Below are 103,875 nucleotides of genomic sequence, written 5' to 3' on the forward strand. Positions count from 1 at the left end.
CTCTCAATACAAAATAAATTAGTCTTTCTGTGTTTCTAAATTATTGAGTTTGAAGTGTTTTTCTAAGTATAATTTTTTTCGATATCTTATGTGTGAAAATAAATAATTTTCTTACATAAAGTTAGGGCACTTTTTTTTACGTCGCCCTGGGCCTCAAAAATCTCTAGACCGGCCCTGGATACATTGATGGGTTCGGTCCAACTAAAGCATTGCATTTTACACTCACACAAAGATGACATGACATTAACACGTTGTAAAACATGACAAAGTCTAAAGTGTCATATTTTACACTAACACAAAAATGACACGGCATTTAACTCGTAGAACATGACAAAGCCACAACACATATACCCAAAACCCTTAAAAAGGATTGCCAGAGATGCGAAGTATACTTAGCCTTAATTATATTTTGGTGTTCGATTGACAAAAAAAATAAATATGGAAACGATACAACACAACAAATTTGCCAATGAGCTTCCATTTGCATATTTGGACGGATACATTAATGAGTTTGGACCGACTATAATATTATTTTACACTGACATAAAGATAACACGACACTAACACGTTGTAAAACACGACAAAGTCTGAAACGTTATATTTTACACGGTCACAAAAATGACACTACACTAACACGTTGTACAACATGACAAATTCACATAGCAATGGCTTACAAGTCACAACACATATACCTTAAAAAGGATTGTCATTGTCAAATTTTATCAACGTTGCCCTTGGGAGCCTAGAGGGCTCAAGCCTCATATCTCAATTCTTACTTTGGAGCAAAGACGCAAGTTTTTTCTGGGTCATCTCAGAACGTTTCAGGTAATTTTCTGCACAACCCCTTTACTTCCTCTACCATCTATTTGGCTACTGAGAAAAGTTTTCTCAGAAAACTGAGAAATGGTTAATTGAAGATTCAAGCCTTTCTCCTATGGGTTGTTTGTTGTCAATAAAATTTCAATTGCTATTTCTACATAGAACGATGTTTCCCCAAGAGTTTCCATTGAATTTTTTTTGTTCTTCCATCTTTTAGACAGCATTGCATGATATCTGTGAAGATGATGAATAGAGTTTCATTTATTTATTTTCAAATTTATCACAATTTACAGAGACAAAAAATGGGTTCTCAGTCAAAGCCACGAGCAATAATTAAAGATAGGATCAGTCAATTGCCGGAACCAGTTCTTTGTCACATACTTTCCTTAATTCCAACAAAATATGCTGTGAGGACCAGCGTTCTCTCTAAAAGATGGAAGAAATTAAGGGCTTTTGTTCCCAATATAGACTTAGACGACAAGCATGAGCATTTTTCTGAGAGAAACAGGGACAGAAATGACTATGTGCATTTCGCGATGTTTGTTGACCGTGTACTTTCCTTACTTGAAACGGACATTCATATGTTCCGACTCCATTGTTCAATTGTTGAAGATTTCGCTCCTATTGAAGGTTGGATTCGCTCTGCCATTGGTTGTAATGCAGTTGAATTTGATCTTCGTATCGAATCATTCAGAAATAAGATATTTCAGTTGCCTCATAGTGTTTTCAAGTACAACAAACTGGTGGCTTTGAAGCTGAATTCAAATTGTCTAAGCTATGTTCCTCCTGAGTCAGGATGTTTCCCAAGTCTGAAGTTCCTTCATGTAACCGTCTGTTTTCCTAATAACGAGTTAGTGGAAAAGCTTTTTTCATGCTGCCCTGTACTTGAGGATTTGACGATAGATGGAGTTGTTGGATATGATGTTTTGAATTTTAAAATCTCTGCGCCTGAGCTGAAGACGCTAAGAATAAGGTTAAGATTGGGGGCACTTGGCATTGATGGTAACAATTTCTCTGTTAATGCTCCGAAGCTTGAAAAACTTGATGTGACGGAGGTTATTTTTTCAAACTATAATTTGGAGAGTTCAAAGTCTATAGTTAATCTCTATCTCATTGGTGGATGTTCACATCACGGCTTCCCTAAACTTTCAGCTCCGCTTCTGGCCCGAATTTCCAAGGTTAAAAATATGTATCTTTCAGCTTTTTTGTTGAAGGTAAGCATGCCCTAACTTGTTCCATTCATGCTGTTTCGTAGAAATGACTATAGGAAGTAAATTTGTTTTTGTTTTGGAATGATTATAAAGAAAGAGAACTGTAAGTATAAAAGAACCCTTTTACATGCAAAGCGACTTAAAAATAGTTTGTGCACTTCTCCTTTCTTGATATTTCAAACTATATGAGGGATAAACCATCCGTTTCATCCTGCATTATGCTAGTCTTAATTTATACCCCATATATGCATAACCTTTCTTTGTACCAGACGGTGTTTGTACTGAAAGAATGGTTTTCAGTTTGGAATTTTATGATGATCTGAAATAGTTTGTTATGTATGAACAATGCTAAACTTCTTCATGGGTCGGTTTATGTTTGATTAACACTTTCGTCTTACACGAAGGGTTGTAGTCTGCCTGCTTTTGGTAACTTGAAAGAACTGAAGCTGGTTGTTCGTAATCGCTACCATTGGGAATTGCTAACGGAGCTGCTCAAGAGATCGCCTAAACTGGAACATCTTATCTTAGAACATGAACACGTAAGATATGTATTTCCGTATGTGCTATGTGATACCAACATATGTAGCACTTTATATATTGTTCTTATTTCATCATTCTTTTTAAATAACCTTCAGGAGCTGTGCTGCACTACATTCTCTGACGATGAAGAAGAGGTTGAAGAATACTCAACGGTATACCTAGGACCTCAGTGGAATACACCAGAGACGGTGCCTATTTGTGTGTCATCACACCTCAAGACTATCACGATAAGGGGATTCGGTGGAGGCTATGATGAGATGGAAGTGACAAAGTATTTGTTAGAGAACGGCAAAGTTCCGAATAAGATGGTTATTTATAGTTTCGTTTTCTTTTGTGGAAGTGAGAAGCTAGACAAGGAACTCGTGATGTTCCAAAGTGGTTCAAGGACTTGCCAAGTCGAATTTTTCTGAGATGCGATTTTTAGCTGTTACAACATGTGTAATTCTGGTTGTGAGAAGGATTAATCAAAGTTGTAAATTAAAGCACCATTCTTGTTAATCTGAAGATGAATAGATTTTCAATCATTTATTTTCCATTGCAAATGTTTCTTATCCACTTTATTTAGCTTCTTAAAGTTTCGGAATTTTGATTTAGTGGCATGCTACTATATATCTGAAAAATGCAAAAACTTACATGTGTGTGTAGGACATGGTGAAGGCGATTAAGGTAGCAGACTGTAGTTTAGAACATGATCAAGTAAAGTTAATCTGCTCACAGTTTTCATGCTCTCTAGATTCTTTTAGGAATAATGCTTAGCTCCACATGGTTGAGGAGGAGCTTCTCTTCAAAACACTTCAGGGCTGATTTACAGAACTATGTGCTTATAATCTAAATTGTTCATATTATTAATCACTTTGTAAAGATCAATTATGCAAAAAGTCAATTAAAACTAAGGTCGTTTAGTCAATCAATTGTAGTAAATAAATGGACCATCTGTTTTTTATACAATTTTGTGACTAATTGATCTCATGTTTCGTTGATTTTCAAAATGATTTGAAATATTAACGGTTCCGATCTTAAATATGAAGTTTCAATCTATTTGTTGAAGAATGGTGAAGTTTTGCCTAAGATGACTATTTTTGTAGGTAATGTTCAGGGTACGAAAGATGGTACGAAAGATGACTATTTGTGTTGGATTATTGTGAAGTTAGGCTAAATGAACATCAAGATATTTTGAGTTGCAATAAGTTGACATGTTGGACATCAAAGGAATACTTTTCCTTTATGGCTAGGGTGGTGATACCAGGGTGATGGTTTCTTTTAATATCATTTCTTAAGCAAGCGGAAATGGAGTGGTGCATCAAGTGAATTTATTTTCACAATAAAAGCTTTGTTGTCTATATCAAAAAAGCTACGATTCTGCTTGAACGGTCCAATCCTATTGTTCCCTAGCAATAAAAAGATTGAGGATCACTTTTCTTTTTAGGTTTAAGGAAGCCAAGGCACTCATCGCATTGGATGATTCTTTGGCCGGGTGATCACGTGGTCCGGTTGCCCATGCCAAATAATCTCTGGAATTGGTCATTCTTATGAGTTTACAACTTTCAAGTGCCAATCTAATCAATCTAATAAAACAATTGCTGAAAAAAGAATAAATTCCCACGCAAAAAGACTTATCTAACATTCTTATACAAATGTAGCTATAAATAGGAGGAGTGCAAGCGGGAGTGTGGAAAGCATTTCTTATCGACTGTATGAGTGAACTTCATTTATAACAAAAAAAAAGTTACACCTAATTGGGCTGGAACAACGAGCCTTACTGCTCAAAATGCATCTAATATGCATAGATAGAAACTAAACATAAAAAGACAATAAATAAACATGCAATGCACATACAAACCCGTATTTAATAAGTAGCTCCCTTCAAGTCATTATAAGAGTTGAAACCCTTAATTATCTATACTGTTATAAAACCGTCCTCCATCTTAATCTGAAGTTGAAATCGTTCTCTTCTTTTGCTCTCGACTCTCGCTGGGTTTACATGGAGTAGATATCTAAGGAGAATGAAGATAAATAGATTGTTTAAGTTTCTGAGTAGCAAAATAGAGCGGAATAATAGTAGTTTTTTAATTATTAGCTTTGTTTTCATCTTCATCAAAATGTTCAGATATACAAAAGTCAAGAATTTATCATGTAGTATTCGCCTCTCCTTCAGTTGATAACAAACTAAAACACATAAATGCTGTACGTTTTCTTTGAAATTTTGAAGTGTAAACGTCCTTAAGTACCAAATTTACAAAAGTGATTGAATTGAATATACTTTTTGTTGTGAGAAAAGCATCAGGGTGCAAATCAGTAAAGCAAGAGTTAAAGACAGGATCAGTGGATTACCGGACCAGTTCTTTGCCACATGCTTTCCTTCCTTCCAACAAAATACGCGATGAGGTGCACCATTCTGTCTACAAGATGGAAAAACATATGGGCTTCTGTTTCCAATCTAGACTTCGAAAACAAAGATAAGTCCGACACTGTTGGTTGTATGAGTTTTGTTGGCCGTGTACTTTACTTTCCCGGCTCAACAGACATTCAGAAAATTTGTCTTCATTGTTCCTATGTTCGGGATTACACTCGTATTGATGGTTGGATTCGCACTGCCATTACGCGTAATGCTAATGAACTTGATGTTATATACCTTCGATTGGATGTCACCTTCAATTAATTAACCCTATGGTCCCCACCCCAAGGTATTGCGTCCCCAGTACAGCCCCCTTGGGTGAGTCACGCGGTCGGTTGCCCAAACCAACAAATACACACACACACACACACACACACACACACCAACTTAACAAAGTAAAAGGGATAAAACATTTCAATTTATTCAGTTTACTACCTAACATACTAAATTGTTAACAATTGAAACCACACTAGTTCAAAGTTCAAATTATTAGTACATTCCGTGAACTGAGGACATAGCAGGGGAATAAATTGATCTGATTAAGTTAAAATGTTTGAAATGTTGGGTCATGTTTTGAATGAGGCCCAAACCTCATGGTGTCTTTTACAATTAGCTAAAAGAATATAAAAGGGAACGAGCAAACAGTGAGTTTAACATGGCATGATTCTCCTCCGATGGCGGTTCGTGCTACTCTGTTTTCTGACTATGTTGGCTTGCCTGGTTACCGCTTCTCAAATTAATGTGCATGTCGGCATCCAGGTTTGTCTCACTTTCCTTTTTTTCTCCTATCTTTATGGTGTTGTTTGATTTGTTTTGCAGGTTTAGACCTTCATGTTTGGTTCTAGAGGGGTTAGGTTTCATGTCCCCCCCTCTTTTCTTTGTATCATTCTCATTTTTTGTTTCTAGAAGGGTAAGGTTTATGTCCCCCCTTCTTTCTAGTGTATTCCTTTTTGTTATCTCTGTTTTTTGGAGGGGTAAGGTTTATGTCCCCCCCTGACTAGGTGTACCTTGTTTTTTCGTTATCAATAAAATTACCCTCGTACCGTCAAAAAAAAAAAAAAAAAAAAAAAAAAAAAAAAAGTGAGTTTAGTAAAAGAGTGTGTTAGTGTATTTTATATACTCACGTTGCTATTGTAATCCTTTTTCTTCTTTTAGTTCTTACAATAGAGTGCAGTTTTGCTCGCCGGAGTAATTGTAATGCCACCACCCTGTTAACTATCGCAAATAAGTTTAAATTTTGAGATTTGTGTCTATCCACCACAAGATTTCGAAATTTAAACTCATCCAGTGTTGGCAAATATGGTTGTGAGCATTACCATTACTTGAATGTGTTAGCAGTATAAGAATGTACGGCTGAGATGATGCCACATGTAAACAGATTAGCTTGTCTGTTATAGTTGTTAGAAGAGTCGGTTTGCTATGGATATAAATACTCCATCTTGTAATAGCTTCCTGATTAAGAAAGATATTAATACAGTCATATTTTCCCTCTGAATTCTCTCTACAATTCTCTCTCTCTCTCTATCTTCATAGAATCTGAGATACTGAGTTAACATGGTATCAATCGCCATTGTTGCTCACGCGTAAAGATTTGATCCTTCGTTGCTTCCGCATTCTACAAGTCTTCGTCTGCTACTCTGGTGCTGAATCGTCTCTTCTCTTAGTGATTTCTTTTGGTGTTCAAGATTCTAGGGTTTCTACATCAAGTCGTGATTCTTGTTTTCTGGGTGTTTTCCGATTGCACACCAGGTGTTTGTTTTTTTGTCTGAGCCACAGAAAGGTATTATTTCCCTCTGTTTCTTTGTATACAATCATGGTTACGGCTTCGCAACTTCAGATTTTGCAATCTCCGATTACTGGGTTGATTTCCTCTGTGTCCACTTCTGTGAATGTTAAATTGGATGACTCTAATTACCTTAATTGGCATTTTCAAATGGAATTAATGCTGGAGGGATATGGAATTATGGGGTTTGTTGATGGTTCGTCCCCGTGTCCTCCTCGTTTTGTATCTTCTTCTTCTGTTGCGTCTGAAGTCAGTTCTGGTGATTCATCTGCTAATGTTGAAACTGATGAATATAAAGTGTGGAAAATGCATGATCGTGCACTTATGCAGTTGATAACTGCTACACTGTCCCCTGTAGCTGTTTCTTGCGCTATTGGGAGTACTAGTTCTCAGGACATTTGGACTCGTCTCAAAGACAATTTTTCGACGGTTTCAAGAACTAGTATCTTTCAGATGAAGTCTAATTTACAAAACATTAAAAAAGGTTCCAATACAATTTCTCAGTATCTGCAGCGAATCAAAGAGGCTCGAGATTATCTCTCTGCTGCAGAAGTGTTCTTTGAAGATGAAGATATTGTGATTTTGGCTTTAAATGGATTACCTCCTGAATATAACACATTTCGGTGTGTCATTCGTGGAAGAGAAAAGGTCATTTCGTTGAAAGAATTTCGATCTCAATTGCTTGCTGAGGAAGGAATTGTTGATGCCAGTAATAATGCTCAGATGTTGTCTGCAATGTTGGCTACCAATTCCTCTACCACTGACAAGGGTTCTAGTGATCATTCTTCTGGTCATTCTTCTAATTCTGGGCAATCCAACTATGGTTTTAGGCAATACAACAATAAATACAAAGGCAAGGGCAAGTTTACTCAAGGCAACAGATTCAACATGCCAAAGCAGTCATATAATACTCAAACTCGAGTGCTTCCTACACCAAGTCCAGGTCTTCTTGGTCATGCACCTCAGTCAGCTTATGGTAGTTATCCTGATCCTTCTACTACTTGTCAAATGTGCTATCAAGAAGGCCACACTGCACCTTTCTGTCCTAACCAATTCCGGTCCAAGCCTAAGTGTTACATTTGTGGCCGACAAAATCATACTGCTCAGTATTGTTTTCACAAGGATAAAGATCATCGCCTATCACATCCACAGTTTGGCCTGTTCCCTCATTCCTCTCCTCCACAATACTCTATGCAAGCAATGAACACTGTGTTTTCTCAACCCTCACAGTCCACACCTGGAATGTCATCTACTCCAGCCACTTCACCTCAAGTTTGGATTGCGGACTCCGGTGCAACTAACCATATGACTGCTGATTTCAACAACTTGACCTTGGCCACTCCTTATCCTACTTCTGAAACAGTGCACACTGCTAATGGTGAAGGTCTGACAGTATCTCATATTGGGAGTACAATTCTCAAACCTCATATTCATCCCATTAAGCTGAATTCTATACTATATGTGCCTAAATTGTCTCAAAACTTGTTATCTGTGCATAGACTCTGCCTTGACAACAACTGTTGGCTCATATTTGATGCATATAATTTTTGGATACAGGACAAGGCTACAGGGAGGATACTGTTCAAAGGAATTTGCAGTAATGGGCTATATCCAATACCTTCACTTGCCAATCATCATCCTGCATATCAGAAATCGATTTTGCAACCCACAGCTTTCCTTGGTCAGCTTGTCACATCTACTATTTGGCATAGTAGACTAGGTCATCCCTCAAACCCCATTGTGTCTTTAATGCTCAGTAAAGCTAAAATACCTTGTACAAAAGCTTCATTACCTGTGTTGTGTCAAAGCTGCTTAGAAGGCAAGTTTAGCAAACTGCCATTTCATTGTAGTGTCAATAAGGCTGTTAAACCTTTTGAAGTTGTTCATAGTGACATTTGGCCAGCACCATGTATTTCTGCTGATGGTTTTCGATATTATGTAACATTCATTGATGAATGTACTCGGTTTTGTTGGCTGTTTCCTCTCATCAATAAATCAGATTTGTTTGACTCATTTGTTGGTTTTTATTCATTTGTGTTGAATCAATTCTCAGTTTCACTTCAAATGTTGCAAAGTGATGGGGTGGGGAATACCTTAGTCACAGATTTCAAAGGTTTCTTAAAGAAAAAGGCATTTCCCATCAGATTTCTTGTCCTTATACCCCTGAGCAAAACGGTTTAGCAGAAAGGAAACATAGACACTTGGTCGAAACCACTATTACACTTCTCCAAAATGCTCAACTGCCATCCCATTTTTGGTCATTTGGTTGTCAAACTGCTAATTATCTCATTAATAGGATGCCCTCTGCCACTTTGCAGAATAAGTCACCTTTTGAGCTTTTGTTTGGGGATTTACCTGCCATTTCCCACTTAAGGGTTTTCGGGTGTACCTGTTATCCTCTTCTTAAGCCTTACAACAATACCAAATTGCAACCAAAAACAACCAAATGTGTTTTTCTTGGGTATGCTTCTAAATATAAAGGGTATATCTGTTATGAGGTGTTAAGTCACAGATTCTACATTTCTAGACATGTGATATTTGATGAGTCAGAGTTTCCTTATGCAGCCTTATTGACAGCAGTTACTTCTCTACATAAGATATCTACACAGTCTTCTACAGCAGCTCATTTTACACATCCTTTGCCTATCCCTAATAGTCTTAATGAATTAGTTACATTCCCATCTCATTCATCATCACATACATCTTCTATACCTGTGTCACCAAGTTTATCATCTCATAGTCCTGTTGTTCCACCATTACATCATTCTGTTTCCACTCCCCCTTCATTAGTACCCTCACAACCAGTAACCTCAAATCCTGTTTCTCAGTCCATTACTGCAGTTGCAAATTCCTGTCCTGCGCTCCCTGTGGCAACTACTTTTAGTCCTGATAGTCTACAAGTTGTATTACCAATACCTCCCCTCAATTTACATCCTATGCAAACAAGGAGTAAAAGTGGAATTGTTAAGAAGAAGGCACTCTTGACCACATTTGATGAGTCTCCACCTGTTGATCTTTCTTTGGTGGAACCTGCTACTTACAAATCTGCACTAAAGGTTCCAGTTTGGTTCAATGCTATGACAGAAGAACTCGATGCATTGTATAAACAAGGGACATGGAGTTTGGTTCCTCTACCACCTCAAAAGAACTTAGTGGGCTGCAAATGGGTATTCAAGGTCAAAAAGCACTCTGATGGATCTATAGCTCGGCATAAAGCTCGGTTGGTCGCCAAAGGGTTTAGCCAAGAACCTGGTTTAGATTATGGAGAAACCTTCAGTCCTGTAGTAAAGCCAACTACTGTCAGGTTAGTTTTGGCATTAGCAGCTCAATTTGATTGGCCCCTTCGACAACTTGATGTCAAAAACGTTTTTTTGCATGGAGTTCTTCAAGAAGAGGTATATATGGCTCAACCTCCTGGATTTGTAGATGCTACACACCCTGAGTTCGTTTGTAAGTTACACAAGTCCCTCTATGGGTTGAAACAAGCCCCTCGAGCTTGGAATGAAAGGTTTACTGCATTTCTACCTTCTCTGGGGTTTCAACATACATATTCTGATTCTTCTCTTTTTGTCAAGCATGCTGGTGAATCTGTTGTGATTTTATTGTTGTATGTTGATGATATAATCATCACAGGGAGCAGTTCTGCAGCAATTACACAGGTCATTCACTCTCTCAAAACTGAGTTTGATATAAAGGATTTGGGAACTCTCCATTTTTTCTTGGGTATTCAGATTACTCGGCATACAAATGGTCTGTTCTTATCACAGACTAAATACATCCGGGATCTGCTGCATAAAACAGAAATGATTGGTTCTAAATCCTGTGATACTCCATGTCTCCCTTATAATCGGCTATTGAAGGATGATGGTCAGCCCTATAACAACCCAACCATGTACAGGAGTATAGTAGGGGCTCTTCAGTACCTTACATTTACCAGGCCCGATATTGCCTTTTCTGTTCATCAGGTGTGCCAGTTTATGCAAGCACCAATGACTTCTCATTTTACAGCAGTGAAGAGGATCTTACGGTACTTAAAAGGGACTATGCATCTGGGGCTCACATATTCCAAGGGTGATTTGAATCTCAAATCTTTTAGTGATGCTGACTGGGCAGGAGATCCTAATGATAGGAGGTCTACAACCGGTTTAGTTGTCTTCTTAGGTACCAATCCCATCTCTTGGTCCTCTAAGAAACAACAAACTGTTTCTCGATCCTCTACTGAAGCTGAGTATCGGGCACTATCTTCCACGGCTGCTGAGTTAGACTGGATACAACAACTTCTGGCTTTCTTGAAGGTTTCTGTTCGTTCTACTCCTGTGTTGTTTTGTGATAATCTTTCCGCCATTGCCTTATCCTTCAATCCAGTACAACATCAGCGCTCTAAGCATATTGAGATAGATGTTCACTTTGTTCGGGAGAGGGTTGCCAGGAACCAATTGATTGTTCAATTTGTTTCTTCTCAAGAACAATTTGCGGATATTCTCACAAAAGGTTTGAGTGCTCCTTTGTTTAAGATTCATTGTACCAATCTAATGCTTGGCAGTTCCCAGCATGAGATTGCGGGGGGATGTTAGCAGTATAAGAATGTACGGCTGAGATGATGCCACATGTAAACAGATTAGCTTGTCTGTTATAGTTGTTAGAAGAGTCGGTTTGCTATGGATATAAATACTCCATCTTGTAATAGCTTCCTGATTAAGAAAGATATTAATACAGTCATATTTTCCCTCTGAATTCTCTCTACAATTCTCTCTCTCTTCCTCTTTCTCTCTCTCTCTCTCTCTCTATCTTCATAGAATCTGAGATACTGAGTTAACAGAATGTGGTGAGTAAAAATATTCCCCTTACAATAAGGTTCCATTCAATATTTTCTTCTTGGGTCCGCTTGTTTCCGTAGAATTTATTTTCCTTACCTCTCTAAAAGGGGGCATTTCACGAGTTCAGAGTAGGGATCTCAAAGTTTGTTGGGCGGGATTTACTTTACGAAATAATTTTCCAAAGATACCATGTTAAAAAGAAGGTAGAAGGGAAATGATTTTCAAACTCCTTATTTGTCCTCATGTGCTTCCCTCCTTGTTTATGTCCGTTAATTCACTCTTGATTTATTCAATCTTACGGTTATAAATAGATGGGGGTGGGGGTGACGTAACGAGCATTGCATCCCAAAATGTGCCTAGCACATATAGATAGAAACTAACAGTAAAAAATTAAAGACAATCATTAATAAACATGTAACGCAAATACAAAATAACAGTATTTGAGTAGCACCCTTCGAGTCTTTAATTCCAAGAGTTAAAATCATTAATTATCAACACTGTTAATCGACCTCCATCTCATCTTGAAGTCGATTTTTGACAATCAGCGAGTAATTGTTCTCTCATGTACAAGGGGTCGGGTAGTTTTAGCTGCGTTGTGAGATACTCAACATAGGTTTTCTTTCTTTCCAAAGTTCAGTATGGACAACCCTTAATGTACGTAGCTTCATCCATGGAGTAGTTAGACTGTTTAAGTTTCTGAGTAGCTAGACGGAGCGTACATTAATAAAGTTCTTAATTTTAGTTTAGTTTTCATTTTTATCAATCGTTTGTTGGGGAAAAAAAATTAGAGTACACAACTCTAACACAAGTGTTGGAGAGACAACACAAGTAAACAAATTACTTGTATTACAGATGTAAAATACAACACACAAACTCTCAAGGACACTCTTTAGAAGCTATGACACTCACTCTTTCTAGAGACACACTTTAGACCACTCACACTACTCACAAGACTACTCCTACTTCTCACTCTCACTTAGTCTTCTTAATTGATTAGTTGTTTGGTTGATTGTTTGATTACAAATGGTGTGGATGCCTTCTCCTTTTATAGGTATGGATGGAACCTTGGAGAAGCATGGAAGCATCATGCTAGAGATATCTAGATAATTCCACTACCTTCCTAAGTTAGAATTATCTACACTAATCTTGTATGTTGGTGGAATCCTCACCATTTTTCTAGACTCTTCCACCAACTTGAACTTTGCTAGAATTCTCTAGCATGTGTATGGATCTTTCTTTGTCCATGGGCTGGATCCATCTTGGGCCAAGGCAAGATTACACTTCAACACAAACACCAATTGGGCTGGTGTTGATCTTCAACACTCCCCCTCAACACCAGCTCATTCTTTCCTCCATGCCGAGTTGACGACAAAGCTTTTTCTTGCACACCCATTTGCATGATATGGGTTTCACATCTCTTCGCTTTGGCACTAGATTCCAAGCTTGATTTAGCTCCACTATAGTGATCTCTTCTCCCAACTTTGAGACACTCAGGTTCATCTGCTTCTTCTTCTATGGCTGTGTTGGCGTATTTAGGATTTTGCTTCCAGATTCTTGTTGACCTCTTTAGTTGTGATTATGGAGTTGATACTTCCACTTCACTAAGTCTATTTTCTTCTAGTTGTTGATATACGTAGCTTGTCAAGGGTTTTGGGGCACTGCTTGCTCAACACTATCACCATCAAGTGAATCCTCAAACTCATCTGGTCTCGATTGGATTCGAACAGTTTGCTCCCTCATCTTCTATTGCAGCATATCTTCAATCTCTCTCGAATCAGGCAATGCCTCTTTTTCTAAAGACCACCAAGAAGATGCTTCATCAAACACTACATCTCATGATATGTAACACATTCCAGTTGTAGGATCACAACATTTCTACCCTTTTCTTTGGTTGTCGTATCCCACAAAGATACATCGGATTGCCTTCTTGTCAAACTTGCTACGTAGGTGACTTGGAACAGATACGTAGCATACATAGCCAAATACTCTAAAGTAACTAATTGTAGGTTTCATATCCCATAATTTTTCAAAGGGTGAGACAAATTTTAACATTGGTTGAGGAAGCCTATTGATCACATGAGCTGCAGTTCTCATAGCTTCGGCCCAACACCTTCCTGGTATATTCTTGGCATGGAGCATACTTTGACATATTTCTGCAAGATGTCGATTCTTTCTTTCCACTGCACCATTCTGTTGTGGTGTATTGGCACAAGTGAACTGGTGACGTATTCTACATTTTTGTAGATACTGGGAAAACTCATTCAAGGTATATTATCCTCCATTATCCGTGCGTATGCAACAGATCTCCTTTCCCACTTCTTCTTCAACGGCCTCCTTAAACTCTTTAAATTTTGAAAAAGTTTCAGATTTTTCTTTCATAAAGAAAATCCATACATACCTGGAGAAGTCATCACTGAACATCACCATGTATCGCATCCCACTTATCGATGGTTGCTTGACGGGCCCGAACACATTGGAATGAACCAACTCCAATGTTTCTTTTGCTTTAAACTTTGACTTTTCTTATGGTAGTTGATGTGCTTTACCATATTGGCATTTTGCACAAGCCGTGTCTGTTCTCATGTCAAGCTGAGGTAGCCCTTTCAACATTAACTTTTTCATCATCACATTTAGCTTGTGATAACTAACGTGACCCAATCTCATGTGCCATAAATCTATTGTCTCGTTTCCTTGTCTTGTCTACGTATGCAATTTTTGTTAACATTACATAGACTGATTACAGTCACCATCCCTCCATTGTTGGCATCCCTAAGATCTTGAGGTGTCGATACACTTTCACATCTCGTGGACTAAACAAGACATAATTTCCTAATGACGTCAGTTGCAGCACTGAAAGTAGATTTTTCTTCATACCTAGAACATGGTAGACATCTTGAAGCGACACATGATTGGTGTTGTATCGGGGCACAATTATTGCCTTACCGATGTAAGCAATCGGTAGCCTCGAGTCGTTGGCCGTTAACACCAAGCGGCCTTCTTTGTATTCAATCAGTCTTTGTAACTTTTTCTCACCACCTTTCATGTGATTTAAGCAACCCGAATCCACGATCCAATCATTTTGGTAATTAATCGACTCCGAACTTGCTGCTGTGAGAGCTGACCCTTACTTCTCCATAGCAACGGATGCTTCAGCGTTCCACTCTTCCTCCAAGGCTAAAGATCCAATGACGTCTCAATCATCTTCATTTTTCTCTTCTAAGTTGACGACATTACTCTATGCAGGCTTTCTGAACCAGCACTTCTTCGCCATGTGACCCTTCTTACCACAGTTGTAACATTTTCCCTCAAACATTTTATTGTTCTGAGACTGACCACGGTTGCCGTGATACGTTGAAGCTCCCACTCATCGAGAACTCCCCTCCTTCTGGTGACCTTTCTCCTTGTCACAATTTCTTTTCGATCCTTCACCAGCATGTTGCTTAAAGCTGCCTTTACTTTCGGTGTAGAGCGCTTCCTCCTCACCTTTTAACAAGACCCCTTCCATTTGCTTTGCCAAAGCTTCTTGATCGGCAAGCAAATTCTCAAACTCACGGTTAGCCATCCTTGTACAATGGCAACAAAGCCTCAATATTCAGATCTCAATCCATGGATAATTATTCTTTTTATCCTGGATTCTACAATGGCAGCACTAGGATCTAATTCAGAAATTTCACGGCAAATAAACTTTACTTTATGGAAATATTCGACAATCGTCATGTCTCGTTAGGCCATCGATAACAGCTCATTCTCGAGAAGTTGCACTCTTGTATCATTCCTCCTTAAAAATAGTGTGGCGAAGGTGTCCCACGCTTCTTTTGGTGTTTTGGCCTTCTGCAAAGTGCCGCTGGTGTCTTCTTCCAGCTACGTAACTTCATTACCGCCGACGACATCCCAAAGATCTTGGCCTTGTAGGTAAGACTCCATACACGTCGCCCATGTGTTTTAATTTTTGTTGTTCAACTTTTTGATTCCTCAAACAACTTGAAGATATCCCATCGTGTCGGCAGAACTTTGATAAGCCGAACAAGATTAGTCAACAATCTTACGAAGTACTAAACTTCTCACGATTCTCGGAAGCTTCAGTAGAGACGGTCCTTGATCATACCGCTTTGATACCAATTGTTAGGGAAAAAATTAGAGTACACAACTCTAACACAAGTGTTGGAGAGACAACACAAGTAAACAAATTACTTGTATTACACACGCAAAATATTACAACACACAAACTCTCAAGGATACTCTTTAGAAGCTATGACACTCACTCTTTCTAGAGACACACTCTAGACCACTTACACTCCTCACAAGACTACTCATACTTCTCACTCTCACTTAGTCTTCTTAATTGATTGGTTGTTTGGTTGATTGGTTGATTACAAATGGTGTGGATGCCTTCTCCTTTTATAGGTATGGATGGAACCTTGGAGAAGCATGGAAGCATCATGCTAGAGATATCTAGATAATTCCACTACTTTCCTAAGCTAGAATTATCTACACTAATCTTGTATGTTGGTGGAATCCTCACCATTATTCTAGACTCTTCCACCAACTTGAACTTTGCTAGAATTCTCTAGCATGTGTATGGATCTTTCATTGTCAATGGGCTGGATCCATTTTGGGCCAAGGCAAGATTACACTTCAACACAAACACCAATTGGGCTAGTGTTGATCTTCAACATCGTTCAGATATATAAAAGTTTAGGAATTATCATGTATTCTCTTCTGCTTTAGTTGCCAACGAACTAAAACACAAAAATGATTTGTTTATGTTTTCTTTGAAATTTTGAAGTGTGAACTTCCTTAAGCACCATATCTGCAAAAGTTTTTATTTTTTATTTTTATTTTTATTTTTTATTTTTTTGAGCAAATGATATTATCTATACTAAATGGGGAGGGGTGAGCTTAGCCTCACAATGGGCTAGCAATAATATGGTTCAAACTCGGCTTTGGCGAGAATCGAATCCAAGACCTCTCACTTACAAGTGAAGAGTAATATCACTAGACTGTAGTACTAAGTGACTTATCTGAAAAGTTATTGAATTGACCATTTTCTTTGTTGTGAAAGAACACTAGGATACAAATGAGTAAAGCAAGAGTTAAAGATACGATTAGTGGGTTGCTCGTTCCAGTTCTTTGCCATATGTTTTCCTTCTTGCCAACAAAATGTGCGATGGGGTGCAGCATTCTGTCTACAAGATGGAAGAACATATGGGATTCCGTTCCGAATCTAGACTTCGAAAACAAAGATAAGTTTGACTTTGTTGCTTTTATGAATTTTGTTGCCCATATAATTTAACTTTCCCGGCTCAGTAGACATTCAGAAATTTCGTCTTTATTGTTCCTGTGTTGGGGATTACACTCGTATTGATCGTTGGATTCGCATTGCCATTAGGCGTAAGGCTGTTGAACTTGATCTTGGTGTATCTAATACGGGCAAGACTTTGGAGCTACCCAAAAGCGACTGGTGGTCTTAAAAGTGAAGTCAAATGTTATTACCTACAATCCACCCACATCTGGGTGTTTCCCAAGTCTCAAGTTTCTCCATATCACAGCTGAAGGTCCCTACTGTGACTCAGTGGAAAATCTCTTATCCTGTTGCCCGGTACTTGAAGATTTGATAATAGATATAACGCTTGGTGTTTGAGGTTGCAATTTCAAGATCTCTGCTTCTGAACTAAAGAGGCTAATTATAACATTCCACCATTTATTGATTCAATTAGGTGGGGAGAAAGTCTTTATTAATGCCCCGAAGCTTAAAAACTTTGACGTTAAGGAGGATATTTTGGCCAATTATTGTTTGGAAAATGCGAAGTCCCTTGTCAAGGCCAATGTCGATCTCTGTTGCTGTTGTGTACATCGAGATGTAGAATTTGTAACAAATGCAACTGCACTCCTGGCAGGGATATCCAATGTCAAATATCTGTGTCTTTCGGCTTGTGTTTTGCGGGTGAGTATGCCCCAACTTTTTAATACTCTTTGGTAGAAAGGAGTATAGGAAGAAAAGGGGTAGTTGGAAAAGGGGAAGGAAAGCTCTCTTTGTTTGTAAAGAGGAAATAAGCCATGCAGGCCTATCATTCAGTCCCTTCAACAATCTTACTTATTACTTTTACCCTAAGGTTCCCAGCTTTTCCTCATAGAATTACAAACGTGGAAAGTTTCGTGCACAACTCTTTCCATGATATTTGGCAAAGACATATTCCTGGCTTGCCGTCTTCCTGTTATCCTACACATTCTCTTGAAATAGTAAGTGTTTAATTATGCATCAGTTTATGTTGTTATCAAAAGTTTATTTTCCATGCAAGATCATTGTCTGCCGACTTTTGATAATTTGAGCGAGTTGAAGTTGGTTCTATATGATTGATATAACTGGGATTTGCTCATGAAGTTGCTCGATAAATCACCTAATTTAGAGCATCTTGTCTTAGGACACAAAGAAGATTTTCTTTCCACCCTTGTGTCGTACTAACATGCAGCTTTTTACTATTCTCATTTCATTTATGTTTTTAGGACAAGAACTGTGTTCAACACTACTCGTTTCGACAATACTCAAATTTTAAACATAACCCACCCTTAAAGCTTCGATGGCATATACCGGAGTATGTGCCTGTTTGTTTGACATCACACCTCAAGACTATCACCATAAGAGGCTTCAAGGGATATCCACATAAGAAGAAAGTGGCAAGGTTTTTGTTTGAGAATGGTAATTATTTGGAGAAGATGGCTATTTATAATGATTTAGGTGAGGAATTTGAGGTTCGGGGACTTGTCTAGCTATTTGAATTAGGTGTAAAATGTAAGCATCGTTCCATGGGGTTATGGATTGATCCTTCTCTCATCGATGTTGTAAACTAGAGAAACATCTTTGTTGGTCTTTCGATGGATTATGAAGATATTTATGGAATTCCCAACTTTATATTTTTCGTTATTTCTTGTTGATGAGCAACCTTTGTCTGACTATGAAATTCAACTAATCTATGGAGCACGGATACGGATATGGTGATACAATACGGTACAATACAGTACAGTACAGTACAGTGATACATTAGAACATGGATACGTCAGTTAAAGCAACATCTTTATTGATCTTAAGATGGAATTCATTTGCATAGTTTTTGTTTTGCATGCTATATGTTTCTTATCGATATTATTTAGCTTCTTCGTCAGACCAATTGTTTCTAGTCAGAGTAATAGTCTCTAACCAGATTACCTTGTTCGTTTTCTTTCCCATTTTAACCGTACGATTGATCTGAAGGTGCCATGAATCATTACTTTTCTTTAAGTCAGAGGAGAGCATAACTTTTACAACCAAAACTTTGGAGAAAGACCTACATGAACAGATCTACCGCAATGATAGAAGCATATTTATGTGACTTAGTTAGCATGTTTTCTTGCATTTACTTAGTTAGTTCATGCTTACTATAGTGTTTTAAGCTATTTTCGTGTGTTTGTAGGTCCTAATGGCAAAGTTGGCAAGAAAGTGCATTTTGGTGCAGTTTTGGGCTGAAATGGATTGCATGCATATGGAGCAAGTTGGATGAACTTTTTTGGTGCTTAAATGAGGCTAGGAATGTGCTACAAATTTGGAGAAATTATTTCAAGACAAGGAATCAGCAAGAAAAAAGGAACATTATCCAAACCTTATCCAAACTACCTTATCTTATCCTATCCTATCCTAATCTTTTCCTAACTTAATTCCTACTGCAAAGGGGAGTTAATTTCTGATTTAAATCACCTAGAAACCTTTCTAGAAGGCCTTATCTGTTTCTACATTGGTGCTGCATGTTTTTAGGCCTTATTCTTTTAGAAATCAACCACATAACATTGTTTTTAGAATTCCCTACAAAAGTGGCGCATCTACCCTTCTAGAAGGCATTTTCCTTGCCTTGCAATCAACTCCCTTTTCCCTCTAAGTCTGCCGCAACTTCCTATCCCTTTTCCCTTTTGGATTTGTTAACCTTTTTCTTATTGGATTTGGATTGTGCAAAGCCTTTTCAGAAATTAATTAGGCTTTGACCCTTCTCTTGAGGCCCAAGCAATATGTGCCGCACCCTTTAAACCCTAGACCTAATTCTGAGGGTTTTCAGCTATGCTATATATATATATATATATATATTTATATGTGACGCACCATTTACCCTCATATATTCTACAACCACACCAGAATTCATTCTACACCACCACCCATTTAGAAATACATATTTTGCCGCAGAGGAGAGAAGACAATACCTGGCTGTGACTTCCATGGGAGAATGAGGAGTGTGCTGCAAGCCTACCTGCGTCCTTTGGAGTTTCTATAGTTCTTTATTCCCTTGTTTTGTTTCCATGTTTATTTCAGATTGCTTTTCAATTGTTATGAACATGTGTAACTAATTTTCTTATTAGTTAGAGGTGTGTTGGTACCATATATTAGGCCTCATCCCTAAGCCCATGACAAATGTAAAAGGGGAGAGAGCCCTTATTCTATAAAAGGGACTCTCCCTCACCCTTATTAAGAGGGGCTCACCTTCATTAAGAGATCATGAGAGTCTTAGATACATCATTCACAACACAATAGAGGGCAATACCCTCTCAGCCAAACAGAGAGCAAAATGGCAAGGGCTGCATCCACAGAGAGCTCATTTGCTGATATATTGTAATCCATACATACATACATAATCAACATCAGTGTGGACGTAGCCCAAACATTGGGGTGAACCATGATACATCTTTGTGTTCTTATGCGTTTCTGTGATTCACGACTGGATTTACGTTGATCCAAGATCCTCCGGATTTTATGCATCAACAAGGTGAATTCGAAGCCATGAACTTATGCTTTATATGAATTGATTACCTTCAGCTATTGTTTCGTAAAACATGAATGTGATTTACTTATTTGGTTGATTGAGAACTTATTTATGTATGTTAATTAGAGGTGCACACTTAATTTGCATGCATGAATCTGATGCTAAAATATAAGGGAGTTTCACCTAGTCGTTATGAACTTATATTTATAAGTAGTGGAGGTTGCTAGTGACAATCGCAATAAGCAAATCCATGGCAAGAGTATCATGCAGTTCATAATTACAAATGCCTTGTCAGTGCTTATGATTTTAATAAAATTTAATGATCTTTGATTGTATCTTGTTGATGCGTAAAACCAGAGGTCTTGGAACAACGTAAATCTGACCGTGAATCTGCAAGAAAGTAAATAACACAAGATGTATCGTGGTTCACCCCAATGTTTGGGCTATGTCCACATTGATATTGTATTTCTCTGAGATGATTGAGGATGAGAGGGTCTCTGTAATGAGAGTGAGGCTTTGGGGATCTCAGGCCTAAGAATTGGCTTCCCTTAATGAGGAGAGTGAGGGGTCATTTTATAGAATAAGGGTTCTTCACTTATTACATATTTGCCCCTCCATTTATAACTACATTTGAGTCCCCGAGTATTTATACGAGATCTAAATACGGAGGTCGTAAGTATGGTATACACAGTAGTCCTCCAAGTCTTCAGTCAAAAGAGTTTTTTGGCTGGAGACTTGAAATTCAGTCCATACGTAGGCCGAAGTAACTAGATGTTGTCTAGAACTGAATACTCGATATGAGGTGATGCTCAGTCTGAAATGATGCTCAACTAAAAGTAGCATATGTTACGAGGCTGCTCGGCTTGTGGCTTATATTGCCTTGGTTGGCTCGACTTGTGGCGTTAAAGGTGAATGAGTCCATTTTATAAAATAAGGGCTTATTTTTCAATACATAAGTGATGGGCTAGAGTTGAAGCTTGCGGCGAGGCGGTTGCTCAGTAGGCAGCAATGCTTTCTAATGATGGTGAGGGAGTCCCTTTTATAGAATAAGAGCTCGCTCCTCAGTACAAGGATAATGGGTTAGAAGTGATGCTAGTGGCGAGGTGGTTGTTCAGCTGGCGGCGATGCTCTCTAATGAAGGTGAGGGAGTCCCTTTTATAAAATAAGGGCTCGCTCCTCAGTACATGAATAATGGGTGTTCTCTAATGAAAGTGAGGGAGTCCCTTTTATAGAATAAGGGCTCGCTCCTCAGTACATAAATAATGGGCTAAGTCCCCCAAGTATTTTTCATGAGACCTAGTTGAGGCCCAATATATGGTGCATAATGTAGTCCTCCAAGTCTTCGGTCAATAGAGTCTGTTGGATGGAGACTTCAAATTAAATCCATGTATGGGCCGAAGTGACTGTTGTTCGGAGGCGGTATTTGTATACCCTGCACTGAAGCTTTGTAGGTGAAGTTTTGCAAGTGAAACTTTTGAAGCTGAAGCTTTGTAAATGAAGCTTTTGAAGCTGGAGCTCTCGAAGCTGGGGCTCTGTAAATGAAGCTTTCGAAGCTGATTGACATGAGTGATGCTCATGAATGTTGACATGAGTGATGCTCATGAATGTTGACATGAATGATGGTCATGAATGTTTACATATGATTGACATGAGTGATGCTCATGAATGTTTATGTATGATTGACATGAGTGATGCTCATGTATAATTTTGAAGTACTGGACGTACTTTTGATCACCTGGTTGGTGATAATAGCAGCAGACTGCCGAGTAATTTTGGAGTACTGGGCGTACTTTTGATCACCTGGTTGGAGTACTGGGCGTACTTTTGATCACCTGGTTAGTGGTAATAGCAGCAGGTTGTCGAATAATTTTATAGTACTAGGCGTACTTTTGATCACCTGGTTGGTGGTAATATCGGCAGGCTGCCGAATAATTTTGGAGTACTGGGCGTACTTTTGATCACCTGGTTGATGATAATAGCGACAGTCTGCCGAATAATTTTGGAGTACCGGGCGTACTTTTGATCACCTGGTTGGTGATAATAGAGGGCCTGGCTCGTTTAGGCATATGGGTCTCCGCCCTTTACATAACATTCCAGCCCATTATTTTAGGCTTGCCCTTTTTTATTTTTTTTATTTTTTATTTTTTTTATTATTACCCTCTGATGGGGTTTATACAGATGTCTCCGAAAGATAAGAAAAATAAATCACATCATTCAAAAATAAGAAAAGTAAATCACATCATTATGGTGGGGTGTTTATTCCTTGCTTTTTGCAGTGTGGGTGTTTATTCCTTTGCTTTTGCAGTGTCCCCATGTACTCTTGCAGAGGAAAGTCTCCCTTTTGCTTTCTGCTTTTCTCCATCTCCAGACATCCTTTTTCTTTTTCTTTTTTTCACTGCACCTCTGGTTTCGTGAGTATGGGGTCCTCCGACTCGAGCACATTCTCACCATTTTCGTTGTCGGTGGTGTTACCCTGCTCATTCTGTTTTTCTTTTTCTTTTGGCAGATGGCAAACAAAAGGAATAATAATAGGATTGTTAATAGAAACTTATCTTCTTCCTGGTTTTCCTTTGATTACTTATGGGCTGACTCTTGAGATGCAGAAGTAGAGGTATGAAGATTAAATCCTTCTTGACAGATTTACGAATACAGCAACTGATGAGATTTTTACCCTGAGATCAACTGCATCAACATCATAACCGCTTTCAACCAAACCACATCTATCCACCTGTATATCTTCTTCGAGTCTGATCAACTTGATTGCTTCTTCAATCTGTAACTTTCCGCGAAAAATCTCGATAGTAATTATTAGCGAGTGTGCTGATGATGCGATGGCGTCAATTGTTGCCAATTCATAGTCATCTGTTTGTTTTAGTAAGGTCTCTTTCCCACAATGGACCCCGTCATGAACAACATTAGCATCGTCACCGACGACGCCGCTTTGCTCTTGGAGCTCGAACTCGACGACAACTTGACGTATATGCTGTCATCGTGGGCCCTGCTGTTGTTCTTGTTTTCTTTTCCCTTGGAGGAGAATGTGAATGACAAGATGGAGCATCAGATTAGGGCAACTCGGCAGTGGCGGTAGAGGTGATGTGCTAATGGATTTGCTCTTCCGCTGATCCGGGAAATTGACGGTGGTGATGGACGACTCCCCGCGATCTAAAAATGGGTCATCGACGAGCTGCACTTGCTGCTAATTAGGCTGCATCCCAGCGACGGTACCGCCCATTAAATGATCGAAATTAGGAGGCGGGAGGTTTATCTCAAAGATCATGCTCTCAAGCCACGTCGACAGATCTGCCGGGTTATAGTGAACGATGTCAGGATCTTCCACATGTTTGTTGGTTTCGAACCTCTCGCGAAGGGTATTAGCATCTGGGTAGAAGAGGTGGCGGTGAACGGCCCAGTTGAGAGTGTCTCTATAGAGGATCCGAACCTTCTCCTTCTGAGCTGCTCGACGAGCCACGTATGCTGCTGTTGACACTCCGCTCATCTCTCTCCTCTCTATTTTCTTCGATAAAAATTGAAACTTTATGAACTGCAGAAGTCTCTCACTATCTCTGTTATTTCTCTCTGCATGCTATTGATATGGTGGCTTTTCGTATTAGGAATCAGACAGAGTTCAAAGATGTTTAATGGGAGTGGCCTCACGGGTCAGTTGTCACAGAGAGAGAGAGAGATTGGTTTCTGCGGGTGTCTAAATTTCTAGGAAATCTCTGGATTTTTTTGCAGATCCACAGTGGAGGTGAAAAAATGAAAGAGAACCGACACAACTTTTCGTATCGTTTCCCACAGACGGCGCTAAATGTTGATGCACAAAACCGAAGGTCTTGGAACAACGTAAATCCGACTGTGAATCTGTAAGAAAGTAAATAACACAAGATGTATCGTGGTTCACCCTAATGTTTGGGCTACGTCCACATTGATATTGTATTTCTTTGAAAGGATTGAGGATGAGAGGTCTCTGTAATGAGAGTGAGGCTTTGGGATCTCAGGCCTAAGAATTGGCCTCCCTTAATGAGGAGAGTGAAGGGTCTTTTTATAGAACAAGGGCTCCTCACTTATTACATATTTTCCCCTCCATTTATTACATAACTACATTTGAGTCCCCCGAGTATTTATACGAGATCTAAATACGGAGGCCCTAAGTATGGTACAAACATATCTCTATCATGCTGTTCATATAGGGAACTTGAGAAGAATAATTTGGTTGCCGATGCTATTCCATCCAATTCAATGAACTTAGGAAAATCTGAAAGTTAATTTGTGCTTTTCACGATTAATTTGGGGCATTGTCATTCATGGTTTTAAGAAACAATATTGGAAACCAATTTATGTTGCATATATTTCGTGTGTAGAGAAGAATCCTCTAGCTAGCTTTTCACCATTCAATTCACTCAATTTCGTTTTTAATTTGCTTTGTTTATGCAAGTTATGTGTTTTAGCTTTAATTTCGTCAAAACAATCCCCCTTTTAATTAAGTGTGTTAGTTTAGTTAGAAACTTGTTTAAATCTGTCCAAATTAGTGTTTTGAGTCAAGTAAGTCTTAAGTTCATCCAAATAACTCTTTAGAGTCAATTTTGAGTCTTTTTTATTGTTTTGTGCGGTTTTGAGTTAGTTTAGTTTGTTTTGAGTTATCTAAGTCTAGTTAAGAGTCGTAGAGTCTACTTTTCTGTTTTTAAGTTTAATTTTGTGTTTTTAAGTCAGTTTTTAGTAGATTAGCATCCCTAGTTAATTCTCGGTCTAGAACCATCCCTACTTGCATCTTTATTACAATTGTCAACAATAGGGATTAATTTGTGTGTTGGATTATTTCACATCACGCAACGTGGCGTCTCGTTCTAATAATTCATTGTTATGAGTAAATTTGTTTTTACATGACAATGTCTTATTGAATCGAGATATGTATGATGGTGCTGACCTTGTTATGTGTAAGTTGCTCTCCAGAACTTGATGAAACTTAAAATTGGTTTTCTCATGACTACTGTTGTCGAATATCTTGTTTTGGTAAATATAGTTGTGAATGTTTCTGGTACGTGATATTAGCATGCAACTTCGTACTTATTTCATTATTTCTTATGATTGATCAATTTCTTTTTCGCCCTATCTCGAGATTGGTTTGGTTTGGTTTGATCGGTTTTGCAATTTCCGTTGAAGCCTAATGTTTTTCTCATATTTAGGTCCTTTTATGTGACTTAGCTCAATTACGTTACAAACTATATTACTTGCGTTTTTAAGATACATTCCAATTTCATTCCACAAGTTTTAAATTTCGAATTCAACTTGCACTCCTACTACAACCACTTAGTACTATGGTTAATGGTATTCTTCTTCACTTGTAAGTAATGGGTCTTAGGCAAGGATTTAAATATCGGTAATATCGGAAATATCGGTAGTCCGAAAACACGGAAATATCGATGGAAATATCAGGATAATATCGATATCGATAAAATTTACATGGAAACCACGGAAATTGTAAGAAAAACTTGGAAATTTTTATTGAAACTTTGCAGGATGTTTATTTAGTCAATTATCTATTAGTTTATCACAAAAAATTGGAAGGAAATGCATTGCATGATGGATTTAACATTATCAAGTTGATTATATAGAGAGCTGACAAAGTGAGTGTAGAAAATATGTAGAAAATTGTCTGAAATTGTAAAAAGTGATTGAACAATTAGTCAGGTGAGTCAGATCACACAGGCACACACACACAGACATGCCATCGCACACGCACACAACACACGCACACAGATCTCACACGCATACGTCTCTCTCTCTCTCTGTCTCTCATTCTCGATCATTCTCTCTTATTCTCTGAGGCGTCTGAGCTCTCTTCTCCCCCTTCTCCATTTTCCCACACACACAGATCTCCCATTCTCTCAGACATGCCATCACACACGCACACAACACACGCACACAGATCTCACACACATACGTCTCTCTCTCTCTCGAATTCTCGATCCTTCTCTCTTCTTCTCTGAGGCCTGAGCTCTTTTCTCCCCCTTCTTCATTCTCCCACACACACACAAATCTCCCACTCTCTCGATCCTTCTCCCACACACACGCACAGAGACCCAAGGTCTCTCGATCCTTCTCCCACTATCTCGATCCTTCTGCTCCTCAGTCCAACAATCTCGAATCCCTCTTCCTTTTCAGAAACCAACTTTCTAGGTGTCGCCGCAGTTGATCGTGGCTCTGGCGAAGTCGGAGTTGGCTCAGTCGTCTGTGGCGGTGCGCCGCTGAGCAAGGAGTTGGCTCAGTCATCTGGTTTGTCTTCGACTCGAAGAAAACAAGTTTTCAGGTGAGATTCCATTGAAACCCTAAACCCTAAACCGACATCACATATGTTGAATCGTTGATTACCTCTTGCATGCGTGAAATTTGAAGTTTATATGTGAAATTGAAGTTAAAAATCGTGTTTTTGCAAGGTTTTTGGGACGAAATCGGCTCGGGAATAGGCACACCATCTCCGGCGTTCTTCTCTGACGTTCGGCTCGGAGTCCGATTGCGCCGTTCAAAAAAATATCGCGATATTTTGACGAAAACCATTCAGATACCTATTTAAATATCCATTGCGCGAAAAACCGATATTATCGGCGATATTTCGCCGATATTATCGGCATTTTCTTCCATGGTCTTAGGTTCAATACTCGCCAAATGAAAATTTGAACCCCATTATTGCTAGCCTATTGTGAGGTTAAACCCACCCTCATTTTCTTTAGTGTAGATAATGTTTGTTCAAAAAAACTTGTAGCCCTACTACGAACCAAGCCTAAAAGATAAAAGGTTAGGTTGGGCCCCAACCCTCTTTCATCAACCAAAGAAGGGAGCAATTTTGCTCACCATCCTAAATTATGGTGTATGCTCATCATCCTATTTATCACCGTTGGATGACGAGCATACACTATAGTTTAGGGTGATAAAGCAAAAATGCACCTACCAAAGAAAAGAAAAAGGTCAGGAGCAAAACGGTGCGTTTTGGCGAAGTGTGGTTACCCTTAAATAGACATGGCAGTTTTTGACACGACACGGTGACACGACACGAAAACGACATGAAAATAACGGGTTTCGGGTCAACACGATAACTTATCGGGTGACCCGTTAAGAACCCGTTAATAACGGGTTCTTAACAAGTATACACGCGGGTAACACGTGGGTAACCCGTTTCGACCCGTTAAGAAAAAAATTATTTTAATAATTTTAAAGTTTAATTACTAAAAGATTTATTATAAAATACAATAGTCATATTAATATATACAATATATTCTATATTAAATATATAGTTTTGTATTATTGTTCTATATAAATTATAAAAAAATAAAAAAAAGGTTTAGTCATTATTTATTTTTATTATGAGAGTTCCTTATTATCATTACTAGGATAAATTTTACATAACATATTCTTGTCCAAAATTAAAATATACTAGTATAGTATTTGTATATGCAAGAACCAAGAAGACATACATACAAGTATGAAAAATGTGAAAGAATATATAAACACTCGTGATTTATCATTATTCCTTCACGAATAGATAATTGTTACACTTATATTATCGTTTAGATTTTTAAAATCCTTCAAACCCTCATGAATAATGTTTTTTATTTGAGGGCAAAATTAATAAAATTAATAATAATTATTGTAGAAGTGTAAAAAATGTAAAAAAATATATATACAATCACTCATATATAAAAAATGTAAATACTTTAAATTAAAGATCAAATTTATTCATTACATTCTTATAGGGTCGAGGAGTGTATATGTACAAAATCATCAAAATCGGAGCTAAAATAACTGTTAAATTGTGATTTTTCGTTTATAACCGTCGAAAACTTTTGTTCCGTTACGTAATCTCTGAATGTTTGTTTTTTACAATTTTTTACGTTTGCAATCTCGGAATGTGTAAAAATAAGTTTGACGGTTGGATCGTTGAAAAAAGTTTCGTAGAATGCATATTGCATCAAAACGGTAGATTAAACAAACACTTAGAGTTAATATTATACTTCTATTAAGTATAAAATAAGTTTTTGTGGTATCCACTAGTGTAAATACTTTAAATTAAAGATCAAATTTATTCATTACATTCATATAGGGTCGAGGAGTGTATCTGTAAAAAATCATCAAAATCGGAGCTAAAATAACCGTTAAATTGTGATTTTTTGTTTATAACCGTTGATAACTTTTGTTCCGTTACGTAATCTCTGAATGTTTGTTTTTTACGATTTTTTACGTATGAAATCTTGGAATGTGTACAAATAAGTTTGACGGTTGGATCGTTAAAAAAAGTTTCGTAGAATGCATATTGCGTCAAAATAGTAGATTAAACAAACACTTAAAATTAATATTATACTTCTATTAAGTATAAAAAAAGATTTTGTGGTATCCATTAGTGTAAATACTTTAAATTAAAGATCAAATTTATTCATTACATTCTTATAGAGTCGAGGAGTGTATCTGTAAAAAATCATCAAAATCGGAGCTAAAATAACCGTTAAATTGTGATTTTTCGTTTATAACCGTCGAAAACTTTTGTTCCATTACGTAATCTCTGAATGTTTGTTTTTTATGATTTTTTATGTATGCGATCTCAGAATGTGTATAAATACGTTTGACGGTTGGATCGTTGAAAAAAGTTTCGTAGAATGCATATTGCGTCAAAACAGTAGATTAAACAAACACTTAGAGTTAATATTATACTTCTATTAAGTATAAAATAAGTTTTTGTGGTATCTACTAGTGTAAATAATTTAAATTAAAGATCAAATTTATTCATTACATTCTTATAGGGTCGAGGAGTGTATCTGTAAAAAATCATCAAAATCGGAGCTTAAATAACCGTTAAATTGTGATTTTTCGTTATAACCGTCGAAAACTTTTGTTCCGTTACGTAATCTATGAATGTTTGTTTTTTACGATTTTTTATGTATGCGATCTTGGAATGTGTACAAATAAGTTTGACGGTTGGATCATTGAAAAAAGTTTCGTAGAATGCATATTGCGTCAAAACAGTAGATTAAACAAACACTTAGAGTTAATATTATACTTCTATTAAGTATAAAATAAGTTTTTGTGGTATCCACTAGTGTAAATACTTTAAATTAAAGATCAAATTTATTCATTACATTCTTATAGGGTCGAGGAGTGTATCTGTAAAAAATCATCAAAATCGGAGCTTAAATAACCGTTAAATTGTGATTTTTCGTTTATAACCATCGAAAACTTTTGTTCCGTTACGTAATCTCTGAATGTTTGTTTTTTACAATTTTTTATGTATGCGATCTCGAAATGTGTACAAATAAGTTTGATGGTTGGATCGTTGAAAAAAAGTTTTGAAGAATGCATATTGCGTGAAAACAATAGATTAAACAAACACTTAAAGTTAATATTATACTTCTATTAAGTATAAAATAAGTTTTTGTGGTATCTATTAGTGTAAATACTTTAAATTAAAGATCAAATTTATTCATTACATTCTTATAGGGTCGATGAGTGTATCTGTAAAAAAATCATCAAAATCGGAGCTAAAATAATCGTTAAATTGTGATTTTTCGTTTATAACCGTCGATAACTTTTGTTCCGTTACATAATATTTGAATGTTTGTTTTTTTACAATTTTTTACGTATGCAATCTTGGAATGTGTACAAATAAGTTTGACGGTTGGATCGTTGAAAAAAGCTTGTTATTACGTGTGTTTATATATTTTTTCTATATTTTTTTACACTTCTACATTAATTAAAAAACTATTAAAGACTTTAGATAAACGAAAATATACTTAAAACAAAATTGCGTTTTTATGTTTTGGATGTGATAATATAGAATGTATATACTTATTTAGTATTATGTTTTTCATTTGATTATTTATTGGTTTAAAATATATTTTCCTTAACGGGTAACGGGTCGAGTCATATTACCTGTTAATATTATTGGGTCGATTTCGGGTCAGGTCATTTTACCCGTTTATTTTAACGGGTGTTACACGACACAACCCGTTAAGATATCGAGTATGACACGAAAACGACACGAACACGAAAAACACGACACGAATGCCAGGTCTACCCTGAAACACTTCCATAGTTGCAGCAGAGAGGCCAGAACGCTACGACTCGTTTTCTCACATTTCCCAGCCGTTTCTTAGCAACCAAACACCGCTCTGGGTTTACAATTCGCTGCTCCAAGTGGGACGTCTCGGAAGTTTTCAGGTACATTTCTCTTCGCAACCCTTTCGCTTTCCTTACCATCTGTTTGGTAACCGAGAATAACTCAGAAATAATTAGCTAAATATTCAAGTTTTGCCCCATCTGTTGTTCATCTCTGGATAAAAATTAATTATTTTTTTGCCCAAAAGATTGCATTGATTATTTTATTTTTGGGACAAAGTATGAGTTTCTAACTAATCATGGAGCTAAGTCATAAAATTTGTCAAGTTAATTATGGTTTTGTAGCAGTAAATACAATCTGTGAACCCTAGATTTTCCCAATTCTTGTATGTTCATTGTGAAGAATTGATTGATTCGATCACTAAGAACGCGTAAATTAATTGTTTACATTCTCTATGAAATTTGTAGTTTAAATGCCTTTAAGCTACCACATTTGCAAAACTGATGTAAATATGACTCCCTTATTTTTTTTGTAGTTGTGAAAAAGGAATCAGGTACGAATGAGTGAAGTAGGAGTTAAAGATAGGATCAGTGGGTTACCGGATTCCGTTCTTTGTCACATCCTTTCCTTCCTTCCCACAAAATACGCGTTGCGTTGCAGCGTTCTGTCTACTAGATGGAACAACATATGGGCTTCTGTTCCCAATCTAGACTTTGAAAACAAAAATAGTTCCGACTCTGCTGGTTTTATGACTTTTGTTGAGCGTGTACTTTTCATGCGTGACTCATTAGACATTCAGAGATTTCGTCTTCATTGTTCCTCTGTTGGGGATTTCACCCGTATTTATAGTTGGGTTCGCACTGCCATTGTGCGTAATGTTGTTGAACTTGATCTTGGCGTATGTAAAAATGGCCAGACTTTGGAGTTGCCCAAAAGCCTTTTCATGTGCAAAACACTGGTGGTCTTCAAGGTGAAGTCAAATTGTATTACCTACAAACCTCCCACATCTGGGTGTTTCCCAAGTCTCAAATTCCTCCATGTTATATTTGAACGTCCGGATAGTGAATCAATGGAAAAGATTTTTACTTGTTGCCCTGTACTTGAAGATTTGACTATAGATGTAAGATATGCATGCACTCAAGGTTGGAAGCTCAAGATCTCTGCTCCTGAACTAAAGACATTGAAAATAGCCCTTCACTTCTCAAACGCTAATAGTTACTGTGAGACTTTTGTTAATGCCCCGAAGCTGGAAAACCTTGACCTTAAGCAGGATATTCTGTCCGGTTATTATTGGGAGAATATAAAATCCCTCGTCAAAGCAAGTGTTAATCTCTATAGCCATGGTGCTTGGCACTATGGCACCTTTATCAGTAATGCAACAGCACTTCTAGCGGGAATTTCCAATGTTAAATATCTATCTCTTTCAGCTCATTCTTTGAATGTAAGTTTGACCTAGCTTCATCTTTTATACACTGTTCGGTAGAGAGGATTATAGGAAAGAAGGGGTGGTTCAAGGAGGGGAAATAAAGATATTTGTTCCCTTCGTTTGCGAAGATCTTTACTATTTTTTTGTACCAAGTAGTGTTTATAACCGAGAGCGTATTTATGTTTCGGAAATTTATGATTTGAAGTAATATGCAGGCTTGTTGTCTGCCTACTTTTGATAATTTGAGCGAGTTGAAACTGGTTCTTCATGACTGCTATCACTGGGAATTGCTTACAGACTTGCTTAGTAGGTCACCAAATCTGCAGTCTCTCATCGTAGAACATAAAAAAGTAAGATTTATTTTCATTCATGCTAAGTCATGTCAACTTGCAGGCTTTACTATTTACATTTTGTTCATTTCTTGTCAGGACGAGGTGTGTGCTGCAGATTACACAATTCAATACTACTTAACAAATGTCTTATACTCAGAGCAACGATGGAGTACACCAAAGTCTCTGCCTATTTGTTTGATATCACACCTCAAGACTATCACTATAAGAGGATTCAAGGGATACCCGCATGAGAAGAAAGCAGCAATGTTTTTGTTCGAGAACGGGAAAGTTTTGGATAAGATGACCATTGATACTGGTTTATGCAAGGACTTTTCACCTTCTCAGAGCGTTTCAAGGGCTTGTCAATTTGAATTAATGTGACATGCAAAGTTGATAACTAAAACAACATCGATCTTTATTGATCTTAAGATGGAATCTATTTGCAGACGTTTTGTTTTGCATCCTACACAGTTCTTATCGAATTTATTTAGCTTCTTCCGCGTTGTCAGAGGAGCTGAACTTTCACAGCCATAACTTGATGAGACTGGAAGTGGCTTTTTTCATGACTGCTGTTTGTGTAAATGTAATTGTGTATGTTTCTGCTTTCAACCATTATGTGTTGTGATGATTGGTTCATCTTTTTCTCCAGCCCAAGCTCTATTATCTTCTCTTTCTTTCTCCCTCCCTCTCTCGTTCTCCAGTCTCAAATCTATCCTTTTTTTAGCAGATTAGAATCTTTTCTTCTTTGTTTTGTGTCTTCAATCTAGTTAATAGTATTATGCTTTCTCAGATTTGTTTAATTGATTGTATAATTTAAGTCTGAATTTAAATTAGGTTTACTATTTGCTGCGATTTTCTCAATTAGCCTTAGGACTGTGGAGTCTAGTTTTTGTTGTGATTTATCCCCTGTTATCAGCAACCTGGCTTTTTGTTGCTGTGTGGGTTTTATGATTTCTCGCCTTTATGATAAGTTTGTGGAATGAAATTTTGAATTTGGAAAAAAGGGAAGAACAAATTGGTGGTTGTTGGATTGGCTTGCTGCTTGTCGGTTTATAATTTCCAACCAGTTTTTTCCCAAATGTTGGATTGGCTTGGCCATTTGTAATCATTCAACTAAATAATATCAACGTTAATCTTCATGAACAAAAAATAACAACAATTCGAAAAACTTCTTATCCGGTACGGTAGCAACATTATTAAATAGTCAGTCTTTAGTTTGGTACTGCATCAAACGATCGATTAATTTAGTCAATACGATCTGATAACAGTTTATCTTATCTGATACGATCTGATAACAGTTTATCTTATCTGATGATAAATTAATTTAGTCAAGATATGACAAAAAAGATGACACTACAGTTGTAAAACATGACAAGGTCACGCAGCAATTGCTTACAAGTCTCACAACACATAAGCTTAAAAAGGACCAAAACTCTTCTTTTTGTCAGACTCAAATTTTATAAATATTCCCTGGGGAGCATGGACTGTTCAAGCCTCAAATCGAAGTTCCTACTTGCAGCAAAGACAGCAAATGCTTGCTGATTCAGGTACACTTTTCTTCACAGCCCTTTTACTTCCTTTACCATTTGTTTGGTTACTGAGAAAATTGAGAAATGTCGACTGAAAAAAGGAAAAAAAGAATTTAGAAATGGTTAATAAAAAATTCAAACTTTTCCCTTTTAGGTTGTTTATCTGTGAAGAAAATGCAGTCTTTCTATTCAGTTGCTCACTCTAAATAGAACTAAATACAATAACTTTCACCAAAGGTTTTTCATTGTTTTCTTTCTTCATGGGGCTGTTTGTTTCCTGAGAAAATAACTTCCCCAGAAAGTAGAATTTCATGATGTTTGTTTCCTTAGAACAACTTATCTCTAGAAAATAGAATGGCATACCACCTGTGAAGATAATGAGAAGAATTTTTCATACATTAAGAGTTCATTTTATTTACTTTCATATTTCCATCACAATTTACAGAGACAAAAATGGGTTCTCAGACAAAATCTCTCATGCTAAACAAGGAGCCAATGCTGCAATCGATAGTTAAAGATAGGATCAGTCAATTGCCGGAGCCAGTCCTTTGTCGCATGCTTTCCTTAATTCCAACAAAATATGCTGTGAGGACCAGTGTTCTGTCTAAAAGATGGAAGAACGTGTGGGCTTTTGTTCCCAATATAGACTTAGATGACGAGAATGAGCATTTTTATAGGAGAAACAGAGACACAAATGACTATGTGCGTTTCTCTATGTTTGTAGATCGAGTACTTTTCTTACATGAAATGGACATTCATAAGTTCCGACTTCATTGTTCAAATGTTGAGGATTTCACTCCTATTGAAGGTTGGATTCGCTCTGCCATTGGTCGTAATGCTGTTGAATTTGATCTTCTTGTTAAATCTTTCACCAATCAAAATTTTAAGTTGCCCCAAAGTATTTTCATGTACAAAAAACTGGTGGTTTTGAAGGTGAATTCAAATTGTCTTAGCTATGTTCCACCTAAGTCAGGATGTTTCCGAAGCCTCAAGTTCCTCCATGTTACCTTCTGTTTTCTTGATAATGAGTCAGCGGGAAATCTTTTTTCTTGCTGCCCTGTACTTGAAGATTTGACGATACATGGAGATGTTGGACCTCGTGTTTTGAATTTTAAAATCTCTGCACCCGAGTTGAAGAAGTTAAGAATAAGATTAATAGATGTGGCACTTATCGGTGTTGTCAACAATTTCTCTGTTAGTGCTCCGAAGCTTGAAACACTTGATGTGACCGAGGATGTTCTGTCAAACTATAATTTGGAGAGTTCAAAGTCCCTTGTCAAAGCCAGTGTTAATCTCTATCACCGTGTTGCATGTTTACACCGCGAATTCTCTAACCTTTCAGCTAAGTTGCTGGCAGGAATTTCCAAGGTTAAATGTCTGTACCTTTCAGCTCATTCATTGAAGGTAAGCAAGTGCTAACTTGTTCCTTTGATAATGTTTGGTAGAGAGTACTCTATTATCCATTATTTCACTCTATGCACCAGTCTTATTAGTCTTTAGTTCTTTGTACCAGACATAGTCCGTAAGATATAACTGAAAGCATGTTTTTTTCGGTTTGGAAACTTATGATTTGAAGTAGTGTTATGCATGAGCAATGCTAATTTTATGCACAAGTTTACGTTTAATACTTTGTCTTTCACAAAGGTTTGTTGTCTGCCTGCTTTTGATAATTTGAGCGAGCTGAAGTTAGTTCTTCATAATTGCTACAACTGGGAATTGCTAACCGAGCTGCTCAAAAGATCTCCTAAACTGGAACATCTTGTCCTAGAATATGAAGGAGTAAGATGTGTATTTCCATTTATCCTAGGTAATACCGACATGAAGTTCTTTACTGTTCTCATTTCATTCATTTTTTTTAAATAACTTTCAGGAGGAATGCACTACATACTCTGACAATGAAGAAGAAGAATACTCAGACATATTCTTAGGGCCTGAATGGAATACACCGAAGACGGTGCCTATCTGTGTGTCAACACACCTCAAGACTATCACTGTGATGGGATTCAAGGGATACTATGATGAGATGGCAGTGACAAAGTATTTGTTAGAGAATGGCAAAGTTCTCAATAAGGTGATCATTTATACCGGGAATTTGTTTCGTTTAAAGAAATTAGACAAGGAATTCATGATGTTTCAAATGGGTTCGAGGACTTGTCAAGTCGAATTTTTCTGAGATGCAAATTTAGTTGTTAAAACATTTGTATTGCTGAAAGTCAGTTCTGGCTGCAAGAGGGTGTCTCAAAGTTGTAAACTGCAAACATTCATGCACAATACCCCTTTGATTTAATGAAGTTTAATTGATGATTGATGGACCAATTTGGTGTGTGAAGTTAACATATCGAATGTGAAGTCTTACGATTTTGGTAGGTAAGAAAAAATCTGGAAACTCTGGACATGGTGAACCAGTTGACACTAGTTCGAAGCGGATACCTACATATGTATGGTTAATCCAACATATAAAGCATTGTCATCAGCATGCTAATCTCTAACATTCTAGCAGCGTTGCAAGTGGTAGATTGTGTGGGATTCATGACTTGACCACCGAAACTTTGATGTCTACAATTGCACACTAAATTAACAAAGAATTTAAGGGGTGTATTTAATCGAAATTTTAATATATTTATAAATCAATGGTAATCAACGTATTAAAATGAGTGTAGTATCTAATGTTCACAATACAACCAATGAACTCAACGTATCTATTCATTTTTAATATGTCTCGATAAGCTTCAATCTGAACACGTGTTGTTTCTGTGTAATAGCATGTTGCGTATGACTCTTTCAAAAATTATAAAAAATAACCATTACACTTTCTGTTTTCATTATAACGCAGTCAAATATACCATTAAATATATCTTAAATCTAGCGTCTTACAGTAGATTTGTTTTCATAGCACTAAAATATTCTTTGTTTGCACTCCAAATTCTCTATAAATAAAATGAAAAATACAGTAGTGAGGAGTGCATAATGAGATTTTTAAAGTACTAATAAGTGTAATCTATCTTAATTATAATCATTCATTTGCTCGGGGTTCATGTGTTCATAATAATTCGTCCCAAAACGTGTATAGGGAACCCCGTTGTTTGTGTGTCCATTTGCTCGGAGTGCAGAATGTGTATTGTTCAAAATGCTAATAAGTGCATAATGAGATTTTTAAAATGCTAATAAGTGAATGAACGTGGAATGACTATTCTATAGCAGAGTGTTACTAGCAAACTCCACACATGATGATATGGATGAGCTTAGAAAGTTCAGACTCTTATCAAATCATTCGCTGCCACTATTGTTGTACTGCTTTATATGTTGTTGATTTCTTTACCATCTGTTTGGTTACTGAGAAATTGGGAAACGATGAATAGGAAATTCAAACCTAGCCCTTTGCATTATCTGCTATAAGTGTAATCTTTCATTTCAGTTGCTAATTCTCGGTCATGTTAGGTTGCAAAGATTTTCTCTAAAGAGTAGAATATCATATCAGTAATCAGTTCATATATAAATTAGAGAATTGTTACTAGCACTCCAAATTCCTCATTCTACACTCCAAACTTTCTATATTTAGAAACAAAAATACTCTTGTGAGGAGTGTAGAATGAGATTTTTGGAGTGCTAATAACACTTCCCTAAATTATAAACGTTTCAAGTTTCCAAGTAACCGAGCGGATTGTAAATTAGAAGTCTTTACTTTTAATTATTGGTTTTTCATTTGACCTAATTCCAAGCCTAGTTGTGCGCCTGCTTTTGATAATTTGACAAAATTGAATTCAGTTCTTCCAAATTACTACATCTGGGAACTGCTAACGGAGTTTCTCAAAAGATCACAGAATATGGAATCTCGTCTTAAAACACAAAGATGTAAGATATATTTTCTCTTATGTTATGTAATACCAATATCACCTCTATAATATTACGTATTCCCATTCAATTTGTTCTTTTAAAATTACCGGAAAGGATGAAGAGGTCTCGGAGCATAACATTGGAACACCCCAAAATTTGTGCCTGCTTGTTTGTTGTCATACTTTGGACCAACTATAGCATTATTTTACACTGACACAAAAATAACATGACACTAACACGATGTAAAACACGACAAAGTCTGAAGCGTTATATTCTACACGGTCACAAAAATGACACTACATTAACACGATGTACAACATGACAAAGTCAAGTAGCAATGGCTTACAAGTCACAACACATACCTTCAAAAGGATTGTCAGAGTCAAATTTTATCAACCTTGCCCTTGGGAGCCTAGAGGGTTCAAGCCTCATATCTCACTTCTTACTTTGCAGCAAAGACAGCAAGTCTTTTCTGGGTCATCTCAGAACGTTTCAGGTAATTTTCTGCACAACCCCTTTACTACCTCTACCATCTATTTGGCTACTGAGAAAAGTTTTCTCAGAAAACTGAGAAATGATTAATTGAAGATTCAAGCCTTTCTCCTATGGGTTGTTTGTTGTCAATAAAATTTCAATTGCTAATTCTATAGAACAATGTTTCCCCACGAGTTTCCATTGAATTTTTTTTTGCTTCCATCTTTTAGACAGCATTGCATTATATCTGTGACGATGATGAATAGAGTTTCAATTATTTATTTTCAAATTTATCCCAATTTACAGAGACAAAAATGGGTTCTCAGTCAAAGCCTCTCATGCTAGCAAAGAAGCCAACGCCACAAGTAATAGTTAAGGATAGGATCAGTCAATTGCCGGAATCAGTTCTTTGTCACATACTTTCCTTAATTCCAACAAAATATGCTGTGAGGACCAGCGTTCTCTCTAAAAGATGGAAGAAATTATGTTACCTTCAATTCCCCCTTGGGTGAGTCACGCGGTCGGGTTGCCCAAACCAACAAATATATATACCAACTTAACAAAGTAAAAGGGATAAAACCCTTCAATTTATTCAGTTTACTACCTAACATACTAGATTGTTAACAATTGAAACCACACTACTTCAAAGTTCAAACTATTAGTACATTCCATTAACTGAGGACATAGCGGGGGAAAAAATTGATCTGATTAAGTTAAAATTTTTGAAAGGTTGGGTCATGTTTTGAATGAGACCCAAACCTCAGGGTGTACTTTATAAATAGCTAAAAGATTATAAAGGGGAGGAGCAAAACGGTAAGTTTAGTAAAAGAGTGTTGGTGTATTTTATATACTCACGTTGCTCTCACATTCTCGCCAATTCTCACCAACCAAACACAGTCTACCGTTCGCAGCCATTAGGGTTTTACTGGGGCAGCTATCTTGGACCGTTTCAGGTACCTTTCTTTTCGTAACCCTGTAAATTCTCTATCATCTGTTTGGTTAACGAGAAATTGTAATCGTTTGTTTATCTTCTTTTAGTTCTTACAAAAGGGTGCAGTTTTGCTCGCCGGAGTAATGATAATGCCACCACCCTATTTACTATCGTGAATAAGTTTAAATTTTGAGATTTGTGTCTATCTACCATATAGATTTCGAAATTTAAACTCATCTAATGTTGGTAAATATGGTTGTGAGCATTACCATTACTTGAATGCGGTAAGCAAAAATATTCCCCTTACAATAAGGTTCCATTCAATATTTTGTTCTTGGGTCTGCTTGTTTCCGTAGAATTTATTTTCCTTACCTCTCTAAAAGGCGGCATTTCACGAGTACAGAGTCAGGATCTCAAAGTTTGTTGGGCGGGATTTACTTTACGAAATAATTTTCCAAAGATACCATATGTTAAGAAGAAGGTAGAAGGGAAATGATTTTCAAACTCCTTATTTGTTCTCCTGTGCTTCCCTCCTTGTTTATGTCAATTAATTCACTCTTGATTTATTCAATCTTACAGTTATAAATAGATGGGGGTGGGGGTGACTTAACGAGCATTGCCGCTCAAAATGTGCCTAACACATATATATAGATAGAAACTAACAGTAAAAATATTAAAGACAATCATTAATAAACATGTAACGCAAATACAAAATAACAGTATTTGAGTAGCACCCTTCGAGTCTTTAATTCCAAGAGTTAAAATCATTAATTATCGATACTATTAATCGTCCTCCATCTCATCTTGAAGTCGATTTTTGACAATCAGCGAGTAATTGTTCTCTCATGTACAAGGGGTCGGGTAGTTTTAGTTGCGTTGTGAGATACTCAACGTAGGTTTTTCTTTCTTTCCAAAGTTCAGTATGGACAGCCCTTAATGTACGTAGCTTCATCCATGGAGTAGTTATCTGAGAATAATGAAAATAAATAGACTGTCTAAGTTTCTGATCAGTAGCTAGACGGAGCGTACATTAATTAATAAAGTTCTTAATTTTAGTTTTGTTTTCATTTTTATCAAATATATCGTTCAGATATATAAAAGTTTAGGATCATTATCATGTATACTCTTCTGCTTCAGTTGCCAACGAACTAAAACACAAAAACGACTTGCTTATGTTTTCTTTGATATTTTGAAGTGTGAACTTCCTTAAGCACCATATCTGCAAAAGTTTTTTTTTTTAACGATATTATATATACTAAAGGGAGAGATGTGAGCTTAGCCTCACAATGGACTAGTAATAATACGATTCAAACTCGTCTTTGGCGAGAATCGAACCTAAGACCTCTCACTTACAAATGAAGATGAATGCCACTAGACCGTAATACTAAGTGGCTTATTTGCAAAAGTTATTAAATTGACCATTTTCTTTGTTGTGAAAAAAAACATCAGGGTACAAATGAGTAAAGCAAGAGTTAAAGATAGGATCAGTGGGTTGCCTGATCCAATTCTTTGCCATATGCTTTCCTTCCTGCCAACAAAATGTGCGATGAGGTGCAGCATTCTGTCTACAAGATGGAAGAACATTTGGAATTCCGTTCCGAATCTAGACTTCGAAAACAAAGATAAGTCTGAAACTGTTGGTTTTATGAATTTTGTTGACCGTATACTTAAATTTCCCGGCTCAATAGACATTCAGAAATTTCGTCTTCATTGTTCCTATGTTGGGGATTACACTCGTATCGATGGTTGGATTCGCACTGCCATTAGGCGTAAGGCTGTTGAACTTGATCTTGGTGTATCTAATACGGGCAAGACTTTGGAGTTACCCAAAAGCGTTTTCATGTGCAAAACACTGGTGGTCTTAAAAGTGAAGTCAAATGTTATTACCTACAATCCACCCACATCTGGGTGTTTCCCAAGTCTCAAGTTTCTCCATATCACAGCTGAAGGTCCCTACTGTGACTCAGTGGAAAATCTCTTATCCTGTTGCCCGGTACTTGAAGATTTGATAATAGATATAACGCTTGGTGTTCGAGGTTGCAATTTCAAGATCTCTGCTTCTGAACTAAAGAGGCTAATTATAACATTCCACCATTTATTGATTCAATTAGGTGGGGAGAAAGTCTTTATTAATGCTCCGAAGCTTGAAAACTTTGACGTTAAGGAGGATATTTTGGCCAATTATTGTTTGGAGAATGCGAAGTCCCTTGTCAAAGCCAATGTCGATCTCTATTGCTATTGTGTACATCGAGATGTAGAATTTGTAACAAATGCAACTGCACTCCTTGAAGGGATATCCAATGTCAAATATCTCTGTCTTTCGGCTCGTGTTTTGTGGGTGAGTATGCCCCAACTTTTAATACTGTTTGGTAGAGAGAGAGGAGTATAGGAAGAAAGGGGTGGTTCGAAAAGGGGAAGGAAAGATAGCTCTCTTTGTTTGTAAAGAGGAAATAAGCCATGCAGGCCTATCATTCAGTCCCTTCAACAATCTTACTTATTACTTTTACCCTGAGGTTTCCAGCTTTTCCTCATAGAATTACAAATATGGAAAGTTTCGTGCACAGCTCTTTCCATGATATTTGGAAAAGACATATTCCTGGCTTGCCGTCTTCCTGTTATCCTAGCCATTCTCTTGAAATAGTAAGCGTTTAATTATGCATCAGTTTATGTATTTATCAAAAGTTTATTTTCCATGCAGGATCATTGTCTGCCGGCTTTTGATAATTTGAGAGAGTTGAAGCTGGTTCTATATGATTCCTATAACTGGGATTTGCTCATGAAGTTGCTCGATAAATCACCTAATTTGGAACATCTTGTCTTAGAACACAAAGAAGTAAGATTTTCTTTCCACCCATGTGTCGTACTAACACGCAGCTCTTTACTATTCTCATTTCATTTATGTTTTCAGGACAAGGACTGTGTTCAACACTACTCGTTTGGACAACACTCAAATTTTAAATGTAACCTACCCTCAGAGTTTCGATGGCATACACCGGAGTATGTGCCTGCTTGTTTGACATCACACCTCAAGACTATCACCATAAGAGGATTCAAGGGATATCCGCATGAGAAGAAAGGGGCAAGGTTTTTGTTCGAGAATGGTATTGTTTTGGATAAGATGGCTATCTATAATGATTTAGGTGAGGAATTTACATTGTTCCAGAGGGGTTCGGGGACTTGTCTAGCTATTTGAATTAGGTGTGAAACGCAATCATCGTTCCATGGGGTTTGGATTGATCATTCTCTCATCGATGTTGTAAACTAGAGAAACATCTTTGTTGGTCTTTCGATGGATTATGAAGATATTTATGGAATTCCCAACTTTATATTTTTCGTTATTTCTTGTTGTAGAGCAACCTTTGTCTGACTATGAAACTCAACTAATCTATAAAGCACGGATACGGATCTAGTGATAAGATACAGTACAGTAAAACGGTAAAGCTTAAAAACTAGGACACGATAGAACATGGATACAACAGTTATAGCAACATTTATTGATCTTAAGATGGAATCCATTTGCATAGGTTTTTTTTTTTGTGAATATTTGCATAGTTTTTGTTTTGCATGCTATATGTTTCTTATCGATTTTATTGAGCCTCTTCAGACCAATTGTTTCTAGTCAGAGTAATAGTATCAAACCAGTTTGCCTTGTTCATTACTTTCCCATCATGACCGTACGATTGATATGAAGGTGCCATGAATCATTACTTTTCTTTAAGTCAGAGGAGAGCAGAATTCTATAACCAAAACTTGGAGAATGACCTACATGAACAGGTTTACTGCAAAGTGGTGTTTTGGTCCAATAATTCATTGCTACGCGTAAGCTTGTTTCTACATGACAATGCACTATTGAATCTAGACGCGCACTATTGAATCGGGATTTCAATTCTCGTTTGATATAAAGTATATGTGTAAAGAGAAATTGACTTAAGAACCTCAAATGCAGCAATGACGGCGTTTTACCAACCACTTGGAAGCAAATTTCATTTTTAACCTTTCCACTAACTCTTTCAGTCGCACTACCAAGTTACCAACGCTGCAAAGCCCCAACAAAACCACTCAAAGACTTCAACCCCCAAACACCCTTAAACCCACCGCCCATGTATCCCTTCAGAACCCTCCACCTCCTTAAACCCCAACCCTCTGTTCATTTTCCTAACAACCCACAAACCCTTCTCACGCTTCTCCATCGCCTACAGATTCTTCACCTCCTCACACCAAACCGAAAACCAAACCAGACCCAGAAAGCCTCTGGACCTCCTCTTCAAAGAGGCCGTCGAACTCTCCCCAAAACCCGAAAACTCTGACAGCGAAGATGAAACCAAAGACAACCAGTTAAAGAAGAGCTTGAGGGATTTGGAGGAGGAGGTCAGGAGCTTGAGAGCCGAAAACAAAGCGAAGAAGAGAGAACCCAATTCGGATTCTGAGGGTGAGGTCAGTTTATACGCAGTGTTCACGAATAAGAAGCCGGCGGATGGCAGCAGTAGGAAGCGGATGGCGGTTACGAGAGAGAGGTCGAATGTGTTGAAGGATTTGTCGCAGGATATGGAAGTGATGGCGAGCCATTTGTTCAAAGAAGGGTACTTTAAAGATGCCAATTTCTTGTTTGTGAATGGTGATAGGTTGGATATTAGCTGTTTCAACAACAGCTATGGCCGCAGTTTCATAAGGTTTGCGGTCGAAAGTTTTGCCAGAGACAACCAGGTGATTGCAAAGTAAGCATTTTTCCCTTATATTTTTCAAATTTGTTTTTGCTAGCTCCATTTGCTTCTGTATATTTGTTTACTTGCATGTTTTTCTTTTTATGATTCGTGTCGATGGAGGAAGAAAAAGGTGATTTAGGTCTACATGTTATAGTTCTTGTCCAATGTTTCTTTCGGTTTCTTGGTAAATGGGGTTTCAAGTCTCCGCTTTCATTGTTTTAAGTTGTTTCTCGATCTGTTAATGTGTAAACTATAACATGTCAATGGTAAACGGTTCTTTTGATTTGACTGAGAAATCGGTATGTAAATATCAGTGTTGATGTATCAGTAATACTGCCTGGTATTTATACTATGTTTTGCTCTTAGTATTGCTGGTATATATAGAGGCTGATGAGAGGCTTAGGTTGATTATTTTTCCAAGTGGTGGAGTGACTATGCTTGTAGAACTTAAATTAACTTTCACTGAAGAAGAGATATAGTCGGGATAGATTGCGATGAAGTTTTTTTTTGTTTTTTGGTAATCAGAATGCCATGAAGTTTTGTTGAATGCCATTCATTGACATGTTAGCTGCCAAAGAGTCGGGCTTACTGGGGTTTCCATCATTCTCATTATTACACTTGAAATTTTTAATTTGCCACACGGTATGTAGCGTGTATACTGTCGTTGGTTGGATGAGCAACGCTAAGGCTTATGAGGTGGCCACTGCTTGACGAGCTGAGGAACTGTTTTTTTAATGAGGGGAAAGTTGCATGAACGGAATATTAGCCTGATACTAATACCATTCATTGTTTCTATGTGCAAACCTTTGTCAAGGCTTATGTCAATCCATTATGAATTCTGCTACTTGTACCAAGTAAGATATACTGATTCTTTAGAAGTTCACTAGGTCATGATTAGCATCAATTTTCAAAATTTTGTATACGTATGAAGTGTGCTCAATGCTGAAAGTATGCTGGGATCACTGTGGAGCTAAAGTCGTTTGACATGTTGTCTGGGAGAAACCATAAGCTGTCTGTGGTTTCACTGGGTGAAAATAAGACATGACTCAGAAATCGGTATGTAAATGTACTACAGCCATGTCTGATTTTCACCAAAGAGGATTAAACCGTTCTTTAGTGAGAGTAATGTCATGTTGCTTGACTGTTGAGTTGAGAAGCCGTACGGTGAGAAGATTGAAGATGATTTTAAATTTCATAACAATCTTTTCATTGCATCCTTGCACCATTCCTGGCTTTAAACACCAAGCTATGTATTAGAGTTTTAGGAAATCGTGTTTATGAGTTAATGATTTCATCAAGTTGCTCCAACTACTTTATGCGCAGTATTTCCATTTATTGCTAGTAATTTCTGTTAGTTAGATAGTTTCTAATCAGTAATCTCCATATCTATGCTCTTGAAATTTGGTCTTCCAGATGGTTGTCAGGCTCGGACTTGAAAAAGGTGGCCCTCCTTGGTTGTGCCCTTCCCTTGCCAGAAAGAGTGTTTTTGGGCTAAAAGAATGCGCAAATTTTTTGACATTCCAGAAGACAAAGTGAGCAATATTAATTGTTGTTTTGTGTTTTTTGTCACTTTCAGGTCTGCAGTAAATGTGTCTTGAAACAGTCGTGCAAGTTTGCAAATCAGAATGTGTGAAACGGAGGCGGCAAGAATTTGGATCTCAGAGATGTTATGAATACTATCACATTATATGCTCCCGGATACTGTGCCTCCAGAGCTGGTTGTCCCCGACGAAGTTCAGTCTTCTGTTAGTCGACTGCTAAAGGAGGTTTTGAAGATAAGTCAAGCTACTTTGTGAGGCTATATAGGATGTGCGCATGATGTTCCCGGTAAAATGAGGCTCATTGTCTTTGGTTACTGCTTTCTTCTGGTGCCATTTTGTTTACTTTCAGTCTGAACCCTTTTCTTTTTATATAGCAAGGATTGAGGTGCGATGCTTCCGAAAGAATCCAACCCTCCCTGGAATTCGATATGCTATGCTCGCTGTTCTATTTGCTTGTCCTGATCAATGCTCAACCCGATGCCAAGGATTTCAAGCGATGTTCAAGAATAATGCACATGTCCAACTCTAATAAGTATTGACTTGCAACATTCTGTTGAAAGCGTAATTTAACTCATGCTTAAGTCCATTAACATATTCTGTGTATAAAGAGTCACATTCTACGCATTTTTACTCGTTTTTCGATTTTGTTTTGTTCATCCAAGTTCCATCAGTGAAGTGGATTGGACAAGGTTATCGACTTGTTTCTATCTTGGGCATGCAAAGATCTTCTTGATTGCTTCATTTGGTCCTCACCATGTGCTGATATCTGCTATCCAACCGACCATATATTCTGTTCAGGAACAGCAGTTGAGTTGTAGGCAGGCAAAACATAATGCATATATCTAAACAGAAACACAATGTAATTGAGGGGGAGTCTAACTCGAGACTTTTAGTGCCGAATACATATTAATTTAATCTTAAGCCCTCTTATTATTTGAGAGAATAATATCAAAGTATTTTAATATTCTAAATCTTTGATGTTATCATTAATAAAATATAATTACGTTAATTAACTTTTAATAATTTAATTATTAACGATCACATATTTTAATTTAAAAAGTTAACTTTAAAATTATATAATTATCGTACGTGGAATGAAAACAGATTTTGCAAAAGCTTTTGTTCTTTGATTTTTTGCCGCGCTCGGCGTTGGCGAGATGTGGGCCCGGAGGGTGGTGCTGCTGGCGTGGGGTCACGTGAAGCTCCTGCCACGCATGACGCATGCATCGCGATGGGGATGGAGCAAACACCTGGTCCCAGAGCAGTCCGACACGTGCGTGATTATTTTCTTTTTCCTCCGAAAACAAAAAATAATTGCTACAAAAACGACGAATCGTTTGGACTGTTTGTACTTGCAGACGGAGACGGTCTGCGTGGACCAATGAGCACCAATGGCAGAGTCGTAAAATAACGATTAAATAAGACCGAATACGTATCCTCTCCTAAAATCTGTCTCTTTTTACAAATCCCAGCATTCATGCTGTTGCTTTCACTTCTCATTTTCCCGGGGTTTCATCAAAACCGCACTCCCTTCCGATTCCGACACCGCTCTCCCATCAGCCCCTCAACCCGACCCGATTTCAAACCTCCCACATAGATCCGATCCAATTCATCGATCCTCTGCAAAATTCAAGTCCCCCGTCGACTCCAGCTCACTCCAATTCTTCCGTTCAACGCCGCTGTCTCGCCGGAGCTTCTTCCCTCGGCTTCCGAAGACTCAATTCTCACGCTGCTCCTCAGTTCTCAGCTCAAAATTTCTCTGCGTGGCGGCGTCTTTTCGGTTCCAGCTAGCAACGAAGGGCTGCTCGATCGGAGACGAAGGGCTGCTCGATCGGAGATGACGTCGGGGACTCGAATGCCGACGTGGAAGGAGAGAGAGAACAACAAGAGAAGAGAGAGGAGGCGGAGAGCCATAGCGGCGAAGATCTTTTCCGGCCTGAGAATGTACGGCAACTACAAGCTCCCCAAGCACTGCGACAACAATGAGGTCCTCAAGGCTCTCTGCGACGAGGCCGGTTGGACCGTCGAATTGGACGGCACCACTTACCGCAAGGTAAAAAAAATACAAAATTCAATTCTCTTTAACCGCTGTTCAATTGTTTATTACGAGTACTTGATAAGTTTTTACCGCGACAGATTGATTGATTCTTAATTTCGTTGACAATCTCAACCAAATTGCTAACTTTGAACGGTAGATATCGTTAAGCTTTTAGCTCCGTCGACCGCGCATGTTAGCGATGTGCTAGCGTGCGCGCGACGGAGGGGGAATTGGTTGGCAATGTTGATCATCTGCAACATGAAGTGGCGCATGTTAGCAGAGTAGCTAACTTGCGCCGGGCGCAGCGGTTCATGTTTGCCCGGAAAGTGTCCGGAATCAAGGCAGGCGGATAAATGGGAGGTTTTTGCTAACATGAGCTGGTGTTACCGGCACACGTTAGCCGAGGGGTAACAATTCAGAGAGTGGGGATAGATTCGGTCACCGGCGTACGTTAGATCTAGTCAGCCCTGTTATTTTTGTTTGTTGGCTTTAAACCTTTAGCTCCTCTCTTTTTTTTTTGCTTTTTCTTTTTCGTGAGATCGCTTTTGCGCGTGGGAGCACTACATACACAGTCTCTCTCTCTCTCTGCTTTTCTGCGGAAGGAGATTCTGTTGTCTGAAACCCCAGGGTAGCTACGTAGATCTCGAGGCGACGAAGATGCCCTTTTACCAATCATTTTCAAACTTTACTGCCCAAAATGCCCGCTTGCTTTGTGTGCCATTGTCTGAAGTTTTGATCTTTTTTGTGTGCTCACTGCTTTGGTTAGTGCTAAACCTTTTACTTTGTCAAGGGAAACGGAGGCAGAGCCTTTTCTGGGTTGTGCTCGGTTTCTGTTGTAGAGATTTCGTTTATCGATAACTCGCAGTTATTAAGTTTAATAACCCTTAATTAATTGTCACTTGTCTACAATTTTTTTTTTTTTAACAAACGATATTATCTACACTAAGGAGGAGAGGGTGGGCTCAGCCTTACAATGGGTTAGGAATAATATGGTTCAAATTCGCTTTTGGCGAGAATCGAACCTAAGACCTCTCACTTACAAGTGAAAAGGAATACCACTAGACCGTTGTACTAAGTGATATCCTTAATTAAATTGCTTATTAGACAAGGTACCTCTTTTGTTCCACACTTTGTGGGGATAGCAAGATTTTCGCATTCATGTTTCCACATCTGCCTCTTGTGTGCACCATAGCTAGTAAACTGTTTCTAAAAGGGACCATGGTTCCTTTGGATCTTACATTGCTTGGGAATTGAAGTTAAGTTTGGTTGGCAGCTTAGATTGCCCTGGTAATGCCATAGTTGACGGTTATAGGTGTGCTCACAGTATTCCAGTGAAATTTAGAGGTTGTCACCAACTGGGAATGTGTCATAGCCTCTTATTGCTGCTAATGGTATCATTACTTGAACTAGTGATAAATTCTCATCCCTCTTCCTTCCCTCTCTCTAAAAGAGAAGTGACATGGAATCAAACAGCTATGCTAGCTAGCTCTTTTGCAATAATTTTATCTGCATAATATCACACCATTGAATGATTAAATTACGATTACCAACCAGAGGACTGTAGTTGCTAGTAACCAATCATAGGACTGTAGTTGCTAGCAACCAACCTGGCACCTCAATACACATGACCCTTAGAATTGACAAAATAACTGTGTGAAAGGCAATATATCGTTATTTAGGCGAGTGCACTCACACATACATTTTAAAAATGGACTTAGATTGAAGGCTAAAACAGATGAGGGTTCTTCCATATTTGCTTTATTATCAGCCTAATTTTCTCTTAATGGAACTTTGACCGTAGCTCTCTGCAAGTTCCATTCAAATTTGTTTATACTTGAACTTTGTTTTTTTGTTTTTTGGTATGTGCCACTAATCATCTTTAATTATATGCAGGGATGCAAGCCGGTCGAACACATGGACGTGATGGGTGGATCCACATTAGCTAGCCCAAGCTCGTCTTTCCTCCCAAGTAATTGTGCTTCCTACAATCCAAGCCCAGGCTCTTCCTCCTTCCCTAGCCCAACATCATCTTCCTATGCTGCTAACCAGAATGCTGATGGCAGGTCCCTTATCCCATGGCTCAAAAATCTCTCCTCTGCATCCTCTTCGGCCTCCTCTTCCAAACTACCGAACCTCTACATCCATGGCGGCTCTATCAGTGCCCCTGTTACCCCTCCATTAAGCTCCCCAACTGCCAGGACACCGAGAATGAGAATTGACTGGGATGACCAGTGTGCTCCACCAGACTGGGCTAGGCAGCAATTCCCCTTCATGCCATCTTCTACTCCACCAAGCCCTGGACGGCAGATTGTTCCTGATCCAGAATGGTTTGCTGGGATTCCGGTTCCCCGTGGACCAAATTCTCCAACATTCAGCCTTGTCTCTTTAAACCCATTTGGGTTTAAGGACGAGGTTTTAGCTGGTGGTGGATCCCGCATGTGGACTCCCGGGCAAAGCGGGACATGCTCTCCTGCCATTGCAGCTGGCTCTGATCACACTGCTGACATCCCCATGTCTGAGGTGATTTCAGATGAGTTTGCATTTGGATGCAATACAACAGGGCTGGTTAAGGCATGGGAAGGAGAGAAGATTCACGAAGAGTGTGGATCCGACGATCTGGAGCTCACTCTTGGGAGCTCAAGAACAAGGTGTGTTAGCATAAACATTAAACATTTGATTTGCAACATTGAGTGAATTGTTCTGAATTGTTCGTTTGCTCACTCAAACAATGTTATTTACAGGTAAAGGTCTGCACAAAGCGAATTTGTATCATGTTACGTCGCATCTAAAGGACTGCGCAAAGTGAAGATCACTTGTTATAGAACGAACGTTGATTCCTTGTCTGTGCGATTCCAGATAAAAGGAAGAGAAAAAGGAATCAAGGTGAGTTTAACTGGTCACTCTTTTCTATTTATTTTTTAATTCTTCGTTTCCTAATTTTTACTTCCTCCCGAGTCATATTTAGTTAGTTATTTTGAGGTGCGGAATGGTTATACAACCCTTTGGTCCTTGTTTCTTAGAACAACCTAAGTTTGATTGGAAGGAATCCATGTACACGTATGAATTGGCTGCTGCCTGTGGCTTGCCATTGAGATTACTGTTGAATGACCAAAGGGGATTTAGGGTATAGCTCAATTGTCAAACCTTTTCCAAGAGTGAATAGATTTTGTAGTGTTCTCTTCCATTGGCTTTTGTACATACTTCGACATTATACTTGTGTGTTTGGCATGCTAATTATCCGGTTCGTTGGTCGTTTCTATATTATTTGAAAAACATTGCTCGGCTCCTAACACGTAATGAACATTTTCTCAATATGACACGTACAAAATATCTCATTGTTTAGCATGTCAAGTTTTGATGAGGAATAGCTCCTTACATGTAAGAAGCTAAGTATTTTCGTGGTGATTGATATACGCTAGACAAATTTATTGTTTCTATTAGAATTTATTGATATACAAAGAATGAATCACTTTATCTATAAAGTCTTCTGGTGTGGACCAAACCACCACTACTGCAGCATATTGCGACTGAACATATCGGAGCGACCACAAAGGGTATGTCACTTTGAATCTTTATATATGTTAACCATCTTTTGACCAAAAGAAAAGCCGTTGGGAACATAAGACTTTTTTTGTCATTGCAAGTAGTGGAATGCCTTGGTGTTTAAGGCATTTCTCTTTAATCCTTTATGTCCCGAGTACAAATCATCCTCCTTCTCTTAGCGTAGATTAATGTAGAATATTGCTTGTATTAGAAGAAAGAACAGAAAGAAATTGACTTCATAAAATATTCTAGATCTGGCCAATTCCCGTGTACATAAACATTTTTGTTGATTATTAATCAACACACGACGTTCATGAGATCTGAATTCAGGGCCTCTTCCAACACACCCAGAACGAAATGAACTTTAAAAGTTTTTTACTGCACGGTGCAAATAATCAGGATTCCGAAATAGCTCTGGGATGGTAAAGTGACAAAAGACTCGAAATATTCCATGAAGTAGTAGTACCCAACGGTTCAAAAATCTTCAACTTGTTAATATTAGGGTTCACCAACACAAGCTGTTCGAAGTACGTTCTGAGAACTACCACACCGCTACTCCTAGACCCGATCCTATGTTCTTATGGTCCTAGTAGCCAATGCAGACCACCATTGACAAAAGCATGTCGCTTATCAGTTATCGCGCCGATCAGCTGTTACCCCTTGGCATAAAATCATTGGGAACATTGTTAACAACACTGAAACTCTTCCAGCAGCCCTTTGCTAACGACTTAACCCAAACCTCACATTGATTTTGCGATCTGTAAGCATGTATTTTCATGACCTTATAGTCATTGGTACGCGAATCATAACCGAAACCAATCCAGAAAGGTTTGGCTTTCCTCCCCCACTTCATTGATGACTTGAATAGTCGAAGGTATGTACCAATCTCAGTATTGAAAAAAGTTTGTGATCTCAAACAAATGACTCTCGGGGTAACAAAATAAAACAAAGGGTAAAACAACATGACTGAAATTTAACCACCGCGGGGTGGCCTTGTGATTAGGACGAATTTCAGGTCATACCCCACATGGCACGTCTTGAGTTCAATTCCTGTCGCTTGTGAATCACACGATGATGGTCAATGAGAGGCTGAAATGTTTTTGTGAGTCTTCTCGCCCCTTGGAGGGTGAATTACATATGATTTTGTTTGTCATTAATCCGACAATATTCTTATTTGATCGGATTCCTGAAATTCATAACTGTATTTAAGTTGCACATGAGCATGAATCATAATTAATTGAAAAAATTGCATGTTTGGATATATATAACAAAACAAAGCAAAAGTGAAGAAATCAATGAAGTTCAAGATCTCATCAACCTGTTTGCTAATAAGAAATGGCATCGGGGTGGCCAAACAAGGCAATGCTCTCTAAATGATCCATGAAGGAGCAATTATCGTCAATATCTAAATCTTCAACTTGGTCGATGTTAGGGTTCAATGATACCAGCTTCAACCCCAAACAATAATCCGAATACGTTTTAAGTATCACTTCACCACTCTTTCTAAAACAAAATGGGAGGATTAGTATGACTGCAGGAAGGTGTATAGTAAATAACTAGAAATATGGCCCGCGCGTTGCTGCGGGGTTAGTAACTGTGTAAAAAAAACATATTTCGAAGCTATAAGAGATTATTAAAGAAGGTTCATGTATATTAACACTGAAAGATGTTTGAGCTTTTTGAAAGAAGTTTAACATGAAACGCATAAATTGGGTAAATGCAGCTCTTGGAATCCTTTGAACCACTCTATGAATAGTATGACATGTGAGTGATTGATAATGTAACAAAAATTAGTAAAAGAGAGTGTAAGAGTTTTATATATGAAACTATATTATTGGAACCACTTTATGGAAAGCTGTAGTGCTAAGATATACTCGGTTATAGTTTCAAAACTAATAAAAGAATGCAAGACATAATATATACACAGAAAAGTAAAAACTATTTAGTTTGAAAGATACGAACGATTCAGCTTGCAGAAAATGTGGAGTGATTGAGAAAATGGATCATTAAATTAACTGTTTTTCCTTTCCTTCCATTTGCTCGCTGCATAAACAGAAGAGCAGCTCTAGTTTTTCAGTTTTTTTAATGTTAGGAAAAATTCCACTTCATTATACATGCATATTATTTTCTTAGTTCATATATGAATTTGACATTATCTCTTTCAACCAGCAACCAAAATCACTTCTCAAAGAGATTATAAATAGAAGAGAGTGGAAGCTTACCCAAAGCCAGTTTCGAGTAGTAGTGTCGTGTTACTCTCTCCATTTTCTTATTTTTAGACCCAAGAATCTCTGCAGTTAAATGTCAGAGTTGGGTTCCATTGGTCTTTCAAAATATCCAGACAAATTGCTCCATTTTGACTACTAATATTAGGGTGCCTTCAACATATGAGATACATACACACAAAAAAACATTATTAGTGATCCAGATGCATATCGTTTCTCTGAGTATTCCAATTCAGCAGTCCCTAGAATCTTACACAGTGGCACCTGGCTGTTTCTCCTACTTTACAAACTGTTTTTTTTTTCTTTAAAGCACATTCTGCTGATAAATATATTCTTCACAAAAATTATGTAATACAATTGTACATTAAGTGCTAATAATCTTCATAAAATGGCTATTTACATTTCTTCACAACTTGAGTGATCTCTCAAATAAATGATGGATGAGGTTATAGTTTATCCGTACTTTCACATTTACATTTGCCCACAATTTAAGTGTTATATTTAAACTCCAAACGATGCATAGGTTATCATGCAGTTACATCATTATACTAAAATTCACATCCAATAAGAGTATAAATACACCTAATTGGTAATATCTTGAGAGAGAGAGAGAGAGAGAGAGAGAGATACCTGGCAATGGGTCGATTTGCCATTAACTAAAGAACTCGACTTTTTCTTATGATTACATCACCACCTTCAAGAAATACATCAATCAGTAAAATATGAAGTGACAACACAAAAGAAAATCACAGATAAGGTTCTCATTAGCGGTGAAATTATTAGTATTGCACTAAAATATTTAGTGATAAGGAGATAATGATTTAAACAATATTATCTCAATCATCATTCTGATAAAGAGAATATGTTCCAGATCACTATTACAAATTATAAATGTGAACGGTATATTTCTCACCTTGCGAAAATATAAAAATGTATATACATTTTTACATATTCACATGAATATAAATGCGGGATTAAAAATTATATGAGATATTTTATAGCGTCAATTTTCATAAATAATGTTGAGTGAAAACAGAGAATTATGAATGGCAATTCAATTTATATGTATTATCATGAACGGAACAAATTTGGATACCAAGAGAAAAATCTATTCTTTCAAAGTGCAAAGAAGAAGATAATTGTTCATTCAAAAAGTTGGACTAATGATAACTGCATAACTTACAAATGCAGTATTGAGAGGTATACCAGTCAAACAAAGCTTGCTACATGCTGCTAAACAATGTTGAATGTAAAGCTTGGATACCAGACTTGTTCCTAGCTTGAGGTGTTTCCAAAGAAGGAAAATTTGACCTTCTGTTGTAATAAATTCCAGAGAGTGTCTTGGACAGTTGTGAATACAACTGCAAAATGTAATAAAGACAGTTAGGCAATGATTCAAAAAAAAAAAAAAAAAAAAAAAGATGCATAAAAAGTTCAAAATTGAGTTTTGGGAGAGAGTGGAGAGAGAGGTGGTAATTCAACTTGTGAAATTCACAAATCAAACATTTAAATAAAGTTCAATCAAAATTTAGAACAAAATGTTAATTAGAAATATGTTAAAATGGAAGTAAAAAAGATTGAAACTTGCCTAATGTGATGTGTACAACTTTACCATCTGTTTGCGAAAAATATACTGCTGTGACATATCATATGTTGATCTTACCTTCTTGGAAGTGATATTAGTTGTTGATTGCCAGGTAGCTAAAATATTTACAATATTTTAAATTATGAGACAAATTATTCTATCAAAGTTGTGTGATAAAAAATAATTTATACTTCTATATTGACGCAAGTTATGATTTTAATTTGCATATACCTTGGTGGAGTTATTCTGTGTATGAGTTTCTTGCATTCATCATCCATGTTATGTGAAAAGCTGGTTCCAAGTTCTACAAAAAGTCACAAAGAAATGAAATATAAAATTGGACCAAAAGGAAATTTGAAAAAACAGAAGGAAGTAAATATTATTTCAGTAATTTTCCGATCTTTGAATTGGAATGACACATAACATATGACTAAAAATATGACTAAAACTTTCTAATTAAAGTCTTAACTATTTTATAAATTTTTATCAGCCAATACTGGAAAATGAATGTAAGTAATGCTGAAGGAGGCAAACAATAAAAGTCGAAGTAACATGTAAAACCCAAAACGTTAAAAACATGGCATACCTTTTTCAAGGACAAAAAATATCAATTTTTTTCCATGCAAAAATAAATATCTCAACAAATCAGTGCTTCATTTGGTATTCTTCTTTCCAGTTTCATATCAAAATCTATTTACATCCCTATGTTCTATAAAGAACAATTGATATGTAAAAATTATCTTATTTACATCCATGTAGTTACAATACACATTAAAAATATCTTGTTTTCTAGGTCCCAACTTTTCACATTGTTGTTCAGTACTTCACTCTTCTTTGCAGCAAAGAAATGTTTTTCTTGTACCATGCATAGGATTTTTTGAAATGGATTAAAACTAACATGCGATATAGAACTTCTGTGTTTCACTTACTTATTGATTGGGTTACAATCTCAGCATGAGAAACTCATTCCATGATTTGAAAAACATGGAAGAATTGTATAGCTAGAGTAGACAATCTAACCTATGATTTTTGAAATACAAAGTAGGATAAATTTGCTATATGGAGATCCCACAACAGAACCAACTTATAAATATTCTAAACTCTCATCCAAAATTCAAACTGTCTGCAATTCTATAAAAAAATATAAACTTGTATGACAATTACTACAATTTGAAGTAAAATTTAAACCATGCAATAGTCGAATTTAATAACTCAACAATATTAATATTCTCAAGAGAAAAAAAAAAGCACAAAAAATGAAACCCCATATAAAAAAATCCAACACTTTGTACAGAACATAGGCTTTACCTTTCTTCAAGAACTGCAATTGAAATTGTAGCAGTTGCGTTTGTTGGGTGGTGGGAGTCATTTCGCTGTGCAAGAGTTGCTGAAAATTTACCAAAATTTTAATAAGATAAAGAACAAAAATAGTAATCACAAAACTCAAATTTAAAGAATAGTTTTGTAGCTCCTAAATTTTTTCTAGAGAATACAAACACTCTTGCCTATCTCAGATGGCTATAACTCATGAATCCAAATCTCATTGAATCCTCAAAATTTTAATAAGATAAAGAACAAAAATAGTAATCACAAAACTCAAATTTAAAGAATAGTTTTGTAGCTCCTAAATTTTTTCTACAGAATGCAAACACTCTTGCCTATCTCAGATGGCTATAACTCATGAATCCAAATCTCATTGAATCAAGCCTATTCTCTTAAACCAAACATGAAATTGTTTCATGATCTGCAACTAATATGATTTACAACTAAAAAAAAAAATTAATCAACTCGAATCAAATACAAATCCAAGTCAATTTAAACTTACCAAGCATAACAGAACAAATCATAGATAAACAATCAATCAAACAGAACTGAATGAGATTTAGCTGCTTCAAAAATTTCACATTAAACCCAGTTATAAAGCACAAAATCCTACCCAAAAATGAAAACAGAGATAAAACAAAGCAAAAATCGAACAAAAGGGGATGGGTACCTCTGTTTTTGACTCGAGATCTCTGCGTGCTTTGAATTTCTGCATACAAAATATATTACTTCTGTAACACTTGACACAATTTCGAAGGTCTTTAATAGCTCAACTCTTCGTATCAATTGATTTTTATGATAACATAAGATTCATGTTTGCTTATGATTATTTTTTTTTAAATTCCCAAGCAAGAGGATTAGTAATGGTAAAGCTAAAGTTTGGGGATCCACGTGTGATTTGGCTTTTGATGTTCAAATGAAGGAGAATGAACTTGTCAATGTAAGTTGGTAAATATTTGATAGAGTAAAAACTATGTTTAGCCACAAAATACTACCATGTAGTCAGATGGAAGCATTAAGGATTAATTTTCATTAATAGTATTCGATCTATTTGCAGACATTTTGTATGAAATCCTTTTTGGGTGGTTAGTCAGATCAATTAGGGATTAAATTTAACTAAAATGGTAACGCATTTTAAATAAAATGATAATACAATTCAATATCCTACTCTTTGAATTGGAGATTAAGTAGAAAATATTACCCACATATTCATAATTATGCATGAAAAGTAGAAATTCGAAAAGCAAAAACTAAATCACTTACATGGCAGGTCTTCAGCAAGAATAGCATTGCTGCAACCAAAATTGATACCAATAAACCATATGAATCTTATTGATTATGAGTACCAATTCTCTGGATTGGGCATTGCGGGGTAAGATCTGCACTTGTGGGTAAAATCAAATTAGGTTGTATTTAATCACAGGCGCACCAGAAAATTATAAGACTAAAAAAATTATAAAACCCTAAGATGAATTTAAGCAAAACTCAGATCAAGATTCTAAGTGGATTTATCAAGAATAATATTAATCAGAAATTAACACTGAAAATAAATAAAAATAAAAAGAATTGAAATTTTCATACCTTTAAGTTTCAACGTTTTTACTCTGGAATCCAAGCAAAACCCAGATCAGATTCTAAGTGGGTTTCTCACAAATAATAATTTAATCAGAAATTAACACTGAAAATAAATCAAAAACACAAAAAAATTGAAATTTTCGTACCTCTAAGTTTTTGGGTTTTTACTGTGAATCCAATTGAGAACTAAGGGCGGAAATTGCTGGAGGAGAAGACAAAGAGGGAGGCAGCATGGGTTTTGGCGATGAATGGAAAAGCACGTCAACTTCCAAAAAAAAAGGGAAATCTAATGATCAAATTCAAGAAATATTTAATCTCACAAAATTTTAAGCCAATCAGTTACGCGGCCAAATCAAATTCTATGAAATTCTAGCAAGATACAACCCCAATAGAACACTAATGAACGATAAAAAAAATACGAAATATCAACAACCAAATTCGGTAAAATAACAAACCACGGCGAAATATCAAATATTTGGCTCCTGGGTAGTTGAGAAGAAGTGAGATTTAATTACCTGTTCAAGGCTAGAGAAATTGGGTGCATGATTAGACGGCAAGGAGATCGCAAAGCAAAGACCAAAAAGATGAGGAAGCAGAGATCGAAGGATCACGAAGGAGAGATCGAAAAGATCAGGAAGCAGAGATGGAAGAGATCGCGAGGAGGAGTGTAGGACGCATGATCGAAATCACCAACCCGTTGCGGAGCAGCTGAGAATTCTGTAGTTTAAGGTTTCTAGTGTTTTCGGAAGAAGTCGAGAGATTTCTACCGGAAACCATGGTCAAAACCGTAATTTTACTGTGGAAAACGCAAAAGAACCTAGACTTGAAGAGCAGCTGAAGGGTAAAAACGGAAAACACTGACGAATGAACAGTAAGAAGAAAAGAGAAAGGAAGCACGGATGAATGGTCCAAACGAAATAAACAAAGCAAGCAGGGTTAAAATCGGTATCACACTGCTCTATGAACAGTGTTTCAGTTATGTTTCTCTTTTAGTATATATATAATTTAGTCCACGATTCCACCACGCCATACTCTTTCATCACCCATATCCAAAAACTACGTTTTCTTCTTCTTCTTCTGCCCTCTTCAAAAGGACCGTCACTTAAACAAGGCGAGGGAGTCCCAGTATCTTGAAATGCAAAATTCAGAATCTGCCCTGATTCTCAAAGATCCAGGCATCGCTATCTCACCAAATAATTCTCTGTTCACATCAAACCATGTAATGAAATGATATCTAACTTCCTCTTTTATACGAATTTGAAGCCAATGCAAAACGCCATTGACAAAAGCTTTCGCTCCTTGATAATTTAATGGCTCAAAAACTTCAGGAATATTACTAACAGCGGCAGTAAGAGTATTCCAGGAGCCCCTTGCTAAAGACCAGACCTCAACCCTACTTGGGGTTAGGGTTTCATAACTCAACGTTCTCAAAACCTTATAGTCTTTCGTACGCGAATTATAGCCAAAGGCATAATAACTTTGTCTTCTTTCGTAACTTTGTCTTCTCACTAGGCAAATTAAAAAACTTTCTAATACAAGGGTTCCAAAATATTGGAGTACCCCAACGATAATAATCAAGGCATGTTAAAATTAGAAGAAAATGTAGTACAACAATGGAGGATATGTTGCAATGACTAGAGTGAGAGAGAGGGAATGAATGAGAGCAGAGAATATGACTCTGCAATTCTTCACACACGCACTGTTTGATTGCTCACTAGTGAGAGAGGAACATCTCTCTACACTTAACAGTTACACTTCCAATCTTTTGGCAGTATTCAAAATTACATCCAAGTAATCCTAGCCATCCATCTTACACCCTATGAGATGAAGACACATGTACACTCACTTACTTAAGAACTAAGAGACTTAGATAAGAAAGCATACAACCAATTTAGCTAAACATCCTAGCAATATAAGCTAGAAATACAACTACCACATCAGATCACAATTTACACACTAACAGCCCCCTTTAAATTGTGAACTGATTTAACTCCAAGAAGTTCCCTCAGATAACTGAATTGTTCTCTTGCCAATGCCTTTGTAAAGATATCAGCAATTTGCTCTTTTGTAGGACAATGCAACAGCTCAATTACTCCTTGCTGCAATGCTTCCTTTATGAAATGGTATCTCCTGTTGATGTGCTTGGTCTTCTGATGAAAAATAGGGTTTTTAGTGATAGCTATGGCTGAAGTATTATCACAATTCATTGGTGTTGCAACTGTTTGCATTTCACCAAAGTCCTCCAAAACAAATCTCAGCCATGTAGCCTGTGCAGTTGCTTCAGATGCACTAATGTACTCTGCTTCAGCTGTTGATAATGCAACACATTGTTGCTTGACTGAAGACCAAGAGAAAAATCCACTACCAAAGGTGAATGCATACCCCGATGTACTTTTCATATCATCTTCTGAACCGCTCCAGTCACTGTCACAAAATCCCATTAAGATTGCTCCTTTGCCTTTCTTGTATTCCAAGCCAAAATCAAGAGTCCCTTGAACATATCTTAGTACTCTCTTTGCTGTACCAAGGTGCTTGTTGGTTGGACAGTGCATAAACCGTGATAGCAGACATGCAGCATACATTATATCAGGTCTAGTTGCTGTGAGATACAGCAAACTGCCTACAATTTGTCTATATTGAGCTTCATCCGCAGTCCCACTTCCATCCTCTTTTCTCAATTTATCACTTGGAACCAATGGAATACTCACTGACTTACAGTCTTGAAGTCCAAATTTCTTCAGTAGAGAAGAAGCATATTTTCTCTGATGAATGAAAATATACTCCTCAGTTTGCATTACTCCCATACCAAGAAAGTGATGTAAGAGTCCAAGATCTGTCATTTCATATTTGAGCATCATATCAGATTTGAAATCATCCATCAATTCCTGACAACTTCCAGTGTATATTATGTCATCAACATAGATAGACACAATAATCATTTCTGAACTTTTCCTCCACTTGGTATACAGAGTTGCTTCACTAGTGCTTTTCTTAAACCCACAGAGTGTAAGGTATGAGTCTATTTCACCATACCAGGCCCTTGGTGCCTGCTTCAGACCATACAGTGCTTTATGTAACCTGTAGACCTTATCTTCTTCCCCTTGTACAATAAATCCATCCGGCTGATCAACATACACTTCTTTTTCTAGTACCCCATTCAAGAATGCCGATTTTACATCCAATTGAAACAACTTCCATTTGTTCTTTGCTGCCAGGGCAATTAATGTTCTGATTGTATCCAACCTTGCCACAGGTGCAAAGGTTTCATTATAATCAATTCCGGGCTTTTGTGCATAGCCTTTTGCAACAAGCCTAGCCTTGTTCTTTTGAACTGATCCATCCAAATTCAATTTAGTTTTGTACACCCATTTCACACCAATCACAGGTTTATCAGATGGTCTTTTCACTAATTCCCAAGTCTTATTTTTCTCAATCATGCTGATTTCATCTTTCATAGCTTTCTTCCAAGCTTCATCCTGTGCAGCTTCATAATAGGATTCTGGTTCAACAATACACACATGACATATTTCATAGATTTCACTCAAACTTCTATATCTCAAAGGAGTATGATCAATCTGAGATGCAGAAGTTGAGTCACTAGCACTTCCAGATTCAATGAGTGGAGAATCTGTAAGTTGAGTCTGAGAACCTTCAGCAACAGCTTATTCCATGGAATCCGAATCCTCATCAGCTTCTTTCATCTCTGAAGATTCACTTGCAGCAATTGGAATGTACACTTCTTTGATCTTCTGTCTATCCCAATCCCATGTACCATTCTCATCAAAAATAACATCTCTTGAAATGATTACTTTCTGATTTTCAGGATTAAGCAACCTGTACCCCTTTTCACAAGTGCCATATCCAATAAAAATACCAATGACACTTGTTTCATCCAGCTTCTGTCTCAGGTTTCCAGGAATAAGAGAATAACCTAATGAGCCAAACACTCTCAAGTGTTGAATTCCAGGTTTTCTTCCACTGAATTTCTCCAAAGGTGTCACATTTTCCAATGCTTTTGTAGGACATCTATTTAGCAAGTAGACAGATGTAACTACAGCTTCACCCCAAAGACTATAAGGAAGACCTTTCTCATGAAGCATACATTTTGCCATCTCCACTATAGTTCTATTTTTCCTCTCTGCAACTCCATTCTGTTGTGGAGAGTATGCAACAGTAAGCTGCCTCTCCAAACCCAAAGCTTCACAAAACTGTTCAAATTCATTTGAGGTAAATTCTCCTCCTCTATCTGTTCTCAATTTCTTCACTGAAAAGCCACTTTGAAGTTCCACCATAGCTTTGAATTTCTTGAATACATGAAAGACATCTGACTTGTGTCTCAAGAGATATATCCAGCACATCCTCGAATAGTCATCAATGAATGTAACAAAGTATCGATTTCCACTCATGGTTGGTGTTTGCATAGGACCACACACATCTGAGTGTATAAGTTCCAATGGCATTCTTGCTCTCCAGATTGACTCCCTTGGAAAGGACACTCTATGATTCTTACCAAATGCACATCCCTGACATACACCTTCACTGTCATGCATTTCAGGTAACCCAAGAACCATATCATGCTCCTGCAATTGTTGCAAACTTCTAAAATTCAGGTGGCCAAACCGTTTATGCCACATTGTACTACTCTGATGCACATTGGTTTTCAGTACCAAATGATCGTTTGACTTGAACACAAGTGGAAAGCATCTGTTTCCTTTTTGTTTCACACTAACAACTAAATTTGTCAGAGTTCTATCATCAAAAATATCCACCTTATAATCACCAAATAACAGAAAATACCCATGTTCAGTCATCTGCCCAACACTGAGAAGGTTTTCTGCAATTCCAGGTACCAACATAACTTCTCTTATGTACCTTTTTCCTTTATCCGTATCAATGACCAAGGTTCCTTTGCCTTTCACATCAACAAGAACCCCTGTGCCAACTTGCACTTTTGCCTTAATACTTCTATCAATTTCCACAAGTAACTCCTCTCTGGAAGTCATGTGGTTACTGCACGCACTGTCAATATACCAGGCATCACTCACAGCTTTCACTTCAGTTGATTGCTTGACCATGAAGAGATTTCCAGGTTCTCCCACCTTGTTTGTAAAGTTTCTTTGCTCTCCCACTTTGTTTGCAAAATTTCTTTGCTGAGCATTTTTGTTTTGATTGCAGATCCTAGCAATATGACCAGGTTTTCCACACTTGTGACATTTAATCTTCCCTTTTAGCCAACATTCACCATAGTGAAGTTTATCACAGTATTTGCATGCCCCTCCAGTGTTGTTAGCTTCATTTCTTACACTTGGAGTAAACCTGTTAGTCCACTGCTTCCCTTTGAACTTGAAGTTCTTTGGATATTTTGATCCACCAGTATTGGTATGTTGATTACCAAATTTACTATTCTTAGATGAGATATCTAAGCTAGCAAATGCACGTTCTGTGCTACTCTCTTCATGTCTGATTAATCTCAGTTCAAACCCTTTCAATATGGCAACCACATCTTGTGCATCAATTACATCAATATCTTTAGTATTTTCTATAACAGAAGCAATGCTATCATATGTTTTGGGTAAACTGATCAATAGCTTTTGCACAATTCTCTGATTACTAAGATCTTCTCCATAGCTTCGCATCTGATTTATCAGATCAAACAACCTAGCTAAATATGCAACTAGAGATTCACTTTCACTCATACGGGTATATTCAAAATCACGACGCAGACCTTGTAATTTCACAAATCGTACCTGTTTGTCCCCTACATACTCTTGCTTTAGAATATCCCAAGCTTCTTTCGCAGTTTCCAAGGTTGCAATGCGTGGAAAAATTTGATCCGATACGGCTCCCTGAATGATTCCAAGAGCCCTTGCATCCTTGACTAGATTTTCACTCCGCAACTTCGTTTCCACCTCAGTGAGGTCTCCTTCCCCTTTCGCTGAAGTGGTAAAACCTTTTTCAACAATATTCCATAACTCGTGAGATCGGAAGATTGTTTTCATTCGAATCTGCCAGAAATCGAAGTTTTCTCCGTTGAACACCAGAGCTCGAAGCTCCCCTCCACCAGATCCAGCCATGTTAGACTCAGATCACACCTCTCTCTACTATTTTCTTTGCAACGATGTGTTGCAAACACTTGCTCACTATCTCTCACAGAATCGACGCCTAGAGATTCAGACCCAACAAGGCTCTGAGGCCATGTTAAAATTAGAAGAAAATGTAGTACAACAATGGAGGATATGCTGCAATGACTAGAGTGAGAGAGAGGGAATGAATGAGAGCAGAGAATATGACTCTGCAATTCTTCACACACGCACTATTTGATTGCTCACTAGTGAGAGAGGAACATCTCTCTACACTTAACAGTTACACTTCCAATCTTTTGGCAGTATTCAAAATTACATCCAAGTAATCCTAGCCATCCATCTTACACCCTATGAGATGAAGACACATGTACACTCACTTACTTAAGAACTAAGAGACTTAGATAAGAAAGCATACAACCAATTTAGCTAAACATCCTAGCAATATAAGCTAGAAATACAACTACCACATCAGATCACAATTTACACACTAACAAGGCATATGAGCCCGTTGCAAATTCCGACCACTTCAAATCCCCAATAATTTGGGTACTTGCGATCATCTACGAAAGGATATATAAGCTTGGAATACTCACCCAATTTAGGGTTATCCCAATGCAAGGAGCAAACCGTACTCTTTTCGATCCTGCTTTCAGCCAGCCGGAGTAGTAGGTGAGTGTTGTTTTGATCGTTGGATTGGATTGTGCGGCTGAGGCGTAAGTCAATGAAGCTAGGGCTTTTGATCATAGCGTTCCATGATTTGCAGACTCCACTGAACCGGATTAAAGGTTTGATTGGCAACCTCAGCAGAATTTCGTGTATGATTTCTTCAGGAAAATAGTCCGCTGACATTGCATTCATCAATCTAATCCCCAGTGACAAGATTCTGCTATAAGTTTGAAGGGAAGAAATAGCAGTACTTCGATCAAGAAAGACTTAATTAGAGCAGTACTTGTGGGGTTTACATATATTTTCTATATAGCTTCTGTGATTTGGGATTGGGGAGATGCTTTCTATTGGAAGTCTTGGATGTCGAGTGGTTTATTAGGGTTTCCAAAGTATTATGGTGCTTCACTGTAAAACTGGACAATAGGGATTTAGTTACTGTTTTCTAATTGCTCTTTTCTTTTTCTTGTGTTTAGCAATTCTTGTATAGTGGTCAACCTCTTAATTCAAGGAGCTACTGTTAGCTTTCCTAAAGCTGCCACTGTTAGCTTTCCTAAAGCCCGCTCATTATGGCATAAATTAAGGAAGGTTAGAGTCTCAATGAGGGACAACCTCCTTATATTTGTATGTATAGTTGCGTTGCATATCATAAAAGAAATACAAAACAACCTTTGAAAAGCAACATGGTATCAGAGCAGGGAAAATAACCTGCTTCTGCATTACTATCATCCGATCTTATTCAACCTTCAATATGGCGGAAGAAAATCCTTCTGGATCTGAAGCTGAAAGTTCATAGGTCATTTCCTCCTTGAATGAGTTTAATTACTTGCCTTGGTCAAGAGCAGTAAGTCTTGCCCTAGGTGGAAGGTCCAAGTTAGGGTTCATAAATGGAAGCATCGAAGTTTCTGATGCTTCATTTTCAACTTATGAAACCTGGCTTTGCAAGGATCAGCTTGTTATGTCCTGACTCCTAAATTCCATGGAACGTAAACTAGCTAAAATATTCAATTATTCTGAATCATCATTCAAGCTATGGGAGATTGTTAAGGAAATGTATGGCAGTCAGAACAATGTTGCACGTGTGTTTCAATTAAAGAAGGACATTTCCAACCTGCAACAAGAAGGAAAGCCCTTTGTACAACTTCTAGGCAGCATAAAGAGCATGTGGAATGAGTTGGAATTGTATCGACCCCATACAACTGAAGCGTTTGTGCTACTGAAGAAGGCAGAAAAAGACAAGATATTCCACCTTTTGTCAAGTCTCGATGCAGAATATGAAGACCTACAAAGCCACATACTTATGAACACCGAACTGCCTTCCTTCACCAGTGTATGTGCAACAATCCAACGTGAAGAAGTACGAAGGAAAGTCATGAACATTGGTACAAAGACCAATGTATCTGAAGCTAGGGCCTATCTAACCAACGAAAGAAAATACAAAGGGAAGAATCCACACTTGAAGTGCCAACACTGCAACTATACCGGTCATGTTAAAGAGACATGTTGGATTTTACATCCAGAATTAAAACCTGATTTAATGAAGGACAACAAGGGCTTTCAGAAGCTGAACCGAGCTACACATAGAGCCAACCATGCATCTACCTCAACCTTAAATAGGTTTGACACACTTAAGAGCTTCATAGCAAATCTGATTGCACTCATAAATGAGTTCGCAGCGTATCTTCGAAGCAAGAAAGGAGGGACTGAAAGTGATCAAACAATCAGTTTTGAAGATGGAAACTCGACAGCTTTGCTAGGCAAGTTTGCTGGTTTCTGGGCAGACACTAAACACATACGTCAAGAAGACATGCAAGGTATCATGAATTCATTCAAAACTGCTCTTAATGTAAATATGTTGCATGATTTTTGGGTTGTTGATTCGGGTGCCACAGATCATATGACCAACCAAGTTTCTAAGTTTCATAGGTTTGAAAAATTATCAAAACCTTCTCAAGTGTCAACTGCAAATGGTGAAAACGCCAAGGTTTTAGGAAAGGGAAAAATCAACTTAATGTCGGACAAAATTGAGTCAGTGGTCTTATATGTTCCTTCTTTTCCTTTCCAACTCCTATCTGTGGAAAAAATCACCAATACCTTGAATTGTTTAGCCATCTTCTCTTCTCACAATGTCATTTTTCAGGATTGTGTCACCAAGAAGACGATTGGTGAGGGGTTTTATCTAGATGGTCTCTATTACATATCAAAGAGCAGTTCTAGAAGGTTTCAAGCCAAGTCCAATTCATCCCAAAATAATCAATTATGGCATCAACGTCTAGCTTATCCTTCTCAACCTATTTTGTCTTCTTTGTTTCCAAACTTAAGGAAGGATTTTGTTGATGCACAAAATCAGTGGGGACTTTGGTACAACAGAAAGTGTTAAGTTTGTAACCTTCGCTAGATTGCTCCAGTCACTAGTGTGGATAAGTATATAAATAGATAGAGACATGGAAGCAAACACAAGATGTATGTGGTTCACCCAGATTGGCTATGTCCACGGAGTAGAGGAGTTCTCATTAATTGTGAAGGGTTTACACAAGTACATAGGTTCAAGCTCTCCTTTAGTGAGTACTAGTGAATGATTTAGTACAAATGACATTAAGAAATATTGTGAGAGAATGATCTCTATTTATAAAAGAGAGTATCTAGCCTTGTTCTAACATTGACACGTGTCGTGTTGTGATTGGCTTCCGATGTTGACACGTGTCGCGCTATGATTGGCTTCTAATGTCGACACGTGTCGCTTTGTGATTGGCCTCCTGGTTGGAAGGAAACTCTTCTGGGTCCTCGACGGTATAACGTTGACCGGTGCTCGGAAGTTTCGGGATTGGTCAAGTATGGTACATACAGTGCTCCCCTAAGTTCCCGAGTGAGGGAAGCTCCTCGATTGGGGACTTGCAAGATCCAAGCCGCTAAGTAATCACAAAACTTGTAAGTACCGAAGTGTGGTATCGTCTTCACTTGCCTTATCTATCTCATAGGTAGATGTGGCATCTTCTCTGGAAGTACTTTTCCTCCATCCAGCGGTGGTATCTTTAACCGGTGAAAATGCACAAGGTAATGTATCAATTTGATTGGAAGCTTACTTATAGTTTCAGGCTTGGTCAAGCGCGATACAAACCATGTAGTAGGAGTCCCCTAAGTCATCGAGCTAAGAGATTTGCCGAAAGAAGTGACAGACAAGGTAAGCAATCAGAGCTCTAAGCAATCAGTCTCAGATCAGAAGTTTAATTTCGAGTTCCGGCTTATTGTTCTTATTCTCCCTATCTTGCAAGCAACAAGAAGGATAAAGAGAAGAAAAAGGAGAAGAGATGATATGAGATACTTTTGCTTTTGAAGAAGTAACTTTCCACAGGCTTATTCTTGAACTGGGTTGGAGGGTTTTCTGGTTTCCTCCAGAGTATAAGGCCGACTCAAGAATTTAAGGGTTAAAACAAGTCCATCAAATCTAGAGTACGTTCGATCTTGATGATATGAGATACTTTTGCTATTGACAAAGTAGTGGATGTATCGGCACGTGTTCTGTTACGCTTGTCTCCACATGTTTCCTTGTATCCTTCTCACTTACCCTATCTGTTCCTCAGGCAGATGTGGTATATTCTCTAGAAGCATAAGATGTTGAAAATGAGTACTCGAGAGCAATGCCAGGTAAGTAATCAGGCAAGGGGTTTCAGGCAGTCAGTTCATAACTAGAAGCTTGATTCCAAGTGCTGACTGATTGCTCTCTTTCTCCTTGTCTTGCAGGTAAGAACAAGGCCAAAGGAAAAGACAGAGAAAAAGCATGATATGGGATACTCTTGCTTTTAACCCTGATGATAAGAGATACTCTTGCTCTGGTGTAGCTTGTTTGCAGAGGTATTATCGGGGGGAAAGAAAGCTGAGTATTTCAAGAGGCTTCGTTGGGAGTGCCTTCTCAGATATGAGGAAGGGTTGAACATTTTTACAGGTCTGCCTGTCCGTTGAGGATGAAGGTCGACATATATAGGAGTCTCTTTAACAACAAGTAGTAATGTTATTCCTTTACCCTTCTTGGTCATAGCAATGTAATGGGAGATGCAAGCTTCACGTGTTTTAACTTTGTCAGAGCATTTTGAAAAAGTGGTTTGTGGTATCTGGAAAGCTGATGTTGCGTGTGAAGATTGCAGACAAGCTTTATCCAAGGAAATCTGGCTCTCGAAGTTCGGAGAGCGGTGCCTCTTCGGTTTTCAAACAAGCAATCCTGTCAGGGATCTGGCTCTCGAGATTCGGAGAACGGTGTCTCTTCGATTTTTGAGAAAGCAACCTTGTTGGGAGTCTGGCTCTTGAGATTCGGAAAGCCGTGTGTCTTCGATTTTTTAGAAAGTAATCTTGTTGAGAGTCTGGCTCTCGAGATTCGAAGGGGTGCCTCTTCGATTTTTAAGCAAGTAATCATGTTGGAAGTCTGGCTCTCGAGATTCGGAAAGCGGTGCCTCTTCTATTTTTGAGCAAGCAATCTTGTTGGTAGTGTTTTCTCAAATGTGAGTAAAGGTTGGGCATTTTTGTCAGTCTGTCTTGCCACAGAGCACATAGGTTGGCACACATATGGACTTTCTAGTTATCAAGCAGTGGTGTTATTCCTTTACCCTTGTGGGTAATAGTGGGTAGCTGGACCTTCAAAATTTATGTGTCTAAACTTTGTTAGAGATCTTTGGCAAAGTTATCTGTGGTACCCAAGGAGCTGATGTTGCGTGTGGAAAGTGGTGCCTCTTCGATTTTTGAACCAACGACCATGTTGCCCTTTCTTTGCTATTCTTTTACCCTTCTTGGTCATAGCAATGTAGTGGGAGCTGTAAGCTTCACATGTCTAAACTTTGTCAGAGATCTTTGGCAAAGTTATCTGTGGTACCCAAGGAGCTGATATTGCGTGTAGAAAGTGGTGCTTCTTCGAAATCCGGAGAGTGGTGCCTCTTCGATTTTTTAACCAATGGTTATGTTGCCCTTTCTTTTATAAGGGCACCAATTGTGTGCAAGAAGTACATTAAGAGATTTATTGCTTGTAGAATTTTCCCCTTATTTTTGTACTTCAGAGATTTATTAGACCTCATTTCTCCTTCATCATTTCTGAAAATGTCTGGCCCATCAGATCGTCATTTTGACTTGAACTTTGGTGATGATGCAGCTATGTCTCCTCAAGACAACATATGGCGCCCATCCTTCTTATCCCCTACTGGTCCTCTTACCATTGGAGACTTTGTGATGAAGAATGATATGACCGCTGCGGCGGTGGCCAGGAACCTTCTCACTTCCAAAGATAACAGACTACTTTCCAAACGGTCTGATGAGTTGGCTGTTAAGGATTCCTTGGCTTTCAGTGTTCAGTGTGCAGGTTCTGTGTCTAATATAGCCCAACGCCTAATTTCTCGAACCCGCCAAGTTGAATCATTGGCAACTGAAGTGATAAGTCTCAAACAGGATATTAGAGAGCTTGAGCATGAGAATAAACAGTTGCACAGGCTCGCACATGACTATGCTACAAACATGAAGAAGAAGCTTGACCAGATGCAGGAATCTGATGGTCAGATTTTACTTAATCATCAGAGGTTTGTGGGTTTGTTCCAAAGGCATTTATTGCCTTCGTCTTCTGGGGCTGTACCACGTAATTAAGCTCTGAATGATCAACCTCTGATGCCTCCTCCTTCTGGGGTTCTGTCCAATACTGAGGCTCCGATTGACCACCCTCCGGTGCCTTCTCTTTCTGGGGCTCTACCGACTGCTGAGATTTCTCCTAAGCAACTTTTATGAAGGCTCCTTCTTGTTTGTTTATTTTGACTCATGTATATGTACATAATTGTAACTTATCGGAGATATCAATAAATAAGCTTTGCTTCATTTCAACGTATTGTGTTAAATACACCAAAGCCTTCATCACTAAGTTCTTTGAATTTTTTCTTTTGTTGAAGCTTGTATGTTGAAACTTTGAGAGTGAAGCATGTAGGTTGAGGTAGTGTTCCCTTAATTTCCCGAGTGATGAAAACTGCTCGATTGGAGACTTGAAAAATCTAAGTCACTGAGTGGTCGTGAAACTTCCAAGTATCAAGGTGCAGTAGTATATGGTAGGAGTCCTCCAAGTCTCCGGTCGAGGGAGTTGACGAATGAGGTGACTTGCTAATAGCCAAGCTTCTAAAGTAACAAAACTTCACTATTTTCCTTTCTAAGTGATAGCTCAAAACTCCTCCTTCATATATATGTATTATGAAAGTTGTTAGGCCCAAAGAATATGAGGCCTAGGCAATTTTTTTTTTTCGATTTTTTTTTTCGAATTTTCAAATTTTTGAATTTCCGAAAACAAAATATATATATATATTTTAAGCTTTGATGTTAAAGCTTTATAGGTGAAGTTTTGAGGTTGAAGCTTTGTTAAGTACTATGAATTGATTTTGCTTCACACTATCTTGATCAAGAGTGTGTGAAGCTTTTGTAGGTGAAGCTTTGTAGGTGAAGCTTTTGTGGGTCAAGCTTTTGTGGGTGAAGTTTGTGTGGGTGAAACTTTTGTGGGTGAAGCTTTTGTAGGTGAAGCTTTTGTGGGTCAAGCTTTTGTGGGTCAAACTTTTGTGGGTGAAGCTTTTGTGGTTCAAACTTTTGCAGGTGAAGTTTTTGTAGGTGAAATTTTTGTAGGTGAAGCTTTTGTAGGTGACGCTTTTGTGGGTCAAGCTTTTGTAGGTGAAGCTTTTGTGGATGAAGCTTTTGTGGGTGAAGATTTTGTGTTGAAGCTTTTGTAGGTGAAGCTTTGGAGAGCTTTTGTAGGTGACACTTTTGTGGGTCAAGCTTTTGTGGGTCAAGCTTTTGTAGGTCAAGCTTTTGTGGATGAAGCTTTTGTGGATAAAGCTTTTGTGGGTGAAGATTTTGTGTTGAAGCTTTTGTAGGTGAAGCTTTGGAGTTGAAGCTTTGTAGGTGAAGTTTTGGAGTTGAAGCTTTTGTTGGGTACCATGAATTGATTTTGCTTCACACTATCTTGATCAAAATAGTGTGAAGCTTTTGAGAATTTGTAGTTGTTCTCCATTGATGAAGCTTTTGTGTTGAAGCTTTGTAGGTGAAGCTTTGGAGTTGAAGCTTTTGTTGGATACCATGAATTGATTTTGCTTCACACTATCTTGATCAAGATAGTGTGAAGCTTTTGAGAATTTGTAGTTGTCATCCATTAATGAAGCTTTTGTTGGTGAAGTTTTATAGGTGAAGTTTTGGAGTTGAAGCTTTGTAGGTGAAGCTTTGGAGTTGAAGCTTTTGTTGGGTACCATGAATTGATTTTGCTTCACACTATCTTGATCAAGATAGTGTGAAGCTTTTGAAAATTTGTAGTTGTCCTCCATTGATGAAGCTTTTGTGTTGAAGCTTTGTAGGTGAAGCTTTGGAGTTGAAGCTTTTGTTGGGTACCATGAATTGATTTTGCTTCACACTATCTTGATCAAGATAGTGTGAAGCTTTTGAGAATTTGTAGTTGTCCTCCATTGATGAAGCTTTTGTGTTGAAGCTTTGTATGTGAAGCTTTGTATGTAAAGCTTAGGAGTTGAAGCTTTTGTTGGGTACAATGAATTGATTTTGCTTCACACTATCTTGATCAAAATAGTGTGAAGCTTTTGAAATTTGTAGTTGTCCTCCATTGATGAAGCTTTTGTTGGTGAAGTTTTGTAGGTGAAGCTTTGGAGTTGAATCTTTGTAGGTGAAGCTTTGGAGTTGAAGTTTTTGTTGGGTATCATGAATTGATTTTGCTTCACACTATCTTGATCAAGATAGTGTGAAGCTTTTGAGAATTTGTAGTTGTCCACCATTGATGAAACTTTATTGAATTTCTCAATTTCCTTTTTTTTTTTTTTTAGGAAAATTAGAAATTTGAAAATGTGGGAGAGATAACATATACAAATTTTGTTTCCACACTGTTGAGCAAGAGATTCTGATGCAAGCCACACCTTGTAGTATTCGAAGGTTTGGATGAACCATATAAATTGAATTTTCTTCGAACGGTCTTGATCAAGAGTGTATGAAGTTTTCTACGAGTTGTAGTTGCCCTTCATTGATGAAGCTTTTGTTGGCACCATAAATTGGTTTTGCTTCACACTATCTTGATCAAGAATGTGTGAAGCTTTTGATAATTGTGGTTGAACTCCTTTGATGAATCTCTTGTTGGCACCATAAATTAGTTTTGCTTCACACTGTCTTGATCAAAAGTGTGTGAAGCTTTTGAGAATTGTGGTTGCCCTCCATTGATGAAACTTTATTGAATTTCCCAATTTCCTTTTCTTTTTTTTTTAGGAAAATTAGAAATTTGAAAATGTGGGAGAGATAACATATACAAATTTTGTTTCCACACTGTTGAGCAAGAGATTGTGATGCAAGCCACACTTTGTAGTATTCGAAGGTTTGGATGAACCATATAAATTGAATTTGCTTCGAATAGTCTTGATCAAGAGTGTGTGAAGTTTTCTACGAGTTGTAGTTGCCCTTCATTGATGAAGCTTTTGTTGGCATCATAAATTGGTTTTGCTTCACACTATCTTGATCAAGAATGTGTGAAGCTTTTGATAATTATGGTTGAACTCCTTTGATGAAGCTCTTGTTGGCACCATAAATTAGTTTTGCTTCACACTGTCTTGATCAAGAGTGTGTGAAGCTTTTGAGAATTGTGGTTGCCCTCCATTGATGAAGCTCTTGTTGGCATCATAGATTGGTTTTCCTTCATACTGTCTTGATCAAGAGTGTGTGAAGCTTTTGAGAATTGTGGTTGAACTCCTTTGATGACAACATATACAAATTTTGCTTCCACACTGTTGAGCAAGAGATTGTGATGCAAGCCATACCTTGAGTGTATGCATTGTTACAAAGGAGAAATGTCTGAAGCAAATGCAAGAGGGCTGAATAGTTTGATCTTCGTATGCCATGCACTGAAGTTGTTGTTGGCTTCCAATAAGACTTTGTTGGTGACTATAACTCTTGTTGGGCATAAGTGCTCCCCTAGGTTAGTTGTAAAACATGAGGGTTTTTGATTATTTGTGAATGCCAGGAGTTCACATGTACAAGTTGTACCATTCGTCTTCTGGTTGGTGGAATGAATGGTGAGTTGTTTTCATCACCTAGTTAGTGGCACGAAGATGAGTTCTTTCTTCACCTGGTTAGTGGCATGAGTGGTAAGTTGCCAAATGATATTAGAATACGGGTTGTATATTTCATCACCTAGTTGGTGGCATGAAGGAGAGTACAGGTTGTACATTTCATCACCTAGTTGGTGGCATGAAGATGAGTTCTTTCTTCACGTGGTTGGTGGCATGAGTGGCAAGTTGCCAAATGATATTAGAGTACGGGTTGTACATTTCATCACATGGTTGGTGGCATGAAGAAGAGTACGGGTTGTACATTTCATCACCTGGTTGGTGGCATGAAAATGAGTTCCTTCTTCATATTTCATCACCTGGTTGGTGGCATGAAGATGAGTTCCTTCTTCACTTGGTTAGTGGCATGAGTGGCAAGTTGCCAAATGATATTAGAGTACGGGTTGTACATTTCATCACTTGGTTGGTGGCATGAAAGAGAGTACGGGTTGTACATTTTATCACTAGGTTGGTGGCATAAAGATGAGTTCCTTATTCACATTTCATCACCTGGTTGGTGAGAATAAGGGCAAGGTGTCGAGGCACATTGTAGCAAGTGTCGAAGACACAAAGTATGTTGAACCCTTTTGAAGCACAGTTGGCTTATGTATGGATGTGTTGGAATGTATGATGTTTATGTATGAATGTGTTGGAATGTATGATGTTTATGTATGAATGTGTTGTAATGTATGATGTTTATGTTGATTGATATGAGTGATGCTTATGAATGTTTTGCTATGCATGAAGGGATCCATGCTTTTGATATGTAAACCATGTTGGTTGTAACACTTAATATCACATACTTTGTGTCAAAGTACGCATGTTGAAGCTCTGAGTTAGAGTATAAGGGTAGGTCAACGTATAGCAAGTGTTCTAGTGCTAGGAACGCAAAAGACTTAGAAGAAGTTGTCTGAATTCTCTCTTCTTTAAATATTTGTTGAATGGCTTGTGTGACAAAAGATCTCAAACGGTTGAGAGTCAAAACATTTGTAATGTGTATGCCTTCTTATAATAGCATTTCCTTCAGTACCTAGTCCTCCACTTTGAAAGAGTGAGGCTTGGCCCCATAGTCATAATAGTCGACAGTACGTTCACCCCTGGTTGTCTTGATACGAACTTTTATCCCTCTTGTTGTAATGGGCTTGCTGAGATTAAAAATTATTCCTCTTACCAAGAGACAGATACGTTTGGTGACTTAGCGAGTAGCTAAATGAGGCAGGAGATGATGCAATGGGTGTCTGAATGGCCAAGATCTCTTTACTTGGTAGAACGTGACTTCCACTTCCCACTTGTTGATAGGGGTTAACCATATGGGGGTTCCCTTGGTATGTCCTTGCTTCGGCGGATGCGTGGTTGTAAGCATGTGTCATCACCTCAGAGTAAGTCTTCCAAGTGTTAGCATTGATTATGTACTTGAAGAAACAATCACGTAGGCCTGCCGTGAAAGCCTTAATGGCGGTCTTGTCATCTGCCTCATCGCAGTGAGAATACTCATGGCTGAAACGTCCGGCATACTCTCGTAGTGACTCATCCAGCTTCTAGCAAATAGTGTACAAGTCACCTGTAGAATGCAAGTGATCGGTCTGGAAGATATCTTGAGAGACAAACAGTTTTCTGAGTTTCTCAAATGAGTCTACTGTCTCAGGTGGAAGATGGCAATACCAGTTTAGAACTCCGCCAAAGATGGTGGAGGGGAAGAGAAGACATCGCTCTTCGTCGGTGTTCATCCGATATGCCATGGTGGACTAAAAAAGGTTAAGGTGTTCAATTGGGTCATTCCTTCCAGTATAGAGTTGTAAACCAAGCTTTTGTTTTGTCTTCGCTTGAAAGGGGTGTCGAGGATCCTCCTTGTGAGAGGGCCAGGTCTGGGTTGGTTTCAGTCAGGTATCTCAGCCTGACATTCGGCCTTCAACTTGTTTACTTCTTCACGGAGCTGTAGGACAAGGGGGTCCTGAGTGGAGTCATGTACCACTGGAATTTTCTTTCGTAAGTCTTCATCACCTCTTGGAAGTAGGAAAGTTTGAGTAAGAACGTGTGGTTTTTTCTTGGACTCGCCGTACTGACTTCTAAGGCAAGTCTGTCGGAATACCTCAGAGTCCCATGTACCTTCATGTTCCTCTAGGACCGGTTGTTCCTTCCCTAGATTGGCAACTGGCCTGGGTCGTGTGAGGGGACCGAGTCTTTCAGAAACCCTTAGGTCATTGATCTTCGAGCATATATGGAGGGGATTCTCTCGACGTTGCTTTAGAAAGTCTCGGCAGTCAGGATAAATGGCTTTCGATCCTTCCAACCCTTCTGTAATGAGGTGTCTTCCTCCACTTCTCCTGCTTCAGGTCGAAGCATCTGGGTTGAAAGAAGTCTCATATTGATCAATGTTTTGATGATTAGCTTGTTCTTCATCAGGGATACCCATGTCGAAGGGAGATGACCCTCCGTGTTGGGGGGTACCCAGATGATGGTTGATGTCCACAGGGGCAACGAGCTCGCGTGTTTGAGTACGCCTAGTTTCGTGGAGTGTCTCAAAGAGCTTCTCATACTGCTCCTAGAGGACCTCATTCTTTATTGCTATCTTGTTGTTCTGAGCTTCTAGCTCATCGACTTTAGCTTGAAGAGCAACCCTTTTTCCTTCCTTCTTTCGTTGCTTCGCACTAGGTGCAAGAGGGGTGTCATTATGTGTGTTGTGGCTTCCTTCACTCCTCATGTTGAAGAGGGATGCCTGGTCAAAAGAGAGTGTACAAATGGTGGAATCCAGCTTGGCAAAGCTGAAGAGAGTGGGAATAAGTGTCGTTCCCATAGACGGCGCCAAATGTTGATGCACAATATCAGTAGGGACTTTGGTACAATAGAAAGTGTTAAGTTTGTGACTTTCGCTAGATTGCTCTGGTCACTAGTGTGGATAAGTATGTAAATGGATAGAGACAGGGAAGCAAACACAAGATGTACATGATTCACCCAGATTGGCTACATCCACGGAGTAGAAGAGTTCTCATTAATTGTGAAGGGTTTACACAACAAGTACATAGGTTCAAGCTCTCCTTTAGTGAGTACTAGTGAATGATTTAGTACAAATGACATTAGGAAATATTGTGAGAGAATGATCTCTATTTATAGAAGAGAGTTTCTAGCCTTGTTCTGACATTGACACGTGTCGTGTTGTGATTGGCTTCTGATGTTGACACGTGTCACACTATGATTGGCTTTTGATGTTGACACGTGTCGTCTATGATTGGCCTCCTGGTTTGAGGGAAACTCTTCTGGGTCCTTGACAATATAACGTTGACTGGTGCTCGGTAGTTTCGGGATTAGTCAAGTATGGTACAAACAGATTTAATTTCATGTGAAACCTGTCATTTATCTAAGGCCACTAGATTGCCTTTTAACTTATCCTTATCTAGGGCCAGTAAGTTGTTTGAACTTGTTCACTCAGATGTATGGGGACCAACGTGTGAATCTTTTGATGGTTATAAATATTATGTAATATTTGTTGATGATTTCTCTAGAGCCACATGGTTGTACCTTTTAAAGTCTAAGAGTGAAGTAATGGAAATGTTTAAGGATTTTAATAATCTTGTTAAGAACCATTTCTCCTCTAAAATTCAAACCTTAAGATCTGACAATGGCACCGAATACATGTCCCATATCATGACACAATATTTGAGCAATCATGACATCATGCATCAAACAAGTTGTGTTGGCACACCTCAATAAAATGGTGTAGCCGAAAGAAAAAATCGTGACATACTTGAAAAAACTAGAGCATTAATGTTACAAATGAATGTACCAAAAAGATTTTGGTCCCAATGAGTCATGGCTGCTGTCTACAATATCAATAGACTTCCTAGCCGAGTCTTAGATTTTAAATCTCCTCTTGAGGTCATGAAAGGAAGGAAAATTGACCTTTCACATCTTAGAGTCTTTGGTTGTGTCTGCTTTACTCATGTTCAACCACATCATCAAGATAAATTGGATCCTAGAGCTCTCAAATGTATTTTTCTTGGTTATTCATCAACACAAAAGGGACATAAGTGTTATGATCCTCAGTTGAGAAAAATGATTGTATCTAAAGATGTTCGATTCCATGAAACTAATCATTTTTTTTTCCAGCAAGTCCCTTGAAACCACAAGTCAGGGGGAGTGTATCTTTAATGTGTTTCCTCTACCAAGAATCGAACTCAATAATGCTTCAACAAGAAGAGGTTCCAATAATGATGCACCACATGTACCACTCACTAAAGGTAACAATGAAGGCATTCATCCTGATGGTTCTATGCATAATGATGGCAGCGACAACCAAGATAATCTTCAAAGTGTGGCTGAAAATTTGAACGAGTGTGAGACAACTGTACTAGCACCATGACGCAATCCTATGCGTAATAGACAACCTCTTACAAGGTTTTAAGATTTTGTCACATACAATCCCAAGCATCTAATCTCCAATTATGTGTCATATCAAAAGTTGACTCCATCTCATGCTGCATTTCTTAGCACCATCTCAAGTCACAGTGAGCCTCAAAACTTTCATGAGGCTAACAACCAAGATGTGTGGAAAAAAGCAATGAGAGAAAAACTCAAAGCACTAGACCAACACAAAACCTGGAGCATCACCAAACTTCTAAAAGGAGAAAAGGCAGTGGGTTGCAAATGGATCTATAAGATCAAGTTTAATTCAGATGGTTCAATTGAAAGGCATAAAGTAAGGCTGGTGGCTCGGGGATTTACACAAACATTTGAGGTGGATTACAAAGAAACTTTTGCACCTGTTGCAAAAATGAACTCAATTAGGGTTCTATTGTCCGTTGTTGTTAATAAGGGTTGGTCCATGTACCAAATGGACGTGAAGAACGCCCTTCTACATGGTGATCTTGAAGAAGAGGTCTATATGAAATTTCCACCAAGGCATCCTCAAAGCCATGAGCCTGATTTAGTGTGTAAATTGCACAAATCGATTTATGGACTAAAGCAATCTCCACGAGCTTGGTATGCCAAACTAAGTTCAGTGCTTAATAGCGTTGGTTTCACAATAAGCAATGCAGATTCATTATTGTTTGTTCGCACTAAAGCTGTGGGCAAATTGGTTGTGTTGATATATGTGGATGACTTAATAATTACAGGTGATAATGCTGAAGAGATTTCCAAACTCAAACAGTCACTTCAACAAAGATTTGCAATTAAAGATCTTGGGGTGTTGAAGTACTTTCTTGGAATAGAGATGGAAACTTCTCACAAGGGACTATTTCTTAATCAACATAAATACATCCTAGACCTACTCAATGACGCTAAAATGAGTAAAGCTAAGCCTGCAAATACTCATCTCGATAGCAAGCTCAAACTTGACTTGGGGGGCACGCGACTCTCGGATATCAGCCCATATCAAAGACTGGTTGGTAATTAATCTATCTAACAATCACCAAGCCTGACATCACATATTCAGTGAGAATCGCCAGTCAATTCATGCACTCTCCCACAATCAATCATTTGAACCTTGTCAAAAGGATCTTACATTACTTAAAAGGGTCCATGGGTTGTGGCATCATCATGAAAAAGAATGAAAACACCCAAATCATGGGGTACTGCGATACGGATTGGGCAGGAAATGCAATCGATCGCAAGTCCACAACTGGTTACTGTACCTTTGTCGGTGGAAACTTGGTCACGTGGAAAAGCAAAAAGCAAACTATCATCGCAAGATCAAGTGCCGAAGCTGAATATCATGCAATGGCATCAATTGCATGTGAGCTGATATGGCTAAAAGGACTTCTGTGTGACTTAGGTGTGTTTACGACTCAACCTATGAACTTATTTTGTGACAACCAGGCAGCCATGCACATAGCATCAAACCCAGTGTTTCATGAGATGACAAAACACATTGAAGTAGACTGTCACTATGTACGTGAACAAGTACAGTCGCAGGTGATTCAGACGCATTATACAAGAAGTTCCGATCAATTGGCCGATATATTCACCAAACCCTTGGCCTCTCATCAGTTTCAAAGGCTTTTGTCCAAGCTTGGATCCATCAATCTTCTGGATCCAGCTTGAGAGGGAGTATTGGAAGTCTTGGATGTCCAGTGGTTTATTAGGGTTTCCAAAGTATTATGGTGCTTCACTGTAAAACTGGACAATAGGGATTTAGTTACTGTTTTCTAAGTGCCGACTGTCTTTTTTTTTTTTTTTTGTGTTTAGCAATTCTTGTATAGTGGTCAACTCCTTAATTCAAGGAGCTGCTGTTAGCTTTCCTAAAGCTGCCACTGTTAGCTTTCCTAAAGCCGCTCATTATGGCATAAATTAAGGAAGGTTAGAGTCTCAAGGAGGGACAACTTCCTTATATTTGTCGGTACAGTTGCGTTGCATATCATAAAAGAAATACAAAACAACCTTTGAAAAGCAACACTTTCCCATGTCTATCCTAAACCTAATCAAACTAGGATATTAGAAGACTTCCTTTTTTCGCAAGAAAAAGGACTTGCTTTTCCCAAAAAATATAAAAGATTTGTTGCGGTCGTAAATCATTTAGGAGTGAGATTATGTGTAGGATTCTATAATGTTTTTTAGATAGTTTTGTTGTACATGTCTTGTATTACTTAAAGAGCAAGATTCTTTCTTCTTTATCACTATAAATAAAGAAAACAGGCGAGAAATCACACACAATCTCTCTTCTCTATCTATCTGCTATCGGCCCTCTCCCTCTCTTTTCCATTAGTAAAATAAGGGGATAATTTGATTGCGGTCCTTAATCCTTAACATTCTTTGATTAAAACCTTAATAGTATTCAAAGTTTGATCAAGGTCCCTTGACTTTGTACACCTCATTATATTACTATTAATATTTATATTCTTATAGTTTTGACATTAATTGTTTGATATTTTATGAGATTTATAATCCTATAAATTTAAAATCCCTCATTATAATACTATTAGAAACGGTTATAATAAAAAAATTCAAACATTTTAATTGAATAAATGGATAAAAACTATGTAAAAATAAGAAATAATAAATGGCAAAAGAATGTATCCATAGTGTTAAAAAAATTGGTACATTTTACAAAAAAAATTGGTACATTTCACATATAACAAAGTGGTACATTAATAAAGAAGAATGGGTACATTATAAATAAATTAGGGTAAAAATAAAAGATTAAAAATTATGAGTACAAATGAATTTTTAAAAATATAGGTGCTAAAAGAAATTAATAAATGGGTACAAAATAAAACTAAAAAGAAAATACTACAAATTTAAAAAAAAAATGTTGCAAATTAAAAGTGGGTACAAACTAAAAATATAAATATATGATACAAAGTTTAGGCATAAAACATAAATATACCATATGTAATTTTTCTATCATTGATTAAATATACAATGTCACGTAATGGTATACACATGGGTACAAACACAAATAAAACTTTAAAAAATATGGGCACAAAAAGAAACTAATATATGGGTACAAATTAAAAATGAAAAGAAAATTGGTACAAATTAAAAAATATTTGCAAATTAAAAATTGGTACAAACTAAAAATAAAAATATATGATAAAAAATTTAGCCATAAATATAAATATACTAATTGTAATATTTTTAACACAAAAGGAATATGTTTAAAAATAAAAATATTTTATTATTCAAATAATTAATGATGTTATTAATACCCAAGGACCTTGATCAAAAATTGAAAATGAATAGGATTTTAATCAATGGAGTAACAAAAAGAAGGATGTGAACCTAATTTTCCCTAAAATAAGCCTATAACATAATTTCCCAAATAATTCTGTTTTTAGGCACTTTTATGAATCTCCCCCTATATCTATGGTTATTTATTTGGACTTGTATCCCTTCTCAACTAATAATCAATAAACATGGAAAAGTAATTTCAAAAATGCGCTTTCATGTAACCTGTAAGGGGAATTTTTATTTGGGATTGTATTGGTCCCAATTTTCTTTTTAATATTCTTACTAAGGATGTGAACGTATCAATGAGACTTGATTGAATAAAATCTATCGTTTGACAAAAGTGCATGATTCGTGAAACATACAAAACTGGAAGCAAGTGGGAAACAATAAATTCAAAATTTATATATTTTTTTACTTGGTTCAGTCCTTAATAAGAAAGAGCAAGTGGTAAACAGTAAATTTACAAGGCTCTCTACAAAATAATCCATAAAACAGTAAAGTATATCACTCTAAGCATAACTTCACCACTCTTTCTGAAACCAGATGGCTCAATCTGTAACCCATGCATGGATACAGTTAATAATTTTGTCCACGATTCCGTCACACCATACTCTTTCATCAACCATAGAGAAACACTGCTATCTTCCACTAAATTTTCGTGAATCTTGAACCAGGCAAGGGACTCCATGCATGTACCTCGAAATAAAACAACGATTCTCTTTTCGAAAATCTTCGGGTAAAAATATATCACCAAATAATTCATGGGCGATATCAAACCACAAAATAAAGGTATATATCCCCGTCTGTCTTACGATTTTGAACCCTATGCATGGCACCATAGACAAAATCATTTTGTGCATGACGATCCTCTGGAGGCCAAAAGTCTGCAAGAATAACCCCAGCATTAAGACTCTTCCAATAAACCCTGGCTAACGACCAGACGTCAACTTCACATGGATTTGTTGCCTTTGTAACAAATGAATCACGAGTCACAGTTCAGAACCGTGTAGTCATTGGTAAGCGAATCGTAACAAATATACCATCAGCCTCACGCGTAGGTAAAACCATCACTTTTCTAATGCTAGGGTTTCAAATTATTGCAGCATAGCTATAACTCAAGTCAGCAGCAAGGCATAGGAGCCCGTTGCAAGTTCCAATCACATCGACAGCAGATAGAAATGAACTATTAAGCTTGGTATGCTCATCCAATCCGGGGTTGTCGAAGTGCAATATGAAAGATTGGTTTTTTCTTGCTCGTGGGCGGCATTTAGTAGGAGGTGGTTTTTGGATTTGATTGTGTGGCTGAGCGATAATACTGTGTGTAAGACCCTTAATCATAATCACCAAAGACCAAAACATGAACTACAACTTAGAGAGAAATATTCAATTTATGTATCTGAGAAAAACAGCAAGAAGAACATACCTGCACTTGTAGCAGAACCCGAAGCCATAGCAGCAAACTTTCAGTGTACCTTCTCTTCTCTTGCAGGTTATCAAGAGCTCGACTTATAAATAGGATTAAGTCCAGAATATGAGCATTACCCTGTGAGAAGAGAGGCCACTATATATATACATATAATCTTTACCATAACTGATTAGGATTCCCTATCAAAATCCATGTAGGAAACAAATTCTTGTCTCCTTGTTCTGATCTTCATGCTGTACAGAATCCCTCTTCATAAGGGATTAGCATTCCTTTTATTAACAAGACTTTTCTATCCAATTGAACACATATAGCCGGACCTAAAACTCCTCTATCTCATACTCACATTCTTACATTCTCCCACTTGAGTATGAGAACAGTTTTAAGTACTCAGCCAAGTCAATTATGTGCAGATAGAAGTGATCACTAATCTTGTTAATAAAATTTCAATCACAACCATCTATCATACATCTCAAAATGCAGAACGCTTGTAACTGTATTACCACAATAAAGCAAACAGGTTTTCAAGAGTTACAGACATTCAATTTGTATGCTCAACGTTGTGAACTTGATCAATATCAGCAATAAGCAAAATAATTTGCTCCCACTATTTCAAATCATTGTCAGCAAGATGTGAAACAAATCTTTGCTTCAAAACAATGCATGAATCAACAATTCATCACTAAATGCTGTAAACGGAGAAACCATTATAAAAGCAACAAATGAATTATATCAAACTTTATTTTGTTCGAAACAATAGATCATCATAACTGATCTCAATTCGATAAAACAAACTAACAAACCTAATACTATCCAGCCTTAAGATTTTAAATTTGAAATTTGAAACCTGTCTATATCACCACACCAGCTCTCTGAACTTCACAGCAGCGAATAAACAGTCATAATAAGACTAACGAATTACTCCCACTGATCAAAGGATTCAAGTATTCCCATCCGAGAGACATGCGTTTTAAATACTCCAATCGGCAATGCTTTAGTCAAAAGATCCGCAATCATTGCATTTGTGCTTAAGTGCTCCACCTGAATTGCTCCTTCTCTAACCTTTTCTCGGACCTTGAGGAATTTTACATCCATCAGTCTTGAAGCTGAAGTTCTCTTATTGTTCTTGCTAAAAAATACTGCAGAATTGTTATCACAATACATCATGATAGGCCTTTGCACAGAATTTACAACTTTCAAATCTGTCACAAAGTTTTTCAACCATACAGCTTGTTTCATTCCTTCAAAACAAGCTATAAATTCTGCCTCCATTGTCGATGTTGCGATGATAGTCTGTTTTGCACTTTTCCAGGAGACTGCACCACCACTTAGCATAAAGATATAACCTCCAGTAGATTTCCTATCATCTACATCACCGGCTAAATCAGAATCAGTGTATCCAACTAACTCCAATAGCTCATTCCTGCCATAAACCAACATATAGTTCTTGGTTCTTTGCAAGTATCTCAAAACTTTCTTTGCTGCTACCCAATGTGTCTCTCCTGGATTTGCTTGAAACCTGCCCAACATTCCAACTATAAAAGCAATGTCCGGTCTTGTGCAAATAGTGGTATACATCAAACTTCCCACTAATGAAGCATAAGGCTTATTCTTCATTTTATCTATCTCCATAGGCGTCTTAGGACATTGAGCCTTTGAGAATCTGTCTCCCTTGTTTACTGGCACTTCATCATTACTGCAGCTTGACATATTGAACCTCATGAGTACCCTTTCTATGTATCCCTTTTGTGATAAACCGAGTAAATTTCTTGATCTATCTCGAACAATTTCAATACCAAGTACATAGTGTGCTTCACCAAGGTCCTTCATTTCAAAATTCTTACTGAGCATGGTCTTAGTGTCTTTGAGCAGCTTCATGTTAGAACTGGCAAGGAGGATGTCATCGACATATAGCACTAAAAATATAAAACTAGTGCCTAAAAACTTAACATAGATGCAATCATCTAATTTGTTTTCCACAAAACCTTGTCCTGTAACTACTTGATCAAACTTTAAGAACCATTGTCTTGATGCCTGTTTAAGCCCGTAGATTGACTTGTGAAGTTTACAAACCATGTCTTCTTTCCCCTTTTCAACAAATCCAGGAGGCTGCTTCATGTAAATGTCTTCGGCCAGTTCACCATTAAGAAAGGCAGTTTTGACATCCATTTGATGCAGTTCCAGATTGTAATGAGCCACAAGTGCCATGATAACCCTCATAGAATCCTTGGAAGAGACGGGAGAAAAGGTGTCATTGTAATCCACCCCTTCCCTCTGAGTGAATCCTTTGGCAACTAACCTTGCCTTGTACCGTTCAATATTGCCGTGAGCATCTCTTTTGGTTTTATAAACCCATTTACACCCAATAGCCTTGAATTGAGGATTGGAATCCACTAATGTCCATACTGAGTTTTTTGACATCGATTCCAATTCCTCCTTCATTGCACTGTGCCACAATGATTGTTGAGAACTATTCATGGCCTGAGAATAAGTGAGAGGGTCATCTATATCACCAAAATCAAACTCATGCTCCTGCAAATAAACATAGTCATTTGACATTGTGGTTTTTCTGATTCTTGAAGATTGTCTCAATGGTAATGACGGATCATGGAGAACTTCAGTGCTCGGATTCATTGGTGCATCATCAGTTGGAGTTGGATCCCCTTGTTGCTGTGGTTGGGACCCAAGATCAATTTCCATTTCTGGACAGTCTAATTGTTCTTCCTCCAATTCATTCATGGAAGCAGGAGTGATCAACATTTCTTTGTAAGAATTACTGCAAAAGGACTTCTCATTTTGATCAATCTCTTCAAAAATGAACCTGCCCTGTGATAAGTCTGCAATATCTTGATCTTCAAAGAACCTAGCATTGTGAGTTTCATGAATCCTGGTGTGAGCTTGAGGACAATAAAACTTGAAGCCTTTAGATTTCTCTGAGTAGCCAATGAAATAGCATGATTCTGTCCTTGAGTCCAATTTCTTCTCATTTGGATTGTAAATTCTAGCCTCAGCTTTACATCCCCAAACATGGAAATGACTAAAACTGGGCTTCCTGCCATTCCAGATTTCAAAAGGTGTTGATGAAACCGCTTTGCTCGGAACTCTGTTCAGTATATAAGTTGCTGTCTTCAATGCTTCACCCCATAGGAATCCTGGTAACTTTGATCTTGTCATCATGCTTCTTACCATTCCAATCAGAGTTCGATTCCTCCTTTCTGAAACTCCGTTTTGCTGTGGTGTTCCTGGTGTAGTGTATTGAGCAACAATGCCTTGTTGTTCAAGATAGAGCGCAAACGGTCCCTTGTGTTGTCCAGCCTCACTGTACCTGCCAAAGTACTCTCCTCCTCTATCCGATCTAACAATCTTAATGGTCTTGCCTAATTGTTTTTCTACCTCAGTTTTATAAACTTTGAAATAATCAAGGACAGATGATTTCTCACTGATTAAATAAGTGTAACAAAACCTTGAAAAATCATCAATAAAGTTGACAAAATAAGAATTACTGCAAATAGTTTTGGTTGGAAAAGGACCGCAGATGTCAGTGTGTATAATCTCTAGCAAATTCTGACTCCTTTTGGCATCTAACTTTCTAGAATTAGTCATCTTCCCTTTTGCACAATCAACACACTCAATTGCAGTAGCAAGATTTAATTCAGGGATCAACTGAGCTTTGGACAGTTTTAAAACTCTTTCTTTGGATATGTGGCCTAACCTCTTGTGCCAAAGGAGGAAAGAATCATCACTGCAGTTCATCCTCTTAGTGCTTATGTTTAAAACATGTTGATTTGGGGATTCCAAAGTACAATTCAGACACCACAGGTTGTCACTCAAAAATGCAGTTCCCAAAACACAATCTAGGTGGTTCTTTTCAAAAATTTTTAAACTTTCATCATCACCTAGAAAGGCAAAACCATCTTTGACAATTCTTGAAGCAGAGATCAGATTTCTCCTCATTTTAGGCACATAAAGCACATCCTTTAGTTTTAGTGTAAAACCAGAAGACAATTTTAAACACACCATACCTATAGCTTCTACCGCAACTTTAGTACCTTCTCCCACAAAGACATTATAATTTTTAAAACCAGTTTGTTTTGATTTCACAAAACCCTCCAAAGAATTTGAAATGTGAACTGAGCAACCGGTGTCAAACCACCAAGAATTCACAGGGATTTCAATCAAATTAGACTCAACACAGACATTGACATTTTCTACACCCTTACTTTTAAGATAGTCCTGAAAAACTTGACAATCTTTTCTTAAGTGTCCTTTAGTTTTGCAGAAAAAACATCTGAGTTTGGCAATATTTTTAGTTTTGACCATAAGATTGTTAGATCCTTTAATAGAGTCCTTCACTTTGGTAGATGCATTAGACTTAAAAGAGGTTACCTTGGTATTGTTGTTCTTACCAGAGTGTCCAGAGAATGATTTGAATGATTTCTTCCCCTTGTCTGGTTGCACAAAATGCACCGTTTCAGTTTCTTTCCCTCTTTCTTGCTTCTGTCTAGCCTCTTCTTGAACGCACTGTGCTATTAGCTCATCAACATCCCAGTTCTTGTCTTGAGTGTTGTAAGACACCTTTAACTGACTATATTTGTTTGGAAGAGCTTGAAGGATCATAAAAACTAACTGTTTTTCACCAATATTAACATCTAAAGAATTTAATTTCTCAGCTGCATCAGTCATTTTCAAGATATGGTCTCTGATTGACCCTATGCCCTCAATCTTGTATGTGGTCAGCATTGCCATATAGTGACTGATTTCTGCCTTCTGAGATTCTTTGAACTTTCTTTCAATTGCTTGTAAATAATCAATAGCTAGTTCATGCTTCTTGATTCCACCGCGAACAGTATCAGTCATGGCACTTTCAAGTATAGAAAGTGCCACTTTGTTTGCTCTGACCCATCTCTCTGCATCAGCTTTCTCAGCCTTGTACTTTGATCAGTCAGAATCGGCTTGGGAGTTTCAAGGGCTATGTCAAAGTCATTGAGTGTCAATAAGAGCCCAATCTCACGTCTCCATTTCTTGTAGTTGCTTCCCCCTGTGAGAACAGGAATGTTTGCCAAGTTCATAGTCCGGAACGATATTGCAGATGATGAACCTGCAATGAAATCACAATTTGAACTTATTAGTTCCTGATTTCATCTCAACATCACCTTGCACATCATGACTATAATCACAGACCCATATATATAGTCTTAAGCAACAATCTGTTGATAAGCATACATAGAGTGGAATGATTAAGCAAGAACTTGAAAAACGATCCGCTGATATCTGCCATATATCCTTAGACACCAAATGGTTTAATGGTGTCTCATACATGTAAAAGGCATTTTGAAAGTGATCAAAGAAAGCACCGAATGGTTAATAAGGTCTGTATCTCTACTTTAAAAGATCAAAATACATCTGCATATGACTTACGTTGGCAGTCGATGAACTGGGAAAGTAAACACATTCATCTTTACATTTCACCAAATGATTCAAAGCAATTAACAACATACCTTTTAATCTTTATAACTCAAATTCACGAATCGGGCAGCGGAAGCGATTTAGAATTTGAAAATAGAAGATTTTAGTTTTGGAAAGGAAAAAAAAAAAAAAAACCCAGATCGATGTTTATAGAAGAAAGCATTGCTTTCTTCAATTCTGGAAAACCTTCACTCGATAATAACTTAAGGGTTCCTTTGACGGTTCATTATCACCAACGCTTCTTTTATTTCCTCCAGAACCAGACTTCGATTCTTCATAAGAGTAAAATTTTTTTTTTTTTTTTTTTTTTTTTTTATAGTAACATACAAAATTTCTTCTTTACAGATTGAATTCATGTTGATAAGTCTTGTGGCTCTGATACCACATGTAAGACCCTTAATCATAATCACCAAAGACCAAAACATGAACTACAACTTAGAGAGAAATATTCAATTTATGTATCTGAGAAAAACAGCAAGAAGAACATACCTGCACTTGTAGCAGAACCCGAAGCCATAGCAGCAAACTTTCAGTGTACCTTCTCTTCTCTTGCAGGTTATCAAGAGCTCGACTTATAAATAGGATTAAGTCCAGAATATGAGCATTACCCTGTGAGAAGAGAGGCCACTATATATATACATATAATCTTTACCATAACTGATTAGGATTCCCTATCAAAATCCATGTAGGAAACAAATTCTTGTCTCCTTGTTCTGATCTTCATGCTGTACAGAATCCCTCTTCATAAGGGATTAGCATTCCTTTTATTAACAAGACTTTTCTATCCAATTGAACACATATAGCCGGACCTAAAACTCCTCTATCTCATACTCACATTCTTACACTGTGCAGATAATTAAGGAGTTTGAATTTTTAACTAGGCGGTATATATATTATGAGTATTTATCAAAAATAGCAAAAAATTAACTCTTAATTTCAAAAATGTCACTTTTTACATAAACTTTCAAATATATCCAAAATTTCACTTAATAGACACAAATACCCTCAAATTTAACAATTAAATAAATTAAAGGTTTTTTAGCTACTGTCACCTCAAGTTTCGGTCCAATTTCACCTTCGGTTCTACACTCCACCACAACAACCTTATCCCCTTCGACCCCCTCATCACCGACATTGAGCGCCGCCGTGGCTACCGCAAGTGGGAGTAGCAAAATTTCAATCATGCCTTCAACGCCTTTTTTCTTACTAATATCATTTTTAGTTTTAATTATAAAAAAAATAGTTTTTAAAGTTAATTCACATGTCGTTATATGATTGTATTTGTGAAACCCATGTGGTGCCACATCATCACATTAACAGAGCAATTGATAGATTTTTCACGAAAAAATTAAAATGACCACGATGAACAACTTCAAAGAAAGACTAAAATGATTCATGATAACAAATTAAAGAACACTACTATTGATTATCATTAATTGTCAAGGACCAGATTAAGGAGTTATGTCAATGTCACAAATCATTTTGGCTAAAAAACCTTTAATTTATTTTATTGTTAAATTTGAGGGTATTTGTGTATATTTAAGTGGAATTTTAGATACATTTGAAAGATTTTATAAAAAAAATGACATTTTTGAAATTAAGAGTTAATTTTTGGCTATTTTTGATAAATAAATATATATATATATATATGTATATGTTATATTATTCCATCTAATATATTCATTTGATTTGTACTTTCTTTGGATTATGACATATACATTATATGCCAATTCAATTTGTATGCTCCATTTACAGCAGATGAACACCTAGCCAGTGGGAGAGCTGCAGAGAGATCACCACCAAAGTGGGCTAATTTGATGAATATATATATGGGCATGTACTCACATGCGACCATATGTAACAAATGTTTTGACAGAATCCAACGATAGGAGCACCGCTAATGAAGAGAGATTCTCTTATGTAATCCCTATAAGAAAAAAAAAAAAAAGGGGAATAATTATGGAACAAACGTGACTATTGCTGGAGTAGCTATTGTTAAAAACGGTTAGTTATAAAGTTTAAAACCCTTTAATCCAAAAAAACCCTACCACTAGCATTATGATCTAGTAATAAACCTTATAAATTATTACTTTTCAATGTATTCGCATTATTTAATAGAAATGGAATAAGGAGGGAATGGGAGAACTTAGGAACATGGGAAAGTAAGGAAAGAGAATGGGATCAACTAACCCCCCTAGGTGATCTGATTCGTGCTGTTTAGATATTTGATTATGAATTTTAAGAGAAAACTAACGCTTTTTATTCCTTGCGTGTTAATAAACATGGAATTTTTTTCAAATTAGTTGGTTCTATTTTTATATTCTACTAAACACATGAAACTCAAGATCAAAATGAGTCATATTCTCATTCATTGTAAGAAATAAACATGCCCTTAATAAAGCCTAAAGCCTCGTGAATCCTAATGTGCTTGCAAGGTGAATCGATGATACAATCCATGTAGCTAGTGACTATACTAAAAATATAAAAGTAAGATTCTTTTACAAGTGATGAACTATTTTGATGGTTATAACTTTCTTTTTCAGTTCACTACGACTCTCGTAGTTCAAGCTTCCCATGTCCTTTGTCTAGTTTAGAAGAAGGGAATTTTAACGAAAAGCACCCGGTACTGTTCACTTTAACGAAAAACCACATTTTTACACTAAAAAGTCAATCATGGTACTATTCACTTTACCCTTTATTTTGTCCTTATCATTAAAACTCAAAGTTTTCAAGCCCTTTTCATTAGTTTTCCTTTAGAATAGAAGGATAATGATATCACTTCTTTTTTTTTTAATACAATAATCTCACGTATATTAAAATTGAAAAAAAAAATGACCTCTTCAAACCACTACCTCGCTTAGTCTAGCTTAGCATAGAAATGTTGCTTGTATTAATTTTTTTTTTTTCAAACAAACGATATTATCTACATTAAGAGGGATGAGTGGACTTGGTCTCACAATGTGCAAGTCATAATGTAGTTCAAATTTGTTTTTGTCGATAATCGAATCTAAGATGTCTCATTTACAAGTGAAGAGAAATACCACTAGAACGTAGTACTAAGTGGTAATGTTGCTTGTATTTTAAATTCTTAAAATCTCTCTAAAATTTGCAATTGGCCTGTGACGGCCTCTACATCCACTTACCGTGGAGACCAACATTCTCCCCTATCCAGACACGTCCTCACAAGTTAAACGTCCTTTCCCCGTTAGCGTTGCGTTAACGGAAACTAAGTGCGGCCTTTCTTTTTGTCTTTCAGTTGCTTCTTTGGAGCTCCTCGAAGAATCAAATCTTTAATTTCCCCTTTCTCAATTTTCGATTTCTCTTTTGAAATTTGGGATTTGTTTTGTTTGCGAATTTTGACTGAAAAACCCTAGAAGCTCGACAACTTCCGTTTCCAAGCTCAAATACATTTCACTGTTTTCGGTTTTTGCCTTTTCGAATTTGATCTGAAAACTCTAAGTTTGAAAGCTTAAATTTCAAGCTTGGGATTGTAATTTCACTGTTTTAGGTTTGTTGGACCTAATCAGTAGCTAAAATTCCCAAATTTCATTGTTTTTGGTAACGATAATTCGTCCAGTTGATTTGTGCTATGAAGAAGCTGTGATTGTTTCAGAGGAATAGCAGAAAAAGCATTCAAATTTCGTCGAAATGTCGGTCGAGAGCCCCTTCGAAGCATGGGAGGAGGTACAGCGCCATGGGCAGGACTTGGCGGACCGCCTCACGCAGGGCTTCACGGGTTTAATTCAGTCCCACATCACTCCGCCGTCGTTTCATTGGCCAAACCCTAACACATCGAAGCTCTTCGACCTCGAATTCCCGAACCAGAGTTTTGGCAAGAGGGATTTTGTTGGCTTGGTGGTTGAGAACCCGGGCATTAACGGGGTTTCTGCGATTCTTGATATCGGTAACAGGATTGGGCAAGCCGGGGCGGATTTTGGGGCGTGCTTGAATGGGATGCTTCAGCAGTTCTTTAGGGCCTTACCCGTGCCGTTTAGGCATGATGAGAATGTTGATTTGGCGGCAATTCGGATTGATTCGGGTAAGGCTAAGCACAGAGCTGATATGATTTTGAGTGGCAAGGAGGATTTGGGGCCGTTGAAGGAACGGTTGAAGGATTTCAGGGTTGTGGAGAGTGATGGTGGCTCTGATGGTGTGGTGGATGAGGAACTTGGTGGCTTGAATCTAAGGTCTGCTGGTCTTCTGGGTAGACCACTGGTAAGTTTTTTTCAACCTATTGTAGTATGTAATTTATGGTCTTTATGTATGAACTAGTTGCACCTTTCATTTCTAATTGGAGCACCAAGTTACATTTTTAACTTGTTACAGAACCACACATATGAATTATGATAGAGCATGATTGTGTTTCATAGATAATCACTTAGTGCTGATAGAAGTGGACATTTGCTCAAGTTGTTTTTTGAAAGGAAAATATGTCATGTGATAAGTCCTAGATTAAAGTTTACCACTTTTTTGTAATTAGTAAGGTGCTCAATAATTTCATGCAATGTTAGAATTCGTGATAGAATGTTATAGTCACTTTTTCATGTACGCGGTGCAGTAAGTTCAGGATAAGTTGTAGGATTTTTTGTTCTGAGGATAGTTTGTATGCTAAACTAGAACTCATGATGAGGGGAATTGTTGAAACGGATGCTATTTCGTTTTTCTTCTGGGAAGTTTTGTAGTGTTGTGATTGGTGGTAGAGTAAACTATAACCATTTGCCTATAATCTACAGGGTGTTTAATATTTTCATGAAATTCTAGGATTTCTAATGCACGTTGTGTTTATGATTGGTAGAAGTTTGATTGATATGGGAAATTTATTCATGAAGTGTATTTGGAATGCCATTTACAGTTTACTGGTCAGTGGAACTAGTTGTGATCATTACCAATATCCTGTTAGCAGCATCAATTTGTTGTTATCATTCTCATCACTTTGTCGTTATTACTAATCACCCATACCATTAGTTGCAATCCTTTGGAATTTTAGATGGTTGGTCTTGGTAGTATAGTGGTAAGTATTCCTGCCTGTCACGCGGGTGACCCGGGTTCGATCCCCGGCAACGGTGCATCGTTTTTCGTCTTTGTTGTTGTTGTTGTTGTTGTTCTTGGTAGTGCAATTACTGACTGCTTTTATTTTTTATTTTTTATTTTTTTGTGGGGTACTGGAGTGCAGGGGACTGTAAATACCACAACAAGTTATGATACTAGAACCCGTAAGCTGGAAAGTTCTTTCCTTGCAAAGGGAGACTTATGGAGAGTAGAGGCGTCTAGTGGCAGTTCCACATCTAGAAATGACAATTCATCACTTTTCCTTGTCCAGCTTGGGCCGTTACTCTTTGTTCGTGATGCAACTCTTCTTCTTCCTGTGCATTTGTCAAAGCAACACCTGCTTTGGTATGGCTATGATAGGAAGGTATGAATAAATTCTGTTGGCCAATTGTATTTTGTTACTTCAAGTGTAAAAGTAATTGTTTATCAAACCTGAATAGTTATACTATATCTAGAGATAAAATGATAAATAGAATATGAATCTCATTTATGTTTGAGTTGTGCTCTACTTCTCTCTTTTCCCCCATCATCCAAAATTGACTATTTGGAATAGATTTTCGACCTAGCATTTTATTTGAAGATCTTGTCAATGCATCACTAATATCATAAGAAAGGAATAATCTTGTGCTTGACTGTTTCTGTAACAAGTGAAAGTCTCATTAGAAGTCACCAGTAGAGCATCCAATGCACCAAAAGTATGGAAGAAGAAAAGAAAAACCTGAAACTTAAATATGTGAATCAATTGCAAGGTGTACAAGAGTAAAACTAATTGGGTGGACTATTGAGGCATTATATCATGTATAGAAGCTTGATGCTTCTCCACATTTTCCAGTTTCCTTGCCATGTTCTCACATACTCGTTTCATTTATCAGAATAGGGTGCATTCTCTTTGTCCGGCTGTGTGGTCAAAACACAGAAGGTGGCTCTTAATGTCAATGGTCTGCCTGAAACCATTAACTTGTGTAAGTTGATTCTTTAGAATACATATTTCTGTGCTTTCATATATATATATATATATATATTTTTTTTTTTTTTTTTTTTTTTTTGTGTTTCAGTGTCGGCACTATTATTGTGTCTATGGCGTTGGTTCTCATGATCACTCTCTCTGTGCCCAGTCGTTTGTTGATTTACAGTTTCCAAACGGGCAGTTTACATATATATCTGGTGAAGGACTTAGTACAAGTGCTTTCTTACCTCTTTGTGGAGGCCTTCTACAAGCTCAAGGTCAATATCCTGGAGAAATGATATTCAGTTTCTCTCGCAAGGTTAGATTGCAAACTAGTAAAATGCTTTTTACAAAGAATTGTAGTAGTTTTATTCACAATTTGTACCAGAATAGACTTATATAGATTATTTTACGCTTAGTCTTCTTGTTTGATTATAGTTAAGATTGTTTAAATCTTTTTTGTTTCAGAATAAGTGGGGAACACGCATCACACCCATGATACAATGGCCAGATAAGTCTTTTACACTGGGTTTTTCGCAAGCCTTGGCTTGGCAGCGATCTGGTCTTATGGTGAAGCCCACAATTCAGTTCAGGTTTGGTTATGCTGTCTCTCTATTATTTTAGCTGTACATTATTGTCTTTCCATTCTAAAGGTTCTTCTCTTATGTGCTATGTTGAGGGTTTACAAGAAAAGAGGTATATCAGTTGTTGATACTGGTCTCTATAATAATTAACCACCCAGAAAAACTCAAATGAATTTTACTTATGCTGTTCTGAATCTGATGATAATATGCTGTTGAAGTGGTATTACCGTTCCCTTCTGGTCTCTGCACATGTCTTGACGAAAAATTATGCCAAAAAAAAAAAGAAGAAGAAGAGCATTAAAATATTTTTACCCTAAGAGAGCTAGGTCTGAAGGATGCCTTTGAGGCCACTGATTTGTTCCAGCAAGACTTTCGCATCCCAATCTTAATTCTTTCTCAGCTTTTTATGATTCTATGGGTTGAGTTGGGCAAAAGGTATGTTCTCAAGTTGAACTGGGGCTTAACAAGAGTAATTTTGTTTTGATATTTCATAGAGTTTCACAAGGTGATCATCATATGACGCATGTCTGATGTAACTGTAGGAAATGGTTGGAAATTTTGGAATCTTTGACTTGCACATGTTTATGTGGCCTAAGATGTGATATTAATCATTAGAGGTTAATTCACATCTGGTTTATTTTGTGGAGGGAAAATTGGTACCCAGCATGTTTTAAACTACTTTCTTCTATCCCTGTTAAGCCTGTGCACATCAGTAATATTGACATCTTTTAACTACGTCAAGTAACACATGAAAATTCATCTTTCATCTTCATGTGCGCTTTTAACATTCATTAGTTGGTGTTGATATGTTTCATGGAATTTTACAATGGTCAGTTTATGTCCCACTATTGGTGGAAGCAATCCTGGTTTGCAGGCAGAGCTCATTCACTCAGTGAAGGAGCAGCTGAATCTTATATGTGGTGGTGCATTTACAGCACATCCTTCTGCTTTTGCTTCAATATCGGTATGTTATTGCTGATACCAGTGCTTATTCTATCATTTTTAGCCTTTAGTTCTCTGTGATCTCACTTATTTTCTTATGCAGCACAAACTTTGTCACCTTTATCCTTACTTAAGCTTTTAATTTCATGAAAACATCTCAAGAAAATTTTATTTCACTCTGCTCTTTTCATGATTTCCAAGTAAAATCAAAAGTTATTGAAGACCCTATTCGTCGGAAAACTGTTTGCTTGATTGTGAAGTGTGTACCATCTGATTTTTTCTTGTATTGATATTTTGGCAAACTTGGCTATGTTTGGGTGAGGTGTTACCAAATCCCAGGGAATTGTGGTCAAGTTAGCAAGGAATAGATCACAAAAAGTTAGGAGGGATTAGAAATGCATCATATGAGCATAACCAAGGAATGTGGGAGGGATTTGCAAAAAAATCCCCTACTTGGAGGGAGTCATTTACAAATCCCGCCTATATGCTTGTTGATGCTCATATGATGTACATCTAAACCCTCCTATCTAATATTTTGTGATCCATTCCTTACTAACTTGTCATTAAACCCTTGGGACTTGGAAATCCCTCACCTAAACATATCTTGTAAGTTTTATAATGCTGTGGTGATTTGCGAAGCTTTTTCATTTAACTTCATTGTATATGTATAAATCATGAAACACACATTTACTAACAACGTTCCTACACGCTCACTAACAACATTCCTTTATATGTTTATCCCGTATACAGTTACGTTATATGATACAGTTCATTTCCATTAGCATTAAGTTGTATTAGGTATTTGACCTTGCAATTCAGTTACCATATACAACGTATATAACATATTTGTTCGGGCTCTTGGGTATCTACTTTTTTGCTATAAGTTGTGTTTGAAATAACTTACGCACAAGTCACTTTTTTGCTATAAGTTGTACTTTGCCGTACTCGCTTTTCTCTTACTATCTTCTTCTTTGTTCGGTCTTGCATCGTCAGGTTGGCAGATCCAAATGGAATGGAAATGTTGGGGACTCGGGGATCGTTTTAAGAGTGGATACTCCTCTTTCCAATGTTGGTCGACCATACTTCTCGATTCAGTTAAATAATGTTCTTGAATTTTGATGGCTTAGGTCCCAACAGAGTGCAAAATGCAAGTGTATATAGTCAGTCTCAAGCTCAAAAACACCCACCACATGTGAATATGTGAATCATGTTCTACTGCTAATTATACTAATGTTACCTGTTTTTTCTCCACTGAGACCTTTTTTGTTTTCTTTTAATTTTTTTTTTTTTCAATTTTTTTTGCTTGTAATGTTCACTAATTAAAATTTTTGCCCTTCTGGAGAGAAAAGTCTTTTCACTATGTGCGGCGCCTTCAGATATTCCCTTGTACATAAAGCTAAATTTAAGTACGCAGTAAGATTTATTGCACAGGATATACAAAATCATCGCATTTCGTTTTTAGTTTTCATTTTTTGTGCTCCGACGATAAGTTCCTGTCCGGCGGCAACTGTTACGTCACTACCAAGTCCAACCCGGCGTATGCTGAATGGGTTCATACGGACCAGCTTGTCCTTTCTTGGATGAATGGCTACTCTGGGTCATCAGGCTCTTGCCGCGACTGCCTGATATACGATAGCCCGTTGAGTTTGGCTTGCTCTTCAACAGCGCTATGCCTTGAAAACGAAAGCCGCATTCTTCAACTTTGTGTCACTTTTCTTCCAGACCAGGAAGAAAAGTTATCATTCCAATCTTTCCAAAAATGAGAGGATTAGAATGGAGAATTATTTTCACGTCTAATCCTCTCAGAATGAAAAATCACTCTCCTCTTGCTTCAATCTACCTTGAATTTCGAGAATTTTCCACTGGAGTTCAATCATCTAGACCAAACAAGGCCTAATGGAAGGATTTCGGGATAGGAAAAACCAAACTTCACATCATTCAGAATGCAGAAAGGGTATTCAGCTCTACAAAAAAAAAAAAAAAATGAAAAATAAAAAACGAGACACAAAATTGAGAAAAACCTTAATCATGCTTGCATTTCAATGGCTGTTCGTACCCAGTGCACAAGACTCCCGCTTTACGCAGGGTCTGGGAGAGGTGAATGTCGGCTAGCCTTACCCCCATTTATGAAGAGGCTGCTCCCAAGTTGCATTTCAATGGCTGTTGAACAATTAAAATTGGTATTTGCTACAGTTCAGCTCAAAGACTTATTTAGTGTTCCTTGGAGCACTTAACTGCTTTTCTGCCAGAAAATAATGTTTGAGTGATCAAATTTCTTAGTACTGTAACCGATTTTCGGTCTTCCTCTTGGGACAATAATAGGTCTGAAAAATGCTAGGATGAACATCAACTCTGCCAAAAATGAAACAAGACTTGTCCACACAAATATTGTTCTCCACTTCCAAACAAACCTTTTCGACCGAGGAAGCTCAGATTCGAGCACTAGTGATGCAGCGTAAATTTGAGGTGAGCCGGCACCATTTTGGAACTCGGCTCTTTGCTCTAGTATCACCTTCAAGTAGGCAGTCCGCTCGAGTCCTTCAATGTGTCCGCTCATTTTTATGTTCAGAACTTGGGTTTCTGACTGTAGCAATGAGAGGAGCGGTTTTGAGAAATGTTTCGATGAAGTGAATTGGCCCTCTTTTGTATCGCAGCATGCACGGATGGCTTGAGCTAGCTTTGACACTGCCGTTTGCTGACAAGAACTCGACCCTTACCTTGGGGCACAAGAAACGGTAAATGGTAAGTCACAAAAATGCTATTTCAATTAGGCATATAGAATTTACTTAGCTAAAAATGTGGTGCATACTAACAATCTGTGATCAGATGTCATACCTGAAAAACACCAAGGATTGAAATATCGGCCGATACATCGATATATCGATATTTTCAATTGTCGATACCGATATTGGGGGGTAAGGCCATATCTTCCCCTATATCGACGATATATCCCCGATAAGTGTGATATCTCCGATATTTTGCCGATATTCTCAATATTTCCCGATACCTATAACAAAACCCAAAAAAATTCAAAAGTTTTGAAGCAAATTGAAACCCAAAAGATTTTTTGGAGGTATGTGGGCAGTGATTAGATATGTGTGAAGGCTTTTGACAATATCCAATTCAAAAGATTTTTTGGAGTATCCATTAATTATTACTATAAAGAATCTATGCACAATGAATTGAGGGGACATACGTGTCTTATCTGAAGAGAAAGAAATACACAAATCCAAAATATTAAATTTCTGGTCAAATATATCTTTAATACTCGCAAGAAAATGATGCACATGTGTCTGAGCTTCTTGTGGAACTCTTTATCATTTAATATTTGTTTTGTTTTTTGGTTGTTTCTTTTTCACTTTTTGAAGTCAGGCAATTGGCAATATGCAATGCACTGCCCATATTCCTCCAAAAAAATCTGACTACCTTTATTTCCATCAAAGCCAGATAATCATCCAAATGGAATCCATAAAATAAAGTCTGCAAAGCCCATATACCATTGTCCCCTAACCCCTAAAACTTCTCATTGTTATCACGAGAGAAGCCCTCTTTAAATCAGAGGCTGTTTTACTTTTTTTGGGGCACCAAATCTTCACTTCTCTTCTTCCTCTGCGAGCTTTTCAATTTTTATTTAGTCTGTGAGCTTCTTTCCTTGTTTGCAAGTTCTCTTTGACTATTGTTTCAGGTATGTGGCTCTGCCTCATGGTCTGTATTATTTTTGTGATAGATTTGATATTGTAAGTTAATTTAATATATTTAAGTGTGATAGATTAAAAATGGCAAGTAGTAGTAGACCGAGTGGAGTTAGTGTCCCTGGTGGTCTTGATGTGGCATGGAAATATGCTCGTCCAATAGAAGGCAATAAGCATGGCACAATATGCACATTTTGTGAATCCACATTTCAAAGTGGTGGAATTACACGGTTAAAGTATCATTTAGCCGGATTTGATCCACATGAGAGTGTAAAGAAGTGCAAAGAAGTACCACCAGATATTAAGAATGAGGTAATTGCATGGATAAAGGATAAAGAGTCTAGCAAACAACATAAGAAATCTGTTGAAGAAAACATAAGATCTACAGCAAGAGGGGGATACATGGGCAATAAAAGTAGCAATCCTATTGTTGATGATGGTGATGAGGATGGATATGCATATTCTTCAAACATGCACCCTGCGGAGAAAGAAGATTACCTTGATGCCATTAGAGCGTCGAAGGAAGAAGAATGGTTTAGACAAGGAGGAGTTTACGGAATGGGAAGCAAACGATTTGCAAGGGGAGCAAGTGGTAGTAGTCAACCGCAATATCGTCGCACTCAAAGCCTTCGAGACCCACTCCAATCTCCTCCGGTACCAATGCCACACAAGAACACTAGAGCAAAACAGAGAACAATAAAAGGCATGATTAGAAACTCAGCAGAGGTACTTGGAAGATACTGTAGCAAATTCTTCATACTTGAGAATGTGGCTCCTCAAAAAGCAAGTTCCCCTCATTTCAAGAACATGATTGTTGCAGCCCAACAAGCAGGTTTTGCTTTATTCCTTATGACTTTCCTTTCTTGAACTTAAATATTCTAAAACACACCAATTGCTAATATGAGTTCGATTATATTAGGTCAAGGCGTAGCCACACCATCGATGTATGAAATAAAGCATAAGTACTTAGATATGGAACACACAGACATGCAAGCCTATGTGGAAAAGGTAAAGGATGATTGTGGTGTGTATGGATGCACCATCATGAGTGATGGATGGACTGGCCCGACAAGGTTGTCCATAATAAATTTCATGGTCTGCTCAAACGGGAAAACAATTTTTTTGAAATCAGTGGATGCTTCAAATAAAATCAAGGATGCAAAGTACATCACCAAATTGTTGAAGGATGTCATAAAAGAGGTTAGGCCGTCGAATGCTGTTCATATTGTCATCGAAAATGGTTCAGCCTTTTGTTAAGGCTGGAGAGATAATGATGGAGTGGTATCCTATTTATTGGACTCGTTGTGTTGCACATTGCATTGATCTAATATTTGAAGATATTGGGAAGCAAGAGTCGGTGGCTAATGTCATAAATAAAGCTAGGAAATTAACCAACTACATTTACAATCATGGTTGGCTATTGGCTCAGATGAGGATCTTCTGTCAAGGAGATTTGGTCCGACCCGGTGCAACTCAGTTTGCAACAAACTACATCACCATCAATAGCATCTTAAATAAGAAAGCTGGGCTGAGGCAACTTTTTACAAGTGAGGAATGGTATAATAGTCGATTCAGTGAATCAGAAGAAGGGAAGAGAATTGAAAGTCGAGTTCTTGATCATAGATTCTGGGATGCCATGGAAGGAGTGCAATCCATCTATGAGCCTTTGTATAGCATCCTGCGAATTGTTGACACAGAGGTAGTTCTTACAATGCCTATCTTATATGATATGTTTCACATAATGAAAGAGAAGATTTCTAAGTTGAAGGGAAAAAAATGGATTCTCAAAATCATCAATCACAGATGGGATGTCACATTATCTAGTCCATTACATCAAGCTGGTATGTTTTAATCTCTTAGTAAAAACGTGCATCAATTTTTTAATTTATACAATGGGCATTAACTAATCTTCATATTTGTAGCCCACTACTTGAACCCTAGATATCAATATGAAATAGGGGTTGGCCACAATAAAGAGTTACTATCAGGACTCCAACGCATATTTGAAAGGTTGAATCCAATTGGGGATAGAGGTTTACAAGCATTTAGGGCCAAGGTAAGTGAACACAAAACAATGTCTTCCTCATTAAGTTTAGTTTTATGCATACTAAACACAAAATATTGTGAATCCAGGTGATAAATTTTAGAGACTGTAGAAAGACATTTCGCACTGAGATGGCCGTCAAATCAAGAAAATAGATCCCCCTAGCAGAATGGTGGAATCTTCATGGTGATTCTGCCCCGAACTTGCAAAAAATTGCTATGCGTATATTGTCACAAACAGCATCATCCTCGGTATGTGAGTGAAATTGAAGTACATTTGCCCTTATTCACACGAAACAAAGGAACCGTCTTGCATATACTAGACTGGAAAACATTGTCTTTTGCTATTATAATGTGAAACTTAAGCTACGTGATGAAGATGCTGAAATGAACAAGGTTGCAGAAAATGACATAGACCTTCTTGACATTGCAGGGCAACCATCTGATGATGATAATAATCCAATTCAACAATGGATTATGACAGCTCACTTGGATGATGAACAAGGCAACCCTGATGCTGTTATAGCACAACATGCTGCCCAAGAAGGAGTTGATGTTGATAGAGTCATATCCGAAGATGTTAGGAGTGGAGATACTTCATCATTTGAAAGGGATATGCTTGGCACTCATCAAGGTCAAAGATGTCCCTTGAGAGACGATGCCAGTACTAGTAGAAAGGAAAGTTCATCCAATTCATCAGATAATGATGGAGGAAGTACTGCTGGATCAGGAGGTAATGAAGAAGGAAGACAATATAGCCCATTTACTATCGAGGCTGATTTTACTCATGCCACCCAAGATAAGGATCATGGATGCAGAGAAGCTGGACCAAGAATTGGCGCAATTGGGAAGCAATACTCAGGGAAAAGAAGCCAACCAATCAATCCATCTAAAGATGACATGGCGATCAATTTTGGATCTATGAGCATAGGAACTAGACCTAGTACTAACTCAAATGAATCTTATGATGGCTATGGGTATGTCATGTCTGATTATAGTGGAACTAGTTATGGAGCTCAAGATGATGAAACAGACTATGGACCTACTAGTTGGGTTAATCCTAACTATCCCATGTATGGGAGGACAGTAAGGAGCTCAAGAGAGACATACATGCACCATGTTCAAACATGGCTTACAAACTGCTCGGGTTACATGACTTGGTATGACTATTGTATGATTCTAGATGGTTGTTCCTCATTGTTTGAACCTCATAGGAGTTCTTCATTTATGTAGTTGGACACTTATCTAAATTGTAATCTAATGTTTAAACAAACTATGGATTTATGCATGGTTTATTCATTCTAATAAACATTTTATTAGAAAACTTTTCGTTAACGCGCATTACATACCACTTATATTTCATCATATGTATATATTATTATTAGTAAATTTTGAGTTTTATTTGTTCAATACATTCATTGATAATGTACATAACATCTACGAAAGTTTTGGACCAAAATTATGTGTTTCAATGCCTATATCTGTCATTTTATTTTTATTTTTACGATAACGATATATCCCCCGAAATATCAGTAAATTGAAGGCCCGATATTATCTGCACGGCAGATATTTTAATCCTTGAAAAACACCCAGCTTGTGGTTATATTCGGATTCAGGTGCAGTTAACGAAACAGCGAGCTGCAATTTGTGGTTATAAGGTATCGCACGGTCGCTACTGCCACGAGAAGAGGACATGAGTGGCACAAAAGCAACTGGACTTGATTTGGTATAATCAAAGTTGAGGGCTTCTGTTGTCTGAATTGGATTCTCAACCAAGTGTCTCATAATAAATCCACTTAGTACGAACCCGGATGCCAGAATTCCAAGAAGCATGGAACACACATAGAGTGACCTGAAGAAAGAAAACCCTATTCACTGCCACTGACTTTTGAGCTTGCACGCGGCAGGATACCGCTGAAGTAACATTTTTAGATATGACACTGCACATTTTTGGTACATTTTTGAGAGTTTGAAATGGAAACAACAAGAGCATGAACGAGAAATAGGATAATCGAATTGGAAGCGTGAAAATTGCGACCACTTGACTAAGTTGAAAACCTATGATTTTCATCAGTAATGCCACAACGAATGTCAAAGTTTTCAAAAGAAATGGATTGTAGCTTCGTAATGGAGAATTTACCATTTCGGCCAAATTGATAAAATCTCTTCTTTCTTCAACCTCATTTTTCACACTCCAATCCGAACCAGGCCTCCTTTCTTCTCCATGTTCACTACCTGACCCCGAGCGAGATTTGCATGCAGCAAAGCTAGGTTTCAGCGTCCTTCAGTCCATGATCACCTTGTGAGCTCCATCTAGAGCTAGTTTCAGCACAGAACATTTCAGGACATTGAACAATTTGTGTGAATTCAAGTCACATTTGGTATCGAAACTCCATAAACCATTCTGGGTTTTTAAGAAACGATGATCTCCAGGAAGACCGGTATCAAGAATTTCTGGCTCATCCATGGTGATGAATTAGAACAAAAACTGGATACAGTTAGACTAGGGAGTGAAAGGATTGCAATTTGCAACTATAATAACTGTATGGAGGACCCCTTATAGGCGGGAAAGAGATGACGTGGCAATAACTTAGGCGGTTCAGATTGGATGGCGCATCATGACACACAATTCAACACTGGACTTGTTCATGTCTCAATCTAAGAAATCTTCAAAAACTTTGAGCGATAGTGGGAGTGTTATCTGTCTGTTGGCTAGTG

At 37.5% G+C, this 103,875-nt stretch overlaps 8 protein-coding genes, 1 long non-coding RNA gene and 2 pseudogenes across 15 annotated transcripts; 9 read left to right on the forward strand and 2 right to left on the reverse strand.

Moving 5' to 3' along the window:
• Positions 1-738: 738 nt before the first annotated feature.
• Positions 739-3,112, forward strand: LOC126589970 (F-box/LRR-repeat protein At3g59190-like). The gene is made up of 4 exons (XM_050255434.1): positions 739-825; positions 1,113-2,033; positions 2,435-2,569; positions 2,666-3,112. Exons 2-4 carry the CDS (start codon positions 1,122-1,124, stop codon positions 2,978-2,980), a joined length of 1,362 nt encoding a protein of 453 aa, XP_050111391.1. The 5' UTR covers positions 739-825; positions 1,113-1,121; the 3' UTR covers positions 2,981-3,112.
• A 13,530-nt stretch (positions 3,113-16,642) lies between these two features.
• Positions 16,643-18,341, forward strand: LOC126589974 (F-box/LRR-repeat protein At4g14103-like; annotated as a pseudogene).
• Positions 18,342-30,383: 12,042 nt separating this feature from the next.
• LOC126589972 (F-box/LRR-repeat protein At4g14103-like) lies at positions 30,384-32,853 on the forward strand. Its single transcript, XM_050255437.1, has 4 exons — positions 30,384-30,548; positions 30,983-31,888; positions 32,089-32,223; positions 32,302-32,853. Exons 2-4 carry the CDS (start codon positions 31,007-31,009, stop codon positions 32,584-32,586), a joined length of 1,302 nt encoding a protein of 433 aa, XP_050111394.1. The 5' UTR covers positions 30,384-30,548; positions 30,983-31,006; the 3' UTR covers positions 32,587-32,853.
• A 752-nt stretch (positions 32,854-33,605) lies between these two features.
• Positions 33,606-36,050, forward strand: LOC126589967 (F-box/LRR-repeat protein At3g59190-like). The gene is made up of 4 exons (XM_050255425.1): positions 33,606-33,752; positions 34,180-35,138; positions 35,379-35,513; positions 35,605-36,050. The coding sequence occupies exons 1-4, from the start codon at positions 33,737-33,739 to the stop codon at positions 35,905-35,907; spliced, it is 1,413 nt and encodes a 470-aa protein (XP_050111382.1). The 5' UTR covers positions 33,606-33,736; the 3' UTR covers positions 35,908-36,050.
• A 2,829-nt stretch (positions 36,051-38,879) lies between these two features.
• Positions 38,880-42,311, forward strand: LOC126589973 (F-box/LRR-repeat protein At4g14103-like). Its single transcript, XM_050255438.1, has 4 exons — positions 38,880-38,995; positions 40,423-41,311; positions 41,672-41,806; positions 41,882-42,311. Exons 2-4 carry the CDS (start codon positions 40,430-40,432, stop codon positions 42,164-42,166), a joined length of 1,302 nt encoding a protein of 433 aa, XP_050111395.1. The 5' UTR covers positions 38,880-38,995; positions 40,423-40,429; the 3' UTR covers positions 42,167-42,311.
• A 481-nt stretch (positions 42,312-42,792) lies between these two features.
• LOC126589986 (uncharacterized) lies at positions 42,793-45,498 on the forward strand (annotated as a pseudogene).
• Positions 45,499-46,687: 1,189 nt separating this feature from the next.
• Positions 46,688-50,489, forward strand: LOC126589976 (BES1/BZR1 homolog protein 4-like). The gene is made up of 3 exons (XM_050255440.1): positions 46,688-47,270; positions 49,149-49,903; positions 49,997-50,489. The coding sequence occupies exons 1-3, from the start codon at positions 47,055-47,057 to the stop codon at positions 49,998-50,000; spliced, it is 975 nt and encodes a 324-aa protein (XP_050111397.1). The 5' UTR covers positions 46,688-47,054; the 3' UTR covers positions 50,001-50,489.
• A 531-nt stretch (positions 50,490-51,020) lies between these two features.
• Positions 51,021-52,566, reverse strand: LOC126589988 (uncharacterized). Its single transcript, XR_007612012.1, has 2 exons — positions 52,117-52,566; positions 51,021-51,997 (listed from the first exon to the last, which is right to left on the reverse strand). It is a non-coding gene; the product is annotated as an uncharacterized LOC126589988 (long non-coding RNA).
• Positions 52,567-52,592: 26 nt separating this feature from the next.
• Positions 52,593-58,277, reverse strand: LOC126589981 (uncharacterized). Of its 6 annotated transcripts, none has more exons than XR_007612010.1 (10): positions 58,022-58,268; positions 57,653-57,771; positions 57,513-57,535; positions 57,195-57,310; positions 56,545-56,640; positions 55,917-55,995; positions 54,840-54,912; positions 54,207-54,384; positions 53,654-53,717; positions 52,593-53,089 (listed from the first exon to the last, which is right to left on the reverse strand). XR_007612010.1 is itself a non-coding variant. In XM_050255447.1 (10 exons), the coding sequence occupies exons 4-9, from the start codon at positions 57,219-57,221 to the stop codon at positions 53,680-53,682; spliced, it is 468 nt and encodes a 155-aa protein (XP_050111404.1). In that variant the 5' UTR covers positions 57,222-57,310; positions 57,513-57,535; positions 57,653-57,771; positions 58,022-58,267; the 3' UTR covers positions 52,593-53,089; positions 53,654-53,679. The 6 variants fall into 6 exon arrangements, 4 of the variants coding, with proteins under 4 accessions (XP_050111404.1, XP_050111405.1, XP_050111403.1 ...); XR_007612009.1 differs by having other exon boundaries at positions 52,593-53,176; XM_050255447.1 differs by having other exon boundaries at positions 54,230-54,384; positions 58,022-58,267.
• Positions 58,278-65,624: 7,347 nt separating this feature from the next.
• Positions 65,625-66,421, forward strand: LOC126589999 (uncharacterized). Its single transcript, XM_050255472.1, has 2 exons — positions 65,625-66,066; positions 66,393-66,421. The coding sequence occupies exons 1-2, from the start codon at positions 65,625-65,627 to the stop codon at positions 66,419-66,421; spliced, it is 471 nt and encodes a 156-aa protein (XP_050111429.1).
• A 24,657-nt stretch (positions 66,422-91,078) lies between these two features.
• Positions 91,079-96,673, forward strand: LOC126589995 (uncharacterized). 2 transcript variants are annotated; one of them, XM_050255465.1, is made up of 7 exons: positions 91,079-92,116; positions 93,075-93,314; positions 93,823-93,912; positions 94,006-94,215; positions 94,365-94,489; positions 95,315-95,444; positions 96,416-96,673. In XM_050255465.1, exons 1-7 carry the CDS (start codon positions 91,550-91,552, stop codon positions 96,539-96,541), a joined length of 1,488 nt encoding a protein of 495 aa, XP_050111422.1. In that variant the 5' UTR covers positions 91,079-91,549; the 3' UTR covers positions 96,542-96,673. The 2 variants fall into 2 exon arrangements, with proteins under 2 accessions (XP_050111422.1, XP_050111423.1); XM_050255466.1 differs by having other exon boundaries at positions 91,083-92,116; positions 94,066-94,215.
• The last annotated feature ends 7,202 nt before the right edge of the window (positions 96,674-103,875 follow it).

The sequence above is a fragment of the Malus sylvestris genome, chromosome 11 (genome assembly GCF_916048215.2).
Source record: "Malus sylvestris chromosome 11, drMalSylv7.2, whole genome shotgun sequence".
NCBI lineage: Eukaryota > Viridiplantae > Streptophyta > Magnoliopsida > Rosales > Rosaceae > Malus > Malus sylvestris.

What these genes read in the sequence shown, in the direction of transcription:
- LOC126589970 (XM_050255434.1), top strand. Translation starts at nt 1,122, where the DNA reads ATGGGTTCTCAGTCAAAGCCACGAGCAATAATTAAAGATAGGATCAGT. An exon ending in TTTCAGCTTTTTTGTTGAAG is followed by an intron (nt 2,034 to 2,434) that starts GTAAGCATGCCC and finishes TCTTACACGAAG; the next exon opens with GGTTGTAGTCTGCCTGCTTT. An exon ending in TTATCTTAGAACATGAACAC is followed by an intron (nt 2,570 to 2,665) that starts GTAAGATATGTA and finishes AATAACCTTCAG; the next exon opens with GAGCTGTGCTGCACTACATT.
- LOC126589972 (XM_050255437.1), top strand. Translation starts at nt 31,007, where the DNA reads ATGAGTGAAGTAGGAGTTAAAGATAGGATCAGTGGGTTACCGGATTCC. An exon ending in TTTCAGCTCATTCTTTGAAT is followed by an intron (nt 31,889 to 32,088) that starts GTAAGTTTGACC and finishes AGTAATATGCAG; the next exon opens with GCTTGTTGTCTGCCTACTTT. An exon ending in TCATCGTAGAACATAAAAAA is followed by an intron (nt 32,224 to 32,301) that starts GTAAGATTTATT and finishes ATTTCTTGTCAG; the next exon opens with GACGAGGTGTGTGCTGCAGA.
- LOC126589967 (XM_050255425.1), top strand. An exon ending in TTTCAGCTCATTCATTGAAG is followed by an intron (nt 35,139 to 35,378) that starts GTAAGCAAGTGC and finishes TCTTTCACAAAG; the next exon opens with GTTTGTTGTCTGCCTGCTTT. An exon ending in TTGTCCTAGAATATGAAGGA is followed by an intron (nt 35,514 to 35,604) that starts GTAAGATGTGTA and finishes AATAACTTTCAG; the next exon opens with GAGGAATGCACTACATACTC.
- LOC126589973 (XM_050255438.1), top strand. Translation starts at nt 40,430, where the DNA reads ATGAGTAAAGCAAGAGTTAAAGATAGGATCAGTGGGTTGCCTGATCCA. An exon ending in TTTCGGCTCGTGTTTTGTGG is followed by an intron (nt 41,312 to 41,671) that starts GTGAGTATGCCC and finishes TTTTCCATGCAG; the next exon opens with GATCATTGTCTGCCGGCTTT. An exon ending in TTGTCTTAGAACACAAAGAA is followed by an intron (nt 41,807 to 41,881) that starts GTAAGATTTTCT and finishes TTATGTTTTCAG; the next exon opens with GACAAGGACTGTGTTCAACA.
- LOC126589976 (XM_050255440.1), top strand. Translation starts at nt 47,055, where the DNA reads ATGACGTCGGGGACTCGAATGCCGACGTGGAAGGAGAGAGAGAACAAC. An exon ending in ACGGCACCACTTACCGCAAG is followed by an intron (nt 47,271 to 49,148) that starts GTAAAAAAAATA and finishes AATTATATGCAG; the next exon opens with GGATGCAAGCCGGTCGAACA.
- LOC126589981 (XM_050255446.1), bottom strand. Translation starts at nt 57,221, where the DNA reads ATGCTATTCTTGCTGAAGACCTGCCAT. An exon ending in ATCTCTGTTTTCATTTTTGG is followed by an intron (nt 55,996 to 56,544) that starts GTAGGATTTTGT and finishes GTAAATTTTCAG; the next exon opens with CAACTCTTGCACAGCGAAAT. An exon ending in ATTGCAGTTCTTGAAGAAAG is followed by an intron (nt 54,913 to 55,916) that starts GTAAAGCCTATG and finishes GACTTTTTGTAG; the next exon opens with AACTTGGAACCAGCTTTTCA.
- LOC126589999 (XM_050255472.1), top strand. Translation starts at nt 65,625, where the DNA reads ATGAACATTGGTACAAAGACCAATGTATCTGAAGCTAGGGCCTATCTA. An exon ending in ACGTCAAGAAGACATGCAAG is followed by an intron (nt 66,067 to 66,392) that starts GTATCATGAATT and finishes GTCATTTTTCAG; the next exon opens with GATTGTGTCACCAAGAAGAC.
- LOC126589995 (XM_050255465.1), top strand. Translation starts at nt 91,550, where the DNA reads ATGTCGGTCGAGAGCCCCTTCGAAGCATGGGAGGAGGTACAGCGCCAT. An exon ending in GCCTGAAACCATTAACTTGT is followed by an intron (nt 93,913 to 94,005) that starts GTAAGTTGATTC and finishes TTTGTGTTTCAG; the next exon opens with TGTCGGCACTATTATTGTGT. An exon ending in CTGCTTTTGCTTCAATATCG is followed by an intron (nt 95,445 to 96,415) that starts GTATGTTATTGC and finishes TTGCATCGTCAG; the next exon opens with GTTGGCAGATCCAAATGGAA.